The sequence below is a fragment of the Ahaetulla prasina genome, chromosome 1 (genome assembly GCF_028640845.1).
Source record: "Ahaetulla prasina isolate Xishuangbanna chromosome 1, ASM2864084v1, whole genome shotgun sequence".
Lineage (NCBI taxonomy): Eukaryota > Metazoa > Chordata > Lepidosauria > Squamata > Colubridae > Ahaetulla > Ahaetulla prasina.
In genome coordinates this window covers 52,900,281-53,044,459 of record NC_080539.1, presented here as the reverse complement: position 1 = coordinate 53,044,459, position 144,179 = coordinate 52,900,281, and the positions used below count along the sequence as shown (strand labels likewise).

The following is a 144,179-nucleotide window of genomic DNA, read 5'->3' as shown; positions in this document are numbered from 1 at the left end:
TAATCTAATTTCACTGAGCTTGCACTGATAGAAGTCCACATTGGAGAACAGCAGGGTGAAGTCTGAATGTTCTGAAATAAAAGAAAGCAAAGGAACATTGTTCACTTCATTTCTCTGCTGATCCAATTCTACAGAGGAATTATTGAGTCTGTCATTTGCACCTCTATAACTGTCTGGTTCGGTTCTGCAACCCAACAAGAAAAACACAGACTTCAGAGGATAATTAGAACTGCAGAAAAAATAATTGCTACCAACTTGCCTTCCATTGAGGACCTGTATACTGCATGAATCAAGAAGAGGGCCGTGAAAATATTTGCAGATCCCTCGCATCCTGGACATAAACTGTTTCAACTCCTACCCTCAAAACGACGCTATAGAGCACTGCACACCAGAACAACTAGACACAAGAACAGTTTTTTCCCGAAGGCCATCACTCTGCTAAACAAATAATTCCCTCAACGCTGTCAGACTATTTACTGAATCTGCACTACTATTAATCGTTTCATAGTTTCCATCGCCAATCTCTTTCCACTTATGACTGTATGACTATAACTTGTTGCTGGCAATCCTTATGATTTATATTGATATATTGATCATCAATTGTGTTGTAAATGTTGTACCTTGATGAACGTATCTTTTCTTTTATGTACACTGAGAGCATATGCACCAAGACAAATTCCTTGTGTGTCCAATCACACTTGGCCAATAAAAAATTCTATTCTATTCTATTCTATTCTTTGAAATGAGAGGAACTCCTTGCTTCATGAAGCAGTTCAGTTCTTCAACACTGTGTCAAAACTTTGCACAGCTTTGCTTTGTGTTTCTTTCCTTGTTTTGGTCGTGATTTCAGGTACAATAGTTTTTATAAAGTTGAGGTTTTTATAAATCCTTCCAGCATTACTTAATTAACATACATTTAGGAGGCAAGAATAATATGTCCAGCACAGATTCTACCATTGCAAATGTTCTTTAAATCAATACATTTATTGATTTAAAGCTGAACCTAACATTTTACTTGATATTTCAACCTTCATTTTTTCACCAATGTTGGTTTTAATCCCTAATTTTAAATTAGTTAGAATAGAATAGAATAGAATAGAATAGAATAGAATAGAATAGAATAGAATAGAATAGAATAGAATTTTTATTGGCCAAGTGTGATTGGACACACAAGGAATTTGTCTTGGTGCATATGCTCTCAGTGTACATAAAAGAAAATATACATTCATCAAGGTACAACATTAAATTAGTTAAATGGAAGCACCTCTTTGATACATAATGGACACAACTATTTTTCAACAATTTGATCTTTTCAAAAGCTGCTCCTGAAAGTTGAGCAATCTCTTAGAACAATAGTGGAATTCATTGGTGATGACTGTGGATAGTTAAGAGAGTGTAAGAGAGGCAAGGGCAATATTTGTGCAAACCACCTTTGGACACAATCCATTTTGTCTCTTGTGCTAGTAAAAGTGACAAGATTATCTCTTTGCCTTATAATGTAAGTTCTGTACATTATATGATGCAGAACTTTCATCATCATATACTAGAATTTCTGTATGTATTTTGCAATACGTAGCAAGGGCATATTCATCTACTTCTTTTTAAAAGAAAGGGGAAACTTACATCTTTCTCCATGGCTGATGAATCCACAGTTGGAACATTCATTCTCTCCGCTCTTTGGAACATATATTTGCTGAAGAAATGCGGTTAGTACAAATATAGACCTAGCAGTAACATTGATTTGGATAGCAATTAAATGCTTATCCTTTTCAAGCAATGTTTTTTCTTTCTTTCCTGCATTAGAGGGTGGGGGGGAGAGACAGAGAGACAGAGGAAGTCAGGTTCTGTGTTTTAAATCTGTTTTTTAATGGTTTGGTGGAGATTTGGCTATTTGTTTTCACTTTTTTGGTCCAGAGTAATTTTTTTTTAGCTGACCCCTGGGATTTCATGACATACCACAGCTAATGAATGAATCATACTTTCAAAGCATAAATAAAAAGAGCTATGGTTTAACTTTCCCGCAAAAAGGAAAACATGCAACTGAGATGGATGGCAGGTCACTGCTACTTTATTGGGAAGATCAATATAGAAGGAAAAGGTGGGATGGAGGAAAGCAAGAAGCAGGGACAAAATACCTTGATAAATACCTACTGCAGACTGATTATCAATATATGCTGAAGTATGTGGCATTTCTTTCCATATGTTCTGTCCCATCAAATCTTAATGAAACAATAGGAAGCCTGAACTGAGGTGGACAAAAATACAGAAAATAAGCTAACAAGGCAGAAGTATTATAATCCTAAAATCTGGAATTCTATCCAGTTTTGAATTATGTATTAGGTGGGTTCCCTCTGAAGACTTATATATATATATATATATATATATATATATATATATATATTTATATATTATAAATATATATATATATATATATTATATTATATATATATATATGTTTTCTGAGGTTTTCACGGGTGTTTGTATATAGGTCTTTGGTTGTTCGGGTTTTCTCCCGTGTAAAATTGGAAGTGTCTTGGCGACGTTGCGACGAAGTCTCATTCGTCATCTTCAGGCTTCAGCTTCGTGCTTCTGGGAGCAATGTGATCGCAGCTGTTTCTTCCTTTTAACTGCTAGTGGGGGTTTGAACTGATTGGGTGGGAGCTTGGCTGTGCTCTGATTGGATGGGGGTTTTTCTGTGCTCTGATTGGATGGGGGTGTATCCTGTGTTGGTGGGGGCTTGGTTGTACTCAGTCTAGTCTGTGCTGCAGGGGATTTGAGCTGGTGAGCTGCATAGGTGTTGTTTGGCTTTGTGGTCGTGCTACATCTTCATAGTGGGTGTCAGTCTGCTGCATGAATGGATTGGAGGGGTTTGAAATGGCTAATGTTGCAGCTGCGGTCTGGCTTCTGGTCCTTGGTCGTGCTTCATGATCAGTGTGGGTTTGGGTCTGCTTTCTGGGTGGATGTGCGGTGGTGACATCCTGTGTGGACCTTGTGAGTGTGGGTCTGGTGTCATTCCTCGTGTTAGGGACTCGTTTGTCAGTAAGGGCGGGTTTCCAAATGGCTGGGAGGCGGGAGGTGTCATCTCGTTTGTTCATGCTGTGTGGGCGTTTTTCTATCTCAATGGCTTCTCTGATTATTCTGTTGTTAAAGTGTTCAGTTTTGGCGATAGTTCTGGTCTTTTTAAAGTCAATATCACGTCCTTAGACTTTAAAGTGTTGGACCAGGGAAGAAGTTGGTTCCTCTTTTTTGAATGAGTTCTTGTGTTCTTCAATGCGTGCACTTATTCTTCTGTTGGTTTGTCCAATGTATGTGGTGGGGCAGGCGGTGCATGGGATTTCATATACTCCTTGATTTTCTAACTCAGTTTTGTCTTTGGGGTTTCTTAGGATGGTGGATATTTTTCTGTTTGTGCAGAATGCTGTCTTGATGTTGTGTTTGTGGAGGATCTTGCTGATTCTGTCTGTGGTGCCTTTTATATATGGGAGGAGGGCTGTGCCGTTTTCTTGTTCTCTGTCTTGGATTTTAGTGGGGGGTTCTTTTTGGATTAGCTTGGTAATCTTATTTGTTTGGAATCCATTCCAAACAAGGTCCACACAGGATGTCACCACCACACATCCACCCAGAAAGCAGACCCAAACCCACACTGATCATGAAGCATGACCAAGGACCAGAAACCAGACCGCAGCTGCAACATTAGCCATTTCAAACCCCTCCAATCCATTCATGCAGCAGACTGACACCCACTATGAAGATGTAGCACGACCACAAAGCCAAACAACAGCTATGCAGCTCACCAGCTCAAATCCCCCTGCAGCACAAACTAGACTGAGCACAACCAAGCCCCCACCAACACAGGACACACCCCCAGCCAATCAGAGCACAGAAAAAACCCCATCCAATCAGAGCACAGCCAAGCTCCCGCCCAATCAGTTCAAACCCCACTAGCAGTTAAAAGGAAGAAACAGCTGCGATCACACATTGCTCCCAGAAGCACGGCTGAAGCCTGAAGATGACGAATGAGACTTCGTCAAACGTCGCCAAGACACTTCCAATTTTACGGAGAAAACCCGAACAACCAAAGATATATATATATAAATATTTATATATATATATATATATATATATATATATATATATATATATTTGTTTTCTGAGGTTTTCACGGGTGTTTGTATATAGGTCTTTGGTTGTTCGATCACACATTGCTCCCAGAAGCACGAAGCTGAAGCCTGAAGATGACGAATGAGACTTCGTCGAAACGTCGCCAAGACACTTCCAATTTTACACGGGAGAAAACCCGAACAACCAAAGACCTATATATATATATATATATATATATATATATATATATATATATATATATACACACACATACATACATATACATATACATATACATATACATATACACATACACATACACATACACATACACATACACACACACACACACACACACACACACACACACACACACATATATATATATATAATGAATGTTACTATATTCAGCTTCTTACAAAAGACCAGAGAATGCTAATGTTCCAAATCAGGTTAGAATCCAAGAAACACAGATTCAAAAGTTGACCAGGTTTCTATATAATTTTTGTATAACTGCTCTGGACCTCCATAATTCCATCACTTCAGTAAGATTTGGTTTAACATTTTTGACTTAGCTAAAAATAGCCTTTTTAGAGAAATATTGTGCTAGTGACATTGGGAATCTGGAGATAATTCTCCAGCTCAGGCAGATTTGCCAGCTATGCTATTTTTGGGATGGGAACAACCTTTTCAAGTTTATTCCTGAGTCTCATCTATGATGGGCTTTATTTATACTATTTTTCTCATAGCAGTATTTCTTCCTTTCTAACCTGCTCCCCCAGTTAATGAGAAAGGATGTGCATTCAAAGCTTCTACTTTTTGTTTTAAAAAGAAAATACAATTTTGTTGACATTTCTTTGGGGCATGAGGTTTATTCCTCCAGTAGCCTGTCAGGCTTTAACACCTGAGTTAAATCACAATGAGGATACCAGTGTTTGTTTCCGGATCAGGAGTCATGGACAGCTACAACAGTTGTGGAGTGATGAAAAGGTATGTAATTCAAAACAAAAGAACAGCCACTTTCAGCCATTTGCATGGTGGAAAACACCTAAAAGAAAATTGGAAGACATTTTAAACCACCCCAAAATGAACAAGAAAAACAAATGCTACTTTTCAAACAACATTTGGTCATAATTAAAAGATCCAGTTTTTACAATTGTATTACTTTGAACCTCCATCAAATATTCTGATCATGCAGTCTCCACTCAGGAGTTTCTAGACGCTGGACTAAGCTTGCCTGAAGATTAAGCCTTATAAAGGATAATATTTGTAGCTCAGGGTTGATATGAGGCAGGGGTGAAATCCAGTAGGTTCTGACAGGTTCTGGAGAACTGGTAGTGGAAATTTTGAGCGGTTCGGAGAACCGGTAGCGGAAATTTTGAGTAGTTCGGAGAACCAGCAAATACCACCTCTGGCTGGCCCCACAATGTGGTGGGAATGGGGATTTTGCAATATCCTTCCCCCAGGAGTGGGGAGGGAATGGGGATTTTTCAGTATCCTTCCCCTGCCACGCCCACCAAGCCACACCCACAGAACCGGTAGTAAAAATAAAAATTGGATTTCACCACTGATATGGTTCTTTCTGAGCTTGCTTGTTTTCTTGCAGATGTTTCATTACCCAAACTAAGTAACATCATCAGTGTTAGTCAGGGCTGATTAACACAGATGATGTTACCTAGTTTGGGTAATGAAATATCTGCAAGAAAACAAGCACCCTCAGAGAGAACCAAGGACATCTCAGATTAAGCTTTGCTTCTTGGCAAAGATCAGCGTAATCATCAGTACCCATTAGTGCAGAAGGACTCAATTAAGGTGTAGAGAAGGGAGCAGGAGTGTGTTCATGGCCTGGATATGGAAATATAAGAGTCCTTCAAAACATTCCCAAATCAGTAATGCAGACCACAAAAATATAACACTGAGCTTCATGCTTATTATATTTGCTTTGAGAATGACAGCTAGTCTTTTAAAAACCCACTGAAGTGGTAATTTTACTGGAAGCCCCTCACTAGCAATTTGATTCTTCAGCTTTCTTACAGCTTTTCAAATCCAAGACATGTTCATTTTATAGTTGAAACTAGGAAGGTTGATTCTCATTTATTTTCGGTTGCATGTCAACACAGCTGATGTTGGCATATTTTGTTATCCATGAATATTAGCCAGGAATTTTTTTTTAAAAAAAACCATAATCTTTCCTGAAATTGCCTGTAGCCAGGTGCCAGAGGGACTATGAACGGGGTGTGTTGTTATGCTGTTGTTGTTTGTTGTTGTTGTTTTACATTTATACCCCGCCCTTCTCCGAAGACTCAGGGCGGCTTGCAATGTATAAGGCAATAGTCTCATTCTATTTGTATATATATATATATTTTTACAAAGTCAACTTATTGCCCCCCCAACAATCTGGGTCCTCATTTTACCTACCTGCTGGGTCCTCATTTTACCTGCTGTCTAAAGCTTGTAGAAGTAAGTGCTAAATATGGTAATAGATAAAACAAAATAATCAGTCCTCCTGTACAAAAGCTCACCAAAAAAAAAAAAAAAACCAGGATTAGCTTTTGGGGAGGAAAACAAGAAAAAAAAATCTGCCTCTGCCTCCCAGCATCCATCCGGTATTCATCTGGCCCGTTCGCCGCAGTCCATTTGCCACGGCCCATTTGCCGCGGCCTGTTCACCACTGCAGCCGGTTCACCGTGGCCGCCGTTCACCACTGCCACAGCCTGTTCTCCACAGCCCGTTCTAGAACAGCTGATCAGTACCCCATCAACTCCCCCTCCCACCCACCACAATGTTCACTATATAAGATGCACAGAGATTTCCACCCACCTTTTGGGGGGGGTGGAAAGTGCATTTTATACTCTGAAAAATACGGTAATTTGTTTGTGCAGGCTTGCTTTGAATTTGCCGAGAAATGTGGCATTCTTCATGCCATTGCTAAACTGAATGTCCTCTAATATCTGCCAGAGGAAACAAGGTGCTCTGAATTTCATATCATGGTGACATATAAGCTCATTGATTAAGCAAGTTTTTATAAAATAAGGCAGTGGGTCCTGGCTAAACAAGAAGTTGAAATTAAAAGACAGAGGCTATAGAACTGATCAGATTTTTTCCCCTGATGCTTGTATCTTGCTCCTGCTGATATCAGAGAACTCTAACTGAGCCTTGCTATCCTTCTGCCACATCCCCAAAATACCTTTTCTGCATGATGATGGAGGAAAATGTTGAAAAGTGTCAGGCCTCTATGTTCTGTCATCAGAAGAGTTTTAGAAACACAGAGTATTCCAATTTCACTCTCCCAAGTGAATAATAGGTTTGCTATGTTAATTCCATTTGATCAACATGTTGTTAATTGGTCACAGGGTAGATAAAAATCGATGATCTTTTTTTAAAAAAATCAGATTTTGTTCATTTAAATTGGATTTTTTTCATTTACGTTGGATTTTTTTATTTTTATCAAATTTATTTTAATAAAATGCTTTTGGAGTAAAAATCTATCTAAAGATAGTTTTCTATTTAAGATACATTAGTAATTCAGTTTATTCAGCATGAAATGGAGCTTAGTTATGTAGCATGAGGCTATATATTCTGCAATATTTACATTTTCTGTAAACTCATTCAATGAATCCAAGCTTTGCAAGCTGAGATAACACGCACTGCATTGATGCATTCATACAATTTCACAGTAACCATGAGATAAATCATAAAACAAAGTTTAGGAATATTCCTTTATCCCATTGTTTTGCAAATCTATGTATACTACAAACTGTATGATTGTTTGAAGGGAAATGCATCTGTACCAGTGATGAGGAAGGGCAAGCACTAACAATGAAAGTGAACCCTTCTAAGCAGTTTATAAATATAGTATTAAAGAGCACCTGTCATTTCAGATCTATCATGCCAGCACCTGTTAGCGGGCATCAATTCACCTGCTGCCTGCCATGTCCCTCACCTTGTTATGTCACTGTTGCATCACCAGCTGCCCCATTAAAGTGAATGGGACTGTCAGTGAGTCAACAGCAGGTCAGAGGAGGAGCTGCTGTGCGACTGAGATGACAGTTGCTCTTTAAAAATTATGATTTAAATTGAATTGATTTAAATCAAGCCTTTTTACTAGTGATTTAAATCACGATTTAAATTGACTTGATTTAAATCAAATCCACCCGGATTGGTCACCTTGATTTTTGTGTATGTTCTCTAAATCTCACTTAGAATTTAGCTCAATTCTTAAAATATAAATATATCTCAAAACATGAGTGCACAAAACTATTTATTAATGAAATATCAACATGAAAAAGGTATTATGCCTATTTGGTTGTTATAAAGCTGAAAGTGAATGATATTTTTAATGCATGCTGTTAGTCTGAATCATTTACCTCTGATCTTTTATTTTAAAAATAATAACAATAAAAACAACAGACGGATGGTTGAAGGGACACTTTACTTCAGATGCTTATTAATGCAGCTGACTGAATTGAAGTATATCCATTTAGATGCTTTATTGAAGTAAAGCAACATGTTTCCATCACTGAGGTACAGCAGTTTTTCTTCTGCGTAGGTCTGCAAGAACTGGTCAAAGATTGGGATGACCATTAGGTGGCAGCAGCATCTTAGAACTGTTGCATGGATCTCTTTACTGCCATCTAGTAGTCTCTTGCATTTATGAAACCAAATTATAATTATGCCTTTTGAGGTGGATTGCAGCTGATCTGCAAGGCTTAATAATATTGATTTTGTCAGACTTGTGCTGGAAGAGTGAACAGTTCCTAGAAATTTAAGCAGCGTACTTCCGGTTACCTAGTACTGATCCTTTTTACTGGCACTGTCAAGGGTTGCACCAGAGATCTTCTGCACAAAAGCATGTGCTCAACCACTGAGTTAGCATCTTTTTATTTTAACTAGCTCATATTTGATGCATAGCCAAATTAGAAATGACATCTTTGGCACCCAGTTTCTGTAATGAAAGACAATAAACCTTTAGGTAGATACGTTCTTGGGTTAAGGAACTGTGACTGTGTTTCCTTCAAAAAAAATGGTTTAACTTCAAAACTCACAAAGCATAATGGCACAGACTGTTTTTGTTGAATCACATATTCTAAGATAAATGACTCATGAATCAAGGGCTGGCAGCTTAGCTTGCTGGAGTTTATTAATTCTTGTACTATTTATCCCCTTGCATGTGGCCCAGCAAAAGCAATTTGATCTTCAATATATCAATCTTACACATTACTTTATCATTTTACAATAGGCTGTGCAAAAAAAAAAAAAAAAACAACGTCTGAAGTAAAACAATGATATGGTGGAGGGGTTTTCTGCTTGAAACTGTAATGTTGCTGGAAAATGCAACCACAACTTTAAAAACACCATTGTTTTAGAGCAATGAGGTGGGAATACAGCTTTCTGCCACCTGGATGAACTTTAAGAAGCCATTGTTTCTCTGGGATATAAAATGTGAGCAATAAAAGTTTGAGATTAAAATAGTATGCTATGGTGATCAGGGTGCTGCTATAACAGCTTTTCTGAGATTTTAAAAAAGGGTTAGGGTGAAACAAGTAAACAATTCCATTATAAATAAAATGAAACGGAACTAAAATGGACAAATCTAGGCAAAACAACAGTTTTTTTAAAAAATCATTTCTTAATGTCCACAGGATTTCAAATATTGTTTGGAGTTACTTTTAAAATGTTACTTTTAAAAGTTATTTTTAAAACATAATGTCTCTGACACTTATCTGTAAATTGGTTTGAAACCTACCAGATATGTTTATTATTAATTTTATTTCCTTGAGATTCCTATTGTTCCTGTGTTTTGTTATTTTCATTTTAGTAAGTCTGGCAGTGTATTATTTTACTATTTTTCAGTCACCTGATATATAAAAGTTTTATTCTAGTTACTGGGGTTGGTTTGTAGGAATCGGGGTTTCAAACCAGCAATTTTTTTAAAAAAAATTCCAAGGTAAATGCTATAAACATTGCACTATTACAACACTCCTTGTAACAGTAGCTCCAAATGGTATAAGACAGGGGTGTCCAAACTTGGTCCCTTTAAGACTTTTGGACTTCAACTCCCAGAGTCCCTCAGCCAGCAAAGCTGGCTGAGGAACTCTGGGAGTTGAAGTCCAAAAGTCTTAAAGGGACCAAGTTTGGACACCCCTGGTATAAGAGATCAGAATATGGACTGAAGCAGTAGAAAGGATTACCCACTTCTACCATCCGATCAATGATTATCTGCATTTAGCAGGCAACAAATTGAAACACACTATCTAAAATGGACAAAAGCACATAAAGCTAAGTGGGGTAATTTTGTCTTCCACACTAACAAGGAGAATGCTGTCCTGAACCTGTCCAATGAGCTGTCCAAATTTTGTTTATTTGCAATATACAAACTTTAACAAGAAAAGTGGAATCCTCTGTAATCTCATGCTTACAGGAACCTTTCTGAATTATACTTCCTTGACTGAGTTGTGAGCTGTCTACACCCAGTGGCGATCAAAGTCAAGTTTAATGGTTTTAGGAAATTGATTGTTCTTTTTAAGCTTGCTTCCCTTTATGTCCCAAAAGACTCTGCATTAAATAGTTATCCGGCAATTTTCTGGCCTCTTTTAGCATATGAGCTATTTTAGCTTTTTCTGACTTTTCCAAGGATCATTCTTTTACATTTAAGGGGGGGGAAAGATTTATTTGAGGAAAGAAGTCACATTTCCATACCTCCTGAATGTAGAACTACGGTCCCAAGATTTTGACTTGTCTCCCATTGCCATGCATTGCAAATGCCTGGGGCCTTTAGGAAGAAAGTCATATAGGTCTTTGAATGACCATTATTATTCTGTGATGGATTTGGGGAAATTGTACAGATAACGGAAAAAGTCTGTTCTATGAACTTTATTATAGAACATTGCATAAACAAGGTATTTCTTAATTTATTTAACATTACTTAACTCTTAGTGCTTGTACCATTTTATATGAGGCATGTCTCTAAAATCAAAATAACCCTAGGTCTAATTATGAACTCTGGTGCTGGAGAAGACTCCTGCGAGTCCCTTGGACTGCAAGGCAAACAAACAAGTCAGTTCTAGAGGAGATCAACCCTGACTGCTCTTTAGAAGGCCAGATCCTGAAGATGAAACTGAAATACTTTGGCCACCTAATGAGAAAGAAGGACTCACTGGAGAAGAGCCTAATGCTGGGAAAGATTGAGGGCAAAAGAAGAAGGGGATGACAGAGAACGAGATGGCTGGATGGAGTCACTGAAGCAGTAGGCATGAGTTTAAATGGACTCCAGAGGATGGTAGAGGACAGGAAGGCCTGGAGGAATGTTGTCCATGGGGTCGCGATGGGTCGGACACGACTTCGCAACTAACAACAACAAATTATTTTCCTCTTTTCTTTTACAGGTATGTTTGGGTTTTTTTAACCTAAGATAACCTTCTTCAATCTGAGATACAATCTTTCCATTTGCTCAAACCAGAACATCTACTTTAACTTGCCTTTAGCCACCTTGGCTTTTAGCTGGCTGATGTTCTAATATTTTCATTTAAGGCCTTTGGCTACTATTCCAAACTGATGTAGTGCTTTGGTTCTTATTTTGTGTTGTAGGAGGAAGAAAGTACATCACAAGTTTTGCTAGATGGTTTAAATGTGCCTTTCAATTCTGTAAAGAACTACAGTATGTGGAATCCATAAATTTTCCTATCTCATCATGATCAGCTGCATTAACCTTTGGAAGGTTGTAGAGACCCTATATATTCCAAAAGGCATGTTGGTGAATGGAGATAATCTTCAGGCATTAGCAAATACTGCTGGTTGGTTTTCTGGTACTTTCAGCTCAGTAAGAATGACTGCTCAATAAGAGCGGTTGGACCATAAGGAAAGCTGAGTGGCAAAGAATTGAGGCCTTTGAACTATGGTGCTGGAGAAGACTCCTGCGAGTCCCTTGGACTGCAAGGCTATCAAACCAGTCAATTCTAGAGGAGATCAACCCTGACTGCTCTTTAGAAGGCCAGATCTTGAAGATGAAACTCAAATTCTTTGGTCACCTAATGAGAAGGAAGGAATCACTTGAGAAGAGCCTAATGCTGGGAACAATTGAGGGCAAAAGAAGAAGGGGCTGACAGAGAATGAGGTGGCTGGATGGAGTCACTGAAGCAGTGAGCTTAAATGGTCTCTGGGGGATGGTAGAGGACAGGAAGACCTGGAGGAACGTTATTCATGGGGTTGCGATGGGTTGGACACGACATCGTCTTGTCCAACTACAAGAGTAGCTGCTGTTTCAAGCAGAGATTTTCATTCTGTGCCAAAGCATGTAAGTGAGGGGAAAGGTGAATCACTGGCTTTTTGTGGGCTGTCAGTGAAGTGGCTATCAGACTCTGATTCTCTCAGCTTTATGTTTCTGATTTATTGGAATCCATTCTGTTTTTGCTGCTCACTGCTGCTCACTGCATTCAGTCCTAGTGCTGCTGTTGCTACCACTAGCAAGCCATCACCATGCCACCTCCTCCTCTTCCTTTCTCTTGCAACTTCTTCTTCTGCAATCTTCTTTCAGTGTATACACCACGTTCAGATGCTAAAGGTATCTTTTACAGTTGGAACCCCAGTTACAGTCCAGTGCTGTTCAAGCTGCCTTAATGTTCCAGAGGGAGAAAAAAACAAAAAGGAAGGAAGGGCACATGCTGATTGTTTCCATGTATTTATACCAATGGTAAATAAATATTTCTGCCAAGGAGGCCATCGGTCAGGACCTAAGACTTATCTTCTGGGGCCTTGGTTTAGAGTGAAGGATCATACAGGCACACAGCACCACAAACGCATGAATGTGAGTGTTAACTGTACTCTTAGAATCAAATCTTTTCTATCAATCAAACAAAAGACACTAATCAGAAATAGATTTTGCCGTAGTTTGCTTCATTGAAACTTCTAAAGAACTCTAGTAAATCTTCACTGACTTAGTGCCTGATTAAGATCACCTAGGTAGGTCTTAGTCACAGTCAAATTCCTATCAAACATTTAGATGTTGGGGTAGCCCTCTTAAGGCTACCTTAATTATATTTGCTCAAAGTCACTCAAAATCCTCTTAGCAGAGGGTATGCATAGGCCATAGCAGCTAGTGTTTGTTCTTTCACTGCCTCTGATTCCCCAAGTAAATATTTATTCTGGCATTTGTCCAGTTTGTTTATCAAGCATTTACAGATTGGAGAATTTAAGGAAAATTAATTGTTACTTAAAAAGGCTGTTTATTATTTTATAGCATTCTTCAGGTTTGTTCTCACAGAATGTAGCTTTGAAAACATTCTCCCTTGAATGACATTCCAGTGGATAATTCTGAAATCAGATGCACACAGCATTTATAAAAGTTCTGTGTATATCTATAAGTTTGTATGAGCATTAGTATGTCTCAAAACGTGTCTATGTATGTATCAGCATCAATCTGATGCTTTTTCAGCTATTGTCTTTATTTTTGCATCCTTCCTTCCTTTCCTTTAGCTTAAATAAAATTGTCAAATTTATTTATTTATTTATTTATTTATTTATTTATTTATTTATTTATTTATTTATTTATTTATTTATTTATAAAATGTACTGGCTGCCCATCTTACTATAGGGTAACTCTAGGCGACTTACAGTTTACATATACAGCTAAAACATAAAAACATCAGACATTAAGACCACTTTACAAAGGAATTGACAGAAAGGAATTGGCAACCCATGGATTCAGTTGGACCTGTCCATGATGAATAAAGTTTCCAAGGCTAGGCCAATTCCATCCAACAGTCTTAAAAGAGCTTGTAATGTCTTCTCAGAGTTTTTTCTGTGACTTTGAGACATCATGGAGGATTGGCATAATGCAAGAGATTTAGGGCACATGTTGTTCTTTTATCCAGAAAGAAAGAAAAAGACCTGGACAACTGGAGACTTGATATCAAATCAGTATGATATAATTTTTTTTGCAAAATTCTGGAAATAATTATTACTTGACAGGATTCAGCATATGGATATGCTAAGAACAAGTGACACCAACAAGATATCAACCTAATTTCCTTTTTTTTGGGGGGGGGACAGTAGCTCATTTAATTCTTCATTGACCATTGAAATGCAGCAGTTCCTGGCATCAAAAAAAAAAACTGTTGACAGTCTCTCATGAAATTCTACAAGAGAAAATATAGGTTGGGTTATGCTGTCATATAATGAATGCAGAACTGGTTGAACAATTGTTCTTTGTTGAATTTGACCCATTCTACAACTTCATAACTATAATTAAAAGAAGATTCACTTTTGTTTATTTCTCTTCTGGTCTTGACTAACAAAATCAATTTCCTTCCCTGAATTATGAAATGACATTGCTCATGTTGTATGTTTTTCCTTTGTTTTCTGTAACATCAATTATTTTTTATTTTTAGGACATTAAGCAATTTGGTACTGTCACTTTAGTAATAAAATGCAGAGTGTATGTAGAGTACAGGGTGGGAGAGTGGGGCAGGGGAAATAGCTTCTCACTTAGAAAATAGGAAATACTGTGTTATTGCTGTGTTATTTTTTTATAATAAGCTATTTATTGCAAAGGAGATTCTAAAATTAATTCTTGAGCAGTCATATGAAATCAAATACTTCTGCTGGGCAGCTTTCCTTTTTCATGATGACAAAAATAGCATTCATCACTGCAACTTTCCTATTTTATTTGGTATCTTGGAGATCTGAAAATACAAAGCGTGAAAAATATTCATTATACCTTTAAAGAATGAAAAGTTTTGTTACTGAGTTTTTCCCCTTCCCCCAACTGTCAAAAGCAGCTTCAGAAATAATTTAAATCTGATTAGCTGAAACCAGCAAAGTTATATTTTCTAACCATTTTCTAACCATTGATATATAAATTATCTATCTACACTAAATGTAATTTTGAATGAAAAAGACAATCTTTTTCAATCATAGCACAATAGCCTATAAATCTGCTTTTCTCCTTTGTTCTGATGAAGCTTTTTGCAAACTGCACTTAGTAGAATTTCATCATTATTTCACTGATTGCTTCATGAAGTTGCAAACTTTTGCATTCTTTTCCTCCTGACCTAATTAGGAAGAAGTCTACATGGCAATTTGTATCCTTTTGTTTCGGCTGTAAGGCTAAGTCAATATTTTGTTCAGTTATAATTACTGTTCTGCAATCACACATAAATACAATAAATATTGTATTAATATTTATTGTATTAATTAATATTTTGTATTAATAAATACAAAAAGATAAACACTTATACTCAAGGACCACACAACCAACACACTGTTCTAACTGGGAGATACAGGCTGACCTTTAAAGGTAAATAGTGCTACATTTTTTGGGTTTATAAATGGTAGCAAATGTCATGATCTCCCAATAAAGCAGAGGTGTCAAACCGATGTTTTCACTCCCCCCCCCTTTGGACTCCCCCCTCCCTTTGCTAAACCAGGCATGAGTGTGGCCAGCTTGTGATGCATCCAGTCCACAGGCTGGGAGTTTGACAGCCCTGCAATAAAGCAATAGCATATTAGAAGTTAGTCTCTTCAAAACCAGCATAATGAGTAAAAATTCAGGGAATCAAGGTGAAACATAGATCAGCAAGTAAGCCAAATATTAGGATTGGGACACATGTTGGTGGGAAGCACATAACCAGAAAACTTTAGCTGATCTGACTGGGCTGCATTGGCCACTGAAATATACAACAGCTGCCCTTTTTAGTCGTCATTGGCTTCCAAATCATTTCTGAGCCAACAGCAGATTTTTATATCCTCTCAATCAATCAATCAATCAATCAGAATTGATCTGGAAGGGACCTTGGAGGTCTTCTAGTTCAACTTCCTGCTCAAGCAGGAGACCCTATATCTATACATTTCAGACAAGTGACTGTCCAGTCTCTTCTTAAAAATCTCTAGTGATGAAGTACCCACAACTTTTGACAGCAAGTTGTCCCATTGGTTAATAACCCTCACTGTTAAGAAGTTTCTCCTAAATTCCAGGTTGCTTCTCTTCTTGATTAGTTTCCATCCATTGTTTCTTGTCCTGCTTTCTGGTGCTTTGGAAAATAATCTTACCCCTCCTTTTTGTGGCAGCCTTTCAAAAAGCGGAATAATGCTATCATGTCCTCTCTAATCTTTTTCTAGATTAGCTATACCCAATTCCTGAAACCGTTCTGCATATGTTTTAGTGTCCACATCTTGAATCACCTTAGTTGCTCTTCTTTGCACTTTTTCCAATGTCTCAACATCTTTTTTATAATGTGGTGACCAAAATTGGATACAGTATTCCAGGTGTGAGGCTTTTTAAAGCAGTACTAATACTAATCAAGTGATTTTGATTCTGTGCCTTTGTTTATACAACCAAGGATTGTATTAGATTTTTTTTTTGGCTGCTGTTGCACACAGCTAGCTCATACTTAAGTGATCATCCACTAGGACTCCAAGGTCCCTCTCACAGTTACTGTTTTTGAGCCAGGTTTTGCCTAATGTGTACTTGATTTTCTCCATGTTCCCTGAAGATGTCCCCTTGTTATGACTGCAGAAGCAATGTGGCGTCAGATCTAGTCTGTGAGCTACAAACTGCTTCATCATCCATAGAGAGCTTGGAATTCAAGACAGACAAAATGAAATCTTAAGCCTCAGGCATTAAAGCAGAGGGTCAGTAAAGGAAATCATGTCAGAAAGTTGAATCACCTCTTAAAAACTGGGAAAGCTGCTTCCAAAAAGATAGGATGGATCACTAACTGAACCTATTCCAAGTGCTTCCCCATTATTTGGGTGACATCTACCAGCTAACATCTATTCTATTACCCCTTTCAATTTGTTGATTTAAATTCTTGTGCTTGCTTAATTTTTATATATTTATTTCTGTTACACTTTTGGTAAACACCTGCCTACAAAATCCATAGAGTCTGGCAATGTACAACACAATAATAATAAGACAAAACCCTGCAAAGATTGAAGTCAAATTGAAGAAGAAAACACACTCCAAATATGTGTGTTACATAGAGTTTTGGGTTATCACTGGATTCCAGCTGCTAGATCACTGGATTCCAGCTGCTCAGTTTTGATTGTCACTATGTAAAAAAGATATTGAGACTCTAGAAAGAGTGCAGAGAAGAGCAACAAAGAAGATAAGGTGACTGGAGGCTAAAACATATGAAGAACAGTTGCAGGAACTTGGTATGTCTAGTTTGACCTTCTGAGCATGTCCAAGATGGCGGCGCCCTGCTGATCGGGGGAGCGGCGACGGGCCTTTTTGGGCTCTGTCCGGGTCTGGGGGGGGCCTTAATAACATCTTAGGCCCCCACCCTGATGGATGAAAATCTAGTCACCCGAAAAAAGGGTGACTTGGCGCTGTGCGACTCCGAGGGGCGTTGGGAGGAGCCCCGGAGTTGCGGCGCTCTGACGGTGATCCTGGCGGCCTGCCAAGGCCTGCCGAGCCGCCGCCAGCCTTTTTGGCATTTTGGCGGCGGCGGCGGCAGCGGTGGGGCGTTGATATCGCGGACCCCCTGGACTCCTGCCTTGAAGACTCAAGCATTTAGAAGATGGGTGATTTGGAGCTGGGCGTCTCCGGGGCGATGGGAGGAGCCCCGGAGGGGCTGCGCCCCAATGGAGATCTGGAGGGCCACCCGGGCTCCATCGGCCTCTTTGAACTCTCGGTGGTGGTGGCGGCGGCCTGGTTTTCTCCGTTGGGCGCTGGCGCCGGTGGAACCCCGGGACTGCTGGCGGGACTTGGCGACTGGTGTCCCTTCCCGGATGGTGGGGATTTCGGTGGCCTTCTTGCGGCGGCAATGGGGCTTTTCCGGCGGCGATGGCCGGGCGGAGGCGGTAGGCGGCGGCCTGCCCCGGTGCTTTGAGGCGGCGGATGGCCCGGTAGGCCCAACGTGGTTGTGGCCTTGCCCTAGTGGTGTGGATATCTGGTGGTGCCTTGAGGAAGGCCCACGGGCCCAGCGGATACCCCTCCATTATTTAACATCTTTAAATAACATTGTTTATCATCGTTCCTCCCCCCCTTCTTCCATAGTCCACCCCTGGTTGCTTGTATGGGGTGGTAAATTGACTGAGTTAGCGGTTTGGCCACCTACCGCACAAGGATTACCACTAACTGTTTCCCATCAGGATAGACTGGTCATGGTCATTTTACCATCTGCTTTGTCATCTGCTATCATCTTGACCAGCCCAGGATGGGCCTTTTGCCAGACCTTCTCTGTGATGTGAACATTTACTGCGGCTGACCTATTTGCCCTGCGAGATGCCCCTCTCTCGTGGGTTTGGCCCTCCAGATTATCGAGGGACCACCTTGAGGACGGGCTTTGGAGCCCTGAGAGGTGGCATGCGAAAAATAGGAGGCTTAGGGGTTTTTTAATTAGTTGTTTTAACAGACTTTTTAAGGGGAGTTTTAGAGGGGATTTTAAGGGTTGGGAGGGGGGGAGAGATTTGACGGGTAGGGGAGAGAACCCGTTGGGGAGGGATCCAGCCCCTGTGCTTGTTCGCGACGTTATTACATCTGGTCTGAAGGCAGGGGGGGAGGGTTCTGTTCCAGGACTAGAGGGCTGTTCAATCTGTACGGTAAGTGGGAGAGGCAGATATGGCGGAGGGGGGGGCCGTATCAAGTGTTGGGAGCACGTGCTCGATGTTTGAAGGTGATCACATGCTCCGGCCCCTCAGTCCCTACCCGTTCCTCAGGCGGCCATGATCCTCAGAGCCTGGATCTTTGGTTGATGTTATGTAATGCCCGGTCCGTGGCTAATAAAGCTCCCCTGATTTGCGATCTTATTCAGGGGGAGTCCGCGGACCTTATGGGCATTACAGAGACCTGGTTGGGTCCGGAGGGGGGGGTTCCCCTCGTTGAGCTGTGCCCTCCAGGTTTCCGAGCATTTCATCAGCCGAGGGCTTAAGGTAGGGGTGGGGGGGTGGCGGTTGTCATTAAGGAAGATCTAGAGCCGAGGGAGGCCACTGTTCCTCAGATTGCCGGTTGTGAATCCCTCTATGTGAGGTGGGGCCATAGGAATCAGTTGGGCTTGTTGATCGCGTACCTGGCTCCTTGCTGCGTGACCACAGCCCTGCCCGAGCTGTTGGAGGTACTTGCCTCTGTGGCGGTTGAGACCCCCAGACTCATAGTCATGGGGGATTTCAACTTGCCATCGGCTGGCTTGCTATCGACTGCAGCTCGGGAGTTCCAGGCTTCCATGACGGCCTTGGACCTGATTCGGGTAAATGATGGCCCCACGCACATGGGGGGAGGCACACTGGACCTGATTTATATCTCTGGACAGTGGTTAAATGATCTGGAACTAGATGATTTAGTAACAGAACCGATGTCATGGTCCGATCATTTTCTCCTTCGACTAGACTTCCGAACCGCCATCCACCATCGCAGGGAGACGGAACCTATACGGTGGTTCTGTCCCAGGCGCCTGATGGACCCTGAGAGGTTCCTGACGGAGCTTGGGCCATTCCCTGAGGATCTGGCCCACGGCACGACTGAGGAACTAGTCGCGGCCTGGGAGCGGGCCGCGGCTGGGGCCTTGGACTGTGTCATGCCTTTGCGACCTCTGACCCGGCGCAGATCTCGTCCGGCCCCTTGGTTCTCCGAGGGGCTGAGGGAGATGAAACGCCGGAGAAGACGTCTAGAGAGCACCTGGAGGTCCAGCCGTTCCGAAGCTGATCGGACACTAGTTAGGTCCTACTCTAGGACCTACCTAGTGGCAATGAGGGAGGCGAGGCGCTCATACGCCTCCACCCTCATTGCGTCGGCAGATAACTGCCCGGCCGCCCTGTTTCGGGTGACCCGCTCCCTCCTTCATCAGGAGGTGCGGGATGACCCGTTGCAGGGACGTGCCAAGGAGTTTAGTGGTTATCTATACGATAAAATCGCTCAGCTCCGGGATGGTCTGGACCGAAATTGGGATGATCCAAGCGAGGGAGAGGAGACACGTCTTGTTGAGTCCATTTGGGATGAGTTTGACCCTGCGGCTCCCGAGGACGTGGACAGGTTGTTGGGGAGGCTTCACGCCACTACATGTTTACTGGACCCGTGTCCTTCCTGGTTGGTACTGGCCACTCAGGAGGTGACACGAGGCTGGCTCCAGGGGATTATCAACGCTTCTTTGTTGGAAGGGGTTTTCCCTGCCGCCTTGAAAGAGGCGGTGGTGAGACCCCTCCTCAAGAAGCCCTCTTTGGATCCAGCTATTTTGGGTAATTATCGTCCAGTCTCCAACCTTCGCTTTGTTGCGAAGGTTGTAGAGAGTGCTGTGGCGTGACAGCTATCCCAATACCTGGATGACGTCGTCTATCTAGACCCGTTCCAGTCCAGCTTCCAACCCGGGTACAGCACGGAGACAGCTTTGGTCGCATTGGTGGATGATCTCTGGAGGGCCAGGGACAGGGGTTATTCCTCTGCCCTGGTCCTATTAGACCTCTCAGCGGCTTTTGATACCATCGACCATGGTATCTTGCTGCGCCGGTTGGGGGGATTGGGAGTGGGAGGCACCGTGTATCGGTGGTTCTCCTCCTATCTCTCTGACCGGTCGCAGACGGTGTTGACAGGGGGGCAGAGGTCGACCGCGAGGGACCTCACTTGTGGGGTGCCGCAGGGGTCGATTCTCTCGCCCCTTCTGTGCAACATCTATATGAAGCCGTTGGGTGAGATCATCAGTGGCTTTGGGGTGAGATACCAGCTGTACGCGGATGACACCCAGTTGTACTTTTCCACCCCAGGCCACCCCAATGAAGCGGTTGAAGTGGTGTCCCAGTGCATGGAAGCCGTACGGGTCTGGATGGGGAGAAACAGGCTCAAGCTTAATCCCTCCAAGACGGAGTGGCTGTGGATGCCGGCACCCCGATTCAGTCAGCTGCAGCCGCGCCTGACTGCTGGAGGCGAGTTATTGGCCCCAAAGGATAGGGTGCGCAACTTAAGTGTCCTCCTGGATGAACGGCTGTTGTTTGAAGATCATTTGACGGCCGTCTCCAGGGGGGCCTTCCACCAGGTTCGCCTGGTTCGGCAGTTGCGCCCCTTCCTTGATCGGGATGCCTTGTGCACAGTCACTCATGTGCTCGTTACCTCTCGCTTGGATTATTGTAATGCTCTCTACATGGGGCTCCCCTTGAAGTGCACTCGGAGGCTTCAGTTAGTCCAGAATGCAGCTGCACGGGTGATAGAGGGAGCTCCGCGTAGCTCCCATATAACACTGCTCCTGCGCAGACTGCACTGGCTACCTGTGGCCTTTCGAGTGCACTTTAAGGTTCTGGTCACTACCTTTAAAGCGCTCCATGGCTTAGGGCCTGGGTACTTATGGGACCGCCTGCTGTTACCACATGCCTCCCACCGACCCGTACGCTCTCACAGAGAGGGACTTCTCAGGGTGCCATCCGCCAAGCAATGTCGGCTGGCGGCCCCCAGGGGAAGGTCCTTCTCTGTGGGGGCTCCCACACTCTGGAACGAACTTCCCCCGGGTTTACGCCAAATACCTGACCTTCGGACATTCCGTCGCGAACTGAAGACACATCTTTTTATTCGCGCGGGGCTGGCTTAAATTGAATTTTATTAAATTTTAAATTCTTATTAACTAATTTTAAATGGGGTTTTTAGTTCATTGTATACTTTTCAGACCAATTTTAAAATAAGTTTTTTAATTGCATTTTAAATTGTATATTGTACTATCTTTTTTATTTTGCCTGTACACCGCCCTGAGTCCTTCGGGAGAAGGGCGGTATAAAAATCAAATAAATAAATAAAATAATAGTTTAACGAAAAGAAGGACTAGGGGAGACATGATAGCAGTGTTCCAATATCTCAGGGGTTGCCACAAAGAAGAGGGAGTCAAACTATTCTCCAAAGCACCTGAGGGTAGAACAAGAAGCAGTAATCAAGGAGAGATGCTACCTAGAACTAAGGAGAAATTTCCTGACAGTTAGAACAATTAATCAGTGGAACAGCTTGCCTGCAGAAGTTGTGAATTCTCCAACACTGGAAATTTTTAAGAAAATGTTGGATAACCATTTGTCTGAAATGGTGTAGGGTTTCCTGCCTGGGCAGGGGATTGGACTAGAAGACCTCCAAGGTCCCTTTCAACTCTGTTATTATGATTATGATTATATAAATAAAGTATTGAGTGATTGATTGTTATTATGAACTTTTCCTCTGAATTTTTGTATGCTTTCATTCATTTTGATGGTAATAAAATTCCATTTGTTTCTTTTCCAAAGAGATGAGAATTTAGATCATCTCTGCAGCCTTGGTTGCTTCAGTTTGGTTGTCCCAAGAAAAATAATCATGAGATCTACCTATATTTGGAAAGAGAGGCTGACAGGAAAGCTACAGAATAATGGAAAAACATATAAGGGGGAGCCATCACTTACCACCAACCCACTGAAAGGCATTGAAAGAAAGCCCCTGAGAATGAGGAAGTAAACAGATGCCTTCTTTCTAAGGGAAAAAAACAGCCAGGTAACTGAAGGATTCATGCCAAATCTGTTGGGTTTGTTTGTTTACTTGTTTTGAAAAGCATGGTCCTCACAGTGATTTTGCTGTTAATTGCAATGAAAGGTAAATCAGGGATAAAAGAAATTACTTGATCCCATTAGAAACAGAAGAAAAGCACAACACATAAAGCAAGTATAAATTGTTATTAAATGTTTGTATGTAGTTAGCTTTCAATAGCTGAGTATTTATTTACACCGTAAATCATATTTAGTCGTTCCCTCTGACCTTCCTTCTCTCTTGTGCCTGTCTCCCATTTGGGGCTGTGTTTCTTGGGTTCACATCCCCTCCCCCTCATTGCTTCTGTCTTCTGTCTTTGTTACAATTTCAGTTTGTGAAAACCAATATCCATCCACTAGATATCCTCCCAGGCATTCACAATTAGGTGACGCTTGCAGTCCAGGGAGTGGGATCCAACCCCTGTGATTTGAGATTGCATTGTGGTTTCTTTCCTCCCTTAAAGCTGTTTGTGAGTTTAGAAGAAACTGCTTTGCAACAACTCTAAATTTGAGAAGTCTTTGTTAATTGTTGAATGCTTTTGTTGAATAAGTGGATCCTCATTAATTTGCTTCTGCACGGTGAATCCCTGATGGCTGCTTTGAAGACGTGCTAATTATAGCAATAATTTCCAAGTCATTTACTAATCATTGCCAATTTTCATGCAAGAAGGAGTCAAGGACTTGTCCAAACCACTCCATCTTGCACAGAAATGCCATCAAGTTCTGAAATTTCCTTTATTCTTTTAAAATTTCCTTGCAATTTGTTTGTCTCAGTAATTTCTAAGAAATGATTTTTCTCCCATTGTGGTCTTTACAAAGAAGCTAATTCAGGGATTTCTCTTCCTTTTCCTCTTTTCCTTTTATGTATCTTCATTTTAAATCAGTAACAGAATATATTATAATGTATTATAGCTGCCCAGAATCATGACAATGATATTGGAGACCATGTGTATTATTTATTTAATTAAAAAGAGAAAGTAACTGTCAGAATCCGTGAAACAAAGGAAGCTCTGATTATACTGAAAGTCACAATTCCTGAAATATGTCTGTGACCAGACATAATATTAAGGCCTTATTGTGATCTAGGTGGCAGTTCCTACCATGCTAGTGAAACAAATTCTTTGGGAATCAAGGAGCTGGCAAAACAACATCAAAAGCACAGTTTGTAGAAGATTACTCACATTCTTTAATAAAGATGTTTCATCCCATTTGGTCTGGTCACCAACAGAGCACTTGCTTAAGGTTCTACTTCTACTTTAAGTAAATGGGGTAAAAGCCCAGAAGGTTGACTTTTTCCATAAAAGTTTCCACATGCTCCTAGAGAGATGCTTTATGACATTTTGAGAGGTACTAAGGACCACTTCTTTTCAGTTGGCCTTTGACATAGGATGAAAAATTAGTTTAATTAATTTATGCTTAGGTATCTGGTTTTAAGTCCTCCTCTTAGGTTGTATGCTGCCCAGAGTCTTAACTACTAAATCAATGTATTAATCTTGCATTGTAAATAATAAGTAATCAAATAACAGTGGATCTGCAAGTGATCTTGAAATATTTGCTAAAAATTGAGTTCAAGAGATTCAAAATACTGACATCCTTGTTGAGCATTTCATACTGCAATGACAGCCTTCTGTAACTATCTATTAAGAAACCCTGCAGTTTGATAGATATTTTTGGAGTATTCCATATTGTTGGTTATTTGAGCATGAAAAATATTGCAACCTTGCTAATTTCTGTAATATGCATCTCATGAATGTTGCTATGTTCATATGATAAGTTAGACATTCAGATGTGACAATCAAGCCAATTAATGCTACACAATTGTACTATAGTTCCAGACATAGCAAAGAAAGTATATTTTTTCTGTCCTGGATAAATAAAATTCAAAAACCAATTTCACCAGGAATATAAGCAATTATAAATTTGGTCTTAACAATTATCATTAGCTAATTGCCCTTATATTTGGTAGTATTGGCAGTCAATTTAAACGAGCATTTTAGAATATTACTCAGTTTCCCACATATTCATCAACATCATATTTACTTCCAAACCCATCCTCTCACCAAAGTACCTATGTATAAAGAATCATAATGTTGCCCTTAACATTCAAGTTTGTCCCATATTTTCTTGTTAATATATTGTTGTTGTTGTTGTTTATTTGCATTTATATCCCGCCCTTCTCCGAAGACTCAGGGCGGCTTACACTATGTCAAGCAATAGTCTTCATCCATTTGTATATTATATACAAAGTCAACTTATTGCCCCCAACAATCTGGATCCTCATTTTACCTACCTTATAAAGGATGGAAGGCTGAGTCAACCTTGGGCCTGGTGGGGCTTGAACCTGCAGTAATTGCAAGCAGCTGTTGTTAATAGCAGACTGTATTAGCAGTCTGAGCCACTCAAGGACCCTTGACCTATTGTTACTACCGTACATATACTATTACTATATGTCCTAGGTTATACAATTACTGAAACAGTTTTGGGATCTAAACAACAGTATAGAACTGCAAAGGGACAATATATCTGCTTTTCTAAGGTGCTTCAGAAAGTAACAGATCAGCTTCACTTTGGCACAAACCTCTCCTGCTATAGAACATAAACTTCCACATTAAAAGATAACCCACTTTTTAATAACAAACATGAACTGCTTTAATTGATTTTTGAAGTAAATTAACTAAAAGATACTGCCATGAATTTATCACCTGGATAAAGCCTTTTCTTTTATCTGGTGCATCTGAGACAAGAATAATTATGTCAAGCATGTGATAGCTTTATTGAAAAGCTTTCCGTAGTTTTCTATTTACTGGAGTTTCTCAGGATTTCAAGTAAGATGATCCAGGGCTGTTTTATATTAGGCAGGAAGTGGCTTCCACTGGCTGAGCTATCTCACTGGATCTAATAAACAATAGCAGTCAGAACATTAATTCAATAGATTAAGACTGAGCTTGAAAGCTTCTTTTGGAGGGGTAAAAAACATATTAAGGAGGCATACTTTGATACTACCCAGAGCCAGAATTTAATATCATGATTCTGGATGATTTACTATACAAGTTGGAGATATAAAGACCACCAGCAATAACACATGGAATGGAATGCACAAAGAACTGTATTTTCCAAACAATGACATTAGGCTGATAGTACAAAGCTGTTCCATTGGCTGCTTCACTGGTAGAATATAATTAAATCTCAATTTATATATTTTATTTAAACTAACATTTAGATTTAAGTTTGTAATGTTTTTGAGATGACTAAAGAACTTCTGAGTATCAGTTTATTTGTTTATTTGAATGAATTAGCTACTCAACTCCAACAGACTCTGGACATGAAAACTAGAGAAAAAAAACCACACAGAAAAAATATAAATCAAACAGACAGCCCATACTAAAATAATCTAATTGCTGGAGTTGTGAACTATTCTCATGTTTTACGGGTTGACGGTGTAGAAGCACCAGGTTGACCATTGTAGGACTATAATGTTGGACTAACTGGTTCTTTGACCTGACCAAGCACAGTTCTTGTTATGTTTTTTTAAAAAAAATCTCAGTTTGACTCAGTAATGCTAGTCTGATTGGCAGGTAAATGAAATTATGTTTGGCTCACGTGATATTCCAAAAGTGTATGAAGTTTCATAAAATATAGAGTAGAACCCAACTCGATTAAAGATAGTTCAAGATAGATAAATAATAAAATTCACAAAGGGTACTGGAAGATAACTGATTTTTAAGTAAGGATCTTTTTCATCATGTAACGAACAGAATAGTTATTTCAATATTAGGCCTGGTCATGTACATGCCTCACAGTGCTGTAGAAAAAGGAAAACCTGCAAAATTTTCAACTTATTTCTCCCAGGTTTTAGAGTCTCAATGTACTTAGTTCTGTTGCTGAGATCATCAGGAATTATTATTCTTTAATTATTAGTTTTTTAAAAATCAAAATTTGTAAAATGTTGGCCCCAGTTGTATCCTCATAATAATTTTTGCTATTTTCTGTAATAGAATCCATCAGGATTTATTATGTGTGGCTGGTAATGTTTTCATAAATGCTATATTTTGCAAAAGATTATCATTACATTGGATACATTGATAATATAAATGGGAAAATTGTGCAAATGAAGTTAGAATACGTTCCTTGTCACGCTTGTACATTACAAGCATGACAAGAATAATTACAATAATTTGGATGGTAGAAATGAACAAATCTTTGAGAGGTATTTCACTTCAACAAAGATTTTAGTTTTTAGGCTTCATTAATCCATGTGATTACTAGAAAAGCACATTAAATTGTATGGGAAAATAGCTTTTGTATTTTTTGTTGTAAATGTGGAATGAAATTCACATCTATACTGTACTTTGAATGGTGAGGTAATAATTTCTTCATTCATGTTTATCTTCATAATAAATGAATAAAACACAATTCTCCATTTAATTAGATAAAATCAGGTGTACAAATAGAGTTTAATAGCAAATCAAATGAAAAGGGGCGTGTATAATAATCTAGAGGCTGAACACTGAGAACAGAAATATGACACAGCAGGAAAAAGTCAAAGGAAAGTCAAAACAATAATCAAAAGAAGAATAGTGTCCAGAAAATAAAATGTAATGAAAATACACTACATACACCTTTTTAGACTTTTGCATACTACTGTTTCAGAAAAATATTTAGACAATGGAACATGTTTATTAACTTGAATATTATTAAGAGATAATAGGATACCCAGATGTCTTCCAAAATGAATGTTTTCTATTACTGTAAAGTATAGGACTTGATCCTTGAACCCCAGGCCTGTGCAATGTGGGGTGCCCCAGAGGTTGAGCCTTTCACCACTCCTTTTTAATCTCTACATGCAACTGTTAGGGGAGATCATCTGTTGACATGGGGTCCATTATCATCAGCATACTGATGATACCCATATATCTCCATTTCTACACAGAGAAGTGATGCTGCTTCAGAGGTGGGTTTCAGCAGGTTCTGACCAGTTCTGGAGAACCGGTAGCAGAAATTTTGAGTAGTTCAGAGAACCGGTAGTAAATATTCTGAGTGGCCCCACCCCCATCTATTCTCTGCCTCCCAAGTCCCAGCTGATCGGGAGGAAATGGGGATTTTGCAGTAACCTTCCCCTAGAGTGGGGTGAGAATAGAGATTTTACAGTATCCTTCTTCTGCCATGCGCACCAAGCCACGCCCACCAAGCCACGCCCACAGAACCGGTAGTAAAAAAATTTGAAACCCACCACTGTGCTGCTTGGAGGTGTAGGAATTTAGCACCCACCCCCCTCCTAGAAGAATGAAATGTTTTAGAAAATATTTAAAAAGGCAAAATATATTTCCCTGGATGAGAAATGGAGAAACATGTTTTAAAGACAAAGCAGCTCCCTGAAACTTCCTGCCACCCCCCACCTTTGTCAATGGGCCATCATCTGCATCATAATAGAACCCATCTAGCAACTGAAACTCACCACATGGCACCTGGGAAGATTACATCAGCCAGCAAGGCTAGCTAAGACCCCCACCCCCTGGGAGTCTGACAGCCAATCAGGGTACTCTTCTTGTGCCCCAGAAAGTTCAAAGCTCAGAAAAAGCATAAAGCCAGGGAGCACACAGGATCTCGGCCCTTTTCTGTTCAGGAACTCAAGCCATGTGATCCTGACCACCATTAAACCATCTTTCCAACCACTCTCCATGTTTCCAGTGTCTTTGTCCCCACTTGGAACTGAACCCAGATGGATATTTCTTCCAACAGAGGCTAAGAAGGAGAAGGAGGAGCCAGCTTTAATTGAACCCTGGTAAAACTGAGTGACTATGGATTTTTGCTTTACATCTTTTTCTAAGGACACGTACCCATCCTACCAAGTCAGATAGGGAGGGCCTTCCCTTTTGTTGGAAGATAGAAAGCATGTGTTTTCCATGGCAACTGCTGCCCCGTGGAATACTCTGTCCCTGAAATTCAGCGGGCCTCTACTCTTCTAGTCTTCTCTTATTTTTTAAAATATTTTTTATTAAGCTCCTTTGGACATTTAGTGAGGAAAATTATTTGCCAGTAGACAAGGATTGGATTAAGTAACATTCAATACTCTTTTCAATTGAATTATTGATTTTATAATTAAAACATGTTCATTTTAATTTGTGTTTCCATTTCATAAAAATTAGTTATTTGAAGAGGTATATGCTTTTGTGATTCCTTTAATGCAATATGGAAAATATATAAGAATATACCTTTATTAAAAATTGCTTTGTAGTCATCTTCCAAGCAGGTGGCAGCATCTAACAAATTTTGGAGGATTGTGAAAAAGCTAACAGGATTGGATCTCGTCATAATGGTAATTGGTCCCATTCCAGAAGTTAGTCTACAAGATCAGAAAATGTACTTCTTAAATATGACTGGGAAAAAGAGATAAAATTAAATTAGATGTTTGATATTTATAATGTTTATACACATTCTTAGACATTTTTATTTGAATTGTTTTCACCTATGGAACCAATCTGATTATTTTAGGAATGCTGTGCCAAAAGAATAACAAGTGGTCTAAGGTCAGACGCAGTATATTTAATCAAATGTTATCAGAACAGCAGAAAGATTCTAAGACTTAATGAATGGCTTTACAAGAGTTGAACCACTGCCAAGATGATAAAGTTGACATTCTGTAACAGTTTGTGGAGTCAGATAAACCTTGGATAGTTTCTATGAATAACGACAACCATTTGTTATGTTTTGGAATATTCATTGTAATGCCAACATCAGTGACTATTGTATTCAATGTTATTTTATATTGATTTCCATGTCCTATTAAAATTATCTACATTTTTTGGTTAGGTTTTTGTTATTAATGGATTTTCAGAAATATCCTTTTAGGAAATACAAGTTGCAGAGTGCCGTTGATTTAATATGTGGCAAATATGTTTCTCTCTCATTCTGTCTTTCCTTACTGAAAGTAGAAGAGATTAAAAGATTGTAATAATTGTTTTCTTGGGCATGTTCTTTTATTATTATTATTTTTTATAGCAATATGAAGGTGGTTTCCCATGACCTTGTTCCGGGATGTTTTTAATTACCCATTTTCTCACACAGCCCAGGGATTTCCTGGTGTTCTCTCATCTAAGTATTAACAAGGTCTAACCCTGCATAGCATTTTTCCAGATCAACTAGGTACTGTTATTTGTTCAGGCAATCCCATAATAAAGACTTTGAAGAAGGGAGATCCTGTTAAATAAAAATGCCTATTCCATACTGTTCTATTTTACCAAGTAGGCTGGGGTCTACTTTGTCAAATGCCTTACTGAAGTCTACATTTTATTTATTTATTTTTATTTATTTATTTGTCACAACAGTATATATTTATTTATTTATTTATTTATTATTTACATTTCTATACCGCCCTTCTCCGAAGACTCAGGGCGGTTTACAGCCAAGTTAAAAAGACATATACAAAAATTAAAACACAATATTTGAAATTTAAAAATCTGAAACCATAAGGCCAAATATTAAAATAACAAGAAATAAAACCACTCAATTAAAAATTACTCTTAGGCCAACCCTGCTCGTTGAAACAAAAAAGTCTTGATCTCGTGCTTAAAGGCCCGGAGGTCGGGAAGAAGGCGTAGCCCCAGAGGCAGTTCGTTCCATAGGGTAGGTGCCCCAACAGAGAAGGCTCTTCCCCTGGGGGCCACCAGCCAACATTGTTTAGCTGACGGCACCCCGAGGAGACCCTCCCTGTGGGAGCGCACAGGTCGATGGGAGGCTATTGGCGGCAGTAGGCAGTCCCATAAGTAACCTGGTCCTATGCCATGGAGCGCTTTAAAGGTGATCACCAACATCTTGAATTGCACGTGGAAGATCACCGGCAACCAGTGCAGCTTGCGTAGGAGAGGTGTTATATGGAAGCTCCGAGACGCTCCCTCTATCCCCCGCGCAGCCGCATTCTGTACCAGTTGAAGTCTCCCGGTGCTCTTCAAGGGGAGCCCCATGTAGAGAGCATTGCAGTAATCCAGGCGGGAGGTAACGAGGGCATGAGTGACCGTGCATAATGAATCCCGGTCCAGGAAGGGACGCAGTTGGCGGATCAGACGAACCTGATAAAAAGTTCCCCTGGCAACGGCCGTCAAGTGTTCTTCCAACGACAGCCGTGCATCCAGGAGAACGCCTAAACTGCAAACCAACTCCCTGGGGGCCAGTGACTTGCCTCCCACAGTCAGCGATGGAACTAGCTGACTGTACTGGGACGCCGGCATCCACAGCCACTCCGTCTTGGATGGGTTGAGTTGAAGTCTGTTCGTCCCCAACAGCTTCAAGGCACCGACATCACATCGACGGCTTCGTTGGGGTGATCCAGGGTGGAAATGTACAGTTGAGTGTCATCAGCGTACAGCTGGCAACTCACCCCAAAACCATGGATGATCTCCCCCAACGGTTTCATATAGATGTTGAACAGGAGGGGCGAGAGAACCGACCCCTGTGGCACCCCACATGTGAGGTGCCTCGCGGTTGATCTCTGCCCCCCGCCAACACTGTCTGCAAGCGGTCGGAGAGATAAGAGGAGAACCACGAAAAACGGTGCCCCCCACTCCCAGGCTCCCCAACTGCTGCAGCAAGATACCATGGTCGATGGTATCAAAAGCCGCTGACAGATCAAGTAGGCCCTCCAGAGATCATCAACCAACGCGACCAAAGCTGTCTCTGTGCTGTACCCAGGCCGGAAGCCGGACTGGCACGGGTCTAGATAAACAGTTTCATCCAGGTACCGAGGGAGCTGATGTGCCACAACACTCTCAACAACCTTCGCCACAAAACGAAGGTTAGAGACTGGACGGTAGTTCAATAAAATAGCTGGATCCAGGGAAGACTTCTTGAGGAGGGGTCTCACCACCGCCTCTTTCAAAGCTGTGGGGAAAATACCCTCCTTCAAAGAAGTGTTAACAATTCTCTGAAGCCAGCCTCGTGTAACCTCCTGTGTGGCCAGTACCAACCAGGAGGGACACGGGTCCAATTCCCCCCAAATAATATTCTCAAGAGCTGCCTCCGCCGTCCCACCTGAATCCACCCAATCAGCATCCAGCCCGTTCCGGATCTGAGTGATTTTATCGTGCAGATACATTCCAAACTCCTCAGCACGTCCTTGCAAGGGGTCCTCCCGAGCTCCCTGGAAAAGCAGAGAGCGGGTCACCCTAAACAAGGCGGCTGGGTGGTTATCTGCCGATGCGATAAGGGCGGAAAAGTATTCCCGCTTTGCCGTCCCTATCGCCACTAAGTAGGCCTGAACATAAGACCGTACTAGTGTTCGGTCAGATTCGGAACGGCTGAATATGAGCATAAGCATGAAATAACTATACAATATATAAGCATATATATAAGCATAAGTATAAAATAACTATACGAATTGGATACAATCAAAGGGGACATTAGGACAGGAACAGTAGGCACGTTGGTGCTCTTATGCACACCCGTTATAGACCTCTTAGGAATGGGGTGAGGTCAAAGTAGATAGTCTTTGGTTAAAGCTATGGGGATTTTGGAAAGAGACTACTGAGTCAGGTAGTGCATACCAGGCATTAACAACTCTGTTACTGAAGTCATATTTTCTGCAATCAAGATTGGAAGTTCACATTAAGCTTAAATCTATTGTGTGCTCGTGTATTGTTGCGATTGAAGCTGAAGTAGTCTTCAACAGGAAGGACATTGTAACAGATGATTCTATGAGTTAAACTCAGGTCATGTCAAAGGCGGCGGCATAAACTATGTCCACAGCATTTCCGTTATCCACTAGTTTAGTCACTTTGTAAAGAAGGCAATAAGGTTTGTCCGGTATGATCTTGTTTTACAAATCCATGAGGCTTCCAGTAATAGTCTTGCTTGTTTCTAGGTGCTCACAAATGTGCTGCTTAGTTACTTCTTTCAGGATTTTCACAGGTATTGCTGCCAGACTGATTAGTCTATAATTTCCTGGTTCTACTCCCCACCCCCATTTTGTAGATTGAAGCCACATCATCTCTTTTTCAGTGCTCTTTCAGATGGATTCACAAGTGGCTGACCAACTGCATCAACATGTAGTTTTTAATGTAATCTATATGGAAGAAAGCATGCAATGGGTACCTGAAAGTTCTGTCATAGGCCTAGGACTCTTCAATATCTTCATATATGATCTAAATGAGGGGATACAAAGAGAACACATAAAATTTTCAGATAACACCAACTTGGAGGAATAGCTAACACTTTAGAAGATAGATTTAAGATTGAGAAGAATCTTGACAGATTTGAACATTGGACCCTATCCAACAAAATGCAATTCAGTGGTAAGAAAAGTAAGGTCCTACACATTGGCAAAACAAAAACAAAAACCAAACAACAACCCAAAACCAAAACCTGTCTCAACAGTACTATGACAGAGATCTAGATAGTCTAGTAGAGCATAACTTAGTTATGAGCCAGTAGTGAGTTACAATTTCCAAGAAATCAATGCAGTTTTATGCTGCATCAATAGAGGAATACTTCCAAGATCACATGAAGAAACAGGACTGCTTTATATTACAGTGGTGAGATTACACTTGAAATACTGCATCCAATTCTGGTTACTATGGTACAAAAAAAGATGTTGAGATTCTAGAAAGAGTTAAGAGAAGAGCAACAAAGATTATAAGAGGTCTGGAGGTTAAACCAAGTGTTCCAAATGAACAATTGAGTGAACAAGGTATGTCTAGTCTAACAAAGAGAAGAACTAGGACTGATATGATAACAGTTTTCTAGTACTCGAGTGGCTGTCAAAGGGAAGAGTGGGCTGATCTATTTTCCAAAGTATTTTGAGGGCAGGACAAGAAGTATTAGGTTGAAAGTCATTAAATAGAAATTAAACCTAGAAGTAAGGATAAATTTCCTGACAGTGAGAACAATTAATCAATAGAACAGCTTATCCCTGGAAGTTGTGGATGCTCCATCATTGGAGATTTTCAGAAACAGACTGGAGAGCTGTTTGTTCAGAATAGTATAGGCTATCCTGCTTGAGCAGGGGGTTGGACTAGAAGACCTCTAATGTCCCTTCTAACTTGATTATTATATGTTCTACTATTGAGAAATATATTTCAATTTAAATAATATAATAATTTTAGAATTACATTTGCATCTTTAAATCAACATATATGAATTTAAATTTTCCTCTCCCCCACCTTCTTCACAAATTGAAAGATTCCAACTTTGTGGAACATAGTTTTATGTTAAGATCTTTGGTCTTCCAAGAAAATTTTTATCATATTAATAATGTCTAACAAATAAGGAAATGCAAGTGGACATTTTCGTAACATATTTACCAAAGGTGGTTCAAATATATTGTATTTCTAGCACAGAAACAATCAAAGCCAATTTTTTGAAACATTCAGCTGTCTAAAAGAACCTAGATTTTTTTTTTCTGAGAGAAATATTTTTAGGATTAAAACATATCTAAATTCTGAAGTTATTGTTTAGGCCAGTGTAGGATATAAGATGTTCCATTTATCTATTCTGAATTTCTTATATATTCTTCAAAATGTATTTTTGATCTTTTTAAAAAATTGCAGTATGTCAGCTTTAGAAGCCATACTAGGCCGAAGGCTTCCACACGCTGCCACATTCTCCTCTGTGGGAAAGGAGGGGAGGAGGGTGGTAGTGCAAGGGATGATTAGATATAACAACATTTTTTCCTTCCAGTCAAGGTCAGGCTGGGTTCGCATCTGGAGAAGGAGTGGCTCGAGTGAGATGCTTCGACATGGGATGGTTGAGGATTGGAGCATGTGACCGGCAGAGGGGTCATGAGGGTGGAGATCTTGGGGTTTGTATTACCGGAATCTCCAGTTTCAGTTTTCATCCAACTGTGTCAGTTTACCCATGCTAGTAAAAGAACTTTGAAAGATGTTGGCTTCGGACTCTTTTCTGCAGGAGGGGTTTTCTGGAACGCTGACACAGTACACTGTCAGTCAAACTTAATAGAAGCCTTTTTCTAGGACACTCAATGCCTCTACGGTTTTGGAAGCCACAAAGCCGTTGAGACTTAACAATGTACATAGCAAGGTTTTTAATTGCATATATTGCTGTTCAACCTTGTAATTCTCTGGCAGAACCTCAAAGATTTAAAATATATAATTACTTAACATTTTGGTAATGAACCTATTATAAACACATCTTTTCCAAAACAAATGTGTTGCCATTTTAAAACGTTCCTTTCTCAAGAGGCAAAAACCAAACTTAAGTTTCCTGCCCAATTGGCTTCAGTGCTGGAAACATAACCAAATCCCTGCTGTATCTGGAACCCAAAGCTTGCCAGGGTTGCAAGGGAACTAAATTTTAACTCTCAAGTTGAGCCAACAATGGTAAGGAGTAAGTGTTGTTTCCATTCCAATACATGATTGAAGCTAGCAAATAAGACCTCTGGTAACAGTCTATGGAGATTTTCAGTCACCAGGTCATGGCTGCCCCAAGGAGACTCCATATGATTTTCCCAAGAAGACTCCATAAGAAGACTCTACTTCTTGGGTTGTCCCAAGAAGACTCCAAGAAGACACAGATAAACCTCCAAGGGGCCTCAACAAGTCTCTAAAAGGATGCAGCTGTCTGCAAGGAATATAAATCCTTCCATTCCCCCACCATCCAGTCAGAGCTGAAGAAGCTTCTTGAATGAGAAGCAAAACATCTTCAAAAGAAAAACAAGAAAGTCCAGTCGCCTCTTGAAAAAGCACCTTTGGGACAGTCCTCTGGTAACATTTAAAATTAGAAAACTTAAACATCATCTGTAATGTATCTTTAAAAGTTTTGGCGGGAATTAGCACGTTGCTGATTGGTTGAGGCCACCGGCCAAACTGTATATAAAGAGAGGTTTGCCCCAGTACTGGCTGCTGGGTTCACTGTATATTAAAGAGCTGTTGTCACTACCCTGGTCTCCTGCCTCGTTACTGCCCAAACTTAACACTGGCGACGAAGGTGGGATCCCGAGGCTAAAAGCACCAGGAAAGAGTTGAACGCACGACAAGGACCGAACCCAGCAAATTCAGGGCGGAAACGCAGCGATGGCCGGCTACACACCGCCTGCGCCGTTTGACCCATCCAAGGACAAATGGGGGACATACATGACCCGTTTCGAGAGTTTCCTCGAGGCGAACGAACTGCAAGGAGTTCCAGACAACAGAAAAAGGGCATATTTCCTGAGCCACTGCGGTCCCGAGGTCATCGACATCGCAGAAGCCCTGGCAGAGCCAACGCCGGTACAATCGGTATCGTGGCAAACTCTGCAGAACCTATTGAAGAACCATTTCGCGCCAACACCGTCCAAATCGTTACAGCGTTTTGAATTTGGAGAGCGCAGACAGCAAGAGGGCAAGTCCATCAGTGAATACATGGCCGCCCTGAGGAAAGCCTCCAAATATTGTGGGTACCGAGATTTGGATGAGGAACTGTTGGAGCAACTCATCCGTGGGGTCAGGGACATTCGTTTGCGGAGGCGGCTGCTATCCAAGAGCAACCTAACGCTGGCAAACGCTCTGGACGAAGCCAGAGCTCATGAGGTGTCCACCCTAGCAGCGGAAACCCTACAAAAGCCGCTCACACCAATGGCGGCGCAAAATCAACTCCGTCCACAATGAAGAAATCCAGACCGAATCAGGCGGCGAGGATGAGGAAGGAGTTTTCACACCGGAGACCGAGAAAAGAAGACCGAGATGACTGCGGAAGTTGCGGAGGGCAACACCAGCGTCAACAATGCAAGTTCAAGGACGCTACATGTCGGCGGTGCGAGAAGAAGGGGCACCTGGCTCAAGTCTGTCGAGCATCCCAACCTTCCCGCCGAAAATTCAAACCAACCAATCAGAGCGCGGGATCGGAAAGGCGACCCGTGATTGGTCAATACAAAAAGGGCGCGAAGTCAAATCGAACGACCGTGATAGTGGGTCGTGCAGCGACCCGGGTTGAGAAGAAAATCTTCACAAAACCGAAAATCGAAGGAGTGCCGTGCTGACTGGAGGTGGACACAGGGTCAGCGATCACAATCATGTCCTGGGACACTTTTGCGAAAGCCTTGCCGAACAAACGCAAACTGCGAACACAGCGGCTTAAAGTTCAAGACTACCAAGGGAATCGCATCCCTGTTCGAGGGACAACATCCGTCCACGTCGAGTACGGACCACACAAGAAGAACCTGCCCATCACAATAGTCGAGGGGACCCTGCCAAGCTTGTTGGGACTAGACTGGTTTCGAGCATTGGGCATGGGAGTGACTGGCATCCACAGAAACGACTTTAACCTAAAGGACGCCCTCATGGAAGAATTTGAAGATGTTTTCAAAGACTGCCTGGGCAAGTACAAGGGGACCCCTATTTCTTTCAACTTAGATCCTCAGGTAGCCCCCATACGGTTAAAAGCGAGGAGGGTCCCTTTTGCCCTTAAACCCAAGATCGACAGGGAGATAGACAAACTAGTCAGTCAGGGGATACTAGTGCCAGTCGATCATGCAAAGTGGGAGACGCCAATCGTCACCCCAGTGAAACCAGATGGGTCAGTTAGAATCTGCGCTGACTACAAGGCAACTTTAAACAAAGCCTTGCAAAAAAGCGCTTACCCGGTCCCAGTGGTGCAACACTTGCTGCACTCGCTGGGGCAAGGCACATTTTGCCAAATTAGATTTGGCCCAAGCCTATCAACAACTGCCCGTAGACGCCAACACAGCCGAAGCCCAGACAATTGTGACTCACAGAGGTGCTTTCAAGTGTACCCGGTTACAGTTTGGGGTGAGTGTGGCACCTGGTCTATTTCAAAATTTAATGGAGCGACTTCTGCAAGGGCTCCCGGGGGTGGTCCCCTATTTTGATGATGTATTGGTATCAGCCGAAAATTTAGACGAATTGGGGGAGCGTTTGAGAAAAGTTCTGGGCATTTTCCGGTCAGCCGGTCTAAAAGTTAAAGTGAACAAATGCCAAATAGGGGTAGAATCCGTAGAGTTCTTGGGCTACAGAATAGACAAGGAAGGAATTCACCCCACTGAGAGCAAGGTCAAGGCAATAAGAAAGGCTCCAGCGCCTAAAAACAAAACAGAGCTACAGGCATTCCTGGGTCTAGTGAACTTTTACGCGGTCTTTTTGAAAAATAAGGCAACCGTTGCCGAGCCGCTACATAAGTTACTGGGAAAGAATACTGTTTGGTCTTGGGGAAAGACGGAAGCTAGGGCTTTGAGGCAGTAAAAAACCTACTCTCGAGCGATAGTTTACTGATCCAGTATCATAGCACAATGCCATTGGTATTAGTTTGCGATGCTTCCCCCTACGGGGTGGGTGCTGTGCTCAGCCACAGGCTTCCAAATGGCACAGAAGCCCCAATAGCCTTCTACTCCAGAACAATGTCCTCGGCAGAGAGGAACTATAGTCAGTTGGATAGGGAAGCCCTAGCTATAGTTTCAGGAGTAAAAAAGTTTCATGAATACGTCTTTGGTAGAGACTTTGAAATTGTTACAGACCACAGACCACTGTTAGGGTTACTGGCTGGCGACCGCCCAACTCCTGTGGCACTCTCGCCCCGATTGACCCGATGGACTATCTTTCTAGCTGCCTACTCCTATAAACTGCGGCATCGGCCTGGAAAGGAGTTGGGGCATGCGGACGCATTGAGCAGATGCCCACTGCCAGGGGCAATCGAGGACCCCACTCCGGGGACACCCATACTGTTAATTGACTCTCTGGACTCTGGCCCAGTCACGTCTAAGGAGGTGGCTCGGGCTTCATACCGGGACATTACTTTGAGAACTGTAATTGGTTGGGTTCAAAGAGGGTGGCCCGCTGCGCGGCGTTTCAAAGAATTTGTTAAGAAAAGCGGGAATTATCAGTGCAAGGGGTTGCCTGCTCTGGGGGATAGGGTGGTTGTTCCAGAGAAACTGAGGAAAAGTTCTGGAACTTCTGCACGAAGGTCACCCTGGGATCGTGAGAATGAAGGGGTTAGCTAGGAGCTATGTGTGGTGGCCCCTAATGGACAAAGAGATTAGCGACAAGGTTGGCAGATGCCAAGTGTGCCAGGAGTCCAGACCACTACCACCTACGGCCCCAATCCGGGAGTGGGAGAAACCCCAAGGCCCATGGTTCCGTATACATATAGACTTCGCCGGCCCCTTCCACGGCCAAACGTTTCTAATAGTGGTGGATGCATTCTCCAAATGGTTGGAGATCATCCTAATGAAATCCACAACCGCTGAAGCTGTCATTTCAGCACTAAGGCACCTTTTCGCAACGCACGGGTTACCGGACACTCTAGTGTCAGACAATGGGCCACAGTTCACTGCGACACGTTTTGAGGGGTACTTGGCCGAAGAGGGCATCTGACATGCCCTCTCGGCGCCTTTCCACCCTGCGACGAACGGCCTTGCTGAACGTTTCGTCCGGAGCGCGAAAGAGGCATTGTCCAGAAGTGGCCCAGGCGAGTGGCAATCACAAATTGATGCATTCCTAACGGTACAACACAGAACCCCTTGTGTGGCCACTGGCCGCAGCCCAGCAGAACTACTGATGGGACGAAAACTAAGATGCCCATTAGACCGTTTAAACCCGAGTTACACGCCAGACGGGTACAAAACAACACCAGGCAAAACAAGAGAACTGGCCATAGGAAGCTATGTATGGGCACACAATTACGGTGATGGCCCAAGCTGGCTAAAGGGAACAATCATAGACACCACGGGCCCCAAGTCGTACCTCGTGGAAATAGAGGACGGCCGGGTGTGGAGACGCCACATAGATCAGCTAAGAAATAGAATTAACACTCGACCAGAGATAGATGGGACAGGCCCTGACTACTCATTGATTGAACCCACAGCTGACTCAAGCCGAGAAAAAACAGGGGACTTATCTGGTTCAGACGAGGTCCAGCGACACCATCCGGTCCTTCCTGAGGACAGCAGGCACGACTCAGCAAGTAATCCAAGGCCGGATGGCCTGGAGGAGGAGCTGAGAGGAACGAGCAGTCCCTCCCGTCAGCTCGACTCACTCCCAGAGAATGAACTGCGCAGGTCCGGGAGAGTTAGGAAACGCCCAGCGTACCTGCGCGACTACGTAGAGAAATAATATGCTAAATGTATGCAAATATGAGTAAAGTGTTTTCTGGGAGGGAAGGAGTGTAATGTATCTTTAAAAGTTTTGGCGGGAATTAGCACATTGCTGATTGGTTGAGGCCACCGGCCAAACTGTATATAAAGAGAGGTTTGCCCCAGTACTGGCTGCTGGGTTCACTGTATATTAAAGAGCTGTTGTCACTACCCTGGTCTCCTGCCTCGTTACTGCCCAAACTTAACATCATCACTATGAAAGTGACATAACTTTAACCAGGAGATGCTGGGCATTTGATCCTCATGTAAAGATTTAACCATTAAGTCATTGATATATTTCAAAATTTTAAACTATATCAACATAAACAGACATCAGTCTTAATAAAAACTTCAGTTTCACTTTATTTTTATTATTTATTAATTTAATAAACAAATGTATATGGTCACCCAACTCACACACAATGGCTCTGGGCAGCTTGCAACTTTAAAAATTCACAACATAAAACCCCATCTTCTGCCCCATGAAGCAACAAAAAAACTCACACCAGTTATGTCCCCAGACCCACTGACAGAACCAATCAATTAACCAACATTAATTCTTCCCTGAACACTTTAAACTATTTTCATCCACTTCTTTATATCCTATTTCATCTAAATTAAACATGTTGTTGTTATTCATTACACCAGATGCTGATACACCAGTCTATTTGATGGACTTCCTAACTATGCTAATTCAGCAGGCAGCCTTTTCATAATTAGCTTCCCATTTAGTGAAATGGTAATATGTTTGCCCATTACTTCTTTACTATCACTATTTTACTATTAGAATTCAGGCATCCTTAGTCTATTGTAACATTCAGTTTTGTTGGTTCATTTGTATTGTGTGTAATGGATGCCAAGCATACTAGAAAAAAGCAATTGTATGAAATAAAGGTAAACATTTGTTTTAATTCTGATCAATTTGATATAAATATTAATGAGTATTTCATTATTAATAATACAAGACTATTAATAAAATATCAGTGTTTGAATTCTACAATCTGTGTTGCATTATAAAAATGTTATAATAGAATCATACAATCATAGAGCTGGAAGGGATCTTGAAGGTCTTCTAGTTCAAGCTGAAGCCCAGACATGATGTCAGTATTCCATCCCAAACCAATGGTTAGCCAATCTTTTCTTAAAAACCTCCAGCAATGGAGCACCCACAACTTTATCAAGATGTTTCATTGGCTAATTGTTTAATAGCTTCCAATTAATATCATATTAGTAATTGTCCAATAATTCACTCTCATATACGTGACACTTAATTTATGGAAAAGAAACCCTTATCAATGAATGTGGCTCCCTATTTTCCACCCCACATTAAATGCATGCAACTTTTTTTTTCATCCCTTACAATAGTTATTAATATTTTATAAACATATCTTATCACCAAAACGACTCCCAACAACACTGACAGGGCGAGTCACTAGTACAGTGATGGCAAACCTTTTTGGCACCGATTGCCCAAATGAGAAGGCATGTGCACATGCCGGAGCCCCAGAAACTCAAAGACCAGCTGGATGAGGTGCATGCGCGCACCAGCCACCTGGTCTTCTAGTTTCTGGTGCACACATGTGTGCCAGCCAGCTGGTCTTCGCATGTGCTGGAGCACTGGAAATCCAAAGACCAGGTGGCCGTCATATGCATGCACCGGCCAGCTGGTTTTCGGGTTTCCAGTGCTCCGGCACGTGCAAAAATCAGCTGGCGATGGCGCGTGTGCCCACAGAGAGGGCTCTGCATGCCACTTCTGCCACGCATGCCATAGGTTCGCCATCACTGCACTAGTTTATAAAAATAAGAACAAACCACACACCCTATTAGCTCTGATAATATTACCTAATTTTGTAATGAAATGTATGCAAGGAAACTAAACCCACAGAGCACAAAGGACTCCATATCTGTTATGTCAGGCCAAAAACCAAAACTGATTTAAAAAAATACTTTGAAGTGTTTTAAAATCACTTAAATATACTGATCTGATTAGCAATGATTAAAAAAATGAAATCGAGCTTGATTTTGATAGAATTCCATGATGATCAATATGAATCCTGGCGACCTAAATATTCCATGTTGGACAATAAGGGGAGCCAACTAGGGAATTCTGGGAGTTGAAGCCCATATGGCAGACTGGCCACAACCTAAATCTCTGAATAGAAATGATACTTGGCTTCATTTGTTGAGAAATGCAGTTTTATTAGAGGACAAGTATATTACAGTATAGCATAGCCAGAACTGAAAATTGTGCACCAAAGTCCCTAAGTTCTACTCCCCTGCCAACTGTCCTTCGCTGCCCACCCAGCTTTAACCCATCAAGTCCATGCAAGATATTTTCATAATGGTCAGTCCAAGCACAGCTTGGCATGTGGCTGCCTCCTTCTTCTAGCTGGGTGACCTTGGGACAGTGTCTCGAGAAGGTACAGTCTCTACTTTCAATTCCCCAAGCATCCCCCTTCTCATCCCCTCTCCCCACAGTTCATGGCAGTCTGTCACCACATAACATCGAAGCCCAGCAAGCATTAGGAGACAGCTGACACCATAGACCTTAAACTTGCCAAGGTTGAGAAACACTTCCCTAAATATTTATATTAGCAAACCACATCTGCATGCAAAGGAATAATAATGTTTCACAAGATATTATGCTTTTTCAAAATGTCTTTTGGATTGACATTGTAGCCACATTCAGCATTGACTGTGGTAAGGATAAAACCCTGCCTGACTGATTCTCCTCCAAGAGTGACAGAGAAAATAGATCTTATTTGCATTGTAGTGTGAAAGACATTTCAAAGAATTCAATGCCCCTTTCCACAGTGAAGGCCCCTGAAACCATCAATATGGAAATGGTTTCATCTAAAATCTGATAATACTGGCTCTGCTCTACTCTCACACTGACATTTATCAGGGCACGTTGAGCTACTACAAGTCACATAAAATGACATGTGTGTTGTCTACATGTTACAGATTAAAAATTGATAATTCTTGGTTGGCTCCACTTCAAAGATGCCAAAGGAGATTGAAATGTTAAAATCTGAGAAAAATTAAGAAGAAATAGGATTAATTTTCTGAGGAAAAGTTGAAATACATTTATTTTAAAAGAGAAAAATAAAGTTGGACACTTGGTTAGATCCATTCTAACCATCCATCCATCCCTATCTTGAGAGTTGCCACATGGAAGAGGGTTTTTTTTTCCCTTTTGACCTTCAAGGAAAAATTAGATCAGGCTATTATTACAGGAAGTAAATTTAATTCAAACGTTAGGAGAAATCACAAATTTTTGATTATATGATTACTTCAACAAGGGAACTACTTACCTAAAATTGCAGTGGAAAACATCACAAGAGTTTTAAAAAGAGTTTAGACATCTCAGTAAAATTTCTATATCTATACCTAGACCGTAGACTAGGTCAGGGTCTGCAAACTTGGCTCTTTTAAGACTTGTGGGATTCAACTCCCAGAGTTCCTCAGCCAGCAAAGCTTTGCTGGCTGAGGAACTCTGGGAGTTGAAGCCCACAAGTCTTAAAAGAGCCAAGTTTGCAGACCCCTGGACTAGGTTATAAGATTCATTCAAACAATGACCCAGTCTTTCAAAAGGACCCATTGCAATAACATAGCAGCATGCTTGGAAAGATAACAGATAGAGCTTGCTTGTGGATCTGACTAAGTTTCTAGCTAAGTTTCTTACTGACTTTCATATATTTCTTAACATATGTGCCTGTGGTGAAGAATTATATATATATAGTTATGAAGAAACAAACACAATTCATATGGTTATTTATTCTGGCAATCCATCCATTTTTCTCTCTTTCTAGGGGATTATCTTCAATGTTAACACAATGTATAAAAAGGCAAGTGCAATTATATAAGTTGTCTAATACAAAGTGTTGGTATTTTTATCATGGCAGATTAGACACATATGCATTCATTTTCTCTACTATAAACATTAAAGTTCTAAAAATTATTAATTCTATTTACACATAGTAAATCAGATTTTACTGTAGTTTACATATTTTTGGTATTCAGTTTGATATCTTTTACAGAAAAATATTTTATGGTAAAATCTTAATATATTACAGCTGTTGGACATTTTATTATGTGTGTGTGTATGTATGTATTGTGTGTGTGTGTGTATGTGTGTGTGTATGTGTATATGTATGTATGTATGTGTGTGTGTGTATATATATATATATATATGAATAATACACACACACACACACACACATACAAACACATGCTTTCATTACTTTCTTTTGTCTTTTTTAGAAGCTCCACTCTTCAGTTTGATAGTGTTTTATCAGAACTTGTCTAGAAAACTCTTATCTTGGTGAAGGATTCCGATTTTAAATATCTCAATGGACCATTTTAAAATATACATGTCACTCAACATGTGCTTTAGAGGATTAACTTGGCTAATACTTAAAGTCAGCATCCCACTTTTGAAAGATTTCTTGAGGTAACTATGACACTGTTTAAAGAAATGCCCCAAGAGAATATAATCATGATCTTCATTTTCTCAGTAGTGGTAATGGCAGCAGCAGTGTTCACTTCACACAGGGCTGTGCTCCTAGCTCTGATATAGTGGACAAATGTCTCCAGCTTCTTATTTCACATAATATTTGACATAACTAGCTCAATCCTGGAATATTTGTCAAGATTTTGGGCAGGATAAACCCTTTGGAAGATAACCTTAATAATTTGCATTTATGGCCACTTCTGGTTGACATCGCGGTGAGAATGACTTGGAAAATAGTGGGCTCTGACAAGCCCTGCAAAATCCAGTAACCGCTGTCAGGAGACACTACGGGATCAAAGCTGTCTTGTAGGGGTGGTGAAGAAAGGAGAGGTGCTTCGTGGACTATTTATTTTATTTATTTTATTTATTTTGTCACAATATATATAAGCATCACACAAAAAGATTATATAGTATATAAACATATATATGAGGAAATATTAGGACGTATAAGCATATATATATATATAAGAAGAAGAAAAAAAGAAAAACAACAACAATAGGACAGGAATGGTAGGCACGTTTGTGCTCTTATGCACGCCCCTTATGGACTATAAGGAACTTGCAATTTCCTTATTAAGTCCAAAGCAAGCTCTTCTAAACAGCAGCAGGGACGATGGCCATTTTTGGCAGTCACAAGCTAGGACAACAAGGACCATAAGATTTGTGCTGGAGCGGTCCGTGGACAGAGCATTGAAACTGGGTGAGATAACTTCCAACTCTTACTCCAAAGATTTAATTTAAGTACAAGAATTTTAAAAGATAATCTCCAGCATTAAGGAAGCAGCGATTAGACGCATGGAGAAGTTTAAAGACTGAAAATTAAAAGGCAAAATAAATGCCCAAGGGAAGCTTTAAAATACAGAAAGCCTGGAAAAAAGCTTAAACAATTTGAAAGGTGATTTTTGGGAGAAACTGTCTTGCTTGTTTGTATTTTTAAACCCCCTGGACTAATTGGATAATCATCTGTTTTTGACATACTGTTTAATATTGGACTTGGGACCAGGAGAGCCATCTACTGGAAGAAAAGGAGCACTACAGCACTACAGTGTCAGTACTCTTAGTGAAAGTGAGGTCCAATATACATAAAGTCTAATATACAAATACAAGAAAGTAAATAACACCTGGAAGGCAGCCTGACCTTGACTCTATTCTGGAAGATGATTTGGATATTTTGAAAATACATAATGAGTTTCTTTTTCCTCTTGAAGATTTCTAAGATGAACTAAATTGCAAATAACTAAACTTCATTGAAACTGGCTATTGGATTATGGATTTGAAAGAGTGGAGGAACCTAGTGGATTAATTTGGATTTAGATTATTAAGGCTATTTGACAGAACAGTCTATGAGGCAAAAGAAAAAAAGTGATAGAAGAAAAAAAGAAGAAGAAAAGTTAAATAAGATTTTAAAATTTGGACAATTGGGAAGATATGTAATTGGAAAATCACAAGGCTGTAAACTACTAAAGAATTTTAAAGTTCATAACCTTAGGGGATTTGGAGGTATAATTATGGTATTGACTGAATTTTATTAAGTTGGAGTTTTTAAATATTAAGACGTTGGAACCAAAGAGGTACACTGAGTAATCTTTATTAAATTGTTATAAAATGGATCTACAGGGGATAATAGAGGCAAATGAAGAAATAATTTTGATGCTCAAAAACATGCATGAAACTATAAAGAACAATAAGTAAACAAAGGGATTGTCTAAAGATAAAGAAATAAGTGTAGAAGCCACTCAACAATTGGGGGAAAAAGATTAAAATGATATTTAGGAAATAGATGAGAAATTAGAAGAAGCAGTGGAGGGAAAAAATCAAAACAAAATGCAAGAAGATAAAGATAATGAAAAGAAAGGATTAATAAATATGCATCAATCAGATAATTCCTTAAAAGCTTATAATAGAACAGAGGGGGAAAAAAGAAAGAAAAATTTCTTTTAAAAAAAGAAAGTCTTATGATGGGTGTTCAAATATTGTGAACTTAAACTTTTAACGATTAGAAATTGTGGGGATTTTGAGATATATTAAATTGATTAAATTTTGTTAATATTTGGCCTTATTAATAGTCCTAGACATTTGGGATATTGAAATTATAGTGGTATAATGAGTAATTTTCAAAATATTAAATATTAGTAACTTACTATGGTATAACAAATACACGGTGCAAAGAAATGTTATCTATGTTTAAATGAATTAATGGAAAAAATGATAAAGAATTATAAAGAGAGAATGGTACTGTTGAAGTTGGAAGAAAAAGGATTAGGCATACTTATTTGTATTATTACTATTAGCATTTTTTAAAAAAGATTTGACCCAGTCAAAACACTGTCCACAAAATATGTATGGTGTGTATTATATTAAAAACAAAAATATTTTATAAAATAATTAGTATTTTCAGGATCAGGTTCTTTTTGCTGATGGTTTAACAGGTCTATACACTTTAGTCTCTGTTGAATCAGGCTGCCTATTTGTCAATTTTATTAAATAGTAATGTTGAATGACATTCCATTCTATAAGTAGTAAGTTATAATACATGCCATTGTATTTTACAGTGGTACAAGTGACAGATGGGGAAAAATAGTCAAGAGAAAATTAGCAGCATAATACATTCATAGTAATCAGGGAATTACATTACAGAATAGCAGACTCAAGAGCTGTTTCAACTGATTGATAGAAAACTTGATAACTGTTTACAGAATAAAATTTCCTGGTACTAAGATGCATTCTTTTTAGGCAGATCAACTCCCACATAAATCCCATGACATGAAGTGAAATGAAATGAAACCATGTAAAACTGGGGAATATGGAGATTAGATAGCTAATCCTGAGGGTCATAATCTTTCACCACCAGTAAATCTATTTGCTTCTTTATTTCTCACTTGCTTGCAGACATTACTCTTTTCTGGCTTACTACCCATCCAGTTTACTTGTGCATTAGTCATTCTTGCATTAGCCAGCTTGATTATATGTGCAGAAGTTAGATTTGTTCTTTATGTATATGTAAATATTCAATAAACTACACGTGGGGTATATCAGTATTTCATTTTTAAAATGTAATTTTTGTTATTCTCTTTCATTACAATGATCTGTGGTAATTAAAGCCTTAAAGTAGGCATCTTTTAGAAAAACAATATTTATACCCGTATATTCCAGTTAATTCATTTACCAATATTCTGTTAATTTTAAACAAATGTTAAGTCTCATCCAGCACAGTCCATCACCATGTGGAGAATCCAGCTGAGAAAATTGAGTGTACACATTCACACAAAAGTCCATTGTATTATACAGAACTATGAAGATTAGATTTTGCCACCTTCAGCCAACTGAAAGTTTGTATAATCAGCTTGACAAACACAAAACCAACCTCTATCTGCCTATTCCTCACCCATAAAAATGAAAGACTTCATAATACCGACAGAGCACAAAAAATGTATTATGAAGCATTTGACCTTTCACCTTGGAAAATGAAAGGAAATGCCAAATGCCTCAACCCCTAAACATAACAATATGAAAAAGCTTTGTCAGTGTAAAATTAGGGTCTGTTGTGGCAACAAGCAGCACATCCATCAACTTACTTTATCTGCATGTAGACAGTTATAACTGTCACAGGATGAACATGAAGCCAGTTACCTGTTTTTATACCAGGAAGCTGAGAAAAACTCAGAAGTATCAGCAAAGGAGAGGAGAATTAGCACAAAATATCGATAAGCATAGTGAGCACTGTATCTCCATGTAAATAACATGAGAAGAGCTGCAAGAACAAAGATGGCACATGAAAAAGTAATTAATGTTATAATAAAGAACAAACTGCAAGTCAGAAATGGAAGCTGTAACTGATATGTTTGTTACTGGTCATATGAAGGCATGGACAAATATGTCACTTGTTCTTGTATTCATTGCTTTCATTATATTTATTATTCTGGTGATTTGTTTAGAATACTACTATTATATTTATTCCTATGCACCAGTGTTTTCTATGATTGCAGTAATTTACAAGTTTCAAAATATATTTCCATTTTCATTTTTCTTACATTTGTTTTGTCCTGATTCCACATCCACGTGAGAGTGTTTTTAAAATGTTTTCCTCTCACCAAAACAATTCACACACATATAGGTATAGTTCCTTGCATAAGATTTTTGGTGTATAGATTTGCCCAAGCAACATTTTTTGTAATCAAGTTTCCTCCTAGTAAAAAGCGTATTTATATATTTACAGGGGAGGTGCAATGGCTCAATGGTTAAAGACACTGAGCTTGTCAGCCTAAGTTTGAGACATGAGTCCCATGTGATGGGGTGAGCTTCCATTGCGTGCACCAGCTCCTGCCAACCTAGCAGTTCGAAAGCATGAAAATGCAAGTAGACAAATAGGTATCATTTCGGTGGGAAGGTAACAGCATTCCATGCCCCTCAGGGTATAGTCATGCTGGCCACATGATCATGGAAATTGTCTTCAGATAACGCTGACTCCCTCAGCTAAGAAACGGAGATTAGCTGGAATCTAATTTAGACTAGAATCAGACATGAAACACTTACCTTTATATATTTATAGATATTTAGTCTTACCTATAGTCTTTCCCCTCATGTCCCCTAAGATATGACAAAAGGTTTTGCATAACTTTTTGAACTGGATAATTGCATTGTAAGCTTTGAAAAAGTTTGTAATATAAAGGAAAACAACATTTTCTATCATTGCATTTTCACACATTAGTTTAAAAGTGCATCATTAGTTAAGTTAGAAATGAAATATGACAGATTGAATTTCTTTCCCATCCCTAGAGTATATATACATTTGCACTCTTTGGGGGGATGCAGTGGCTCAGTGGCTAGGATGCTGAGCTTGTCAATTGAAAGGTCGGCAATTCAGCGGTTCGAATCCCTAGTGCTGCATAACGGAGTGAGCTCCTGTTACTTGTCCCAGCTTCTGCCAACCTAGCAGTACGAAAGCACGTAAAAAATGCAAGTGGAAAAATAGGGACCACCTTTGGTGGGAAGGTAACAGCATTCCGTGAGCTTTGGCATTTAGTCATGCTGGCCACATGACCACGGAGATGTCTTCGGATAGCATTGGCTCTTCGGCTTTGAAACGGAAATGAGCACTCCCCCCTAGAGTCGGGAACAACTAGCACATATGTGCGAGGGGAACCTTTACCTTTACCTTTTCTCTTTGGAAGGTGCTTATTACTAATGTACCAGTATACTACTATTATTCTAACAGCTATAACAACAGCAATAATTAGATACACAATGCCTTTGATTTTATTTTTTATTGTAGAAAACATATTCCTTTCATTTCCATTGTAATTTTAAATAGTTGAATGAGGTTTTCATCACACTCACCATATATACTTGAAAAGAAATTAAACATCATACAGGAACAGTGTGGCTGAATTACTGGAATTAGCTCTTACAGGGCCAAAATGGCTTTTGATTTACAGTTTAAAGTTATATAATTCAAATATAACCCAGGGAAGTAAAGAGTTGGACAATTGCACATAATGCTAAATACATGTCTTTTCCATTAAGAATATTCTACATTTCTTATTTCAAATCCCATTTTGGAGTAAAAAAATAGTTGTTTTTTAAAAAGTTTTTAAATTGGACAGTAAACTAAGCATATCCATGGGCAAATTACAAAGCAAATCTATAAAGAAGCCAATGGTTTCAACAGCTAGAGCTACCCTGCAGATATTGGGAAAGAGCAAGAGAAAGTTAATATTTGGCAGATACCAAGTGCAGCTGAATGCATGCTAAAAATAAATTGTCTTTGTTTCTCTTCTTAATGGCTGATCATTAAGGCAACTGTGCAAATGTAACATATTGTGAAGGTTCCCTTAAGAGCTGCTTTCATCCATCTTTATTATTTATTGGTTTAAGTCAGATGACACATTTGAGCTACTTTATAGTTGGAGGTGCGGCTGATGGGCCGCTTGCCCTATCTGACCTTGGAAAGGGCAATTGTAGTTTAAAGATGTTTATAAATGGTACATTTCATGGCAAAGAATGATGTGAAAATAAATTGAGTGCACTCCTGAAATGATTAAAAGGAGGACATTGTATAAACAGGATACTGCAGCAGGCCAGCTTCTGAAAAGCATGATCGGCACTGAGAATTAAAGCCCTCCCCCTCGCATAAAACTGTCCTGCAAAGAGATCATTATAAAGGATTTCTGTCATTGCCTCTGATGGAAGCAACATTTGTTCCGAGGGTAAGGCTGAAACATTTAACAATGGATTACCTGTGAGTGTTGATGTTTAACATTCTAGGAAAATATGAGGAGAATTGAAATGCCTATAGCAATCATACAATGGGAGGGTTCATCACAATCAGCAGAAAAATGCTAAAGAGTTTGAGACCTGGCAGTTTTAAGGAGCCATTTTGTCCCATATTATTTACCGTATAGGGGCTCATGTCTGTGGCGCCAGTGTTCAGAAATTTCCATGCTTCATAGTCCTTGATGAACTGACATGCATGTTTATTTTTACACTGTATTTTGAAGGCCCTTCTCTCTTTCCTTCTTTGGCCTTATTGCCCTTTAGATGTGTGTGTCAGGGTTCCAAGTAATAATTCCATATCAAGCAAAACTCCAAGGCAGGTAAATTTCTCAAAGAATAGCTTTATTGGAAATATATTGGCACAGATCTGATGAAAACTGAAGGGTCCTGTGGTTTTCCACCTAATTAAAAGTAAAAGCTTTTTCCTCAACCCCAAATAGTCTGGGACAATTAGTCACATGGTCCAAACAGGCCTGGTCTGGTGATTTGGTGACATCACTCCTCCTTCCTCTGGCCACATGTGAGAACGTCCTTGGTTCCCAAGAGAAAGTATTTTATTTTGACTACACAACCGCAACTATCTCTAATCCCCCCTCCCTATCCCTTAGGTCCAGTGTGGCAGAACTGAAGCTTCAAGGTAGCTTTGGCCAGGCCAACTTCAGGGTTGACAGGGTGTTGATTGTGGTGAGTTACATGGTCATGCTCATCACATCCTTCCACTGCAACCAAGTTTGGATATAATCAAAAAGGTTGGATTCCTGCTATGGGAATAAGTCATGGAAAGCTTTGTGCAAATACACTTTCACATCGCTCCTCTTTATTTCTGCCTAAATTCTTCTTCCAATTTCCAAACCAGAGTTCCCATTTCCTGGTAAAGTGTAGTTTATTTAAACTATGTTCAGTGAAACCAAGCAAAGATAAAACAGGGTTGGGGATTTGTTATTATTTATTAACATTTAGATGTTTACTCAAGTCTGTAAAAATTCTGGGCATATAACTTTAAAAACAATCAGAACAAATATACAAACAAAAGAGCAATGTATTCCAGAAGAGGAAATGTTTCAGTAAACCAATATAATCCTATAAAAGTCTCACTGTCCCCCTTGACTCGATGTCTGGGGGACAGAGATCTTTTGAACCCAACCAGAGTAGAAGCCATATGGAGCCATATGAACCAATGACAAGAGTTCTCCCCATCCCAGCCAGTACTCAGGTCTCGACGGCAGGCTTGCTGCTTGTCAATCCAGTGTCCTAACCACATGAGTCACCTGTCATATGTCCTCATGGACATACTGAGGCATGCCTATTACTGTCTGCACAATTGCATTTTGCACCAGCTGTAACCTCTAAATGATCATCAAGGGCAGGCCAGTACAACTCTGTGTACAATGTACTATACTTTCTTATATTTGGGAAAAGCAAAGTTTTAGGACAGGAAAGCATGCCTGTTGAATGTTAGCTCTGGCTCTTTTAATGCTATGCAATTAAATCTGAATTCAGCGTCCTGATGATGTCCAAATGGATCACTTTAAGTGGCTGAGGAGGAAGGCCATAAGCACAAAGAAAAATAAGAAAATTGATATTGAAAAGCAGAAACAGTCCATAGTCAAAATATGAGACTAAGTTATTCTGATTAAACACTCATATTGTTTTATTTCAAGTCATGCTCCTTGTCCTTAAGATATTTGCTACTTTGAGTGGAATTGAACAAGAAAATAAAACTTTAGTAATAGCTACAATAACTTCTTTATACGTTACTTATTTTATTCAATGCTTAATTTATATCAAATCACTCTAATAATTAAGATAACTTGCAAATTGGAAAAAAAATCTTCCCAGGTAATAATATATATGAATTAAACATTGTCAGGAAAGAGATGTGGATTTCTGAGTCATTAATAATTTTTAGCATGATGCTTTTTTTACATCCACATAAATCAGTTACTCTTTTTTTTTTTTACTCATGTTACTCTTCAACTTTCTGAGATAGACTACCTCTCAGAGAAATATATTACCTAAGCTTATATACCATGAGGTCCGTACCTGAGTTGTAAAGTCTAGTTTCCTGTTATATGAAACTATAAAACACTAACACTGCAAGTTAAGCATAGTGAATGAGGTAAGAAATCATGAAACATTTCTACATCTTCTTTATACTCTGAAAACATATGGCAGGAGTTAATTTCTCTCCTGTTATTTTAAGATGTCTCACAGAAAATCTTTTTCCAATGATATTAATAAATGTCTACCTCATACCTAACTATGAAATCTGGATAAATATTTTGTTAAAATGCTAAATGTTCTCTGATGTCCTCAGGGTGTTGAGTTTCTGTTTGTTTGGTCAGGCAAACCATAGCTATAAATTTAAAATAAATTAAAACAAGGAGATTCAAACGTCACAAAGACTCTGGATGTTAGCTTCTTCTAACCTAGGTCGGTTCCTATTAAAACTAGTCCCATGCGACTGATAATGATATTCTTCACAAGCCAATGTTCTTGATATTTCCTTAATGACAAAACATTCAGGGTGCATCTGACAAAAAACATATCAATAAAATTTGAATTAACATAATGGAAATGTTTTACTAAATACTCTCTGGAGAATGATGCACTGTCCACACCCTTCCCAATGAATTCAAAGTGTTTATCTTCTAAAGAAAAGCAAAATTATATTCAGTTAATCACAGAGATTCTTAACAGAACTAGAGGAAAATGCAGCCCTTTTGTCATTATGCCATAAAGCCTTATATTTACTGTTTATAGAAAAAAAATCATAAACAGATGTCTCATTTCAGTATAAATACAAATTTCAGGACATTAAAAGCAGGGAGACACATTATGGAAATAGAAGTTTAAAGTTTGGATTCTAAAACTAAATTCTTTCTTTTACCTATAGAGTCAGAAATGTAAGTTTTATTCAGATCTTCTCATTCCGTATGAATGGATATATCTTAGTTAACTAGAAAATCTAAATTATTAGACACACAGAATAAGAAATTCAGTTATTCATGAAATCTTAATTCTTCATTTTTTCTTCAGATCATTTTAGAAAATGATTGCATCATCTATCCAGAAAACTTCAATTATTCAGTATATTAAAAACAGAATAAATGAATGAATACAATCTGCTCTTGCTATTTCCTGATGGAGGCCAGACTGGTTTACAAGAAAACAATATGAAATTATTAAATAATTATATCAACAATCCTTAAGAAGCTATAAAAACACAAAATTGGGATTATTTTTTAAAAAGGAAAATAATACAACTATCAGTCTAATAGACATTCTAGTGTGCATGGACCTGGTCTTTCAGCTTACTTCCTTCAGGAGACATCTCCTAGCATGATTGGAGCACTGAAACTTAAAAGATTTTACTCCCACATACTGCCCTGCAGTTTTTATTAGGAGTGGTGATTATTGAGTACTTGGGTCAGAACATTTGGTTGCCTGTTAGTTCAAATACAGTTTTTTTGGGATGACTTACTGTATATATTCCACTTAACAGTTCAGTTTCCAGACATTTTCAATAATAATCTTATGCCAAGTGCATTGCACTAATCCAACCGAGAGGTTTCTAGGGATAGATTACTGGGGCTAGTCTATACTGATCCAGGTAGATTCACCAGTGGTGCATCATTCACTCACTTGTACAGTAATTGAAGCAACCTATGCTTTCATAGAATGGAATCAAGGCAAACTTCCCAGTGATGTTCATTCTAGGAGGAATACTATCTCATATAGCACAGAACAGTTTTCTCATTCATGGGCTGGAAAACTACTTATGTACTTAACTATTGGGAGAAAAACATTTTGGATCTTTGTTAGTACATGTGGTAGGTTTAGCCCGCAATGGCTGCCATTAAAACTTTGCCTCTTGACAAAATGTCTATCACAGTGAGCATAGCCCATCTCAAAAGGTGTACCAATCTCTAGAATGCTTTATTCTCAATGAGATCTTGTGGGACAGTGATCAATCAAATAAAGAGAATGTTAAAATCTGATGCTTTGTTTTGTAGACTGCCCTTTTCCTTCTTACTTTTCCTATTATTTTTATAAGAACATTGTCCTAATACTGCTGATATTTGAAAGCCAAACATTTTACTTCAGAAGATGGAGAAAATTATTAAGAAAAATTAGAGAATTTTCTGTAAGAAATATTCTGGATTTCCATTTTTGGTTAACTTTTAAGAAATGAAATATATTGGAACTAAGGGGGAAAACCTCCCAGCAAGATCATGATTAGCATAATCAAAGACTAACCAAGAGAATTGTCAAGAGCCTAAATAATAGGAATTATATGGTATCAGATACTTTCAGATAACAAGGTCCTTCATGTGAATCTGATCAGAGCTTGAGTGATTCTAACTGAAAATGAACAAGATATTAGGTGCACCTCTGTATGTGAGTCTGTAGCACCTGTTGAGAACAAGCAGCCAATCAGAATATCCTCTCTTTGGCTAAGAAGTTAATGAGGTTGACATTTAACCAATAAGTGCTCAGTTATTGACCGTAACTGAGTTCAAAATGAAACAATGGCACTTCTGCAACCTCCCTCAATTCTCGTAAACAGAAATGCCACATTTGCAAAAACAAGCCAACAATCAGAAGAAATCTGGAAGCTGTTGAGATTGCGTGTGGCCCTGCAGGACTAGTTGAAGGGAGGGCATGTGGTTTAATTCACTCTGTAATTTGGAAGATGTATGTCTGAGTTGCAAAACTCTGGATTGAGATTATGATCTACACCATGATATTTCTGCTGATAGCAGTTATTAAATGGGCAGAAATGCACCTGACAGTTAGTAACTTTATATTTATTAATACAATTTACTAGAAGAAAGATATCTTCAATATTGTGATGAACTAAAGAATTTGAGCCAGTGCTCTACTCTGCTCCTTTCCTTCCCTCCCCTCCCCTCTCTTCTTAATGTTGCTCCTCCATTGTAACTTGAGTAGCATTATTTGTTGGTTTTTGCCATTATCAAAATGTTGCAGAATAAGAAAGCTTCATTTTCAATCTAGTTAAAATTAGGGCAAGTGTAGAATATAATACCCCTTCGTGGATTACTGCCTTGTTGTGGCGAAGGGGCTTGCATAGCTCAATGAAGCTATGAGCAATGCCGTGCAGGGACACCCAAGATGGACAGGTCATAGCAGAGAGTTCTGACAAAACGTGATCCACTGGAGAAGAAAATGGCAACCCACTCCAGTATCTTTGCCATGAAAACCTCCTGGACACATCATGGAGTCATGACGGGTCGGACACGACTTCGCAACTAACAACAATAGAATATAATAATTTGGGATAAGAAAGTGTTCTCCTTTTTGATCAAAACCTGGTTTAATTTGATGGGGCCTATATGATCTTGAATTTGGAGAGGCATTTCTATTGATAGTTTTAACAGATTTGTCTTGCATTGCATCTATTCAATTTGGGACCCTGGCACTTATATTTATCCAGCAAAGATTCTTAAGGCCTGGGAAAGTTTGAAAAGAGTTTTATTTGTTCCTGAAAGGCTGGAAAGATTCCCACCCCCCCAGCAAATGAAGGAACAGAAAAAAGAAGATAAATATGAAAACCTGAAGACAAAAGAAAATGATGCACGATATCCCTGTTGCTTAAGTCTGTCCCCCTCTCATTTTTTTTGCAAGTACACAGTCCAAAAGGCCACCCACACATAATCTGATTTTATTAGATGAAATCTTATGGAATGGGTTTTTTTCCCCTTTTGTAATAGTTTTTATGGTTAGTTAAGTTGCCAGTTTGTTAAAGAATAGTTTTTTTTAATTTCCATTTTACCATAAACTTTCATTAATAATGTAATCATAACTATTCCTGACTTTATTTTGCTAAAGTAATAATAATGAAAGGCTATATTATAATATGCAAGACTGCAAATACTGCACTCTGCTCCCATTAAAATGAAATGTGGATTAGAATTCTGGCCACCTTGTGTAATTTTTTTTTCTGGCAAATCTTCATCCAGTAAAACAAATTCTCAGTCTTTGACAACTTGCCCCAATATCAGCAAATCAGACAGGTAGTCTTTGTTTAGCAACTATGTAACTTGGTAGATCAGTGAAGAGATTGCTAAGTGAAATCATGATTGTGCTTGCAATCTTACTTCAGTTTTCCTTTGCTTTACAAATGTCTGCAAAAATCTTAAATGTGAGGATTGGCCAAAAAGAGGCTTAGTGCTTAGTTACTAAAATAGGTAGTCATTAAACAAAGGCTACCTGTTTTGAATTTGACAAGGGAAGAGGGGGTAGGAATAAGATGCAACTAGATTGCAAGTTGACAGGAGATCCTTTTAGTGGTTGGAATTTAATTGAAAAGCTGGAAGGCAAGTTTCAACCTTGTCAAGTTTCACACCAAAGATCTGGTTTTATCTCTTCATCAAGTCAATAGTAAAAAAACGTTGCAGTGTTCCTTGTCAGGAAAAAGCTAACAGGCAGAGTCTCCATCCATTGCTAAGTATAGCTGGGCTGGGAATGGGGGAGAGAGTTGCTCTTGATAAAGGCCAAATGACCTAACTATTCTTGAAGGGAAGAACAATAGAATTGTCTGCTGTGCAGCTGATGGGCTTCTTTGAGCAGCTTGTTTTCCTCAGAGCTAGCCATTTTCAAAATGATAAAATATCTCCACCCACTGCTCCTTCTTGGATCTTTGTGCAAAGACTTGCAAGCTGAGGGAGAGGTTCTTTGATTCATTATTATATAAACTGCTTTGGCAGCTTTCCAGACTGAAGGGTGGGTTGTAAATGCTTTTTTTTTTTTAAAGCAAAATTGGTAAATATTAAGTGCCATGAAATGAAAAGTAGGTGAGAAAAAGAATTCTAGCCTACTATAATCCCCAGGGCGTCCATTCTGGAGGTGTGTGTGTGTGTGAGAGAGAGAGAGAGAGAGAGAAGGTAAAGAAGTCTAGATGGTAAGACACTTTTTAAAAGTACTTTTTATTTTGTTCTCTTCCTGTTTTTTTCCTGCTATTATTTTTAAAAGAATTAAAAGAAGTTACCTGACTTTGTGGTCTCTTCCCATAATCCTAAAAGCTTTATCCAAAAACTTTCTACTATTGACCTCACTCCATTCCTAAGAGGACCATAAGGGGCATGCATAAGCGAAAAAACGTGCCTACCGTTCCTGTCCTATTGTTTTTCTTTTCTTTTTTCTATATATATGCTTATACCTCCTTATATTTACCCATATATGCTTATATACTATATAATCTTTTGTATGATTCCTACATATATTGTTGTGACAAAATAAAATAAATAAATAAATAAATAAATAAAATAACTGTGACCATTTGATTGAAGTTCCTTTGTGCATGTGTTACACTTGCAATGATGTTTAAAAAGGTGTGGCTTCAAACATGGATTTTCTACTGCCACTTTGATTTTTTTTCAACACCTTTTCCTCTCCCCCCACTCCAATGCCCCTGATATCATCTGTGGGGTAAACTGTAGAATTCCAAGATACTGCTAAAATGCTATTCCGTGTATATATTTCAAACTGGAACAGCCCATTCTGTTGCAATATGTGTTTCCCGAGTAAACAGAGCCTTGGGACTAAAAGGAAACATTATATGCCAGTCAGAGATTGAATTTCATTTATTCCAAATGTCTGCTTTTTATAGCTTCAATCTCTGAATCCTTTCTTAAGCCTTGTAACTCTACTACCCTGTTTGCTAGTCTATGTTTTTCACAGCCAGCAGAGGATTGTGGCAGTATCACAACTGAGATAGGCCTGCTGTTAACCCGATAGCTGGCAGTATTGCTGATACAGAGTTAATAGAATTGCTAACAAAGTTACTGGGTGAAGGGAAGATCAATATTTTCCACCCAATGGTGATGAACCCATGCAGTATGGCCCTCTAGAAAACTTTTTCCTCTATATAAAAACCTGGATTGAAAAAGAAAATCCCATGTAGAAACATTTTCCTCTATTCCCCCACCCCTCGTTTCTTTCTCAACTCTGATGAAAGAGAGTTTGCTTTCGAAGTTTTTTCCAAAGTAGAAGAGTACTTCAGTGACATTCTTATGACTGGAAAATGCTGGCCAAGGTTGCTTATGTATGAACGTTCTGTCTTTCAGTGTACAATCCCCTCTCTCCATACTTCTATGAATTCCCAAAGGAAAGTTTCATAAGGGAACCATAGATTGGGAAGTGTGGGCAGACAGGGAACCTTCAGAATAATAAACAGATATGAAACTGAAAACACCATTACCCCATGTAACAATAAAGTAAGCTCACAAAACCTCCGGAGACACAAATCTCAAGTGGTCTGGGAATAAGATAGTGGCATAAGGGTGTGCAGTGTGGTTTTAAGAAAACACAAGATATAGTTCAACATAGTGTTAACTCAGAGCTCTTCTATGCCATAAGGGATCCTGGTTAGATAGAATTCCACTTCCACAGAATAAGCTTGTTTCTGTACTTGTATATATGACTACATCCCTCTCTCTCTCTCTCTCTCTCTCTCTCTCTCTCTCTCACACACACACACACACACACACACACACACACCTGCCAAAAAGAATTGAGGTCAGTAATCATACTTGTATTGACTGAGGCAAGCAAGCATCATTAAGTTACTGAGCACCCATGACACAAGAACAAGTTTCTACTTCCATTTTGTTTCTATTAGAATGCCTGAAAATAATGGTTCAGAATAAGTATTCTAATATAGGGCCTTTCAAATATTTTCAAGGGCCAGAGGCTGTTGGCTTAAAAATAAGTAATCCTGAAACTCGAACAAGAGGCACGGCTTTAGTGATAGAAAAGTAGAAATAAAATGACATATGCTTATAATAATTTGCTAAAATCATATATTCAATTAGTTGATTGGTTAGCTGATTGCCCTTAGTCTTTCACAGACTCCCAAGATTTTATGGAAGACTAAGATTCCATGGGACTCAGTTGGAAAAACCCAGCTCTGGTGAGTCACCTTAAAGAGACTGCTGCTTTAGTAAGACATGGTTGCTTTAAAGTGGAGTAATGCTTATACATGTTCCTAATCAGAACAATGTGTAGTTCCAGGTTCTTTTACAGACTTCAATCTAGTTTGTAGCACATTTGAGACATCTACAGTCATGCTAATTTCATGGGTTGGCTGATCATCTGAAGGAAATGTTTGTATAGATGCTTTGTGTTATTTATTATAGGTTATAAAGCATTTATTTATATGGTATTATTTATTTGTAAGTAAAATGAGATGTCCTGTCATAAAGAATTGCCATTAAAAAGGCAGTTAGATGAATATTCTACAATTTACCACAGTAGTTTTCAACATTTTTCATCTCATAGTCTCATAGATGGGACTTCCATATCATGAAACCAGAAGTTCGATGATGTTACAGGGAATCAAGAGCACCTACGTGCCTACTGTTCCTGTCCTAATGTTCCCTTTGATTGTATTCAATTTCATATAGTTATTACATACTTATGATTATATATATGCTTATATATCTTATAGTTATTTCATGCTTATGCTTATATATACTGTTGTGACAAATAAATAAATAAATAAATAAATAAATGGAAGTGATCATTCCTGGTGATGTCTGGCTACACAGCTGAACATCACTTCCTATCATTTACTTGTGGGTCACCAATGTGGCACACCTGCACACCTTTCACTGCACACCCTTATGCCACACCACAGTGGTTGGAAACTTCTGATTTATAACATGAACTTTGACCATAATAACCAGAAACTGGTTTGGTCTATATATTCGTAATGGGAAAAAAAAACCCAATCAACTTAAGCCTTGCATTTCAAATATATGTTACATAGTGGAGACCTATGAACATTGGCACATATCCCTAAAAATGATCTATTCCTGTTTATATTTAAAATGAAAATCACTGAGCAGAAGGTGTTACTATTACACTTTCCAACTTCTAATTTTCTGTCCCACTGCCCCACTGATACAAATGTACAATTGCTTAATCCATGATTTGCTGAGTTAAAGGAAGCAGTATTATTTATAGGTGAAGTAAAGGTTAAAGAAACCTTCATGTTGAAATAACATTACTAATAATGGACACAGGAAATAGCCAATATTTCAAACTACAGTATGAAGATTGCACACTCCCCAGTACACTTGGGAGATAATGCTGAAAAAACAAAGGAGTTGAGATAGTAATTCTAGCTCTAAATTCTATTGGGGTTTTTTTTTTCTTAGCAATTGAAAATTAACATATTATGCAGATCAATATAAATATTGTAAGTCAGTACTTCGGCCCATTCGTTGCTGTTATTTTATAGCCTTTAAAACACTATATTTGTTCATAATTTTCCTTTATCAATGGAAATGTTTCATACAATATTCAATATTATTGCTAATTCTTTCTTCCAAAGCATCCAAAAGAGTTCATTAGAGAACATTAAAATAGTTTTAACACTGTAAAAACCTGAAAGCTAGCAAGCAAGCAAACAAACAAATGAACAGGCAAAGCTTATGGTTATGAACTTAAACAATAAATTCTTTAATTTACACACATTTTCCTTATGTCATTCACTATTATATAATATTCTTGATTCAGGTTTTTTTTTTACAAATAAGCTTTAAGATTCCTCTTTTGTCATAACTTTCATAAATATTCATTTCCTGATACAGTTGTCATAAATAACTGTTTGGATACATTCAAATTTTGGGGCAGAAAAAGGAAGGTGTTAATGGACCCCATTCAATGCTATCGTCTGTTCCACTACCGGTCTCATAAATCCACTTCCACAGATACCCATAGTAGATTTGATTGAGATGGTCTTGATTGACAAAGATAGATTTATGTTACGCTGTCATCTTCTAAAGGTACAAAACTTTACCTAGGATTATCCCTTGTGATTTTAGAGAATGGTTGAAATGAAAAGAAGATTTGTAATTCACAAGGGCTGTGTGTTTTCTTCTCATGGAATTTTTGGTGGAAATTGGTTTACAGATTGTAGAAGAAATGTTACCATTATTCCTGGCGTGTTTAGAGGAAAAATTGTGGATAACCACTTCAAAAATTCCTTGCTTTCATTTTCATTTTTCAAAATACATATTATTCCCTTGGCACCAAATATGCACTAATATCTCTCAAGTTTCCCAGGATTGTAAATTAAAGATTCTAAACATAGACTAGAGAACACTGAAAGCCCTTTGATGTTAGTATAATTTTAATAGCATAAAACATGGCAAAATTAAACATATCAACCTCATTAACTAGAAACACACTGGAATGTAAGTTCCTACTATAGAACATAATTTTTTATTTTTGCCTAAGAAAATAAGGTAGTTTGGCATCTAAAATACAGCAGCTAACCCATGTTTGATCTCAAAGCCAAAATAAAATCAGTGATAAATCTTCACTTGGACTCTATCCTAAACTCCTTAAAAATAGTAAACATTCTGCTTCTAACCCCTAACAAGCCTCTTTGGTATCTGAATACTCTGTATGCATTGCACTGATTCACATGGTACATAGCAATCCTTCAGATTCAAAGAAGACATGCTGTTGTGCAGTTAATCTGCAGACATGGAGATGGCTCTGTAGTCCCAATCTGGAACTGCAGAATCTAGCACAATGGGGGCACAGAAAGTCCATTGTAGTGGGTGTAGGTGTTATTCTGTGACACCATTTTCAATTTTCTATCTGTTTTTGGCAGCACCTAAAGCTGGTGGAGATTTCATAGTGCAAATAGGTTCTGTCAGCAACTGCAACTTCTAGTTCTCTTGGCTGGATGTCACATTGGGATAGGGTTTCTTTCAAAGCATCTTTGTAGTGCTTGCATGGTGGATTTTGAGGTCTCCTCCCAGGCTCCAGCACACTATAGAGCAACTGGCAAGGCATATAGTAGTCATCCATTCTGACGATATGTTCCACCACCTGAGCTCTGATAATCAGGAACTCAGTGCTGGTGGACTCAGGTGATCCAAGATTTGTAGACTGGAGATATTACTTTGTCAATGAATTTCAAGGATGGAACTGAGAGTATAAATGTTAAATTTATCCAGATGTTTGATATGCCTTTGGTATAGAATCTAGGACTAACATTCATTTAGTAGAGATGGGATAACTGCAGCTCTGTAGACTTTCAACTTTGAGTAAAAATGATGGTTTTTTGATTGACCACTCTGGTACGCAGCCATCTCAGTGCCTAGCTAAACTTGCTGACCATGGAGTCAATTTTTTTGTCCAAAGATCCCTCACTCAAGATTATGCTTCTCAAGTATTTGAAGCTACCCTATTTTTCGGAGTATAAGACACACTTTTCCCTCCCCTAAAAGAGGCTGAAAATTTGGCTGCGTCTTATACTTCGAATGTAGCTTTTTCGAAGCTTTTTTTTTCAGCCCTAACAAGATGCTAGCAAGTGAAGATTTTCTGCTTTGTCTGCTTTTTTCATTGCTGCTCCCTTTCAGCTGTGCTTTAGAAGTTGTTTTTTATCCCAAGTAGGAATAAAAAGTGCATGAGCGTGCTCAAAACCAGCAAACTAATGTGTTGAAGCTGACCAAACTAAGGACACTAGACAGTTGAATATCTGGTAGGCAGATTCCACCCCCCTATTTTCCTCCCCAAAAACTAAACTGCATCTTATACTCCAGTGCGTCTTATACTCAGAAAAATATGGTATTTATATTTATCAACTGAATCCCATTAACAATGATTTTTTATTTTATGGGCTTGGTATTTGGCATAGGTTCATGAAGTATTTCCGTCCTGTTCAGCCTGATAGACTGAAAAACATAGAGTAATCTAAGAATTTGGTCAGCATCAACTGTCGGTCACTGTTCTTGTGAGCCAGAAATGCATAGTCACCGGCAAAGAAGATTTTTTGAATGATTGTATGGAGGCACTTAGAGGACAAAGAGACAGCTATTCAATCGGTACCTGATGTATATTCCTTCAGATCTTGGATAGCACATGACAACATGCAAGCAAAGAACAGATTGAATAGGATTGGGGCTAGCACACAACCCTGATTTGCCTCATTGAAAATGATAAATGCAGCAGATGTATCACTGTTGTAAAGAACCTGTCCTATCATTCCATCATAGAATAGCTGAATCAACTTCACAAATTTCCTCAGGCATTGTTAACATGTCAGGATGATCCACAGAGCCTGCCTGTTTATGGTGTCAAATGCCTTTGCCAGGCCAATAAAAACAGAGTAAAGACAGCCGTAGCTTTACCCTCATGTCCAAAACACAAAAGTATATGCAAAGTGTAATGCACTGTGATGCATTATCAGGAATGCTTCCAGTATTTGGGTGGGGGAAGGGCTTGGCAATATAACCATCAATGAATTGTTTTTCCTGAAGAGAAACCTTAACCCTCTTAACCTCTTCCTCTGTGACAACTTACTGAGCATTCAAAATGAGAGATGAATTGCTTCTCAACGTTTATCCTTTCATTACTCACTCATTCAACAGAGCTAAAACATGAAAAACAAAAAGCCAGAATAGGACATCTCATGCATTGACTTGGTTGTTTATCGGGGAGTAGACTTTTATGATAAAGAACAAAAGAAATTGGTCTTTATTGGATTCAATGAACATCCAGATTTTTTATTATATAGTACATATCAAATTAAGAAGTATTTTTCACATGAAATATTATGACTGAATTACAAAGCTTCTTAGCAATCCTGAATATTACCTCTTTTTATATTACATTTCAAAAACGGACATTTTCATTTTGTCTCTTTTTGCAGAATACCAAAATACTCAAATGAAAGGCCAATGTCTTACTGGAACTTATCCTCAACAATACAGGACTAAAACTTGAGCAGTGAAATTTGTGTGTATCTAATTAAGACTAAGTCCTATTCTTCCCAACAGGTTTCTATCTGGATAAGGTTACTTGCATTCCAATCTAAATTTATCAACTTCATTGTGGTCCCTAATGTTGCTCTTTTCTTTTCAAACCTCATTATCTAATCCATCTTAAAATAATGACAAGGGAGGACACCATAATGAAGTATCTGCTTTGTAAATGTATTTAGCCTCAGTTGGTGATAAATGACTGCCCTGAAATGCTATAGAGAGTTGACGCTAGTAAGACTTGCCAGTCTCCTTCACTCAGGTCCCTAATAGTGTCAGGCCTTTGAGCTGGACAAGACTAGTCTATCAAAGTTATGGCTATTAACACTACTTTTATTATAGGGTTATAGTAACAGAATCTTGCATGTCAGGATATGCCTCTCCCCCTCCTTTTATCTACAAGAGAATTAGGGAGGGTTAAGTCTGAGACATTTTCTCAAATTACATTTTTGCTTTGGATTTAGTTTTTATTTATGTGATTGTTGCCTTGATTGTGGTTCTTCTTCCTGTTTATTCTAACAGCCCATTTTTATTTATTTAAAATATTTATGTAGTTGTCCATCTTTTGACCAACTCTGGCCAGCTCCCAGCAAAAGTTAAAACATATAAAATCAGATTAAAACTATAAAACTAAACAGATTAAACGTTAAAAGCAACAAAGTCCTGGTGCCAAGTCAAACTTCAAATGTGCAGTTATCCAATCTTATCCCAATGCTTGGGGGAAAAGCCAGGTCTTCAAAACTTTAGGAAAGGCTAGGAGGGTAGAGGCCTGCCGAACTTCAGAGGGCAAAATATTCCATAGGGCAAGGGCTGCCATGGAAAGGGCATGCTTCCTAGCTCCCAGTAGATGGCAATATTTAGGGAAAGGGACTAGCTGTGAATCTATCCTAAATGATCTGAAAGGATAGATAGATGTCCTTAGGGAAAGGCAATCCCACAGGTAACCTGGCTCTATTCCATATAAGACTTTAAAGATGATGACCAACACCTAGAATTGCACCCAAAAAGAAATTAATGCAGCTCATGCAACAAATATATTACATGGCCAAAACTACCCCGCCCCCATTACTGAGCACATGGCTGCATTCTGCACTAATTGAAGTTTCTTGGTGGTCTTCAAAGACAGTCCCATGTAGAATGCATTGGAATAATCCAAATGTAAGATGACCAAGGAATGAGTGACTGTGAGCAATGCCTCCAGTCCAGGATGCAATTGGCCCATTATATGTAGGTGCAATTGCATTTGGAGGGGGGGGGAATCAAAACAGTTAAGATAGAATCCACAATCATGCAATCAAAGTTTCCATCTTTCTTAAGGATGTGGAAGAATGGGGCTTCAATCACATGGTTGCTGCACCATTTTGACTTTTTGGAATCCCTGAAAAAGTCCTTGGGCATCCATCTGATTGACAGCATGTTTATGAAGGCTAGTACAGGTGATAACGAGGATAGATAGGCAGATGTTACAACCCACCCACTATAAGGCAACACAATGTATTTAAAACTAAGAATATCTTTTTTATTTTTTTATCATGCTACTTTAGGTGAAAGTAAAAGTTCCCCTCACACATACATGCTAGTCGTTGCCAACTCTAGGGGGCAGTGCTCATCTCTGTTTCAAAGCCGAAGAGCCAGTGCTGTCCGAAGACGTCTCCGTGGTCATGTGGCCAGCATGACTCAATGCCAAAGGTGCATGGAATGCTGTTACCTTCCCACCAAAGGTGGTCCCTATTTTTTCTACTTGCATTTTTACGTGCTTTTGAAACTGCTAGGTTGGCAGAAACTGGGACAAGTAATGGGAGCTCACCCCGTTACACAGCAGCACTAGGGATTTGAACCACTGAGCTGCTGACCTTTCGATTGACAAGCTCAACGTCCTAGCCCCTGAGCCGCTGCGTCCCTGTCATGCTACTTTATCATGCTACTACAATGTTTAAGACTAGTACATTAAAAACCAAACAGTATTATGCGCTGCCTATTATCTTTTCTTTTACAGATTTTATCCTGTTTGAATGGCAAATAATATGAAATAATAATTCCTAATTTAACAAAATAACAGAATAACAGAGTTGAACGGGACCTTGGAGGTCTTTTAGTCCAATGTGTTGCAAAGCTATTCCAGACAAATGGCTCTCCAATCTCTTCTTAAAAGTCTCCAGTGAAGGAGAACCAGGACTTCTGAAGGCAAACCATTCCACTGCTTAATTGTTCTCACAGTTAGGAAATTTCTCCTAGTAGTCAAAGTTATGTTTAGATAAGACTCCATATAATTACTTCTAAGCTCATGCATTTAGGATCAGGACAAAAAAATTCAAACTTACATTTTGTCTTGCTTTCTCTAAAAAGCAAATGCCTTTTTATGTAAAACCATCAATACAAACTTACTTAACTGTTTGGAAGCCACTACCATAATGGAATTGTGATCCATCAAGAACAATTTAACAGTTTAATTAGACTGAACAACATTCTCAGCTTTTGTTGATTGTGACAGTTTTCCTTGATGCCTCCCCTTCAAATCCACCACACCATTTCCATGACTCTCATGGAGACCTTTGTGGCATAGTTTGCTACTTGTAACTGGCTTTTTATAAAAAATCAAATTGCTGTTTTAGTAAGGTCAGAACTTGGCCTGGCTTTGAAACAATGTTTTCTTTCTAGTCTCAAGAATAATCAACATGCCAGTTAATAAAAGAAAGTGGGTCATGTCTATATTGGAAAACTGAGGACACTCCTTTTACTGAGATGGAAACAAATGAAAAAGCCAGCATTTAGAATGTCACTTTAAATTCACTCATTAAATATAGATGATCCTCCCTACTTATTAATCAGTGGATTATGTTTGACAGATGCTTTAGCTACAATTGGTTTGTCTTTAAGGTACTACAAGACTCAGTGCTTTTGCTTCAAGGGAATAATACAGTTATGCTTCAGGAAATAATTAATGTATGGAGTGTGTTTTCAGCAAGCCTGAATAAAACAAACAAACAAACAAGCCTGTAATGTTTAAGGAAGAACTACAGGATTAAAGAATTGTCTTTCACAAAAATCTGCTAACTTCAAAAGTTTAGTCCATCAAAATGGGCCATGAGAAGATCCAATTCATTTAGAGGACCTTTCAAAGATTGTGTTAGGCAATATTTTCTCGTCCTACTTGAAAAAGCAAATTCATTGACTTTATCAACTTATTGATTTAATTCATAATTTTGGCTGGGATAATGTTTCAGTATAACAAGTTTAAATATATATTAAAATATTTCAATTTTTCTGCGCATTCAGTAGAATAGGAGAGATCTGTTCCATTCCTGAAAGGGATTCTTAGAAGTCATCCTTTTTTTTGAAATCTTGAAAAAGCGCTCCAAGAATGTTTTCATCAACTAAAGCATCTCCATATTGCCCCGTTGCGTTGTCATCAGTATGGACCACTAAAGTTTCTGGAAAGCAGCATATAGTATATTGTCGTCTACTTTCCTCTAGACCAGGGGTGTCCAAACTACGGCCCGCGGGCCAACTGCGGCCCGCGGGTCAGTTTTTATTGGCCCGCAGCAAATTCTGAAAATATAATTGATTATGGCCCGCCGCCTTCACCATTCTGCGCTGTTGCAAAGAGGGTTGGGGCAGTTCAGCCGCCGAGCAGCAGGGGGAGCTCGCGCAGCAACGGAAAGGTGGCGCCTGCGTAGCTGCGCCGCCAAAATGGGCGACTCTGAGGATGAATTTCGGTGGCGGGATCCGCTGGGGCGGCGGTGAGGGGAAGCGGCGCGCGGGATAGGCACAGGCACTGCTCCCGCCGCCGCCCCGTCCCCGTCCCAGTGCGGACTGAAGCGGCGGTGCCCTCGGCTGCCGGGAGGAAGAGGCAGCGGGAGGTGGACGGAGAGCCGCTGGTGGTTCCGGCCAAGTTCCGCTCGGAGGCCGGGCCAGGCGGGAGGCGGCCCAGGGCTGGTGAGTCAGGCGGGGGGCGGGGAGTGGGGGGGGAAGAGGCTGAGGGGATCGCCGCCTGGGAGCCCTTCACTCCCACCTGCTCCCCACCTAGAGACGAAGGGCCACGGGAGACCGCCGCCCCCGCTGCTGCTTCAAGGGCCGGAGGACGCCAGCTGCGGACTCAAGGTCCGGGCGGCCCTACTGCTTTTGGAGGCCCCGGCCGCGCCCCGCACTCCCGCTGCCCACCAGCTGCTGGAAAGGGGCCCCGGCTAATGCGAGGCCGGGCTGGCTGTGGGAGCTGAGCTCGTTGACGGGCACCCCGGCCGTAGCTCCTGGGAGGCCGATCAGGTGCGTGGCTGCGGCGGCGTCGGGCTCTTCTCCGGGTCCTCCCTTCCCTTGGGGCAGCTGAGCCGTCGCTCTTTTGCGGCGTTTCTGTCCCCGGAGCATCCCGAGGCCGAGTTCGCCTTCAATCCAAATATTACATTAAAAATCAACATAACACAAACACACACGTACACAAACATAGAGATACACATGCACATATATATAACTCACACACATATAGTATACTTAAGCCTAAACTGTGCATAGGGACTACCCAGACGGCTGAAAAAAGTGATTTCTGACAGGTTCTCACACTTTTGACTGGTCCTCACACGTACAACTATCTTTATATTTTGCACCCTATCTTGTAACCGTGGTGAAGAGAAGCAGTTGTGAAATGAGTGATATGGTTGTTAAAAATGCCGCAATGGGCATAAATGTGAGGATGGTCATAAGTGTGAGGACTGGTCAAAAATTACTTTTTTTAGCCCTCTGAGTAGTTTCTATGCCCATAGCCACATCCACTCAGTCACATGAGCAGTTAGCCACGCCCATCAGTCACATGACCACCAAGCCACACCCCAAAATAAGCCACGCCCATTCCCCCCCCCCATGGCCCGGGCCTTTGCTTATTTTTCTGTATTTGGCCCTCACTTAAAAAAGTTTGGACACCCCTGCTCTAGACCAATGCTTTTCAATCTTAGCCACTTTAGCATGTGCAGACTTTAATTGCCAGAATTAACCAAACTGAAATTCGCACATCTTAAAATGACCGAGGTTGAGAAACACTGCTCTAGACTATAGTAAATGGGACCTCTATTCATATATTCCTAGTTTAATTCCTAAATAATGTTTTCTGGCTTCTGTGAGCTCAGTTGTTACTGTTTTGCTGCCACACTTTATTTGCTCCAAGGTACCCTGATGCTGGCTGGGGAATTCAGGAAATTGAAGTCCACATAACCTAAAGTTGCCAACGTTAATAAACACTGAGATATTCAGTCGAGATAAAAACGTCCATCTGATTTTTCCAGCTTTTCTCTAGAAGGTCCTCTGTAAGCTGCCATTATGGCAAGTCGTGTTCAGTGGAAAACCGTTGTCTGATATGCTGAACAGCCACATGTAGCAAAAACCATTTTTATTATTGTTTCCCTCCTCTCCCCGAGCTACCTGTTTCTTTCTTTGCCACAAAGGGCGCCGACAAGAAACATTTCTACCTCAGGTGACTTGAAAAATCATGAAGCAATGTATGAGTGGATTTATTTAAAAAAAAAAAACCATAGCAGAGAAGAAGGTAGCTCTGGAAAAGAAAAATAACATTTTTTTAAAAAATGGAAACATTTCTGTTGGCTTTCAAACCAACGTTTCAAATTCAGAAACAACTGTAGTCTGTTATCCTAGGTTTATTCTATTTCCATTTTCCACATCCAATTGGATGCCAGCATTGCCTGACCTGTCTTCAATGGTAGAAAATGGACAACTGAGGAGCCATTTAGGATATCCTGTACAGCAATGTGTATATTTTCAAAAACGGCTACCTTTCCTAATCTCCGCCCTTCCTTTTTTCTCAGTTCTAACGTAATTACCACCTAAGTTGAAAGCCAAGAGTTAAACAGCTAAAGGTCAGGCCCCACCTGTTCCAACATCTTATTTTCCAAGATGGCAAACAATGAGAGAGATAAATAAGAGATTATGACAATTCTTTCTTCCAGCAAAGGCAATGCATAGCTTTGCTTTTACCAGTCATACAAAAAGTAGAATAGCAAACCTGAAAGGCTGTGTATACAAAGGAGTGTACAAAGACAAGGTGAAAGGTTGAATAACTAGTTTGAAGGTAAGTCTCTTTTATTTTTCAAACAATGAGGTATATTGAGGTTTTTTCTTTTTTTCCCCCTTTGGACTATGGCCTTATTAAAAATAATACGCAGGATTTTAGATTATAAAGCCTGAAAAAATAACAATAGCAAAGGAATTAAAAGTCCATCTCTTATATCTCCATTGACTTCACTAACAGTGAAATACAGCAGTGTCTCATAAAATACTACCACACGTACATATTCTTCACTATGAAAAACTAAAGAACAATTCAGGATCAATGATGTAAAAAGAAAACAGAACAAATACAACAGCAAACAATGAAATAAATAAAAGAAATGGTAATATTTAGATGTAAAATACAAAAACATATATATTTATTTAACAGAGTTAAATAAATAAATAAATAATGATACTACCCAACTTAAATTTACAGTTCACCCTTTATATTTACAACACAAATGATTTTGTGATTTATTTATTTTATTTATTTTATTTTGTCACAACAATATATGTAGGTATCATACAAAAAGATTATATAGTAAATAAACACATATATGGGTAAATATAAGGAGGTATAAGCATATATATAGGAAGAAGAAAAGAAAAACAATAGGACAGGAACGGTAGGCACATTTGTGCGCTTATGCACGCCCCTTAGTGATGGTGGCTGATTTTGAGGTTGGTTGGACCCAAGGGCGTGCAACTCATCCAACATTATCCATCAGGGACCATAGCTTACCAAGATTTGAATTTAGATCTCTCTGCCACTACTTTAGTCTATCTCTTCTTCCAGTGTAAGTTTTACAGTTCAGAATGAATTTCATGTATGTCAGGGCTGTCAAACTCTTGGCCTGCAGGCCAGATGCATCACGCCCTGGCCACGCCCATGCCTGGTTTAGTGAAGGGGAAAAAATAATGATACATCACGTGATGCCACCATGATGATGCGAGTTTGACACCACAATGTATGTAGTACATCTGACTTGAGGTATTTGGATGAAACAACAGTTGACTTGTATTACTTGGTAGGCCATGTTATATACTGCTGATTGCGGTGATTGCTGAAGCAACGAGAGCTCTGCAGTGGTCCACATCTTACGTTAAAAATCAGAGCAGGCCTCTTTGCTCCTGGGCCATGTGATGCCATCCCATAAATGGTCACTATTTTTGGAGCACCCACAATAAAATGCAGGTGCTCTTAAAACGGGATTGCTTCCAGGATTGCACCATGTGGCTCAGAAACAGAGTGGCCTACCCTCCTTCCCTAATCTGAGTGTTGGAGATCTTTGAAAGATAAGTGAAGGGTAGGGCCTGGTGGGTGGGAAATAGATTTAAGGCCTGCAGGGACCTCTTGATGGAGAATAGGGGAGGTAAGTGGAGTGCTGCAGCATCCCAGTGGTCACTCATAAAAGCGAACCATTGCGGGGGTGCTGCAGTGGCCATAACTTAGGAACCAGGTTGTAAGTAGCTTTTTGAGGGTCTGTCATAACTTTGAATGGTTATTAGCAGCTAGTTGTAAATCAAGGATTACCTGTGTTTTTATTCAGTTCCTGAACTGAACCTATAAAACAGCACAGGAAAAAAAGTACCATTGCCACTACCACCCATCAAACTCTGTTAAATGGTCAATGAAACTTGACATTATAACAAATCTTTCTAAAGATTACTTTGGAAAGCAAAGCTGCTAAGAAAGCTCCTGCTAAGAAAGAGACAGAAGGGAGCCAGGCCAACTAGAAGTTTCAGAATAAAATAAGAAACATTTTGTTTATATCCAGTGAGGTGCAATTTCCTTTTTCAATCCTAAGCAGTAAATATTCATGAGAAAGTGATTAGCCCATTGGAATTTCAGCTGGTTACATTTATAGCATTTGTAATATTATTATTCCTTCCACGTCAAATGCTTCCTTTCGTCCCCTGCATGATTGGATGCAAATATTCCCTCCTCTTCTGGAGCATTGTTTTGCACAACTACACAGTTCAACTTGTTATTTAATGGGGCTGTTCAGAAATTGCTTCAGCAGCAGCTTTTGCTTCATGCTCCGTTTCTTTTATGTAGCTCCTGTCTGATTTTTAGCAATTGAAAATACCCCTTGAAACACCCCAGGCCAAATCTCCTTCACTTCATTTCCTGGTTCCTGTGTGATTATATCTCTTAGCAAGCAGGTTCCAGCACTGTAGTTTGCAAAACTTAGTATACCACTACACTTGATACACCCTGGGTTAAAAGTGAGTTACTTAAGTAAGGAAGTCAAAGCAGAGCTTTCATAAGAAAACAAAAAAACTTTTGCTTCCATTAGCTCTCAGGGTTCCAGCAGGGAGAGGTAGACTGTTTTTAATCATGACAGTTCTAATACCATTTGTTAAACTGAATTTACCTCTTCAATCCGAATGCCTTATATTGAAGTCATTTAGTTGCCTGGCACAGATATTTATTTTTCTGACCATTTTTTTAAAAAAAGTGGATTAATCATCTTTGAAATTTTTTTTAACTATACAAGTGGTGGGACTTGAATAGTCTATGCCTGCAACTAAATTTTTGTGGCTGCTGCCACTGCTTTATAGTATTGGCTTTTATTTCATGTCAGTAGATATATTTTATTTTGCAATGCACAAGATATTGAATAAATGCATAAAATTTTTTTTATTCCCTTCTTTCTTCCACAAAATACCTAGTGAAGAAATCATAAACCTTGATTATCATTGTTTGTTTGCTGATTTCCTTGTTTCCTTGGCAGCTACTCATTGTTTGAATGTAATCCATTAGATCTGAGAAATTAAGTAAGTTGTGACTTGAAACGATTGCCTTTTTGTGGAGTGACATTGTTAGATAAATTAGTTCCATTACTGAATGCATGTCTGCAGCATGACAGTATTTCAAAAGTCAAGCCAGAAATTATTAGTAAGCTTCAGAGCAAAAGCAATTGGTTCTTTTGCGTTCCTGACTTTCAGTCACAACAAAGAGTTTAGAAACTGCTAGGGGATACTGCTAAATAAAGGCAGTTGTCATTTTTTAAAATGAGCTTGTTAAAATTATAGATCTTTTGTATGTGAGCAAAATGATCATTTTCTTTCATTTCAGAAAGAACATGTTTTGGCAGATCACCATTTTGGAATGCAGATAGTCCTGCTGTTGTAATTAGAAATGAAACTGTTTAAATTAACTAAGACTAGACCTAAATGCTTTCTTTGGGATTGCTTCCATTTTATTATAGCATTATAATTTGTACCCTGGGGGTTAACACAGGTTGTTGTGACAGAATGAAAATCACCTTTTGACAGCTTTAACTGGGATTGTCCTCTCCTCCTCCTCCTCTTCTATCCTTCAATATTAAATACTATACCATAAGTCAGCTTGTAAGCATAATTCATAAAAGTTTCATCTTTGAAACAGAGCTGTTGGAAATGTGAGATTCAAAGGCTCTTTTTATATGCTGATCTTTTTTTAAAAAAAAACCCAAAATAAAAGTCAAACACTCCAATCCTGGGAATATCTACAACGTGTAGCCAGTGATTTCAATTTATTACTTACAATTTCTTATGATGATTTGTATAATTATTTATTATTATTAAGAAATATTGTCTTTGATTTAGCCTTGCAGGCTATCAAGCTTGCAGCAGCCATCTATATAGCCAAAAGTCCCATGATCTTATTAGCTGGATTCATTGAAAGGGAGAAAAGGTGTGGGTGGATTGGTTATAGAAATGTTGATAGCTGTATACATTCACATTGATTAATTGGTTAACTGAGTACATACCATCAAATTGCTGTTGATTCTTAGCAGCCACATAGATTTATACACTTACTTCAGCAAAGCAACTTATTTCTCTTTTAAGTTTGTTAAGGTGGGTCACTATCATCTGCAAGAGAATGCTGCTTTTGTCAAAATGATGTGGAAAGAAAAATGTGAAGATGTCCTAGACTTGTAATATTTTGCAAAGTATCATAAATCTTTCACAGGCTTTGAGAAGTCTATTGGACTGGATCTGGCTTACCTGGTTTGTAACCTCACTTTCCTGCCCTGCCCAATGCTTGGTGACTCCCAAGGACAGCCCAATGAAGAGAAAACCCTTCTGTTTATTCCAGACAGGGAGAGGACAGCACAATATCCGATTTACTGTTTCCTGTTAGCAGCATCAATAGCACACCACTTATCCTCCAGGTTTCCAACAGTATCCTGAGAGAGACCCCATAGTTATTGGGTCATGAAAAATCTATAGAAATTGTCTATACAGACTGTTACTATAGCCACTTACAATGTTTTTCTGAAAAACCCCTTCATGTGTTACTCAAGAGTTGCATGCCTTTGTTACTCCTGTTGCTTCTGTGGCCTATGAATAACCTTCTTTTGTATATGAAATATACTTCAGTGTGGATCAGGTCTTCTACCATGACAAATAGGCAATAACATTGGCTGCCTCATTTCCCTTATCCTGGACTGCCAAGAATCCTTGACAATGCAGCATTTTTTTTGTGTGATAGGAGATTGGATTACCTTAAAGTAAAGAGTTAGGTATACCTACACAGTGGTCCAAGGCAGAGGTGAGGATCTGATTGACCTCAAGGTGGCTAACCATGCTGACTGGAACTATGGGAAGTTACAATTCAACAATATTTGGACTGCAAATATTGAAGAGAAATCTGTTCTTGGATTGCTGATCTAAGAACTTCTTTCTCTTTTGCAATCAGAACCCTGAACTTGTTAAAGTTGTGGCTCAGCGGATAATCCAGCAAATTGGTTGCTAAATAGTTCAAAAATAATATGTCCAATGTTGTTATTACTATTGTTATTATATTTTAAATGTATTGGCTGCTCCACTAAATTCCAACAGGCTCTGAAAAAGATGTGACACAATTATTGAAGTAGGCCTCATATAGAAGAGCACAGATGTATTCCTCTTGTATCCTCCTACAAAGCCATGTAATTTAGTTTTGACATCATTTCTCAGAAGCATTAGCTGTTTCATTTTCAAAGTGACCAGCAATTGTTCTCCTATATGCTACTAAAATTCAGCTTGGTTCCCTACTTTAGTAAAACATGTAAGAACCATTGACAGTCAACCTCAACCTTTGCTCCCATCTGTATGGCTGACCTATCCTAATCTTCTAAAGCATTTAGTAAGGGAAAAATAAACAAGAGAAGCTTGAAGTTCTAGTATAAGGAATGAAACACAATTTGATCAGTACAGCAGAGACTTGAGACAGCTCCTATGCCTGGAATGCAGCAAATGAAAAATATAACTACTTCAAAAACAATGTATTTCACAGAGAAAGGAGTAGGATTATATGTCAAAAATCTGAACACCTGCACAAAATTAACTGGATGACTTTGTGCAGAACACTTTGGTAAAAATAAATCAACAAAGAAATAACTCAAAAAAGATTGCTGTTTGCTCCCACCAGGGAGTCTGGGGATTAGAGTGCAGTATCTATTGAGTCATCTCTTCCCATCTTGAAGAGTCCTTGCCCTATGACTTGCAGCTATAGGCTAGGACAACAGAAAGAGGGACCAAGAAACTGATAAGATCCTGAGGAGCAGTAGGAAACTGCTTGTAAGTGATAATTAAAGGCTATAAGGAAAAGAACTATGGGTACTTGTCCAAAGAAAGCAGCTTTGGAAGACTTGAACCTGTTTTTATTTTTTTTCCAGAAATGGAGCTGTTTCTGAACACTAGCCACTGTTGGATCACAACTAGAGAGGCAAGTCAATATGAGGGGTGGCTCCTTTGGGGAGTAATAACCCCCAACCCCCTCTATTTTGGGGCCATTATAAAGTGTTTTTTTTTTTTGAGAAGTAGAATCAAGAAATTTAAAACGTCATGCTGGGAGATTTAACATGCCATATTTTTTTTTAAAATCCAGAACATCAGTTTCCATTCTTAAATTATAAATCAAGTCTTGTTCCTTAATTGGTGGGCTACCAGCTAAGCAGAAAAATTAAGAGCCATTCTCTAATGTATTTCATACTTCACAAATGTTTCTGTATAAACATGTCTGTGTGCATATGAAAAAAAATCTGCAATATATCATCCTATTAACCACCTGCAAACATTTCTGTGATGTAGTCTCAATGTTATGCTATGTATTTGTTTTCATATTCTGTACAATATTTGCAATATATTTTTAATCATAGCAAAGCTTGCTTTCATCCATCAAAGCCAAGTGTCTCCTTTCAGATCATTTGTTTGCTCTTTTCAATACCCATCGTTCATTTCAGTTCTTCTCCCAAGGCACACACAGTACATCTGTTGAACGTTCTCCAAGCCAGAGGAAATATATTATTTTAACAAATGGAACTGGGTTCAGTAAAGGCTACTTCTGAATTTGCAGGCAGACTAAAAAGAAAAGAAAATATTCTATTTCATAGCCATTTCTGGCCCAAGGGAGAAGAAGAAACTCATAATTTATCACATCCTCCACCATCATATGTAACAATAGCCTTTTTCCACCTCAAAGGTTAAAAATATAAGAGGAACTCTATCAGATTTATTTATTTATTTATTTATTAGTCGAGTACGTATTACATAATATATATAAGTATAAGCATGAATTGAATACATAAAATGAATACAATTAAAGGGAACACTAGGATAGGGACAGTAGGTGCGCTGGTGCTCTTATGCATGCCCCTTACAGACCTCTTAGAAATTATGAGGTCAACAGTAGACAGTCTTAGGTTAATGTTTTGGGGGTTTGGGGAAGAAACCACAGAGTCAGGTTTGGAGCGGTTCACTTTAAGTTTGTATCTATTGTGTGCTGGTGTATGGAAGGCAGTTTGGGCAAAACCACACTATCTAAGCCTTATAGAAGTTCACATTCAGCACATCTGGAGATATCAGATTAGATCTACTGTATATTGATGAGTTGGACTACGTTATGATCCGATTGAATCCAAAATCAACAATGACCACTTTGGGACCATCATTTCCCATGTCCTAAACTGCTTCATAATATCTTGTTATAATAGATTAACATATATTAACTTTTAAATATTTAAACAAAATGTGCAGTATAAATCTAGAAATAAATTCAGATCATGATCATAGATCAGATGAATCATGATAAGCAGAAAACCAAAAATAAAATTAGATAGAAAATAATACAAGCTCCTGGACTTAGATGTAAAGTAACATTAAACAAAATAAAAAGCACTTCTTTAAGATAAGAAAAGTCTATAGATAGTAGTTGATTTATACTGGTTGCCTAGCAACCATTTGAAATTGTGACATATAAAAAAAAGGGTATACTCACAACCTGGACTCAAAGTTCCAAGGACTTGTAATGTCAGGCACATCACCATCATTGTGAGGTATGACTGTAATGGGCAGGCTCCATTGCAGTCGTATGTCAAGGACTACCTGTATTTTGCTCTTATGTAGTTTAAAATAATCCAGATCACAACCTGAATCTAAATCATCAATATGATACAGCTGCCAAAAAAGATAACAATTTTGGATGTATTAAGAGAAAATGTATTCAAAACACCCACAAGTATCAAGCATGCTAAATATGCTCTTCCATCTGATATTGCATATCCTACATTGAGTTTGGTTGTGGATTAAATAACCTTCAAATTCATTTTTGATCTCAGGTCATGGTCCTATTTCCAAGGATGATCAGCCATATGTCCATTTTTTGCCCCAAAACAAAATATGGATGGAAAAAGTTGTTCATTAATTCCAAGCAACTATTCAGTTGCCCCTCAACATAAAGGTTTTCCTTAGTTACTATGGCTGATATCTCTTGGATATATTCATTTTACTTTTATCCTTGTGTTAGAAGGAGAAGCAATGTTTTTTATGACTGAACCTGGACTCAATAAAGATCATTACTGCTGATTGTTTTAGAGGAAAATAACAGCAATATATTATCCACTGTTTCCACTGTGTTGAAGATAAAGCACAACAGCCACACAGTATTGTTATGTCTATAACTGGACAGTGATATGTTTCAATTTGCTTTGTGGAGTAAATTAACATTTCTGAACAGAATTGTTTCCGGGCGTAATGTTTTACATATCTTTAATGCTTCATTACAAAAATCAATGTAGCATGTACAAACAGGGTTTTGTTAAATAGGTAGTAACTGTACTTTCTTTCATTAGTTGTTGATTTGTATCTACAGAGAGCTTGAATTTAGATGAGAATTAGTAGAATCTTATGCTCTTGCATTGGATTAGCTTTTTATATATTGTCAGTTGCCTGTATCTACAGTTATATTGTCTATCGAAGTGGAATTGAGTGATACAATTAAAAGTATGCCCAAAGATTGTTAAATACTGCTTTTTTAAAAAAAGCAGCAGATGGCATACTTTGATTGATCGGAAAAAGATCAGTTATAGGGCTATAATGGATGTTGAACCATTAGAACATTCTAGTTGAAAAAAATATTCTGGAAAATAAGCAAGAGCAAAGCACTTCTAGATTGTCTCAGAATTCACCATGAAGTCAGGAAAGCAGTGGTTTAGTATTCCACATGGAAAATGAAAGGATGAAATATTTTGAAGGCTGATTTACCAATTTAGCAGTATTTTTTTTTAGGTGCTTCGAAATAGAATGGGTAAGAGTGTAGCTGATGCCATACAAAAAAAAAGAACTCAATGAAACAACTCAAAAGAATGCCACTACTCCAACCTTAGCTCTGTTGAGGACTAGATTATACTTCCCAGGCAGGCTGCTTCTTTGATCACCAACCTATGGATAAGAGGGGTCTTATTGCAAAGCTATCTGACATATAATACCAACTATCAGAGACCAGATCTTTCAAGGATCTAGTGACCTAATATTGCAGGTGAATACTGAGGAGTGCAGAGTGGGTTTGATTTGAGCCACCAACTTTCCTGTCCCTCTGAATTGGCCGGTCTCGGATTCCCATCATATTTCTCTTGACATTTCCATTTATCTTCAAAACTTTTCCCCAGCCCAGCATCCTTTTCCCAAGCCCAACCTTCACCCTTCCTGGCCAAAGGGCCTATCCAAACAATTTTCATACCTTTCTTCCAAGCCATGGCCACCCCAAGTGTTTTTGCTCTTGGCATTCAACCACTGAGGAGGGCTAGGTTGAGCTAAATGTACCAGTAACGATTCAATCAAGTTTCAGATAAAATGATACATTGGTATAATAAATAGTGATTAAAATGTTTTTATTGCTACAATTACATAGCCTTAATTTTTTCACACAGCTTTATTGTTGCTTTCAATGTTCTTGTGAAAGTGCTGTGAGTTAAAGATGAGGGGGGAAAAGTTTAACAAAACATAAAGATAATGTTTTCTGAAAGATTTATCCCCATATTTTTGATGCAACTAGAAATAATTAAATGTTCAGCTTCTCTCTGGTGCTTTACGAAAACAAACTATCATTATACAGATTCTAACTTCTCTTTATAAGACGTATTTTAAACTTATTGTTTTTTACAAATTAAAAAGTATTGAGTACATATAGTTAATATACATAAATTATTGTAATCATGTCTCCTTTTTGGTTAAGGAAGATTTCAGGCATTATCTTGTTGTGTAGCACCTCTTTTATTGAAACTTTCAACTCTTAAGCCTCTAACAACAACTCTTACATTTAGGAGTTATAGAGTAGATTCCAGGATTTTGGTGATTATAATGTTTCTGGAATCCTGGACTGGAGAAAAGACTGTACAAGATCTATAAAGAGAAAGGCGTCTGCTCTGAAGAAAAGAAAACAAGGGAGTGCAGTGATTGAAGACTCCCTACTGAGAGGAATTGAAGCAAAAATTGCTCATCCAGGCAGCCTATCAAGAGAATTATGTACTGTTCCTGGGGCATGCATTGGGGGAAGGGGGTGTTAACAGAAAGACTTACAAGGCTCATCAACCTGCTGACAAATATCCTATCTTCTGGTCCATGTGGGAACAGCCACACACAAGAGTAAAGGTGTGACAAAGGTGTGACAAAGCACATGGATGAAGGAGGATGAAGTTGTTAGGGACATAGCTGGAGTTGTCTTGGAAGAGAGAGAAGACTATTGGAAATGAACAACTGGATATGCAGGGGGTGCCAAGCACACAATATTCGATAGGGGCCTGGCCAATCTGATTTATAGGATATAAAATTGAAACTGACTAAACGGCCATTCGTTGGGGATGCTACAGTACCTGCACTGGAAAGGAGGTGGGACCAGATGATCTTCCAACTCTTATTTTCTGAGATTCTGTCATAAATCTCTCCCCCCACCCAATCTCTTCAGAAAATCATCCAAGTTTGCTCCCGCCTTCAAGTGTGTCTTTTATTGGTTTATTGGTAGTCATTCTGACTGCTTTATTGCTTTACTATTATTATTGTTTTTACCAGAATTCCAGGGTAGATCAGACAGGAAAAAAATGACCACATGAGCTAATTCTACTTTATTGTAAAGCTAGATGAACAGAATCTTGCAAGTCTTCAAATCTCCTCCATCACTTTTACAATCTGATTAGTTAGGGAGATTTCTTTCTGAGCTTCTTTCTCTACCCATTATATATCTGCAGTCTATTCCCTCTCTTATCTGATTATTCTCTAGACAGCACCTCTTTCCCCCCACTCCCTGCCCCATCTCACAAGGTCCTTTGAACACACCATTATAATAGTTTTGCTCTCATTATTGCTGCATTTTATAAAATTTTGCACCCTACAATTCATGGGACCATTTCAAACATAACATAGCTGGGCTGCAAAAACTTGGATGACAGTTACACAGCAGCCATGCCACAGAATGTGTTAAATCTTTGCTGCCAGCCAATGGCTGTCCAGATTTTACGGCCTAAATATGCTATACTTAATCATCATACCTTGAAAGTGCAAAGAAGTACACAAAATACACAACAAAATACCTTATGCCACCAGACTTGAAATCCTGGATTTAGAAAATTTAGAACTCCACCGCCTTCGACATGACCTGAGTTTAACTCATAGAATCATCTGTTACAACATCCTTCCTGTTGAAGACTACTTCAGCTTCAATCGCAACAATACACGGGCACACAATAGATTTAAGCTTAATGTGAACCACTCCAATCTCAATTGCAGAAAATATGACTTTAGAAACAGAGTTGTTAATGCCTGGAATGCACTACCAGACTCTGTGGTCTCTTCCCAAAATCCCCAAAGCTTTAACCAAAAACTATCTACTATTGACCTCACCCCATTCCTAAGAGGTCTGTAAGGGGCATGCATAAGAGCACCTATGTGCCTACCATTCCTGTCCTAATGTTCCCTTTGATTGTATCCAATTCCATATAGTTATTGCATACTTATGATTATATATATGTTTATATATCATATAGTTATCTCATGCTTATGCTTATATATACAGTTGTGACAAATAAAATAAATAAATATATAAATAAAATAAAAATAAAAGATTGAGGAAAGACAGATACAGTCACTATTACTTTTTTTTTCCTGCTTCCCTACTCTTATGAATAACTACCATGCAGCTCATGCCCAACCATGATTCTCACCTTTCTTCTTTGTCTTCCTCCTAATTACCTGCTAATTTATGGAAACATACTCATCCCTTTTTGGTATTTCACTTTTCAACAAGTCCCTTCAATAACTACTTCAGCATATACATTCATTAGATTTCTATCCCACATTTTACCCAAAAGCTCACGTGGCATATGTAGTTCTCTCGCCTCCTATTCCCCCAGAGTTGGGCCGAAATTGACCAATTATCCCAAACTTGCCTAGTGGACTTCCATAATGGAAAGTCAATTCCAAATCTTTATTGTCAGTGAACAATATATGTACACCCATATATACATATGAGATTGGTTGAGCTCCCTCAATGCATCCCCCCAACACAATAAAACTCACAGTGAAGACAGAAAATCCCTAACCCAATAAATCAGGGGTCTCCAACCTTGGTCCCTTTAAGACTTGTGGATTTCAACTCCCAGAGTCTCTCAGCCAGCAAAGCTGGCTGAGGAACTCTGGGAGTTGAAGTCCACAAGTCTTAAAGGGACCAAGGTTGGAGACCCCTGCAATAAAGCATATTAACAACCACTCAGTCCTATTTCACCAGTGTGAACATGTTACACATTGCGCCGGCCCTACAAGTCCATCGTACTACATAGTTATGATGTTATTTCGCATTCAGAAGTCTGACAGCCCATGGATAAAAATCGTTCTTCAGCCTGTTTGTGCAGCTGGCTATGCTTCTATATCTTCTTTTGATGGTAGGAGGGTAAAGAAATGGTGATTTCACTCACGCACTCGTGACGTCTCGCCTGGATTACTGCAACGCTCTCTACATGGGGCTCCCCTTGAAGGGCATCCGGAGGCTACAGTTAGTCCAGAATGCGGCTGCGCGGGTGATAGATGGAGCCCCTCGTGGCTCCCGCATAACACCCATCCTGCGCAGACTGCACTGGCTACCTGTGGCCTTCCGGGTGCGCTTCAAGGTTTTGGTGACCACCTTTAAAGCGCTCCATGGCATTGGGCCGGGTTATTTACGGGACCGCCTACTGCTACCGAATACCTCTCACCGACCCGTGCGCTCTCATAGAGAGGGTCTCCTCAGGGTGCCGTCAGCGAGGCAATGTCGTCTGGCGGCGCCCAGGGGAAGGGCCTTCTCTGTGGGGGCTCCCACCCTCTGGAACGAACTACCCCCCGGACTTCGTCAGCTTCCGGACCTTCGGACCTTCCGCCGCGGGCTTAAAACATACTTATTTAATTGTGCAGGACTGAGCTAGATTTTAAATTTATGGGTTTTAATTGGCTTTTATTCTTATATTTTAATTAACGGGCTTATAGAATAAGTTTTTTAATTGTTTTATATTGTATTTATGTGTTTTGTGTTTTTTAAGTGCCTGTGAACCGCCCTGAGTCCTTCGGGAGATAGGGCGGTATATAAATACGATTAAATAAATAAATAAATAAATTAGGGTGTGAGTCATCCCTGAGGATTTTCCTTACTCTTCTAAGGCAGCGAGCCCTAGCTATCTCATGTAGTGGTATGAGGGACAGCCCACGATGTTTTGTGCTGTGCTCACCACTTTCTGTAATGTTTTTCTATCCACGGCTGTCAAACTGGCGTGCCATACCGTGATGTAATAAGTGAGGATGCTTTCTATTGTGTAGTGGTAAAAGGAGGTCATCAGTTGTTGTTCCACCCTGTTTTTACGCAAAACCCTAAGGAAATGGAGTCTCTGTTAGGTGCTCTGTTGAGCATTCTGTAAACTAGAACCTGGGTCTTTCCTACCCTGTTTCCCCCAAAATAAGACATCCTCTGATAATAAGCCCAATTGGGCTTTCGAGCGCATGGCAATAAGGCCAAGCACTTATTTCAGGGTTCAAAAAAATATAAGACAGGATCTTATTTTTGGGGAAACATGGTAGTCTACTTTAACAACACTGACTATATTAGAAGCTATTATATTATATTTCTTTCTATTTGTAAAGCCTGCTACCTTAGCTTTTGTTCTCTGAAGCCAAAGAACAGTCTGCAGCTGTGTGTACATTTGCTTAACCTGAGCAATATTCCTATATTTGCAAAATAAACTAGTTTTAGTGCTCATGCCACCATTTTATCCACTACGTACAGTATTCTTTAATCATATTTATGGCTTACCATATAATCCAATAAGCCTTTTGGGGCTTTCTAAGGTTTTTACCCAAGGTTTATAATAATTTACAAGTCTCGGTTTCCAAAATCCCAAAATGATGATAGTTTTAGTTTAGATGACACATAAACTCCCAAATGCGTGTAATGATCTGGATGAACTTGAGATGAGGGAGTTATAGGCTGATAAGTACTCTTATAAACTGAGGGGTGTGGGTTTTTTTTAGCTTTCTGCATTATGCAAACACATCTGTGTCAGCCAGTTGATTTTCTTTTTTTAAAAAAAAATTCACCAGAGGATAATTGGAAGAGTTTGGGAAATCTGTACGTGATTAAAACAGTTCTGTTTGTATTTTTTATCCTTTTGCATAACAACATAGGTGATGTATTAATCTGGTACATCAAATGCCATATTTTTTTCTCAAGGAAAGATTGACAGATGTGATTAAGGAGGAGAAAATCTCAGTGGCGGAAATGTTGCCAGTATTCTGTTTACATATTAACTATCAATGTGGAACGCAAGAATTTGGTTGCTCATATGCATTTCAAGGTTGTTAAACAAAGGAAGCAAACAGAGATACACATGCAACTGCCTGTTAGGGTTGAGCCCTTTTAATGTTTTATCATGACATCTACCGACAAATGTTTTTAAATGGCTTAGCTATTAACCCAAGCCAAAACAATAGGCATCTTATTTGGGCAGCAAATTATCCTTGTGTAAAAAAAGGAAAGCAGCCAGTACTATCTGGCTGGGAGACAGAGGGAAAGTTATTTTAGTCTAAATGCCAAAACACAGAGCCAGTGTGAAAAAGCTACTTGGTGTAATTCAAGAGACTGCAGTGGCTACACCAAATTTTTCACAGCATATTGGAGATTATCTGGAATTGGGCCTATATGAAGATATTATAAGTGGGGACAAGATGGATTTGTAATCAAAATCACATCCATAAACTTGGAATAGATTTAATTATTTAATTGCTATTGTACACATGCACAAAATTATAGTGACTTCTACCTTTACATTACCAGATTCAAAAGAAACATGTATGCCACAATCCCACCCCCATCCACCTCTAATTTGGCTGGTCTCAAACAGCTGAGCAAAATCAAACCTGGATCCTGGATATTAGACCAGGAATTCTCTGGGCCATAAATTAGATTTGTAAAAAAAAATGATTTCAAGTTCATTTTCTCCAATTCTGAACAAAAGAATAAATAATTATAAACTTAAGAAATTAAGGAATTTCAAATAAACAGCAAAAAGCTAAATAAGATTTTATCTAAGAAAGTTGTGAACAAATTAAAGATGTATTTGGAATACTGACTTTTACTATAAGATTTTGGAATTAACTATAAAAAAAAAATAAGGATTTCTCAGCAGAAACAGACTTATTTTGGCTACCTGAGGTATTCTAGTACAACCCCCTGCTCAGGGGGTGTCTTCTTCTATGGTGTCTTTTTCTATGATGTCTTCTTCTATGGGTGAATTATGTCCAAAAGATATTAATGAAAGAATGACAGATGTGGAACAAATTCTATCTGACAAGATGGAGGGAGGGAGGGAGGGAGGGAGGGAGGAAGGAAGGAAGGAAGGAAGGAAGGAAGGAAGGAAGGAAGGAAGATTTCTGATGCTTCTTGCCAGCTTCCCATGAGGAAACTCAATGGGGAAGCTGGCAGGTAGTTGGAAATCGGTTTGAGATTGTTGTTTGAATTACCTCAGAGAGCTGACACTGGACGTCAAATAGGAATACTGGACTCAAATAGAAAAGAAAAAGGAACCTCTGGGTCTTCAGATCTTGTAGAAAGTCAGGTCCTTGAAATCAAGACATCTAGCATCCATAGTATACTCCACAGTGTATTTTCAATCTATCAAAAAAGCTTCTTGCATTTCTTACAAGATTTATTCTTGTCACATACATGCTTCAGGATTTTCCCAGATATCACTCTGAGTGGCACTGGTTTGCATTTTGAGTTCTTTTTTTCTGGCTCTGGTAATCTGAATTCATTCAAGGTCCGTAGATATTTACTCCCATGTTTTTATTAAGCTTGAACTAGAATTCCTCCATCAAGTCTTCATAATTACCTAGCAACATTCCCTTGATAGAGACAACTGAACCAAGGAAAGAGTTGATTAGGTCTGCCTTTTGGAGTGGGTTGTCATCTGCTACTCTTTTGCCTTCTTCACTGGCACAATCATTATTTTATTTTGGAGACATCTCAAGATTTAGTAAACAAAATCATTTTGAGCTAATTTGTATTAATCAGTGATGGGATTCAAGTAATTTAACAACCGGTTTTCTGACCTAATGATTTCTTCCAACAATCAGTTTGCCAAACTGCTCATAAAGTTAACAACCGGTTCTCCCGAAGTGCTGCAAACTGACTGAATCCCACCACTGCATAGGGATGATATTTTATTGCTAGAGTTGCTTTATCATGTAGACACATCATGGATCCAAAGTAACTGGAGTAGATGTTGTATTTTAATCATGGAGCTATGTACTATGAAATCTTGCTTAACATGAGTCATATTTTGGAACAGTGCTAGGAAACATAAAGTGAAGACATTACACCAATTGTGTCATGGAGCATTTTACCACATGTTGCTAAAATAAACATTTCTGAGTGTGATTTAAGGACTCTTTCATGCTTTTGTTTTACAGTTTTCTTTATGTTGTTTTTTTAAGAGAAGCATTTTCCTGACTTGTGGTCCTTTCCTCTTCATCTGTTTAGGATAAATGCTTTGATTAATTATTGTTTTAAATGCAAGGCTGATTTACAGTTTGTGAATGAATCAGATTTAATTTTCCAAGAGGGGAAAAGCCTTTTGTTCACTGCTTCCTGCTTACTATTTATAGCTGACTTGAAACAGATTAATTTAATGTTCTGAAAATTAGATTTTATTTGTTTATTTCCCCTCCCCTTTGTTTTCATCAAGAACAAATCTGACTTTATTTAGCCACCAACTCTCAAAATTGCTGAGCCTATAACTTTTCTTCTATTTTTCTGATGTCATGAGGGTGGAGGTCAAAACTATACATAATCTGAGAAGTTCAGTTACTGACCAGGTGCATCCCTCAGAGTAAATTGCATGGGCTTCAATAATCTTTTTCATTTTGATCTACCTTTTCTAAAAAGAGAAATTATTTAAAATAATTAATTTTATTTAGAAACTTTTTCTTCTGACAAATGTTTTCTACGGTATTTTGCTGGACATAATTAAGACACAGACTTTAGAGGATAATTAGAATGGTAGAAAAAACAATTGCTACCAACCTGCCTTCCATTGAGGACGTGTATATTGTACGAGTCAAAAAGAGGGCTGTGAAAATATTTACAGACTCCTCACATCCTGGACATAAACTGTTTCAACTCCTCCCCTCAAAATGATGCTACAGAGCACTGCACACTAGAACAACTAGACACAAGAACAGTTTTTTCCCAAACACCATCACTCTGCTAAACAAATAATTCCCTCAACACTGTCAAACTATTTGCTAACTATTAATCTTCTCATTGTTCCTATCACCAATCTCCTTCCACTTATGACTGTATGACTGTAACTTTGTTGCTTGTATCCTTACGATTTATAGTGATATTGATTGTTTCCTGATTGCTTATTTGTAGCCTATGACTATCATTAAGTGTTGTATCATTAAGTGTTAAATTTGTACCTATGACTATAATTAAGCGTTGTAAGTGTTGTACCTTGATGAACGTATCTTTTCTTTTATGTACACTGAGAGCATATGCAGCAAGACAAATTCCTTGTGTGTCCAATCACACTTGGCCAATAAAAAATTCTATTCTATTCTATTAATAGTAATAATGAGAAAGTATTACGTGGCCAGTACATTTAAAAAAATAGCAGACAAAGCAAATAATAATATGACCTGGCAATGATTAATAGCTGGGAAATTGAAAAAAGTGACAGGAGGGTTAAGGCACAAGATAATACCTTACAAACAAGTGCATACAAAGCCAGAAGAGGAAAGTCAGCAAGTGTCACATTTGCAAAGAAGCTGAAGAAATAATAGACTCTCTGGTTAGCTGCTTCAAGAAGATCACGCAGATTGGCTACAAGCAATGGCATGATAAAGTAGCAACAATGGTGATCTGCAAGAAGTACAATTTGCCTGCAAGCAAGATCTGGTGAGACTGTAAAATAAAGAAATTATAGAAAATGAAAAAGCTTAAGTGCTCTGGGACTTAATTCATTCCCCAGACTTAACAATTGTCTATAAGAAAGACCAAAAAGTCTGGATAGTGGATGTGGCAGTATCTAGAGAGAGCAGAATAGATAAGAAGGAACTGGAGAAGATAACAAAACACAAAGACCTGAGAATAGAAATATTCTATTGTCTCGAAAGAAAGCAAAGGTAGTACCAATAATAAGTAATAGGTGCTTTGGGTGCAATCCAAACAACTGAAGCACCACTTGAACACCATCAGCATTGACAAAATCACCACCGGTCAAATGGCAAAAGGCAGCTTTATTTGAAACAGCTTACATCCTGTGCCTTTAACATCATCACTGCCTAGCCAAGGTCCTTGGGAAGGATTGAATAGATGGATAAAAATGCCAAGTCCTGTGTGACCATCTGGCTGATTGTGCAATGAACCATGGTAAAATAGAAGGAAGTTTCCTTGATATCTGGTAAATGGGGCTTCCTTATTATAGGGTCCAATGAGCAGACAATATACAGAATAGAAAATCCCCAAGATATTGTGTAAGAGTAACTTCTGTTTTAGATAATACAAACACATCTCATTTATTCACTTCATTTTATTACCACTTCACAGATATTGTGTTTTTTATAAGACCCTCCTCCAGCAAAAAGATTACAAGTCACTAAAGGCTCAGATGTTGATTAACATTTTTTTTTAGCAGCAAGCTATTTTTAATTAAACTACTGTTTTAGAGACTTAATAGACTATAATATAGTCTAAATATAGCTTTTATCTGCAGTGGAAAACCCACAAAGTCATGTGATTTGCTTTATTGTGATATTCACTTTATTGTGATGGTCTGAAACTGAACCTGCAATATCTCCGAAGTATACCTATACCCAGAGATAGGTTCTAGTTACCTTTACTACCGGTTCACAATGGGAGTGTGCTTCTGCACATGCGCAGATCACCTGTTGTGTCTCGCTTGCTTTCCCCGCAGCCGGGTCCCTCTTATCTCCTGCCGAATGCTGAGGAATGTCCTGGCATGCCTCCAGGCCCCAGCCCTGGCACCATGCCCAGACAGGCCGAGCAAGACGAAGGGCCTGACGTGCCTCCAGCCCCTAGCCCTGGCTCCATGCCCAGGCAAACGGAGCAACTAGACCCCTTCCCCTCCCCCACAGCATGTGAGCCTGAGGAATGTGAATTGCCAACAGCTGGAGCCTGGAGAGATCCTCGCTTCAGGAGAATTGATAGGCGATGTCAGCAAAAGGAAGGGAGGGGCAGGCCTGGATAAGTGCTGAGTCATGGAGCCACACCCCATGGCCTATATAAAGGATCTGCTTTCTGGCATTCTCTGAGTCAGGCAAAGTCTACCTTGGATTGCTGAAATCACTTCCTGGTCTCCTGCCTGCCTTGAGAACTTTGCTAGGACTTTGGCAGAGCTGCAGAGGCATGCCTGATACGGACTTCCCCAACCTGGCCGTCAGCGGAGGAGTGGGACACGACATCACCAGTGATGATGTCATAGCAGGTGGATGGCCTCCTGCCGGTTTTACTACTGGTTCTATAGAACCAGACTGAACCGGGGGCAACTCACCACTGCCTGTACCTCTCATTGGGATGGAAGGCAGAACTGACGAATCTTATGGCCCCTCCGGATTATTATTCCTAGTGGTGCCAATAAGCATTGCTGATTTGGGTAAATAACTGGGGATCTGAAATTCTGAAACGTCTGAAGTTCCAGTGGTTTCTCATCCCATTCTACCTGATGTCAGGCACTCTGTGTCTGTCAGCTAGACAAGAAGTTCAAACAATGAATAATAATACCACCTTTACAATAACAGAATCTTGCAATCTTGCAAATATGAAAGTACATCTCCTCCTTCCTGGCTTTTACAGTCCAAGAAACTAGGTCTGTTCTGAGATATTTGCTGCCTCTCCAATTGTTTATCTGATCATGCCTAATCTGAGGCTCTTCCCCCTGCTGCCTCCCAAGGACATTCTTAGAGACCGTTACAATAATCCAACTGGGTTAGTACTGGTAGTGAAGAGTAGGTTGTGCTATTATTCCTCTTGGGTTTCCAGATGTAGTTTTTCAGACTTCAAAGAATATATGTGTGTCATTCTCATTTACATATTGAAGGGCATTTTTGAACTAATGGATTAAACATACACCATTCCTATTAGCATATGTGCATATGCACACACTCAGGAACATGCAAATATCTTTGAACTCAGAGAGTGGTTTCTTCTATTGAAGTAAATGGGAAAATCTTGGATACAATGGATTTTTGTCTACTTATTAGGGTTCCATGATTATAAATTATACTAGATCAGAGTGGTAGATAGCTCAAAAAAGTGCAGAAGGGTTTCATATTGAGTAGAAACAGATGGTTTGGATGCACGCAATAGCTTCTTAAAGGCTTACTATTGTCTAAATACTCAGATTATGGGCCTAATCCACAAGGAACAGCTGTATTCTTCAGTAATTCACATTCCTGGATATTGCTCAGAATGGATATACTAAGATATCTGAATCAGGTGGCTGGCATTTCAGTGTAAATCCCTCTAGCAATTTGGCTATTAAAAAAACAAACAAAAACAAAACCTCACCATATGAAATTTTCAAGTTAGTCTTGCCTTCACCTGTCCTCGGCTTTCGCATGTGTTCCCTCTAAAAATTTGGAACATTCTTCATGCTTCAAACACAATATTTTCAGTTAGGAATTAAGAGTGTAAAGAGGCTGCTTGCCCAAAAATTAACTAACATATATCATTGTTTTATAGTTGCAGAATAATAAATCCTATTCCTAATCTAGCATCAGAAAATTTAAATTAAATTAAATCCCCAATCTTGTCATCACAAATAAGAGTAAATATGTTTCCCTACTATGCAAAATCCATAATTACTGCTTTATCAATGCTGCTGGTTATGAACTGTATAGTTCAACAGATCCAGACAGAAAGACATTCTCTGTGAATAGTTCCCCCATCCAAGACCAGTTTAAAGATTAGCAACTAATATTTCAGAGACTTGGGAATTCTCCATCAATAGTTAGCTTTCATCTGAATATCATTCATATGAGACACCCAGATTTGCAACTATACAAATACCTTAAGACAGGGGTGTCAAACTTAATTTCATTGAGGGCCACATCAGGGTTGTGTTTGATCTCGAGGAGTTGGGATGGGCATGGCCAGGGTGGGCATGGCCAGGCTGATGTCACTCATGTCAGGGTGGCCTGAGCTCTCTGCCAGTGAAAATGGGCTCCCAAGTTCCATTTTCAGCTGCGACAGCCTCCTGCAACCCTCTGCCAGCAAAAATGGAGATCTATTTTCACTGGCAGATGCACCACAGGCCAGTCCTTCACTGTTTCCAGGGTGGCCCCATGAGCCAGATCTAAGCATCCCCTGAGCCAGATGACATTTATTCCGTGACTTTTAGTGCATACTGATAATTCTTTTTTTAAATGCTTATTTATGTAAAGGAGTATAGATCTGACTTTGGCAATGAGAAAAAATGAACAAACCATTAAGGAAGGAATTTCAGGGGAAAAAATTGTTCTGAAAGAACCTGGATTTCCTTTGGTATAAAATAAAGTATAGAAAAACTCTAAATCTCCCAAGCAGTTGGGAGAGTTGCAAACTAAAGCAAGGAAATAGTTGAATACAGAAGGTTAGATCCTAAGAAGGTTAGATCCTAAGTTAGATCCTAAGTTTCACTTAGAGCTGTGAGTTGGAATGTTCTTGCCAAGTTCAGTGGAGGAGAGATGGCTTTACAGATAGCAATTTCCTAAACTATTTACAGATTAAAAGATCAATATCACTGATCATATGATTGTGAGGATGCTGCAATGGCTGAAACATTCAGGACCCATGGCAAATACCACTGGTTCAATATGGTTGTAAGTTTGAATGATCACGGAATGAGTGACTGCTAAATGAGGACCAACCAAATTTTATTCCTTATTATCTACTTTATATCATCTAATCTGATCTGTTTACTTCTGATATCCAGAACCTAAAAAGTGTTTTTAGTGTAGTGCAGCATATCACCACTTGGAACCCATTACAATGACAATATACTAAAATTTCAAAAAGGCAGAAATCTTTGTTTCACAAGTTAGAAGCCTATTCTAATTCAGCAAGAACTGTTTTCAAATCAATGAGCATGGCAGACTAGTAGGAAACTGCATTTTTTGTGGGGAATCATTCCATCCTTTTTTTCCTTGAAAGGGCTGGTATAATTCACTTTTAGGGAGACCTTTCCATTTTAAAAAGTGTTGTATAAATAAAAGTATGGTTATATTTGATTTTATGCTTTACATGATGAAGTGGACCAATGTTTTTATATGGGGAGAAGATATTGATGGTATCAATTAGCAATAATTATGAAATCACCAAGAAAATAAATATCTGGATATATACAAGGCAATGCAGTAAAATTAATTTAAAATATAAAAGATGTCATGGAAAGCCTTTGGCCACAGAATAATTGCATCTAATCCCAATTCGAAGTATAATATGAATGGTGCTATAAATGCTGAGTAAACATTTTACTCAGAAGCCTCTACAACAACAATCTTGTGAAATTGTGTTTGGTTTCTTCTACTCAGTGTAAGAGATCAAGGGCCTATGGGGGGAAATGAAAAGATCTAAAATTATATCTTACTTTTCTCTACCTATGTTCCCATCCTATGAGGACCATAAAATAATTTAGACAAATTTATATTTTTTAGCACAACATACATTTTGTGTGTCTAAGTGTATGCATATCTGTATATAAACATGGATACAGTATGGGCTTTAAATTCTATTCTATACATGGCCTAGTTTACATCTTACCTCTGTTTTACGTATTTTCTATAACATGACCATTCTGTAGAGAAAAAAGTATGACGTTTTACTCACAAAATGTTATAAAAATGAGGGGAAATGTAGAGTTATTTCAACTGCATGTGCTCATTGCAAGGGCAGCAAGTGGATTATGATTATATTTAAGTAGTAAGGCTGTGTTATCCTTCTGGCAGATATACAGTGAAACTTTAGAAGGTGCCTAAATTAGGCCAAAGCTTGTAAGGGGGACACTGTTTAGACAGATGGGTTACAATACATTGGGCCTATGAAACACACATGGGTTTTTAATAATGGTGGAGGATTTTTCTGACCATAAAAGGTCAAATGATGTAAAGCACCACACTCTTTGTCATGTAGTCTTTACCCAATTAAATGATGTAACGCAGGACAAAGGACTCCCCTAGGAAGTACAGAAGAATGTTCAGTAATTTTTCCCTTCCTAACATAATCAAATGTGTGAACATTCAAAGCATAATCAGGCTAAAATTGCCCTTCAGCAGCCAACCATACCAACCAGAAAGGATACCTTAAACTCCACAGTCAGAATTGTGTTTCTGTCTTGATGGATTCTTTGAAAACATCTTATGTAATGTATGTGAAACAAATTATAATTACAGTAAGCAGAACTTCAGACAGTGAGCCAGGACTTGGCAGAGGGTTACTGAGAACACAAGATAAGGAGTGCTCAGCAAAGGCCTGGACTTCTTAGAATTAAGAGCAATTTTGGTAAAGTTTAAAATGTAGAGGGACCTTTCTTTTTGACCACTGTTGGGATCTTGCATCTCTCTGTCTTCAACTTTGGTCCAAAAAAAAAAAAAAGATACATAAAACATGGCCCATTTATGGCATAAATAAAGCACTCCAAAAGCCAAATTTAACCCTAAACCCTTCAACATCCTTAAGAAAAAGATTTCCAAACAGGAGAAAAATGAAAATCTCATATCTGGAGTAGAATCAGTGGTGGGTTTTTGCTGGTTCGCCCCGGTTCGGACGAACCAGTAGTGGAGGTGGCAGGAGGCTCCGCCCAGATGTCATCATCGATGCTCTGTTCATGAGTAGAAGCGCTGCACGCGAGCGAAGCAAGCACGCATGCGCTCATAGTTCTGAACTGGTAGCGAAGGTAAGGAGTAGAACCCCTTCATTGTGGATTGTTGGCTGTCAGTCTCTTCTGCAGCACACACATCTGCCACCCCAAATCTCTGTAAATAGCCACCTCCCAGCCTTCCATTGCTTTGATGCTATAGCTATCTCCTCCTTCATGAGCAGGGGGTATTGAGTGCTTTAGACACTCCTCCACAGGGATGTAAACCTGGATAGTATGCACATCATAATCTGTTACTGTTTTAGCTTTAGAACAGGGGTCTCCAACCTTGGTCCCTTTAAGACTTGTGGACTTCAACTCCCAGAGTTCCTCAGCCAACTTTGCTGGCTAAGGGACTCTGGGAGTTGAAATCCACAAGTCTTAAAGGGACCAAGGTTGGAGACCTCTGCTTTAGAACACTGTCTTCATCTTTTTATATAGCATGTACTTTTACCAGAATTAAAGGAGCTCCATCAAATCAGCATTTCTGTATACAACATTATGCAAGTTGTGATTTCTTGGCTGTTTGGGAGACAATGTTAACATGTCAAGTTTCGAACTGTAACAGGTAAATAGGGGAGGGAAGAAAATGAACAGATAGTTGCTATTAGAAAATGCACCCCATTAAATCAACATAGGAGCCCTTAAATCAAAAAGAGAAAAAGCTAGATTTTTTTGGGAGCTACCTGGCACATGTCTCTCATGTAATTTATGAAAGCAAGATAAAAATATCTTTTTTTTATCGGTAATTGCCTTAATTGTGCAAATAGGGAAGCATTTTACAGGATATTCACAAACCTATAGCTGGTAGAAGAATAGAGACCTCTTTTTTAGAATGTCCTTAGTGAAAGAAATGCACTTTAGAATAGAATAGAATTTTATTGGCCAAGTGTGATTGGACACACAAGGAATTTGTCTTGGTGCATATGCTCTCAGTGTACATAAAGAAAAGATACGTTCATCAAGGTACAACATTTACAACACAATTGATGATCAATATATCAATATAAATCATAAGGATTGCCAGCAACAAGTTATAGTCATACAGTCATAAGTGGAAAGAGATTGGTGATGGGAACTATCAACTATAGAATTAAACTGAGAGTGTACAAAGAGTTAGATGAGTTTAATGTAATCCAAAAATGCATGAGAAATTTGAGTCTTATCTGTTCTGATAAGAAGTGGCCTGCTACAAAAGTATTGATTGGAATGTAGGAATTTTTGCATTTGTCTCAAATAATATGATGGACAGGGGAAATGAATGAATTAGATTATTATATTCCTATGTTACATTAAGAATCCCTCAGCTTTACCAAAAAACTGCTCCCTCCTTTCTTCTTTAAAGATGGAAAATGAAGGGGGCGGGGACACAGAGAGAGAAAGAGAGAGGGAGGGAGGGAGGGAAATAGGGAGAGAGAGAGATCAGTCATAAGGAGTCATATCAAAAGTCTAATAATCTAGTATTGCATCAGTTGGGCTGCAGCAATTACTAGTCCTTGTTTAGTGACTGCCTCATTTAGTAACCATTAGCAATTAATGCTGAGCAATTTTTTTTTATTGAAAGAGTTTTACAACAAACAGATTTTTTTTAAAAAATTCTCCCCCCTTCTCCCTCCCCCTTCCCCCCTCCCCCCCAGAGACTTTCCAGAGCAAAATACAGGGTATAACATCTAACAAACATTCACTAAAATACTACAAAAACCATAACCCATAATCCCTTCTCCCCCATTGGTCCCTTAACTCCCCTTTCCCCTTTTAGACAAACTCACAAATACAATACATTTCCTACCATCACTCATAAGCTATTTGGTATTTTTTGGTCTGATACTTATTTTGAATATAATTTTCTCCATTCTACTATGTATCGTTCTTGTGAGTAGTCTTTCAAATACGCAGAAATTTTTGCCATTTCTGCTAAACTCTAAGTGTCCATTCTTCAATTGTAGACAGTTCTTCTTTCTTCCAATGTTGCACCACCAAAAGTCTCGCTGCTGATATTAAGTTCAATATTAGTTTAGTCTCTATTACTGTACAATCTGTGATTATACCTAGTAAAAACAGTTGTGGCGTGAACTTTATCTTCTTTTTCAAAATATTCTGTATAATCCACCATATTTTAATCCAAAACGGTTTGATTTTTTAAAAGTCCACCATATATGATAATAAGTAGCATCTTCACAATCACATCTCCAACATTTGGGTTGCATATTCAGATACATACATTCCAATTTCTTAGGGTCTAAATGACATTTATAAAACATTTTATAAAAATTTTCTCTTAAATTTTGTGCTTGAGTAAATTTAACATTCCTAACCCAAATTTTCTCCCACGTTTTCAACATTATAGGTTGTTGAATATTTTGTGCCCATTTTATCATACAATCCTTAACTAATTCCGTTTCTGAATCTATTTCTATCATTGCATTGTATAACCTTTTAATATGCATTTGGCCTTGATTTCTAATTTGTTTTACCAAATTTTCCTCAGTTAGCACAATACCAATTTTCTGGTTCATACTCCATCTAGATTGTAATTGTCCATACTGAAACCATGTATAATTTTTCCCTTCTTGTTTCAATATATTCAAAGATTTCAGTTGTAATTTACCCTTTTCTACAAAAAGAAGCTCTTTGTAAGCAATCCCCTCTTGTTTTTGTTCTATATTTATATTCTCTATCGCATGTCTGGGGATTGCCCATATAGGTATCTTATTGTCTAATTTATATTGATACTTTTTCCAAACCCTTAACAAATTCCTGAAAATATGACTTTTAAAAATATTATCTACTTTCTTATCATATACTAGATAAGCATGCCATCCATATAACAAATCATGACCTTCTATATTCAAAATTCTTTCTTCTATTAAGTTAAACCAATCACTGATCAATGACAAAACAACTGCTTCATAATATAATTTCAAATTAGGCATTTTTAAACTCCCTCTTTCACATATATCCTGCATTATTTTTAGCTTTATTCTCGGTTTTTTACCCATCCAAATAAAGTTGCTAATCCCTTTTTGCCATTCCCGCAAATTTACATCCTTTTTAAGTACTGGTATCATTTGAAACAAAAATAAAAGCCTAGGCAAAACATTCATTTTAATTGCTGCTGTTCTTCCCAGCAAAGATAATTTCTTCCAATTCTCCATTTCCTTCTGTACCTTCTGCTACAACACCTCATAATTATTTTTATATAATTTCACATTTGAGGCTGTAATATATACTCCTAAATATTTAACTTTTTTAACAATTTCATATCCTGTAACTCTTTCTAATTCTTCTTTTTGATGTATATTCATATTTTTAGTTATCATCTTTATCTTCTGTTGATTAACTTTAAAGCCAGATACCTTACCATATTGATCAATTATATCTTTTAAATATATAGCTAACTGAATAGGTTGGGATAAAGTAACAACCAAGTCATCCGCAAATGCTTTTAATCTATAATCTTTTTTTTTATAATTTTTATTCCTGTTATTTGATTTGAACCACGTATTTTATTTAATAAAATTTCTAGTTTATTTTATTTCTAAAATAAACAATAATGGAGACAAGGGACATCCTTGCCTTTTACCTTTTTCAATTCTAAAAGATTCTGTTAAACTACCATTAATTATTATTTGTGCTGTTTGTTTCTGATATATTGCTTTAATTGCTTATATGAAATAGTCTCCAAACTGCATCCTTTCTATAACTTTAAATAAAAATTGCCAGTTCAATCTATCAAAGGCTTTCTCAGCATCCAAAAAGAAGAACGCTGCGGGGACTTGGCTATTCCTTTCTAAGTATTCCAATACATCTACAATCTGTCTCATATTATATCTCATTTGTCTCCCTTTGATAAACCCTGATTGGTCACTATGAATCATTTAACTCATAACTGACATTAATCTATTGACTAGTATCTTAGCAAAAATCTTATAATCAGTATTTAAAAGCGATATTGGTCTATAATTTTCTGGTTTACTACAATCTTGTTCTTCCTTCGGAATCAGCGAAATAAAGGCCGTTCTCCATGATGGAGGCACTCCTCCTCCAGATTGAATTTTATTAAATAACTCCTTAAGCGGCTCTACCATTTCCTCTTGTAAATTTTTATAATAAACAGCCATTAGGCCATCTGTACCTGGAGCTTTACCCATTTTCAACTGTTTAATTGCTAAAATTATTTCCTCTATTGTTATAAGTTGATTCAATTCCTCCCTTTGCTCTAATGTAATTTCATGAATGCCTTCCTCTTGTAAGTATCTATCTATATCTATTTCTTTGATTAAATCTCTATGGTATAACTTTGTATAAAATTCCAAAAAGGCTTTTTGAATCAAATTCTGTTGATATACATCTACCTTACCAATAGTACGTGATTTCTGTTTTTTCCTTAATATATAAACTAACCACCTACCAGATTTATTAGCATTATTAAATGTGATATGTTTAGCATATTGTAAATTAGTTGTCACCTGATCTGCCACCATCATATTAAATTGCCCTCGTAATATATTTATTGACTCCTTTATTTTCTTATCTCCAGGACTCTTTATAAGTAGCTGTTCTCTTTTTTTAATTTCCTCCACTAATTCCGTTCTCTTTTTCTGTAATTAACATCTATATTTATTGTTCATATATATTAAAACTCCTCTCATATAAGCCTTGCTTGCGTCCCAAACCATGCTGAGCAAATTTTAAGAACAACTTTAATTGATTTTTCAAACTTGGCAGATTTAAGATGAGTAGATTTTATGCTGGCTGGGGAATTCTGGGAGTTCAAAGTTGTCAAGTTTGAGAAACACTGGGCTAACCGTATTAAGGATATTCTTCAAATTATTTTCTATTGATTGTAGATAACTATTGTTATATTCAGATTTATTGGCCTTTCTCTTATTTTTGTTCCATCATTTTCTTCCTTATAATAGATAGATATATAATTTTCTGATGACATAAAATTATTCAATTCTACAGATAAGTCTGTTGTTTTGCAAAGGGATCTTGACTATGTGTCTGAATGGTCATCTATTTGGCAATTTCAAATTTCAATTAATAAATGCTCTGTCTTACATATTGGCAAATGTAATCAGAATGTCAAGTATAAACTAGGTGGCATTAATCTAGCAGATGACCCGCATTTTATTAAGGACCTAGGTGTACTTATCTCTGACGATTTATGCTCCAAAGCTCACTGTAACAGTGTTGCTAAAAAAGCATTAAGAGTTGTAAACTTAATTTTGTGAAGCTTTTTTTCTGGAAACATTGCATTGTTAACTAGAGCTTGTAAAACTTATGCTAGACCAATTTTAGAATATTGTTCAACTGTTTGGAATCCCCATCATATATCTGACATCAGTACAATCAAGCGGGCTCCGAAGTATTTCACGAGAAAAGTCTTGCACTCTTCTGTACACAATAGAATTCCTTATGCTACTAGGCTCAACATTCTCGGTTTGGATAACTTAGAACTGCATCAGTTGTGGTCACACCTAAGTGTCGTGTCCCACTCCTCCGCTGACGGCCAGGTCGGGGAAGTCCATATCAAGCGTGCCTCTGCAGCTCTGCCAAAGTCCTATCAGAGTTCTCAAGGCAGGCAGGAGACCAGGAAGTGACTTCAGCAATCCAAGGTAGACTTTGCCTGACTCAGAGAATGCCAGAAAGCAGATCCTTTATATAGGCCATGGGGTGTGGCTCCATGACTCAGCACTTATCCAGGCCTGCCCCTCCCTTCCTTTTGCTGACACTGCCTATCAATTCTCCTGAAGCGAGGATCTCTCCAGGCTCCAGCTGTTGGCAATTCACATTCCTCAGGCTCACATGCTGTGGGGGAGGGGGAGGGGGAGGGGTCTAGTTGCTCCGTTTGCCTGGGCATGGAGCCAGGGCTAGGGGCTGGAGGTACGTCAGGCCCTTTGTCTTGCTCGGCCTATCTGGGCATGGTGCCAGGGCTGGGGCCTGGAGGCATGCCAGGACATTCCTCAGTGTGGATCTCGTGTGGACCAGACCCACATCCTGTGACATCCTGTGTGGACCAGACCCACACTCACGAGATCCACACAGGATGTCACCACCACACATCCACCCAGAAAGCAGACCCAAACCCACACTGATCAGGAAGCATGACCAAGGACCAGAAGCCAGACCGCAGCTGCAACATTAGCCATTTATTTATTTATTTAATTTATTTATTTATTTAATCATATTTATATACCGCCCTATCTCCCGAAGGACTCAGGGCGGTTTACAGGCACTTAAAAAACACATAAACACATAAATACAATATAAAAACAATTAAAAAACTTATTCTATAAGCCCGTTAATTAAAATATAAAAATAAAACCCAATTAAAACCCATAAATTTAAAATCTAGCTCAGTCCTGCACAATTAAATAGGTATGTTTTAAGCCCGCGGCGGAAGGTCCGAAGGTCCGGAAGCTGACGAAGTCTGGGGGGTAGTTCGTTCCAGAGGGTGGGAGCCCCCACAGAGAAGGCCCTTCCCCTGGGTGTCGCCAGACGACATTGCCTCGCTGACGGCACCCTGAGGAGACCCTCTCTATGAGAGCGCACGGGTCGGTGAGAGGTATTCGGTAGCAGTAGGCGGTCCTGTAAATAACCCGGCCCAATGCCATGGAGCGCTTTAAAGGTGGTCACCAAAACCTTGAAGCGCACCCGGAAGGCCACAGGTAGCCAGTGCAGTCTGCGCAGGATGGGTGTCATGCGGGAGCCACGAGGGGCTCCATCTATCACCCGCGCAGCCGCATTCTGGACTAACTGTAGCCTCGGATGCCCTTCAAGGGAGCCCCATGTAGAGCATTGCAGTAATCCAGGCGAGACGTCACGAGTGCGTGGGTGACCGTGCATAGGGCATCCCGGTCCAGAAAGGGGCGCAACTGGCGTACCAGGCGAACCTGGTAGAACGCTCTCCTGGAGACGGCCGTCAAATGATCTTCTAGAGACAGCCGTTCATCCAGGAGGACGCCTAAGTTGCGAACCCTCTCCATCGGGGCCAATGACTCGCCACCGATGGTCAGCCGCGGATTTAGCTGACTGTACCGGGATGCCGGCATCCACAGCCACTCTGTCTTGGCGGGATTGAGCTTGAGCCTGTTTCTCCCCATCCAGACCCGTACGGCCTCCAGACACCGGGACAGCACTTCGATAGCTTCGTTGGGGTGGTCCGGTGTAGAAAAGTACAGCTGGGTGTCATCCGCATACAACAACATTTCAAACCCCTCCAATCCATACATGCAGCAGACTGACACCCACTACGAAGATGTAGCACGACCACGAACACGAAGCCAAACAGCAGCAGTGCAGCTCACCAGCTCAAATCCCCCTGCAACTCAGACTAATCTGAGCACAACCAAGCCCCCACCCAAACAGGACACCCTCCCAGCCAATCAGAGCACAAAAAAAACCCCATCCAATCAGAGCACAGCCAAGCTCCCACCCAATCAGTTCAAACCCCCACTAGCAGTTAAAAAGGAAGAAACAGCTGCAATCACACATTGCTCCCAGAAGCACGAAGCTGAAGCCTGAAGATGACGAATGAGACTTCGTCGAAACGTTGCCAAGACACTTCCAATTTTACGCGGGAGAAAACCCGAATAACCAAAGATCTACATATGTATATATATATATATACACACACACACACACACACACTCTGTGTGTGTGTGTGTGTGTGTGTGTAGTCAAATGAGATGTGGGGTAGAGCTAAGAACATTTTTATGAGCCTTTGGGAATTTTATAGATCCTGAATACTGTTTCCATTGGATCCACAATCCAGTTATCTTCAAGAAGAAAAAAGTAAGGGTAGGCAAAAAGAAAGGAGATGCCGATTTTGAGTTGTTTTTCCTCTTCAGAAATTGGAATTGGAACTGTGATCCCAGAATTCCTGTTGAACATTTCTTGCTAAAATGTGTTCGGTATCCTGTTCCGTTCCTAATGCCAGCAGGAAGTTTCATATATTTCATTTCCACTCATAAGCATTCAGACAAGGATGCAAACTGTTGTACAGACCTCTCCTGAATATTCACAGCTACCCTGGTTACTTCCTGCAGACATTTTCAAAGCAAATCTGACACCCTGCACTGCCATCTCTTCCTCCTCACATTTTCTCCTCATCTGGCTTCTGTCCTTTTATCCAGGTACTAAGACAGGCAGGGATCAGTGGGAACATTGTCTCCCCTTCACTTATACTTTCAGAATAAAGGATACTTCCAGAGATCCAGTTCAGAAAATGGACACTCTTTATTATGCAAAACATCTTCTTTTTGATGCTTCATTTACACAGAAATAAGTCTCCCTTTGTTCCATAGGGCTTTCTATTTAGTAACTGAATTTAGGACTACAGCTTTGATTGTTGTTCTTATATTTTTATACTAGGCATCATTTGCTTCCCAGGGAGATATGAATCCTTTCTGTTAATTGATTAAATGTGGAATTTGGGATGCATGCAGACAAATTGCATAGCGTACAAATTGAGCAAGACAAGGTCATGAGCAAACACAGACACTTCTCTGATTATTGGTGTGTCCCATATGCCACATTGTGCCTAATGTGTTTATTTTCTTAATAAATCATCGGTGGGGATAAATCAAATTATCCTGTGCATGACTAGGAACACACAGAGAAAGTTCCTGGCTACAGATTTGATCAGAAAGTCAACAGGTCAGCAGATGAGATACTGTAAATTGTTGATTTTCTTATATCCATTAAGAGCCACATTTCAAATGTTTTCTGTCTTTAATCTTAGTAGGCACTTTGAAGTGCAGCAAAGTATATAATATGCTTAACAAATAGATGAACTTTTTCATGGCACAAGTTGAAATTGTTCATTTTCATTTTTCTTTCGGGCGATTCACAAATCACTCTCAATATGCAGAGATAAAAGCTAAAAACAATGTTGATACTACACGTAAACCACTAAATCTTTGGTCAGCCTGCACTGTTTTCTAGAATGCCTATTTAATTATTCTTAAGTCTTGGTCTAATTCTTGGCTAATTCTTAGCTAATGTTTTTCCTTACAATGGGGAAATTTCCTCTGGGGAGATGAGTAAAGATAGTGGTGGCCATTTCTATTTCTATTCTAGAAATGTATATCACTATATCAATGCCTGGATAATACTATAATAAGATGTTATTAATCTGGAGAGTGGATATAAAGTATACATTTTCAACTATAGTTTGAGGGCAATTTGGCACTTAGCTAATTTTATCAGTTTTTTCCCTGCAAAGTAAAACTCTTAGTTAAACATTGATGTGCTATTGTTTGTATCCATCTGTGCCTACCTGCCAGCAGAATTGACAATTGGAAAAATAGATTTTGTGCCTGCAGTGCTCTTGTGTATGTCCTACATATGGTCAAAAATAGTGAGAAATTCTCCAAAACATATGGATACAAATATTGTCCTAAGTTACTGTTTGAGGAGGGGGAGAAATGAAAATTCCCTTCTCAGTGTAATGTTGATTATAGTTCACAGAAGATGGCTTCAGTCTTAATATTTGGAGATTGGGGTGGAGAATTAAGTTCCCTTAAAATCAGTATGGTTTAGTGCCTGTAAACATGGCTAAATAACATGTTATCTGTATTGTTCTAATTTACAGTAAGTGAAAATTAAATTTTATGGATTAAAAAAATTCTCAGATTTTGAGTTTCCCCTTCAAGATTGAAATGGTGTCACAAGTAAAGTCACCTTTAAAGTTGATATGTAAGTTAATAAAGCAAATTATTATTTTTTATTTGTCCAATCTGTGAAGAAATCAGTTATTCTGTAAAATGTTTAGTGAGTTGGGGAGGAGGTTGTCTAGATTATTGTCCCTTTCTGGTGTTATTGGGCAACATGAGGATAGAAGCAGTGGATAGGGGACACAGTAGCAGTAGAGCATTTTTGGCTGTTTATCCCTAAAGAAGAAAAGAGCTAATGTTAGCAAGATATATATGTTCTTTCCATAGAGGATAAGAAATATTCTAAAATCCAGTTTAGCATTGAGAATATTATGTGGTTTGTAATTATGTGGATGGAGGGTAGAAACAGGATTTTCATGGGTGCCCCTACCTTTTCTACACTTTAAACCCAATTTTACCCAATTTTACTATCTTTTTTGCCATAGTTGTCAAGTAAATCAGATGGTTGTTAAACCAGTCAAGTGATCATTACATAAACCCAGCTTCCCCCATTGATTCTACCTGTCAGAAACCCTCTGGAAATGCCCTAAATGGTGATCATGTTACTGTGGGATGCTGCACATGTCATAAATACATATAGGTTGCTAAGCACCCAAATTTTGATCACATGACTGCGGGAATACTGTGATGATCGTAAGTGTGAGAACCAATCACAAGTTTCTTTTTCAGTGCGATAATACCTTCAAATGGTTGTTAAATGAAAGGTTGTAAGTTGAGGACTATCTGTATGTCATTGGGCACATTTATCCCATGCCTTGAAAAATTTCAATTAAAATCAGAGATAGTATTTGTGAAATGAACATGATGTATTGAATCAATTTGCTGATCAGCACTATCATATCATCACTGCCCAGTATAGCAGAGATTGTAGTAGGAAGGGAATGTTCATCCATACAAATAACAGTAAACGAGAGGAACTAAAGCAGACAGAATCTTAATAGTGTGCAGTTGCTGACTGAACAGAAATGCTGGTACATGCTTGGAACAGTGTCCAATTAGCACTAGCACAGGAGTAAAGCAGCTCATGTTCCCACAGCCTTTTTCAAAGGATAAAAAGAAGGGTAAGAACATTCGCTCTTTGCGTCACAATAGACACCAGCAATTCTTAGCAATGAATTATTTTGCTGGCTAGTGCCACCTTTTCATTAACTTCGATGGCATTTTTTAATGTGTAAAAACAGGTTTGGAAAGCAAGAAATTAAGCAATGAAAATGGGATTCTCACACTTAATAAACCGGACAATGTAAAAAATGTTTACCTTCTTTTTCTTCTTCTTTGCCCGTATCAAATGAACATTTATATTTGCTGGTTTTATTTGAACGTTTGCATGTCTAGTGTGCTGTTTTTCAATAAAAAGATTTGTGAGATTAAATCACTCAGTCAGACTTAATGCCTAAACCAAGCAAACATGAGAAGGCAGAACTGTGGGTTTCATCTGTCTTTTAAGAAGAGAAATATGGAGGGGGTGGGGAACACTGTAGTTGAAAATTGCATAATTATGTTTCTCTTACCTCAGGCAAATTCTGCCAGTGAACCATCATCAAAGGTATGCATTTAAGCAGGAAACCAGCATTTCTGGCTGGAAAGAAAGGCTGCATTATCTTGAGCTTGTTTATTTTAAGCTGCTCCAGTGGAGCCTTAGCACGAACAGGGGAGTTTCTCTTTCTGTAAGCAAAAAAAAGGAGAGGAGGGTGGAGGGAAGCGATGAAGACCATATGTCAGCAGTGAAGTAAAAGTGCATCTCTTCAAGACTGGCTTAGGAGGTTTAACATACATCACAGTGAAAGACTGAAATATGTTATCTCTATGCCAATAATTCTACACATTTTGTTTGGACGTTCAGAAATGGCAGGTCATTTAACCAAACCTGAGCCACAAAGCGATCACACAGGGAGCCAGAGAATTTGTAACATGTTATATTTGCCCCCAAAGATTGCCTCAAGCAAATATGGAAGTTCCTGCTTGGGCAAAACATCTGAAGAATTTCATTTTGACAACACTAGTGAAATTCCTCACAGGGTTCTGTATATCCCCATGTTCCCACTGAATTTAGCTTAAGGAGAACATTAAAATTGCCCCATATTGTGGTTGAGGGAGTGGAAAGTGTCTCACCAAAGGCCTCCTCAATACTTTAATAGAATTGGCAAATTATTAGATTCTGATCTAATAATCTGATTCATGATAATTCTGATCCCTTTTGGGAATGATGTTGTTATATTAAACAGAGACATTTTTTATTGTTGTTAGTTGCAAAGTTGTGTCTGATCCATTGCACTAATAGATCAAACATTTGGACAATGTTCTTGAACTATGGTGCTGGAGAAGACTCCTGCAAATCCCTTGGCCTGCAAGGTGATCAAACCAGTCAGTGCTAGAGGTTAAACAATACTGACTGCTCTTTAGAAGTCCAGATCCTGAAGATGAAACTCAAATACTTTGGCCACCTAATGAGAAGGAAGGACTCATTGGAGAAGAACTTAATGCTGGGAAAGATTGAGGGCAAAAAAAGGGGATGACAGAGAATGCGGTGGGTGGATGAAGTCACTGAAGCAGTATGAAACAGAGACAATATAATCAGTGGTGAGTCACCCCCGGTTCACCCCGGTTCGGGCAAACCAGTAGTGGCGACAGTGGGAAGCTCCGCCCACCCGCACAAGAATGATCTGCGCATGAGCGGAAGTGTCGCACGCTTGCAAAGCAAGTGCACACGCCTACACACTATCGATAGCGAACCAGTAGCACCTGGTTTTGAAACCCATTACTGAATATAATGCCCCAAATGCCAGCTATTTAGAAGGAAACTTGAGTTTCCTCCTACTTCTTTCTTTCCCTGCTTCTAAATAAAGCAAGGCTGTCAAACTTGCGGGCTGTGCCCAGATGGATCACGTGCTGGCCACACCCATGCCCAGTTTAGCGAAGGGGGGAAAAGTTCCAATACATCACGTGATGCCACCATGACAACATGAGTTTAACACCCTGGAATAAAAGGATGCTGGACTAAATGGACCTTTGATCAAGTCCATCCGGCCTTTTTTTCAGCATAAGATAGCAAGAAAATTGCCAATAATTAATAAAAGTATAGATCCCCAAATAGTAGAAGACTCCTCTTGGAGTCTTCCTATCAATTCAACATTTTACAAAGGCTGTCTTTGCCATCCCATAGCTATCTCACATAAGATGTGTTTGATGAGATGTCAGAGAGGGATCTACTGCTCTATGACTAATGCAGATTTTGGGTCCTCTGTTAATGCCTAGCTCTTTCATGTTGTCCTACTACATGTTATACAAAGACGTTTCTTATCTGGCAGGCCTTTGGTCAGCTAAAGTTTTCATTGGACTCTCCCAGACATTTGAATGGAAAAGTTTCCATTCTTTTCTGCAATTGACAGAGACTTAAGATTTAATCTGTACTGAGCACTCTTTTTAATGGAAAGATATGATCAACAAACCATGAATAACTGATCAATTTAAACTCATTTATAACTTGAGAAGGTAAAGATAGTTCTGTTCCTCTGAGAGAGAGAGAGGGAGAGAAATGTCTAGTTCTCATTCTGAGTCCTAATATTGGGAACTGATTTAACTAAATCCTTCCATTTGTCTGTAAGCAACAGGTGGTGTTACTGAACCATCTGGAAAACAGTTTCTCTCTCAAGTAAATTGCTGGTCTACTTTACATGTTGTTACAACCAGCGTGGTTTTAAAAAGAAAGTTGAGGCAGTAGAAATATTTAGTTTACTGCCCCTAAAAAATGTATAAAATGTATAAAAATAAAGCCAGAAGGGCGGGATATAAATGTAAAAAAAAAAAAAAGACAGAATGCTTTCAGTTCTTCTGGACAGCAATAAAAATGAGATCTGGGCATTAGCAGAGGATCCAAAATCCTGGCTTGGATACAGAACACAGGTCGTTTCTGAAGATTTGAGCTCTTCAAAACCTTGCACCTGGAACAAATTTAAAGACAAGCAAAAAAAACACACACAAAAAAAACCCCCAACCCTGAAAACTTCATTGGAGCTTTTAAGAGTTAGTATTGATATATTAGATCTGTTGCTATTTATAGCATGACAAGCCTATTTGTCAAGACCACAATTATCTTTGCTGAAGTAGGTTTTTCAGGTTTTGCAACATTCTGAAGGTTTATTTTAACTAAAACGCTATGCAGAGTAGGACAAAAAGTCTCAGTTCTTGTCACAAATGATGACAGCTCTCCTGTACCAATTGTAATTTTTTTTAATATTACAGTATTATTCATTCCCAAATATTAATTTCAACATTTGGGGAGGGGATAACCTCTTTCAGCTTTAGCCTTCTATCTGATGCAGCAAAAATATAACCATCCAAGCTCAGTAATTTAATCCCCATAAAATCCACAATACTGCATATTGAGAAATCAGCTTTCTAGAATAGTCTTTTTCAGTCTGGTATTTCCCAGATGTGTTGAATTAAAATGCCCATAATTTCTATTCATCATGGCTAATCATGAGAGTTGCAACCAATATGTCTAAAAGGGCATCAAATTGGAAAATTCTGTTTTAGGTGGCAATAGGAAAACACAGAGCAATTCCACATGGAAGCCTAATCAGCCTCTTTCCGTGCTGTTCCTGGCTATTCCTAAAGCCAAGTTTAATAATGCTAGTCTGAGTCAGATGGATTGGCTAAGTAGTTGGGAGAGTGCTCAGTCCAATGTGGCCATTAAAGGCCTTAGCGAGTCATTCTCCTGTCTCTTGCTCTTCCTATCCATTTAAGGAAGGCAAGCCTTTCTGGGAGACCTAACCCTGTGTGAGCAGATCTCCTTATGCTTGCCTTTTTCTTTTAGGGATTGTTTTTTTCCTTACGATTCTATTGCTAATATGTTTGCACATATGAATGCCTTTACACCCTCTTCCCAGGTTCTCTCCTTTGACATTAAACTAGACACAAGAACAGTTTTTTCCAGAATGCCATCACTCTGCTAAACAAATAATTCCCTCAACACTGTCAAACTAGTTACTAAATCTGCATTACTATTAATCTTCTCATTCTTCCTATCACCCATCTCCTCCCACTTATGATTGTATGACTGTAATCTTGTTGCTGGTATCCTTATGATTTCTATTGACTGTTTTCTAATATGATTTGATTGCTTTTTTGTTTCCTATGACTATCATTAAGTGTTGTACCTTGTGGTTCTTGATGATGTATCTTTTCTTTTATGTACACTGAGAGTGTATGCACCAAGTCAAATTCCTTGTGTGTCCAATCACACTTGGCCAATAAAGAATAAAGAAAAGAAAGAATCTTGTCTTTCTTTTTCTCCCTTTTACTGTGCCATCTTAGCTCTGATGCTTTAATGATTAAAGGAAAGAGGACAGGCTGTTCCTTCATTCCTACATTCCACTACAGGCCCACAGAAATTGTCTACTGCTGGTTCAGCTTCATTAAAACAAAAGTGCCTTCACTGAAATATTGTACCTTCATTCCAACATGCCTACATTTCAACTTAAAGATTCAAGGAGGGGAGGAAATAAGGGAAAGCTTTGCAGTACTGTGGGCAAGAGCTGAGAAAACAAGTGAAACATGTTTCATTTAACCTGAGCAGATACACTCAATTTCTAGAGGGGATGAAAAAACATAAGACCTGGGAAATTCTTGGAAAAAATTATCAAGCAATGGGCTTGCACACCATTAGAAACTAACAGGGTTATTATCAGGAGTCAGCATGGGTTTGTTAAAGATAGGCTATGCCCAAGAAATATTACTGCATCCTTGACAGTATGACTAAATGAATGGACCAACAGAATGCTGCGGAGGTAATGTACTTAGATTTCTGTAAGGCATTTGATAAAGCAGACTACAGTGTCTTTCTTGATAAACTGAAACAATGTGGATGAATTATCTTACCTTACTTAGACGGATTTACAACTGCAGCCAATATAGTCTTTAATAGGTCTATGTCCACATGGAATAAGTTATGCAGTGATATCCAACCCTGCGATTCTATGTACAAAAGCTTTTCCAAGCACCAAAGAGAGCAACAGAGCAGAGAAATAAAGCAATTAGTAGCTTTGCTTTATTCTTGGAAGTGAGGGAAACATGATGATTCACAAAACAATTTTAGAAGGTACTTCTTTTGAGTTTTGCTTGAAACAATGCACATATTGGAGCCTCTACATATTCTCTACAGCCCCATTATGTGTAAACAATGATACTGTGCACATTAAGCTTCATGCTGCATGTACTTCATGCAGCAGAGAAATTGTCGTATTTTCAATTGTCTGCACATACCAAAGTGTGGTATATCCAAGCTAGTATACTCCACATGTCTGACAAGATATCAGCAATTCTTATGTAGGACAGCATTCATCATTATCACCTCCCATCTATGAGCTGAAGAAGTACAACTTAACATCTGGCTATCTTAAGTCATCTTGTGGGATGTGTATAATAACTCCAAAATCCATTCTAAGCCCTGTGGAATATAGGCATAATTAATTTTGAATAGAATTTGATACCAATCAATATAAAGGATTTTAGAGAGAATGTGGTAGTTTGGGAAAACAGGCTCTATTAACTTATAATACATAACAACTTTTCCTTCTTCTGCATTATCCTTTTCAAAATAAGGGCCATCTCATGCTTCGTAAAAGTAGCAATCAGCCTTGCTTTTCAAAAAAACATGAATCTGGTCTGCTTGCATAACACTTTTTCTTTTATAAGGTACATTTCCTTTGGAAAACACAGTTTTAAATAAAGGAAAAAGGAAAGGGGATGCACGAAAAGGAAAATATGAATAAAGCCAGAAGTTCTGTTGAATGTCTTGTGGCATTTGTGCTCATTGTGTATTCCAGGGATCAGGCAGAAGCAGCATAGCTTGAACCAATTTCACACCCGGGAAAAACAATCCATGTTTGCATGAAAGGGCCAGAATGAAGGGCCAAATTGATGCTGAAAATAATCTTTGACAGTTTTGCCTGAGTGCTGAGAAGTCTCAGAGTGGCGGGGGTGCCCACAAAATAAGCCACACCCACAGAACCGGTAGTAAAAAAATTTGGAACCCACCCCTGGTTCATGGCCTCTTCCAGGGACATCCATGGGGAGAAAGGGACAAAAAGATGGTACTTGTTATTGTGTTATCAAAGCCCCACCCTTTTAATTTATTTATTTATTTATTAATCAAATTTATATACCGCCCTATCTCCCGAAGGACTCAGGGCGGTTAATGGGTTTGGGCCACATTTTGAAGTTTTTATCTCTCTGCAAATGCCACTGTTTTCTTACACAATTTTTTGTTTTGGTAGGGTAGGCGGAGGGGGGGAGTAGTTATGATTTACCATTCACAATATATTGTTGATATATAAACATAGGAATATGATTTGATTTTCAAACAACAATAGCTCATTTTCATGTGGTAATTACTGATGCCTGTTTGTGCAAGTAAACTGCTTAGAATCCTGCTGGATTGGAGTACCATATAAAGCCGAGTGGAAAAGTAAATAAATAAGTAAGTAAATAAAATATACCAAATAAGGTTGGGAGGAAATGGGCCTGTGGCCACAGTTACACATACACAGTATGTCCATTCATGGGTTGTCTGAGCATTTGTCATCCTCTATTTGAGAGTTTCCCATTTATTCATATAAAGATTATAACAAGGGGTACATTGCTCAGAAGATTCAATTCAAATCTAAGTTGGGCTATTTTAGAAAATGTCCCAGTTCCATTTGTACTGATCTGCATGATCTGATGAAAGCCTCAAGTACAAATGAGTTTAAGCCATATTGTGGTTTGTTTGGTTCTGGCCTCAGAATGAGGTAAGAAGCCAGCAAATGTGGTTTGGAAAATATGGCTTTGTCAGGAATTTTTTAGGTGGCTGAAAGGGACATGACACTAACAACATGGTATAAGTGGAACAAAAATGGTTGGAAATGTTGGCCTGTTTTGTGTGTGTTAGGGAGCTATTTTTCTCCATTTTAATAGGTAGATTAAATAGAATTGACATATCTGACCACAAAAATCCTGGCAACACAAGTTAGTAGTAAAAAGACATAAACAGCTTCAGCTTTTGCCACTAACACATTGGTGCCTGATTTTTTTCACCCCAATAGGCCTAGGTTCCTTTCTGGAGATTCCATATATGGTTCTGCTTGGTTTTCTACCACATTGTGCTACCCATAATTTAGTGGTTTGCTGCTGAATGTTTGTAAACAAAACTCTGCAAAAAGACCCAGGGGCTACATATAGCCTGGAAGAGATGGTTCTGTGTTACTGTTTTTATCAGCCATAAGTAAAGCAAAGCATAGCTCAGTATAACAGTGCTACTTAACAATCAGTTGTTGTGAGTTCAAGGTTCCTCATTCTTCTGAACCTGAAACTGTAGCTATGTGGACCTGGCTACAGTTTGGAGAGATAGTACAACTTCAAGTCTATGAACTATGAATGCAGTCATGGACAGCATTAACAAGAGGATAGAATCAAGTGTTAGTTCCACTTTATAATGCCTTGGTAACACCACACTTGAAATATTGCATCCAGTATAAAAAAGTTGTTGAGTAAGAGTGCAAAAAAGAGCAACAAAGATGATTAGGAGACTGGAAGCTAAAACATATGAAGAACGATTGCTGAATATGTCTGGTTTAATGAAAAGAAGGACTTGAGATAACATGATAGCAGTGTTCCAATATCTAAGAGACTGTCACAAAGAAAAGGGGTCAAGCTATTCGCCATAGCACTGAAGGCAGAACAAGAAGCAATGGATGGAAAATAATCAAGGAGAGAACCAACCTAACATTCAGGAGAAATTTCCTGACTGTTAGAACAATTAATCAGTGGAACGGCTTGCCTCCAGAAGTTATGGGTGCTCCAACACTGGAGGAAAACCAAATGGAATAGAGTTTCCTGCTTGAACAGGGGGTTGGACTAGAAAACCTCCAAGGTCCCTTCCAAATGCGTTATTCTGTTAACTTTCCATGCTACTATTTCAACCACCCCAAATACAGGGTTCTTCAAATATGTTGGACTTCAACTCTTACAAGTTTCAGCTAGCATAATAGTTGGAATTATTCTAGGAGTTACAGTTCATCACATCTGGTGAACATGTGGTTGAGGAAGACTATGTTAATAAATCACTGATCTCCAGTTCTTCAGGTCTGAGAATTTCACAAAAGCCTACTGTAGTGATTCATATGGCTTGAGTTCAGTGCTAGATTTCTAGTTCAGTTTGCTTGAAATGTGCAGATGGTTGGATTATTTATTTTATTTGGTTAAACAGACCTTGCTATGTTCATTTGATCTTATTATGGGTGGACATGTATAATAAATCTTATTTAATACGAGGCTAGATAAGTACATTCCATACTTCATGAACCCTCACACAAAATTGTGTGGTTGGACCATTATTTTTACAAACCTAAAGTAAGGCCGGGGGAGGGGGCACCTGGAGAAATGTTTTACCCAACCCAAATTACACAAAATTCATTAAGCTCCTCTTTGAAGACCCTTGAGATACATTTTATTACAAATCAACAAACCGCTCCTTGCCCACTCTCAGTGCTGTTTGCCAGAAATAAGCACAGCAAGCATATGTTTAGTACTTAGGAACTGTTTTGGAAACTTAAAAAGCACAGTGTGAAGAGGAAAATGAAACCTGAAAACTTCCCTTCTTCCCCTACTCTGAGGCAAGCAGATGGCCACATCTCTTATATAGCTAGCTGAACTAGACTTGCACAAACAGTGGAAATATCTGGCAAAATAAAATGTACCCTCAGCAGGGGGGAAATGACTCAGAAGTCACGTGATGTCTCATAGTCGTTGAGCCTTGGAAACAAAATTTGAGACATTCATACAGAATGTATTGAAGAATCTAGTGAGACTGAAATATGAAATATGCAAATGGGAAACAGAATGACTTTAGGAACTGAACAACTTAGAATCACAGGGCTGGAAGAGACCTGGATCTCTTATTCTTATTCCAGCCCAGAATCCTTATTCCAGCCCAGAAAAATAGTTGTTCAATATTTTCTTGAAAACTTCCAGTGATGGAGTATCCACAACTCCAGGAGGCATTGATTAACTGTTTTCATTGTCAGGAAATTTTTCCTTAGTTCCATGTTGGCTCTCCCTCTTCTTGCCACCAGCTCTACATACAGAATCATACAGAAGCCATGATTCCAGAAGAACCAATTCACAGGTACCATTTCCCTGAGAAAGAACAACCTTTATGGCTCAAGAACCCCAATGGACAAACAGCAACTCTGGCTTACTAATGTTCAACTTAAGGCAGTCCTCTCCCATCTAATTTCTTACAGCTTCTAGGCCAGTGATGGCTAACCTTTTTGACACCAAGTGCCCAAAGCGCATGCGTACTCACACCCATAATGCAATGCATGTGCGACTCCCCCATGTGCCCTGCCCCGTGCATGTGTGTGTGACCTCCCCCATGCACCCCCGCACATGTGCACGCAACCCCCATGTGTGTCCTGCCCCGTGCATGGACATGTGACCCCCACATGCACCCCGCCCCACGCATGCACACACATCTTCCACACGCGCTCTGCACATGCCAGCTAGCTGGCGGGAGGCACGCAAACTTGCACAGCAGAGCTGAGCTGGGGAAACGGCTCACATGCCCGCGTGCCATAGCTTCGCCATCATGGCTCTAGGCACTTCGACACCATCTCTTTTTTAAACAATTACATTTTTATAGTGTTTCCAAATGTTGGAAGCTTCCCTGGCTGATGAATGTGCATTAGAAAGGCAGGATAAAAATGTGTAAAAATACATTGCAGTTAAAACTCTTTTCTGATTGCTGCATCATCAGAATACTGTATGAAGGGTTTAGGTGGTACTGTAATTTATGGGATTTGCTCCATAGTTTTTCTTAATTCAGCAATTACATGCAGAGATTTTGCATTTTTCATTATTTTCAAAGCCTGAAAGAAAAACACAAAGACAGAATCAGAGCTAAAGCTACCTCTTAAAATAAACATTGATTCCTCCCCCCCCCCCCCCGCAAGTTTTGAAATTACTTAATTCCATTGAGCTAGCTTGCACAGACTCAAGACAGGATGTTACAACTTCACCAAATGAAACACAGAACACAAGTCTTATCTGATCGACCATCAAAAAGCTCAGGAAATCTTCTGCCTTTTGTTAAAAATATTGGGATTGCATTGTGTCTGTTATAGTTACTGTCCAGCTTCAACTTGGGGGGAGGCTCACAACCAAAGTGTGACCTCCACATTATTCCTACTTGCACATTCACAGGTCCTTTTCCAGATTCTGCCTGGGTCTGAATATTTATTTGATAAGATCCCTTTTTTTTGTACTTCCCTACAGTAATATGGTTTTTCTTCTCACTTGGCTATTGGCATCAGTGGCCTAGGATATTTGGAAGGTTCAACGTAACTGAAAATATTTCTAGGGTTTATAATTTAAGTATATTTAGTGTCATAAATGAAGCCAATCAATCCATAATTTGAAGTGCTGACCTACACTTCTGCAGTAGGGATGTGGTGGCTCAGTGGCTAAGATGCTCAGCTTGTTGATCGAAATGTCGGCAGTTCAGCGGTTCAAATCCCTAGTGCCCCATAATGGGGTGAGCTCCATTATTTGTCCCAGCTTCTGCCAACCTAGCAGTTCGAAAGCACATAAAAAATGCAAGTAGAAAAACAGGGACCACCTTTGGTAGGAAGATAACAGTGTTCCATGCACCTTTGGCATTTAGTCATGCCGGCCACATGAACATGGAGATGTCTTAGGACAGCACTGGCTCTTCGAGTTTGAAACCGAGATGAGCACCGCCCCTTAGAGTTGGGAACAACTAGCACATATGTGCGAGGGAAACCTTTACCTTTACCTTTACTTCTGCAGTGCAGAAAGCAATTGCACCACTCTATAGGTTCTATGGGGTCATAGATGTCAGATGGGCTTGCTGGTCGCGTACCTGGCTCCTTGCTGCATGACAGCTGCCCTGCCTGAGCTCCTGGAGGTGCTTGCTGGGGTGGCAGTTGAGACCCCCAGACTTTTAGTCATGGGGGACTTTAACTTGCCATCTTCCGGCTCGTCATCGACAGCTGCTCGGGAGTTCACGGCTTCCATGACGGCCTTGGACCTGACTCAAGTAGTTGATGGCCCTACTCACATTGGGGGTGGCACTCTGGATCTGATTTTTATCTCTGGTCAGTGGCTGAGAGATCTGGATTTGAAGGAAATAGTTATTGAACCTCTGTCATGGTCAGATCACTCTCTTCTTCGCCTGGACTTTCTGACCGCCACTCAACACCGCAGGGAGACGGAGCCAGTACGTTGGTTCCGTCCCAGGCGCCTGATGGACCCTGAGAGGTTCCGGACGGAGCTTGGGCCATTTCCTGAGGGTCTGGCTCACGACACGGCTGAGGAACTGGTTGCGGCCTGGGAACGGGCCGCGGCGGGGGCCTTAGATCGTGTCGTGCCTTTGCGGCCTCTGACCCGGCGCAGGTCCCAAACGGCTCCTTGGTTCTCCGAGGAGCTGAGGGGGATGAAGCGCCGGAGAAGATGCCTGGAGAGTTCTTGGAGGTCCAGCCGCTCCGAGGCTGATCGGACACTAGTGAAGTCCTATACTAGGACTTACCTAGTGGCACTGAGGGAAGCGAGGCGTTGCTACGCCTCCTCCCTCATTGCGTCGGCAGATAACCGCCCAGCCGCCCTGTTTCGGGTGACTCGTTCCCTCCTTCATCAGGGGGAGCGGGATGACCCGTTGCAGGGACGTGCTGAGGAGTTTAACGGTTATCTATACGATAAAATCGTTCAGCTTCGGGACGGTTTGGACCAAAATTGCAGTGGCCCAGGGGAGGCGTCCAAGGGTGGTCTTGGTGATATTTTATGGGATGAGTTTGACCCTGTGGCTCCCGAGGACATGGACAGGTTGTTGGGTAGGTTGAATGCCACCACATGTTTACTGGACCCGTGCCCCTCCTGGCTGGTGCTGGCCACCCAGGAGGTGACACGAGGCTGGCTCCAGGCAATTACGAGCGCTTCCTTGGTGGAGGGAGTCTTCCCGGCCGCCTTGAAAGAGGCGGTGGTGAGACCCCTCCTCAAGAAGCCTGCCTTGGACCCAGCTGTTTTAGGTAATTATCGTCGTCTCCAACCCGCCGCGAAGGTTGTAGAGAGTATGGTGGCATATCAGTTTCCTTACACCTGGATGAAACTGTCTATCTAGACCTGCTCCAGTCCGGTTTCCGGCCCGGTTACAGCACGGAGACGGCTTTGGTCGCGTTGGTGGATGATCTCTGGAGGGCCAGGGATAGGGGGTGTTCCTCTGCCCTGGTCCTATTAGACCTCTCAGCGGCTTTTGATACCATCGACCATGGTATCCTGCTGCGCCGGTTGGAGGGATTGGGAGTGGGAGGCACCGGTTATCGGTGGTTCTCCTCCTATCTCTTCGATCGGTCGCAGACGGTGTTGATGGGGGCAGAGGTCGGCCCGAGGCGCCTCACTTGTGGGTGCCGCAGGGTCGATTCTCTCGCCCCTTTTGTTCAACATCTATATGAAGCCGCTGGGTGAGATCATCAGTGGCTTCGGTGTGAGGTACCAGCTGTACGCTGATGACACCCAGCTGTACTTTTCCACACCGGGCCACCCCAATGAAGCTATTGAAGTGCTGTCCCGGTGTCTGGAAGCCGTACGGGTCTGGATGGGGAGAAACAGGCTCAAGCTCAATCCCTCCAAGACAGAGTGGCTGTGGATGCCGGCATCCCGGTACAGTCAGCTGCAACCGCGGCTGACTGTTGAAGCAGTCATTGGCCCCGACGGAGAGGGTGCGTAACTTGGGCGTCCTCCTGGATGAACGGCTGTCCTTTGAAGATCATTTGGCGGCCGTCTCCAGGAGAGCTTTTTACCAGGTTCGCCTGGTACGCCAGTTGCGCCCCTTTCTGGACCGGGATGCCCTATGCACGGTCACTCACGCCTCGTGACGCCTTGCCTGGATTACTGCAATGCTCTCTACATGGGGCTCCCTTGAAGGGCATCCGGAGACTGCAGTTAGTCCAGAATGCGGCTGCGGGTGATAGAAGGAGCCCCTCGTGGCTCCCGGGTGACACCTATCCTGCGCAGACTGCACTGGCTACCTGTGGCCTTCCGGGTGCGCTTCAAGGTGTTGGTGACCACCTTTAAAGCGCTCCATGGCATAGGGCCGGGCTATTTACGGGACCGCCTTCTGCTACCGAATACCTCTCACCGACCCGTGCGCTCTCACAGAGAGGGACTCCTCAGGGTGCCGTCAGCTAGGCAGTGCCGTCTGGCGACGCCCAGAGGAAGGGCCTTCTCTGTGGGGGCTCCCGCCCTCTGGAACGAGCTCCCCCCAGGACTTCGCCAACTCTCGGACCTTAGAACCTTCCGTCGTGAGCTTAAAACACACTTATTTAGGTGCGCAGGACTGGACTAGGTTTTTTTAGATTTTTAAATTTTTGAAATTTTAAATTTTATATTGATTTTAATTGGTTTTGGTAATCAGGCTGGTTAGAATAAGTTTTTTATTTGTGTTTTAATCTGTATTTATATGTCCTTTTTATATGCCTGTTAACCGCCCTGAGTCCCTCGGGAGATAGGGCGGTATACAAATGTGATCAATAAATAAAAATAAATAAATAATAAATACAATACGTGGCTACTCTCAATTGTTTACAACAGTGTTCTTATACATTATTTCATTATTTATTTATCTAAATTACAATACCATTACCCATCTCACACAAATGGCTCTAGTCAGCACACAGGATTAAAAATAACCATTGAACAATATAAACCCAAATATCCAAGCCACAAGCAACAACCCCAATGCATAAGAAAACAGAATTCTTTGGAAGAGCTTACCTAATCTTCTGGCCCAAATGCCTGAAGGAACAGCCAGGCTAATTGAAAGAATATCAGAAATGGGGCCCTCCAGATCTCCAGAAGATTGCTTTTCTACTGAGCAGGTGCTGCCAAGGTATAACACCTGGATGACATCTTTTAATGGAAGGGACTTTTATGAAGCCCTCCTAGCTAGATCTGATGGGACAAGCAAGAAGATGGTCTCATAAATAATCTGGTGCCCTGCCATGTATGGCTTTATAGGTGAATCGCATTCATAAAACCACTGGAAGCCAGTGTAGCTCACAGAGTAATAATGTTATTTTGGGATAAGGAAAAACACCAAAATTCACCACACCACTGCATTCTGGATTAGCTGCAGACTCCAAATGCTCATCAAGGGTAGCCCCATCCAGAGCTCATCATAGTAATCCAATAGGGAGGTGACTAAATTATGAGTAGCACCTCCTGATTTTGAAATATTTCTAATTGATACATTAAAAAAAATGTGTAAAGGTTATTCTATAGCTGCAACCTGCATTTTCAACAGGAGACTTGAAGATCCCCCAAATTATGCATCCACTCTGATTGAAAAAGTGCACCCACAAGCACAGTTAAAGATAAAAAATATCCAGATCCAGGGGGCTTTAGAACCCACAGATACTCAGTCTTTCCAGGATCTAATCCACAACATCAACTGGCCTTGGATCTATAGAAAAAGCTACCACAGTATTGTGCATCCCAATCCCCTGAGCTATTCCAGAATGTTTTAAGGCAGGGGTATCAAACCGGCAGCCCATGGGCTGGATACTTCACATGTAGGTCACGCCCACCCCAGCTCCACGAAGGGAAAAAAACATTGAAATAAATCATGTGGCGGCAATGTGCTACGGGAGTTTGACACCCGTGTTCTACGGAATTAAATGCTGCGGAGAGATTAAGGAGGGACTGGATTTATTTATTTATTTATTTATTTATTATTCAAACTTTTATACCGCCCTATCTCCCAAAGGACTCAGGGCGGTTTACAGCCTTATAAAACATAAAATATAATATAAATACATGTATTTATATATGTATTTATATATGTATTCATCATGGATGAATATACTACCCCAATCCCAAATCTACCAAAGGTCAACAACAAGGGTTGTTGACCAGGCCTGAATCCTGGCTAACAGAATCTCCAGAGAGTTTCTTCCACAACTCTGTAAAGCTATAAATAAAAAAGACACCAGCATAATAATCCTACCAGCAGACAAGGGCAACGCCACAGTGCTTATGAACACAGCTGACTACCAAACCAAATTAACCAACCTACTCCAAGACCCTGCATACAAGCCCCTAAAAACAGACCCCACCACCTACCTAGAAAAAACCACTAGATCCAAAATAAAAGCCTCCCCCATCAGCGAAGAAATCCAACAAAGAATCATTCCCAGAGAGAAATCATCCAGATGCCCTAAGCTCTACGGCCTCCCCAAGATACACAAAGAAGGAACCCCACTCAGACCCATAGTCAGCTCCATAGGCTCACCTCTACAAAACCTAGCCAAATTTCTCGCCAAACAACTACAGCCCTATGAGAATCCATCGCCTCACACATAAAAAACTCATTCCAGTTCATAGATATCATAAAGAAACAAAACTTACAGCCCAGCGACCTACTCGTGAGCTTTGATGTCATATCCCTCTTCACCCAAGTGCCAATCAAAGAAGCCTTGACAGCTATCCAAAACAAATATAACCCCCCAAGCACATCCTAGATCTGACCAATCACTGCCTATCCAACACATACTTCATCTATAACGGACAAAAATACAAACAAATAGAAGGAGCACCCATGGGATCACCCCTCTCACCTGTCATTGCCAACCTCTACATGGAACGCTTTGAAACCCAAGCACTAGAAAAATCTGATCGCAAATCCAAACTCTGGCTCAGATACGTAGACGACACCTTCATAATCTGGCCACACGGGAAAGAAAAACTTGACAACTTCCTCACACACCTCAATAGCCTACACCCCAAAATACAGTTCACCATGGAAACAGAAGTTAACAACCAACTTCCCTTCCTAGATGTCTTAGTCTACAAGAAACCCAATGGCTCCCTAGGACACACCATCTACCAGAAGAAAACACACACAAACCGCTATCTGCACGCACTCTCACACCACCACCCAGCACAGATCAACTCCGTAGCCAAGACACTCATCTCTAGAACAAAATGCTTAGCTGACGAACAACACCTAAAAACCGAACTACACACTCTCACAAACGTACTAACATCCAATGGATTCCAGAGAAATAAGATTACCAAACTAATCCAAAAAGAACCCCCCACTAAAATCCAAGACAGAGAACAAGAAAACGGCACAGCCCTCCTCCCATATATAAAAGGCACCACAGACAGAATCAGCAAGATCCTCCACAAACATAACATCAAGACAGCATTCTGCACAAACCGAAAAATATCCACCATCCTAGGAAACCCCAAAGACAAAATTGAGTTAGAAAATCAAGGAGTATATGAAATCCCATGCAACGCCTGCCCCACCACATACATTGGACAAACCAACAGAAGAATAAGTGCACGCATTGAAGAACACAAGAACTCAGTCAAAAAAGAGGAACCAACTTCTTCCCTGGTCCAACACCTTAAAGCCACAGGACACGATATTGACTTTAAAAAGACCAGAACTATCGCCAAAACTGAACACTTTAACAACAGAATAATCAGAGAAGCCATAGATAGAAAAATGCCCACACAGCATGAACAAACGAGATGATACCTCCCACCTACCAGCCATTTGGAAACCCGCCCTTATTGACAAACGAGTCCCTAACATGAGGAATGACACCAGACCCACACTCACGAGGTCCACACAGGATGTCACCACCACACATCCACCAAGAAAGCAGACCCAAACCCACACTGATCAGGAAGCACGACCAAGGACCAGAAGACAGACTGCAGCTGCAACATTAGCCATTTCAAACCCCTCCAATCCATACATGCAGCAGACAGACACCCACTATGAAGATGTAGCACGACCACAAACACGAAGCCAAACAACAGCAATGCAACTCACCAGCTCAAATCCCCCTGCAACTCACATTAATCTGAGCACAACCAAGCCCCCACCCAAACAGGACACACCCCCAGCCAATCAGAGCACAAAAAACCCCCATCCAATCAGAGCACAGCCAAGCTCCCACCCAATCAGTTCAAACCCCCACTAGCAGTTAAAAAGGAAGAAACAGCTGCAATCACACATTGCTCCCAGAAGCACGAAGCTGAAGCCTGAAGATGACGAATGAGACTTCATTGAAACATCGCCAAGACACTTCCAATTTTACGCGGGAGAAAACCTGAATAACCAGAGACCTACATATATAGGTCTTATGCACACCCCTTATGGTCCTTTTAGGAATGGGGTGAGGTCAATAGTAGACAGTTTTGGTTAAAACTTTTGGGATTATGGGAAGAGACCACAGAGTCAGGTAAAGTGTTCCAAGCACTGATGATTCTGTTACAGAAGTCATATTTTCTGCAATCTAGATTAAAGCGGTTGACATTAAGTTTAAATCTATTGGTTGCTCTTGTATTATTGCAATTAAAGCTGAAGTAGTCTTTAACAGGAAGGACATTACAATAGATGATTCTATGAGTTAAACTTAGGTCTTGTCGAAGGCAACGGAGTTCCAAGTTTTTTAAGCCTAGGATTTCAAGTCTGGTGGGATAAGGTATTTTGTTGTTTTCAGAGGAATGGAAAACTCTTCTTGTAAAATATTTATGGACACGCTCAATTGTATTGATGTCAGAAATGTGGTGTTCCCACATTTGTTGGGTTCTTCAGGGCTTGTTGAGCAGATGTTCTGTTACACTCTGAGAATAACCTTGGGAGATAGGAGGAAGAGCTATGGGCTAGACAATAGTCTGATAAAATGAAATCCAAGTCCAAATGAGAAATAGGTGTGGAGAAAACATCTCAGAAGGGATCCTCCCTAGTTCTCTGGGAAGTGAAGGGAGGGGAGGGAGGAAGCCCTTTCTGACTTGCAAGATTCTGTCACTGAATAAAGGTATTTATTTATTTTATTTATTTATTTTGTCACAACAATATATGTAGGTATCATACAAAAAGATTATATAGTATATAAACACATATATGAGTAAATGTAAGGAGGGAACGGTAGGCACGTTTGTGCGCTTATGCACGCCCCTTATGGTCCTCTTAGGAATGGGGTGAGGTCAATAGTAGAAAGTTTTTGGTTAAAGCTTTTAGGATTATGGGAAGAGACCACAGAGTCAGGTAAAGTGTTCCAAGCACTGATGATTCTGTTACAGAAGTCATATTTTCTGCAATCTAGATTAAAGCGGTTGACATTAAGTTTAAATCTATTGGTTGCTCTTGTATTATTGCAATTAAAGCTGAAGTAGTCTTTAACAGGAAGGACATTACAATAGATGATTCTGTGAGTTAAACTTAGGTCTTGTCGAAGGCAACGGAGTTCCAAGTTTTCTAAGCCTAGGATTTCAAGTCTGGTGGGATAAGGTATTTTATTGTTTTCAGAGGAATGGAGAACTCTTCTTGTAAAATATTTCTGGACACGTTCAATTGTATTGATGTCAGAGTTGTATTAGTAGCATTAGTACTCGTGTACTAGTACTAGTAGCATTAGTACTCGTGATTTGGCTTCCTGTTTGGATTACCTTGAAGGACTTGATAGATATGGACAATTACCTCTTTTAAGGCAGGCCACACACCCCCTCCCCTCCCCCAGAAGGCTTCATGGACCAACTGCATGTCTTCTCCCAAGAGATGTTAATCACCCTGGAGATGCAGGGATCTAAATCACAAGTGGCCAAACTCTAAAATCCAAAGACTTGTTCATTTCATCAAGGCAATCAAGTTTAAATTCTTCCCAGCTAACTGGGCAAGACTGCCTCATGTAAAAGTGGCTGTGCATGGTTCACATTCACTTCTGCCAAGTCTTTGAAAATAAAACTTTAAGCTGCCTTAGAGAAAATGACAAGCTCCATTCTGGTGTTTTGTTTTGAGAACATATTTGCTGCTTAATAAGTTTGGGAATGCACCCTGTAGCACTCAAGATGTAGTATTAGTTCACAAAATACCTGATGTAGGGTCTAAGCTATGAATGTATGTATGAATGCGTGTTTTATCTGAAGTAGACAACAGCTAGTTGAGGGGTATTTGTTCTTATTCAAACTAAATATAGTCTCCTTCTCTTTTTCTCTCTCCCTGACAAGTGACAAGTACAAGCAAGTGTCTGCAGCCCTTTCTAGGCTGTGCAAGTCTGACAGCCTCCTCCTGTCAAGTCAAGTAAAACAAAAATCAATCAATAAATAGTAGGAATGGGAGCACTTAAAATGAAAAAGGAGAGTCCATTTCCTGCAAAGGGAATGGAGTTCATGAAAACCACGACCATTTTGAGTCTCAGAGAAAAACATAGCAAGGAAGTATATCTTCAATGTTATTTCCTAGAGAAAGAGAGAGAGAGAGAGAGAGATTGAGAATTCAACTCTTTCTTTGGGGTGATGGCCGTCTAGTGTGAGATGTATGGTGTTGATGGTTGGAAATGGGTCTTTCAAAAGTCAAACCTAGGTCACAACTAACCTGACCTTAAGAGTCACATTTCCATCTGGACTCTATCAAGAGCAGACCCACACAAGGATACACTTTCACATTTTTAAAAGGCCCTTTATGCTTGATATTCTTAACTTGGACTTCACAGTTAATCAATGTGACCAAATATTTTCATTTGAAATGTGAAGCCTTTAAGAGTATCAAAAGCATGTGCTTAAGAAAAGTATTCAGGAGTCCAGAGCATAAGCAGTTCAGCTAAGTTCATGTGCAAATAGATCAGTCTTCTTCAACCTGATGCTCTTCACATATGGTGGACTACTACTCCAGAATCCCAGATAAGTCTATTTACGGGAGTTGTGGCCCAAGGCATTTAGATCTTGCCAGTTTGGAGACACTTTTTATAGGATAAGCCTGAAAAAATGAATGAAATAGCCTCTGAATTGTTTTATTTTATTTATTTTGTCAAGCATGTATTAGATAACAGATATAAGTATAAACATGATTATGAATACATGAAATGGATATGGATACTTGATTTCTGCAATCAAGTTTGGAGCGGTGTACCTTAAGTTTGTATCTACTATGTGCTCGTGTATTATTGTGGTTGAAGCCGAAGTATTCATTGAGAGGTAGCAGATAATTTTATGTACTACACTTAGGTCCGACTGAAAGCGACAAAGTACTAAATTGTCTAAGCCCAAAATTTTGAAACTGGTGGCATAAGGTATTCTGTTGCGAGCAGATAAGTGGAGGACTCTTCTTGCGAAATATTTCTGGCCTCATTCAATTGTATTAATGTCTGATAAGCTGAATACAGATGAGCTGTATTCAAGATGAGCTGTATTCAAGAATTGGTCTAGCAAAAGTTTTGTATGCTCTAGTTATTAGTACAATATTATCAGAAAAGAAGCTACACAAGATTAGGTTAACAACTCTTATTGCCTTTTTGGCAATGCTGTTACAGTGAGCTCTGGCACTTAGATCATTAGAGATGAGTACTCCAAGGTCTTTGAAAAGAGTGAGGGTCATCTGCTAGGTCGTATCCGTCCAGCTTGAAATTTGGGTTCTGATTTTTTTTTTGCCAATGTGTAATGTATAATAATTATACATTACACATTGTATAACAAGTATAAATATTTAATATTTAATATAAATATACTATTATTTTAATAGTATTTATTTTGTAATAGGAATGTTTATTTTATCTGGCTGTAAACCGCCCTGAGTCCTTCGGGAGAAGGGCGGTATAAAAATTTAAATAATAAATAAATAATAAATAAATAAATAAAAATTAAATTATTATTATTATTATTATTATTATTATTATTATTATTATTATTATTATTATTATTATTATTATTATTATTATTATTATTATTATAAATCGCACAAAGGAAAATCTATCTATCTTGATTACCTTGTTCAGCCACAGGAAGATGCCCAAAAGAGGAATGATAATCAAAGTAAAAGAAACCTAGAAGCAAGGTGTGCACATTGATACAAATAATTTATCAATGTGCACACCTTTTTAGTAAGGCACCGTTCCAGACACAAGACCTCTAAGCATTCTGATGGATCGTCCTTTGCATTGGCAATTCCATCAGAATGCTTAGAGGTCTTGTGTCTGGAACGGTGCCTTACTAAAAATCTATGATTAAATAAAATGGAGTAAACTGTAAATATTCTTTTAGCATTTTTAAAAAGTCCTGTCTGACATGTGACTAATGAAGCTGAGTATAGATTTACCAGTCACATGCACCAGTCGGCCAAGTCTTTGACTGCTTTCCTTCTTTTGCTGTTCCAGCTGGCAGAAATAAAAGGAAGATTGTTGTTCTCCTGCAGAACCACAGTACATGGTTACTGGGCTGCAATCAGCTTGCTCAGTCATAAATTCTGCAGACCTGCCCTAACCACACTCAAGCATGAAAGATGCCATGTAGAGATTGGCTAACAATGCATATGCCTATTTGTTTTCCTCCATAAATTATGCTCTTCTGGAGAACTTCTCATTAGGATATACTACAAAGTATGTGAAGGCTCAGGAAACTTAAAATTAGACCCAGTCCCAAGCAGGCCAAGGCAAAGCCTCAGGGAAAGTCAAATAGACCAGTGAACACTAGAGAAGCTGATTTTCTTGGGACAGAGGACTTCCTTGGAAATAGAACTGCTGCTCAGGGGTAATTTTTATGTTGGAATTAATGCTGGCAGCTAGTAAATTTGTGGAATCTTTGTGGCTATAGTGTTCTTTAGCTCTAAATTCTACACCACCAATATTGGAAATAATGTCTTGCTATCAGTTTCTAATCTTGCTGTACTCCCAGACTACTTGTGCTGCCAACGCTTTGGTTATTAATTCTTGGATGCTGCTAAGCCATCAATTACGGTTCACAAACCACAATGGCTAGGTTCCTATAACACAACAAGCCAAAACCCAAACAAACCACAAGCTTGGTGTGCGAACCCAATCACTAACTTGCCAAAAAATAATGGATTTGGAATGGTACGTGTTCAAATGAGCATTATTTGCATTTTGGAGAAGTGAAGAAATTGAGTGCTTTACTAACAACACTGCTCAGCTAAGCAAATGATTGAGTGAAACTCTTGATGAGCTCTTATTAACTCTTCAAACAGATGTCAAAATTGTTAAGCTTTGGCAAATATATCTGGATATTATACAACCATAACTATCATCCCAAACTTAGTATCTTTTACCCGACCAATTTGGCTTGGAAACTGGGCTGGAAAAGCTGTAAGATCAGATGTTCTTTAGATGTTTACAAATGTCTCTTCTCCCTGCGAGCTCCAAAATACCATGAGAACAGACTCTTGCACAGTCCTCTGTGTCATTCTTTTAATGCCAAACCAACACATACTAATATATAATATATAATTGCATACATGATGTATTTGAATTTTAGGAGGGAAATTCGGGCGGGAAAATGCACGTTGCTGATTGGCTGATGCCTCAGCCAAAATACTATTTAAAGAGGGGGTTTTGCCTGTTGGCTTTTGCTGGGATCAAAATAAACCAAAGAGCTGTTGTCACTTGTATCGTCTCCTGCCTCTTCATTGCCCGAACTTAACATTGGCGACGAGGATGGGATTTTGAAGGCAGTGAGACTAGGAAAAGAGCTGAAGGAGCAACTTAGTTTCAAACCCAGCCAGTATCAAGAGCGGATACATAGCGATGTCTAGCTATATGCCGCCAGCGCCATTCGACCCAGCCAAGGAGAAATGGGAGTCGTACATGGCTCGTTTCGAGTGTTTCCTCTAAGCTAACAAACTGCAAGGAGTATCGGATAATCAGAAGCGTGCTTACTTCCTGAGCCACTCTGGGCCAGAAGTCTTCGATACTGCCGAATCGCTGTCGGAACCAACGCCTGTACAGTCGGTGCCATGGCAAACGCTACAGACGACGCTACGAGCACACTACACGCCGGTGCCGTCAAAGTTTGTACAACAGTTTGAGTTGAGGCAAAGAGTTCAGCTAGAGGGCAAATCGATAAGCGTGTACATGGCCGCATTAAGGAAAGCCGCAACCCACTGTGAGTATAGAGACTTGGAGGACACTTTATTAGAACAATTCATTTGTGGGGTCAGGGACATCCAACTACAGAGGCGGCTGCTGTCGAAAAGCAACCTAACCCTGGCGATAGCCCTGGATGAGGCCAGGGCACACGAGATGTCCACCAAAGTGGCGGAAACCTTACAAAAGCCAAACACGGCGAATGCTGCGGCGAAAGCAACGCCAGTCCACAGCGAAGAAATCCAGGCCGAATCGGACGGTGAAGAAGAGGAAGAGGTTTTCCACACCGAGAGGCCAGAAAGAGGTGACAGGGACAAGTGCGTGAGTTGCGGAGGCCAACATCAGCAACAGAATTGCAGGTTCAAAGACGCAATTTATCAGCGGTGTAAAAAGAAAGGACGCATAGCTCAGGCCTGCCGAGCTCCACAACCTTCCCGCCCAAAATTCAAACCGGCCAATCAACAGGGTGCCGGATCCGCAAAGCGGCCAGGGATTGCTCAGTTTAAAAAAGGTGCAAAGTTGAATCAGACCACTGTGCGAGTGGGCCACGCATCGACACGGCTAGAAAAGAAAATATTCACCAAGACATATATCGAAGGAGTGCAGTGTAAAATGGAGGTGGATACCGGCTCATCAATCATGATTATGTCTTGGGACACTATCGCAAGGGACTTACCAGACATCGCAAAATGCCATCTGCAACCCCAAAAGCTGAGAGTGCAAGACTACCAGGGGAATCGAATCCCTGTTCGAGGAGTCACGTCCGTCAGAGTGAAATATGGACAATTCAAGAAAACCCTGCCTATCACCATTGTAGATGGAAACCTGCCCAGTTTGCTAGGTCTGGACTGGTTCCAAGCTTTGGGCATGGGAATAACCGGGGTTCACAGAAGCGGAATCAAACTGAAGGACGAACTGTTGACAGAATTCGAGAACGTTTTCCAAGACAGCCTGGGCAAGTACATGGGGACCCCCATTTCATTCGATTTGGACCCCCAGGTGGCTCCCATTAGATTAAAAGCTAGGAGGGTCCCATTCGCCCTCAAACCCAAGATTGACAGGGAACTAGACAAATTAGTAAGCCAGGGAATACTAGTCCCCGTCGACCATGCAAAATGGGAGACACCAATAGTGACCCCAGTCAAACCGGATGGATCAGTCCGGATTTGCGCTGACTATAAGGCAACGCTTAACAAAGCATTGCAAAAGAGTGCTTACCCCGTTCCTGTAGTGCAACATTTGTTGCACTCGTTAGGGCAGGGACAGGTCTTTGCCAAACTCCATCTGGCTCAAGCCTACCAACAATTACCGGTTGACAACGGAACGGCCGAAGCGCAGACGATTGTCACACATTGGGGTGCTTTTAAATGCACTCGACTTCAGTTCGGAGTTAGTTTAGCCTCCGGGTTATTCCAAAACCAAATGGAACGACTCCTACAAGGTCTACTGGGAGTAGTTCCATATTTCGACGATGTACTGGTATCAGCAGAAAACTTGGAAGAATTAGGGGTCAAATTGGGGAAGGTTTTGGGCATTTTCAGGTCTGCGGGGCTTAAGGTTAAACTCAACAAATGCCAGATAGGAGTTGAATCTGTAGAATTCTTGGGTTACCAGATAGATAAGGAAGGCATCCACCCAACTGAGAGCAAAGTGCGAGCCATTAGAAAGGCTCCAACCCCAAAAACCAAAACAGAATTACTAGCATTTTGGGGGCTTGTAAACTTCTATGCGGTATTTTTAAAAAATAAGGCAACGGTAGCCGAACCGCTACATAAACTGCTAGCGAAAAAAGCTGTTTGGACTTGGGGCAGGGCTGAGGCTAAGGCATTTGAAGGCATTAAGAATCTCTTGTCCAGCGATAGCCTTCTAATTCAGTACAATGGGACGTTGCCACTAGTACTAGTTTGTGATGCATCACCCTACGGGGTAGGGGCTGTCCTCAGCCACAGGTTACCGAATGGTTCAGAAGCCCCTATCGCATATTTTTCCCACACGATGTCCGCAGCGGAAAGGAACTATAGCCAACTAGACTGGGAAGCCCTGGCTATAGTTTCTGGGGTTAAAAAATTCCACGAGTACCTATTTGGGCGGCAATTTGAAATAGTCACAGACCACAGACCTTTATTGGGACTCTTGGCGGGGGACCATCCAACACCGGTTGCGTTATCACCCACGCTGACCCGTTGGACTATTTTCCTGGCAGCATATTCGTACAAACTGTCTCACCGACCGGGCAAGGACTTGAGACATGCGGACGCTTTAAGTAGATGCCCGTTGCCAGAGACTATTGAAGACCCGACCCCAGGGACGCCCGTCTTGTTAATTGACTTTTTGGACTCTGGCCCAGTCACATCTACGGAAGTGACTAGGGCATCTTACAAAGACATTGTCGTAAGAACTGTGATCGGTTGGGTGCAGAGGGGATGGCCCGCTGCACCGGGGGATCATTTCAAAGAGTTTACAAAAAAGCGTTCGGAACTGTCGGTACAAGGGGGTTGTCTGTTATGGGGGGATAGAGTGGTTATTCCAGAGAAACTACGAGGGCATGTGTTGGAACTATTGCATGTGGGCCACCCGGGGATTGTGAGGATGAAAAGCCTAGCAAGAAGTTACGTGTGGTGGCCACAAATGGATAAAGACATTAGCGACTAGGTAGGGAAATGCCAAGCATGTCAAGAATCAAGGCCACTACCCCCAACAGCCCCCATAAGGGATTGGGAGAAACCCCAGGGTCCTTGGTCCAGGATCCACATAGATTTTGCCGGGCCATTCCATGGGCAGACCTTCTTAATTGTGGTAGATGCTTACTCGAAGTGGTTAGAAATTTTACTCATGAAAACCACAACAGTGGAAGCTGTAATCACAGTCTTGAGGCATCTATTTGTGACACACAGGTTGCCCGACACTCTAGTGTCCGATAACGGCCCACAGTTCATGGCCACCCAGTTTGAGGGGTACTTGGCAGAAGAGGGCATCCGACATGTCCTCTCGGCACCTTTCCACCCGGCAACGAACGGACTTGCAGAACGTTTCGTATGCAGTGCCAAGGAAGTGCTATCTAGAATTAGCCCAGGAGATTGGCAATCCAAAATTGATACCTTCCTGGCAGTTCAACATAGAACTCCCTGTGTGACCACTGGCTGCAGCCCATTGGAGTTATTAATGGGTAGAAGACTCCGGTGCCCCCTAGATCAGTTAAACCCAACATACTCTCTGATGGGTACCAAAGCACAAAGGGAAGAACCAAACAATGACAACAGGTGACCCGGTATGGGCACATAACTATAGTGAGGGCCCAGCGTGGCTAAAGGGAACAATTGTAGGAGTGACGGGCCCAAAGTCATACATAGTGGACATGGGGGATGGCCGAGTGTGGAGACGCCACATAGATCAATTACGAAAAAGAATACAAAACAATCCAGAAACCAAACAGCCAGACTCTGACTACCCAATATTTGAACCAACAGCTAACTCAACCCCGAGGCGATCGGAGGACTTAGCTGAGTCTGAAGAAGTCCAGCAACGCCAACCGGCTCCTCCAGAGGACAGCAGGGACGACTCTGACAATAATACAGGGCCGGATGGCCCAGAGGAGGAGCTGGGAGGAACAAACAGTCCCTCCGACCAGCTCGACTCACTCCCAGGGAATGAATTGCACAGGTCAGAAAGAGTTAGGAGACGCCCTGTCTACCTGTGTGACTACATGGAAAAATAACATGCAAATGTTATGCAAAAAACTATGTAAATATGGTAAAATGTGTTCTGGGAGGGGAGGAGTGTAATGTATTTGAATTTTAGGAGGGAAATTTGGGCGGGAAAATGCACGTTGCTGATTGGCTGATGCCTCAGCCAAAATACTATTTAAAGAGGGGTTTTTGCCTGTTGGCTTTTGCTGGGATCACAATAAACCAAAGAGCTGTTGTCACTTGTATCGTCTCCTGCCTCTTCATTGCCCGAACTTAACACATGAAGACACACATACATACTTTTTAAAAAATCTTCAAAGACCTTCCTAATAATTACATAGTACAGATAAACCACAATCTCATATGCGCTGAGTTATGCATAAAATGAACTCTTTGCAAGATTTGAAACCACTTCCTTTCCTCCCCCCCTTTTGACTTTGTGGATTCTCATTGCAAAGTCAGCTTCAATCGCACTTTTATTGACTTGGAAGTAAAGCTGAGTTGATGGCAACCACTATAAAAAGAATTCCCTCCTTCAACCCAAGATCTGTATAAATGATTGTTAGAGAATGTGTGGTTGTTTTTGTCTTTCCTTTCTGGTGTCTGGATTTTCTTCTTCTTTTTTATTTTTTTATGGTATGATATCATATTTCACACCACAATCACAGCCTTCAAAACACTTTCCTTGGAGCAAGGCCATGGGAGTGAATGTGACTACTCATCTGTTTTATACATTATGGAATAAATCCCAAATGCTTTTTTCATACACGAAAATTTCCAAGGAAATGAGGGTAAAGAGGGAAAAAAACGATAAGACTTGGTAACTAGTATCTTTATCTTTGATAATTATTCTTTGACCACTAATAAATTTTAATTGAGAAATAAATTCTGAATGCAATGAGAGAAACAGTTTACCAGAATGTAAGCATATGAAGCACACCCACATAGAAAAGATTGGTCTTTAAGTGAGAACGATGAAAATGGCAAGAAGGAAAACAACTGTGAAAAGACCTCACTAGCAAAAGCAAACATCTTTTTAAGGTCTTGAAGCCAGAAGCCTTGATAACTGCTTGCAAGTTGAGTGTTCAGATGAAATGTCAGCACACAAATTCTTTTAGGCATGACTTCTATGTGGCACCCCTGTGTTGGCTTCCAAGGTTCCCCCCACCCCCTTATACACACACCGAAGACTGAAGCTTAATGAATAAACTGTGAACTGAAATACATGATGGTTGACTGGCATAATTCAAATAGCCTCTAACGCTATAGTGATAGCCCGTGATATTTGGCTGGATTCTTAACTCTTGAGTTTGGTCTATAAAATAAAAAAGCAACCAATTTTTCTACTAAGGGAAAACAAATTGCAAAAATGAAACACTTATAGTTAATTATTCATATAGGGTCGGCAAAGCTTTTGTAGCTATTGTTCATTGGACAGCAGATTACTGCTAAAGTTTCATCTTTAAATATAAAATTATTAATATAATTTTAATTTGACTAATCTTTTAAAGCCTTCTATATAAGCCTGCATGGCCAGGGTAGGACATAATAAACATTGGATTATCTTTGCCTTTAATAAGCAGTTACTGGATATTTCTTGAGGTGACATTTCAATTTTAATGATCTGGATAAATTAATAAACTGGTGTATAAAAACCATTGTTCATTTGCTCCCCATAGATATTATAGTTTGCATTAGTCCACTTAAGCAGTAGGGTGCAGTTTCAATCCAATTCTGCATTAGCTGCTCTGGATAAAACAGGAAAGACGAAATGAAATAAGTCCCACACAACACACAAGTTAACATTCAGCATTTGGTTACACTGATGCAATAGATTAAGGCATGGTCAGAGACATCTGTAATGATAGTAGCAAGGTTTAGAGACTTTATTCAGTTAAACTAAGCGGTTTACCAAGAATAATAAAGGAATAGTCAGCACGGGTTTGTTAAAAACAGATCATGCCAAGCCAATCTTATTTCATTCTTCAACACAGTGACTAAATTAGTAGACCAGCAAAATACTGTGGACATAATATACTTAGACTTCAGCAAGGTTTTGGCAAAGTAGACCTCAACCTACTTCTTAGTAAGCTAGAAAAAAGTGGGATAGATAGCATCACCACCAGATGGATTCGCAACTGGCTGATAAACCGTGTTCAATGAGTAGTCCTTAATGGGTCTAAGTCTACAAGGAGGGAAGTAAGCAGTGGGGTACCACAAGGTTCTGTCTTAGGCCCAGTACTCTTCAATATCTTCATAAATGACTTAGATGAGGAAATAGAAGGGGACATTACCAAATTTGCAGAAGATACTAAACTGGCAGGAATAGCTAACACCCTAGAAGATAGGCTCAAGATCCAGATGGATCTTGAGAGACTTGAACACTGGGCCCCATCTAACAAAATGAAATTCAATGTAGAGAAAAGTAAAGTCTTACACTTAGGCAAGAAAAACCAAAAGTACACATATAGACTGGGTAAAACCAAGGTCAACAGCAGTAACTGTGAGAGGGATCTTGGAATCTTAATGGACAATCAGCTAAATATGAGCCAGCAGTGTGCAGCAGCAGCCAAAAAAGCCAATGCAATCCTAAATTGCATTAACAGAGGGATACAATCAAGATCAAGTGAGGTACTAATACCACTCTATGAAGCCTTAGTAAGACCACACCTAGAGTACCGCATCCAGTTTTGGTCACCACACTATAAAAAAGACGTTGAGATTTTAGAAAAAGTGCAGAGAAGAGCAACCAAAATGATTAGGGGACTGGAGCCTAAAACATATGAAGAATGGTTACAGGAACTGGGCATGGCTAGTCTAATGAAGAGAAGGACCAGAGGATGATAGCAATCTTCCAATATTTGAGGGGCTGCCACAGAGAGAAAGGGGTCAAGCTGTTTTCCAAAGCACTTGTAAGCCAGACAAGAAATAATGGATGGAAACTGAACAAGAAGAGATTTATCCTGGAAATAAAGATAAATTTTCTGACAATGAGAATAATCAACCATTGGAATAGCTTGCCTTCAGAAGTTGTGGGAACTTCATCACTTGAGACTTTCAAGAAGAGACTGGACTGTCATTTGTCAAAAATGGTGTAGGGTCTCCTCCTTAGGCGGAAGGTTGGACTAGATGACCTACAAGGTCCCTTCCAACTCTGTTAATCTATAAGTAAATTGGAAAACATTGGGCAAGGCACAGAAAGAGGGTCAGTAAAATTAGAACTCCATGAGGGTGCAATTTCTCCAACACCAATATTCAGTACCTTCAATATTCTTTCTATTGTGCTTTTTCAAAGTCCAACTTTCATTTCCATAGAGTATCAGAGGGTAGAGAGTAAGGAGGATGAGCTTGATGGAGATATAAGGATCTATTTCCTAGTCAAAAGGGGCTGGAGCATTTTTAAAGTCCAGAACAAGATAACATTCAGAACAGCTTCAGGAAATGCCTCTTCACTGAATTATAAGAGCAGATACAGCACAATCAGACTTGCAAGATATTGTTACTATAGCCAATCTCAATAAAAATAGTTTTGACCTTCCTGAGAAGTATCATATTTTTCAGAGTATAAGATGCACATTAGTTTTTGGGCTTTGGCAACATTTCATGTATAAGACACACAGACATTTCCACCCACTTTTGGGCAGGGGGGAGAGTGCATCTTATACTCTGAAAAATATGGTAGATTTCTACCAAGTAGGGTGACAGACAAAGAAAACTGTTGCCTGCGCCATTCTGATGTTTGCAGGTATAAACATCATGGGAAATGACTATTTTTTCCAAGGCCTTCTTCATAGGATGCCCTTGTCACCTCCCGTCTGGACTACTGTAATGCTCTCTACATGGGGCTCCCCTTGAAGAGCACCTGGAGGCTTCAGCTGGTTCAGAATGCAGCCGTGCGGGTGATAGAGGGAGCAAGTCGAGGCTCCCATATAACACCACTCCTGCGTAGGCTGCACTGGCTTCCGGTGATCTTCCGGATGCAATTCAAGGTATTGGTTACCATCTTTAAAGCGCTTCATGGCGTGGGACCTGGTTATTTACGGGACCGCCTACTGCGACCGACGGCCTCCCAGCGACCAGTGCGCTCCCACAGAGTGGGCCTCCTTGGGGTGCTGTCAGCTAGACAATGTTGACTGGCGACCCCCAGGGGGAGGGCCTTCTCTGTGGGGGCTCCAACCCTCTGGAACGAATTACCACCTGGTAGACATGGCTATGTTGAAGCTGTGATTCCTATTTCTTTCTCAGCGTATCCTCATGATATCATTATGATACAGCAACACAATTTTATTTGCAACCTTTCTCTTAGAAGATCCCCCAGTCCTTTATTTTCCTGAGTGGGTTGCCTTTTCTATCAACACCATTGGGAATCAAAGCATAAGACATAAAGCTAACTGGGCATTTAAAAGTATCAATGTACCTTCCAGAATGATTCCAGACAAAATATTAATTTTATTTTAATGAACCTTTTCCTTCTTGAAAATACGAAGTTCAAAAAGTTCATTTTATTTCCTTTAATAAGAAGAAAAGATTGTTACAGGTCAACACGTTTTTTTAAATAACGCTCTGTTGATTCCTAAACTTGGTACATTTTCCCCCCTAAGGAAATGATTTTTTAATCAATGTGCAGCAAAATAAAAAGAGGGAATTTCCAAGACATTAAGAAATTATCAAGTTGCTAGAATTGGCTTACAAACAAATATGCTGGAAAAATAAGCAAGATGACAACTGGAGTAGAAAAGTTTGGTGTATCATGAATTACAAATGTAATATAATACATATATAATTATAACAGTTCCCACGCCCCTTATTTTGAAATAACTTTTTATTTATTTAAGTATTTAGTCATCTTCCCTAAATAAGTCAGTCTCTTAAGGAAGATCATTCAAGGGATAGATATTATCAATAAATTATAAATGTATATCAGTATATACATATTCACATATAAAATATAAATAGCATGTTTTGGCATTTTTACCATTATCTACCGTGTAGTACAGACCTGGGCAAATTAAGGCCCGCGGGCCACATCTGGCCCTTTGAACGTCCCTGTCCGGCCCGCGTGAGGCCAATCATAAACACCATAAATTAAACTTTTTTTTTAACTTTTATTTTGAAAAATAAATTGCACTGGTTCAATAATTGTTTTTCTTATTTAACCAATAGACCACAGTTTCACATAACCTAATATACATATTTACAGAGTGCTTTATTCTTCTGATTATCAGTACCAGCTATTCAAAATATTTAATTTAAGTATTTTACAATGAAAGAAAGTTGGTGGCCCTCTGACACAATTCAGGCTTCTCATGCGGCCCCTGATAAAAATTAATTGCCCACCCCTGGTGTAGTACATACAGAGAAGCCTTTGAAGAATTATGAGCATTTTAAAAAAACTATTTATGAAATTATTTTGCTCCATTGTGCCAAATACTACAGAAGGAAGCTTCTATTCATAAAGTTTTAACTGGATGTTAAATCTTATGAGCAATTTGCTAGAAGACATATATCTCATGAGGCACACATATCCTTAATTTTAAAAAAAAAAGGGGGGGGGCGGAAATAGGATGAAAAACCTGGTTAGAAGAAAATAGGAAGCTACATTCAGCTCCTCTTCACTCTTTCCATTCCAATCTTTAATCGATTGTTTTAATTAAAATAATAATTACATTTTCATTTATAATAATTACAATTATATTTTCATTTTTACAAAAGTTTACATAAATGCATAACATCAGCCAAATCCTTTCCGCTTCTGTGTAAGATCTGTGTAAAGGTAATATTTTGAACAACACTTCATGGTACACTACCAATGACAAATCTTTTGAAATTATGGATTCCAAAAGAAAGTGAAAATTTACGTATTTCTTTTAGATAAAAGCTCTAATGAAAAGTAAGATGAATTTAAGTAGTTCAGTACTTAACCTGTACTTTGTTTCAAGACTCACCTACAGTGTCTGGGGATTTATTTTTTAACAAACTAAAAACTGAATCAAATAACCCCTTGGATTTAATTTTCATGTGTTTTATACAGGTAGTCCTCGACTTACAATTGTTCGTTTGGTGACTGTTCAACATTACAACGGCACTGAAAAAAGTGAGTTATGACCATTTTTCACATGTATGACTGCTGCAGCATCCCCATGGTCACGTGGTTTATATTCAGATGCTTGACAACTGACTCCCATTTATAACAGTTGCAATGTCCCAGGGTCATGTGATCCCTTTTTGAGACCTTCTGACAAGAAAAGTCAGTGAGGAAACCAGATTGACTTAATGACTGTGTTACTAATTTAACAACTGCAGTGATTCACTTAACAACTGTGGGAAGAAAAGTTATAAAATGGGGCAAAACTCACTTAACATATTTCTCACTTAACATAAATTTTGGGCTCAACTGTGGTCATAAGTTGAGGACAACATGTGATCAACACAATGACTAGTAGATATAAAAAAGTTATTTTTTATTATCCAATTCTTATCCATTGATCATTTTAGGAAATGATATGATTTAACATTTACTTATATTTTCTATGTGACTGTCATTTTATTATGCCATACTTTTCTGGAACAAAGCAATCACTGGGGCACTAGAAACAATAAAAGGGCAACCCATCGAGGGCCCCATCAAAATTAATTCAGCATGAAAAAAGGAAAGAAAAGTCACAATATGGAAATGAAAAAAAGCATGTTGCAATATTGCCAGTTTTCAGTCACAATCCTAATGATCCCTGAATGGAATTTGCCTTTTACATAGCCATCCCACTCTAAGCCAACAATTTTACTGGCCTGCCTACTTTGAGTCCTACATGGCTTTCTTGGACAATGACCTCTGCATGTAACTACTGATTCATGAAGAGCTGAAATGTTTTCCTTATTAGAAATGTTGCAAGCAAAGAAGTGGCTTGAAAAATTCCACTACTTCTTCCACATACAGATCTGGTTCATTAAGCATTACCCCAGTGCCAAATTATGGAAGGATGGATTGTGATTTTATCTAAGCAGCTAATACAAGAGCTCATTAACTTCTCCGTTCTGTTTTTCATGTGGTTTAGCAGTGCATGCTTCAGCCACTTTTCATAAAACAATGTTCTGGTGGCAATCAAGTAGATTTTAAGATTTCTGTTCATTCTTTTGTCCCAAGTTAAAACAAAATCAGATAAAGACAAAAGTCACATGAGAAGAACTTGTAAAGAAATGGCTGCCTTCCAATGTACAATAATACTTCCCCCAAATCTACATCACCCATTCAATAAAAAAAAAATGTAAGTGACACATGTGGATGACATATGTTAGGAATATATGTAGCGAGTAGAAGATTTAGGTTAATAATTGAGCACTTTAACTTAAATTATTCAGATGCTTCCGATTCCAAGCAAGATTAAAATCCAAACAGGCACTTGGGAATTTCAATTGCTTTATTTTCTACTTATTGCAATAGGTTCACCTTTTTTCTTAGCAGAATTAGATGGCATTTCAGGAATAGCTTTTTATTAGAGATTTTAATATAAACAAAAATACAAGAATCTTGTAGAATGTTGGGAGCAGAAATAAGAAGATAAATCTGAAAAATACATGAGAATTTGAAATCTGCCTCTTGAATAAATTCAGGAGTTTGTACAAGAGCAGGCTCTCCAGCTAGTTATTTCCAACAGAAACAACTTTAAATGCTTTCAATATTGTTTATATCTTTGTCTCAGGTTCAAATTAGCCACACCATTCGACTAATTAGAAATAATGGCTATTTAAAAGTTAAAAAATTGGCCAGACTGGGACCCTCAGCATAAGAGACAGGTATTAGTAACCTTCTGCTCTTACTCTATCAACCTGGCATTTCTGGTAAGTTCCTCCCATGAAAGGGAACAAAGAAAACAACATTTTGGTTCTTGGGCATAATTAAATCATTCTCCACACATTCCAGTTTTCAAATAGGAAATAAATAGGATTTAACACTGAATGGTTATTACACAAGAAAACTCGAGTTTCATCTAGTCATGGTAATTGAAATGTACTGAAAGAAACCCAGTCAGTGGACTACATAAATGGGAATGCTTGGCCTTTGAAATTCAACTAAAAGAATTATTCTGAATTTCATCAAAAGGATTAGCCTGCATAATTTTGTAAGCTAAATTTGTAAGGTACATTGAGAGTCAAGAGTGAAGTGATTTGGTTTATACTTCAGTGAATAAATGTGTGATTATTCTCTAAACTTTGAGAAAATATTTTTGAGTTGCTCTGAGATTAAAGAATAGCAATAGCATTTAGACTTTAATACTGCTTCACAGTGCTTTACAGTCCTCTCTAAGCTTTACATAGTAGCATATTGCCCCCAACAGTGTGGGTCCTCACTGTACGACCTCAGAAGGATGGAAGGCTTGAGTCAACCTTGAGCCTCTTGAGATACAAACTGCCAAATTGCAGGCAGCCCACAAGCAGCAGAAGTAGCCTGCAGTACTGCATTCTAACCACTGTGCCACCACGGCTCAGTGGTGCAAAATGGGATGGAAGCAACACACTGTCAAGTCTCTACTATTAAATAGGGCAAATGTACAGTCATTGGGAATCTATGCCTCTTATCTCAAGAATTGCTCCATCTATCCTCTGCCTCAAGAAAAAGCAACCACAGGTATGCTTTTCTTCTTATCATGAGTAACTCTGTTCTAACTCATGATTCCCTTCAGATTGCAGAAGAGAAGAAAATTCAACTATTTCTAATCTGCTTCATCATAAAGAAGACCTACAGTCTTCTGGATAATGGGGGCTTGAGTGCATATTAATGCATTTAAATGTATGCACAGATATTACTATGTGCTACTATAATGATGATGAAAGGTGGGGCATAACCTTTCTAAGAATAATAAACAGACTAAGATACCTCTAAACTTCCTTTGCTCCTAGACTATGATAATAACATGCCCTTGATACTCTCAAGATTCAAATAAAAGTAAAGTAAATATTCTTTAACTTTATGGTTCAGATGTGAATGGTTCTTGTTCCATGCTTTTATGTGAAACTATCTTTGATAGCTTTGTCATGTGACATTGTCTTCCCACTTAGTTCAGCTAATGCACATATGTCTGTTTTATGATTAAATGTTAAGGAGAAGCTTTTAATGTGTTAACAGATTCTTAAAATACCTAATTATATAGCTAAGAAAGAAACAAAGAAAAGGACAACCATAAAAATGATTTCCCCCCCCCCAAGTAGTGAAGGATTGATCATTCAAGAATCCCTTCTCTTACTAAACAATGGTTCTACCCTTTGAGAGAGAGCTGCATTAAACACATTTTAAAATGTCTTCTATAGAGTGGGCATACACTCTTCTATAGAGTGGCCATAGTATTTTTCACCTTTCTGCTGTTCCGTAACAAGAACTATGGGAATGGTGGGCAACAAAAGTACATTTTCTTCTGAGCAACTTCTCCCAAAGATCAGTGAGAGTTAGACTGCTGAGTCCCTAAGGTACTTTTTCAAAAGGCAACTGGACTTTCTTGAAGACATTTCGCTTGAAGACATTTCACTTCTCAAAAAAGAAGCTTCATCAGTGATGACCAGGATGACTGAGAATCTCCGTAGACGTCACTTGCTGAGATTATTCTTGTTTAGAATTTTATCCCATACTGGGAACAGAGAAAAATCAATCGTGTTACCAGTTTTAAGAACAGGTCAAATATAACATCAGTGCTCTGTGATGTGTATCATGTATCAGGCACAATGTCTTGGGGATACAGCTGGTATAACATAGTTGAAAAGGTTTTTCTGGATCATAGAATTTGTGATGCATAAATGACCACTGGAATCCTTCCTTTCTCAATATGGCAATAACACTTGTATACCACTCCACAGTGTTTTACAGCACTCTCTGAATGCTTTAAAATGTTGGCATATTGCCCCCAACAATTAATTTTATCGACCTCAGAAGGATGGAAGGCTGAGTCAACCTTGAGTCAGTCAGGATTTAATTCCTGGCTGTGAACCGAATTAGCCTGCTATATTCATTCTAACCACTGAACCATCTTGGCTGATTATGGCCCAAAAGATAGGGTATTGCTAACGCAAAACAAGTAACATTAAAAAATACAACTAAATTTAAGCAGAGTACAAGAGATCAAGGGAAAACACACAGAAATAGAACATACATTACAACCATCAATGTTTGCAGTGTCTTCATATGTCTTCATTTCCATCGTTTACCTGATTTTGATAGGTGGAATTTGCTTAGATTCACTGGGGTGGGGAGGGGAGAGTTGAAAACAAAGGAATAATGAGAGATGCAACTAACTGCTGAGAAGGATTGTTTGCCTGATGGAATTAGCCTTTTTTGTGCTGTTTCAGTTGGGCTACTTTCTCTTTCTTTCCTTCTCTGCCCAGTTATTTCTTTTCATTGTTCTTTTTCCATTCAGTTTTGATCCAATTTGTTCCCCTGTCCGGGGTCCAGCCACCCTGCCTATGATCCTCTCCTTTACCTCTGGAATTTCTCCTTATTCTCAGCCTATCCTTATTGGTTCTGTACCCTTAGGATCTGGTTTGACCTGGCACAGGACCCTTCCACTATGTGCCATGGGAGGAGATCATAAAGTATAGTTTTGGATGACTGAAATGTAAAAAATTACATCTACTGGTTTAAAGTATCAGATAATAATTAATGGAGGGAAGAGTTGAAGTAATATAGTTGGCTTATTTTATACTTTTTTTTACAGAAACATTGCTTTTGAATGAAATTCTGCAGATTTTAGACTTTTTAGTTTTAGAAGTGCAGCTGGATTTAACAGGGCATTGTACTCAACGTTTTCTGTGCAAATCTTGTTGAAATAATCTGTTGCACAAATTTTCATTTGTTTAAAAGGAAGTGCAGTCAAGAGAAACAGTTAAAATAGATTGCCTATATGGAAAGATATAAATCTTGATATAATTATCAGCAAAATAAGAATGGCTAAAAATGTTGGTTCAGATGCCATCTCAGTCTGGACAAAGCATAGCAACATCTTCTAAAAAAGTGAGGAAATTGTGAGTAGTTGTATGTTTCTGTGTGAGAATGTTATTATGTGTGAAAAACAAAGTATTTCTTTGTAAGAAACAAAATAATCAATATGTGCACATAGAACTTAATATTATAAATGGGGTATCTTTTATTTTAATCAGTAGTTATCAATTTAAATATGGTTTTTACCTGGATTTGCTATATTTGGAGTTTGCAGGTATATATACCCAACTTCATATATGGATACAGATATACAAGTGTGTCCATTGCATGTAATTTCTGAAAGAGAAGGAATCTCTAGAAGAAATTGCAGTTGGAGCCAACAATCCTACATTGTCAAGCTAGGCAAACTTGGCATGGTTGGAATTATAATTTGATTTATAACTGGGTTTCAATTTTTTAATAATTTTTTCCTCCCCACTCTTTCTTTTTGGGAGGAGGGGATTTAACTTAAATGGCAGGTCATCTTTCTTTGGGGTAAATATGCAAATGGCTCTAAGGCAGGAGTCTCCAACCTTGGCAACTTTAAACCTGGCGGACTTCAACTCTGGGATTCTGGGAGTTGAAGTCCGCGAGGTTTAAAGTTGCCAAGGTTGGAGACCCCTGCTCTAGGGTGTTAAAACCATTCTGAAATGCATCAATTAGTGGTAAACCACAAATGATAGGCAATTTCAAACAATGTAAGTTATTCAGACAACAAATTTTAGTTGCTTATGCTACTGAGAAAGAAAGAAAGCTTAGGATAACATTAGCTCCTTAAACAACCAATTTTGCTTGGGAGAATTATGTCTTGTTTGATTTTATGTTAGCTGTTTTGGGCATCTCTCTCTCTCTCTCTCTCTCTCTCTCTCTCTCTCTCTCTCTGTCTGTCTCTCCCTCTTCTTTGAGCAAATCTGATGTGTATTAGCAAATCTATCATCTCATTCTCTAATGCACATGAAATCATATTTTGTATAATATATAATGTCATATACCCTTGTGCATTACATTATATATGATACTTAGTACATTTAAAATATTTCTTAATTGTTTTCCAAAATTGCAGTCTTCCTGTGATGATTTACACAGTCAGTTTCAAAAGAGAACTGTTTATATTTAATATAAACAGTTTAAAGAGAAAGTACAACTCTCAAATATCTACTAGCTACTATGAAATCTCAATTAAAAGCTAGAAAGAACAAGTGTTTTCAAAATTCTTTCCTTGTAATATAAAAAACCTTGTCAGGAATGTATTTTCTCACATAGCTTAAAAACAATAACATTCACACTATATTTACACTAGATTTAGGAAGACTGAATAAATGTTTTAGGATATAAAGATGGAGTCATTCTGTTCTGAGACCAGAAATATAACTATCATCATACACTAATCAGATTGTTAGTTTTTCACCTTCCTTGGCCTGAGTTTGAATATCTTTCAGTCAGTCCTGAGAAAATAATGTTTCTTTATAGTAGTAGTTTTGGCAAGGGTTGAAAGATTTCTGTGATTAAAGACCTGAAGTTAATTTTAGAATGTATCATCTTGTAATAATTGAATATATGAATATATACATGTCATATCACCTCTTCTATGAAGTTACCAGGTGTATTTTTTCTCCAGCAGATGCAATACAACTTTAGAAATTCAGTGGAATACCAGAGCTAAGTCCTCTCTAGAAGTTTTGAACTATTGAAGGACTGACATATAAAAGGCATGGCAGAAATAACCACCATTGTTGAAGAAACAATGAGTTTAAATTACCAAGAAGTAGCTTTCAGTTGGACATCAGAAAAAAACACATCAGTGATAAAAGTGTTTAAATAGAGGCTGGATGGCTTTCTCATGGATTCTGTACTTAGCAAAGGGTTGGACTATCAGCTGGTTGGAGAATTCTCAGAACTGAAGTCCACACAGCTAAAAGTTGCCAAGTTTGAAAAATATTGGATTAAATTATCTTCTTGATCTCTT

General features: G+C 39.5%; 1 long non-coding RNA gene across 1 annotated transcript; it reads right to left on the bottom strand.

Moving 5' to 3' along the window:
- Window positions 1-28,772: 28,772 nt before the first annotated feature.
- Window positions 28,773-105,247, bottom strand: LOC131189234 (uncharacterized). Its single transcript, XR_009152955.1, has 3 exons — window positions 105,137-105,247; window positions 32,638-32,687; window positions 28,773-28,931 (listed from the first exon to the last, which is right to left on the bottom strand). It is a non-coding gene; the product is annotated as an uncharacterized LOC131189234 (long non-coding RNA).
- Window positions 105,248-144,179: the final 38,932 nt, after the last annotated feature.